Raw genomic sequence first — 142,008 nt, forward strand, 5'->3', positions numbered from 1 at the left:
ATCCCTCCTGTCCCTCCAGGCTACAGACGAATGAAGGATGGAGAGACGGAGGGATGCGTAGTTTGGTTTGAAGAAGATTATGTCAGGGCAGTAGAGGCTGTGGAAGAGCCTTGACTAATTATAGTCATCTATTACAGACACAATTAAAACCTGGCTAATTTACTGCAGCTCGACGCTCACACACCCAGCTGATTTATACCAGAGCTCAATGACACCCAGAGGACATACTCTCACACACACACACACACACACACGCACACACACACACCCAAGATGGAGGGTGCTATCATACCTTATAATTTAGCTTATGTTGTGCCACCCACTTTTATTTTACCATCTTAGAATCAAAGTAAAGGGCTGAACTGTTCCATGACAGACAGAGAGCGGGAGTTGATGGCATGGTGTAAATCAACTTCTGAATAAACCGTGTGAACTTATGTTCCTGCTGGTAGGGTCGGTAAACAAAGCAGCTGGGAATGTTAGCTGGGAATTCTACAATCAAACTTTTATTGTACAAAATGACAGTCCAGAGTCCAGAGTAAATTCAGTCCAGAGTAAAAAAAAATCCCAGGGAGGTAAAGGTGTCAGTGCAGAGCAAATAAAAATAATCTTTATTTTGACTGATTTAATGCGAGCGTGGTCAAGCTGGCTAGCATAGACTCACAGTATCTCACCAGCATCATATCACCAAGCTTCTACAACCAAATACTTTGGGATTATGATGATGATGATTTTTTTTTTAACCTCCAGGAGTCTAGATGTGACTAATGATGAAATCAACAGTGTTAGCACCCCAAAACTGGACCTGCAACGGGCTGTTAATGTGCTTTTCCTGTTATGACATGACTAAATATTCCCCCTGAAGAGGTTTAGAGACACACGTGAAGACAAGAGCACTTAAAGGTCCAGTGAACAGTAATTTATTCAACCGGTCCCTCTTCATGTTTCAGATTTCTCTGTGCTACCTGTTATCTCTCAAACTCTTCCTCCCACTGTCACATCACCCCGGCCACTGTGTTTGTACAGTGAATCAAGTGTGTAGGACTTTATCTGTTGGTCCAACAGTGTGACCTGAGTGTGTAATGGCTGTCACTTTGTGTCAACCGCACACACACACAGACAGAAAGAGAGAGAGAACTGGGGATGCGGGGAGAGAAAAGAAAGGGTGGAAGAGAGAGAGAGCAATATGTCAGCAATTTTCTTGCTCCTCCAATAGGCTGTCAAGGTGTTGGGTTGCTGCGGCAACCAGGCTCCGCCTCCTGCCGGGATAGGTTACGTCTGATCTACATTTGCTCCTCCCTCAGATTTATCAATCAAGGCAAAATCATGACATGAGCCCCGCCCATCAGGGAGGCTCTGCCAATAGAAACCTCTCTCCCCTCTCTCTCTTTCTCTCCCCTCTTTCTCTCCTCCTCTCTCCTCCTCCTCCTCATCTCTCTCTCTTCCTCTCCTCCTCTCTCCTCCTCCTCCTCATCTCTCTCTCTCTCTCTTCCTCCCTTCTCAGACAGCAGCCCTCAGGTGATGCGGCGCTTTAAGGGTTAAGTCGGCAGCATGCTGGATCTCTGCAGAGGTGACAGATGCTTCCTATCCCACCCAGCACCACAGGGGAACCGGAGACACTCGGCATACCAATGAGCCACCGTCTGACACACACACACACACACACACACACGCGCGGGCATAAATATGCATATGCGAGCACACAGATCACAAATGTACCCAAACGCACACACCCCACTACATGCATATGCTCAGATGCATACACTGTGTCCCTGCTGGGGTATATAAAAGATGTCATATTTATGATAATCATCTGCATGCACCTCATTTGAACATCTCCCTGCTTTGTCCGACCGGCGCTAAAACAAATAGATGTGCATGGCTTCCCTTCCAGCGGGAGTCAGGCAGATGTGATCCTTTGTCTCGACACATGACCTCCTGCAGAGGGCCACTGCACACAGCCATACAGTAGCAACACACACACACACACACACACAGTCGCATAAATGCACACATGCATGCAGATAAATTCAAACATATGGCACAAACACAGTATGTGCACACAAGCGGACGCACACGCGCGCTATAAAAGTGACAGCTGTCGTTATGATGGAGCACTCGGAGAAGGGGAAGTGAAGGCTTAGCCACCGCTCAACATGGTGTCGAGAAGACCTGCTATTCATTTTCAGCTTAATATGTTCCAGCCCATTGGAAAAACATTGCAGCATATAATGTAAGCAATTTCATATGCGCACACCACCTCTCACAGCTCTCTCTCTGAGGCGCCCGGCGAAATGAAGAGACCAGATTTAGCCGATGGTTGACTGACTTCAAAAATAACACACAGCCCTGGGAGTGTGTGTGTGTGTGCGTGTTTGTGCGCGTAAAAGCATTTTGAGTTCATACGGTTATTTTTGTACGTGTGTATATTTGGATGCGTGTGAGATTGTGTTAATTAAACTGGTGCCATCCATGTCTCGGTTACGCATCTGTGCACATTTACTCCCCATCGCAGCATCGCCTGATTGTGGTGTTTATCCAGCAAAGCAGCGACGATGATCAGCAGCGTGACACTGGATGGATGTCTCAACCATCACAGATGCAAACATGATATAAACACACACACACACACACACACACACACACACACATTTCTAGCGATGCCATATGACGCACCAAAGCAGTCATTCCCTCTCGGACAACAAAACATTGGCTCACACATGCACACACTGTCATATGATGACAAAAATGCGCGCGCGCACACACACACACACACACACACACACACGCAGTGAGCCCCAGACGGTCCCCTAGCATCTTTATATGGGTAAATAAATGGTGTGCTTGGCAGTGGGTAAATGCATGTGCGCTCAGCCTGCGGGCCCAGATGGCAGCCCAGTCGTTTGCTTTACCTTGTTTTGTTTAATTACTACAATCAACTCTCTATTTCTTCAATTAATCACCACCAACCTGTTCCATTAGTCTCTCTCTCTCTCTCTCTCTCTCTCTCTCTCTCTCTCTCTCTGGTGCACACAACAAATATGGAATACACCGCAAACGCGCAACGCCACGTTAATATTAACAGAAACCACGAGGAGGGCGTTAATGTAGATGCCACATGCAGCTGTGGCCCCTGTCACGTTATTAGCATTTTAAACGATTCAACTTTACATGAACTTCATGAGAGAAAACATGCAGCCGGCTGTGGTGCTCAGTGATGGGATGGAGAGATGGAGTGGAGGGGAGGAGGAGGTGGAGGAGGAGTGGAGCATCCAGGCAGCGTGGAGGTGGCTGACAGCAGCCGGGCACACGAGAATAACGGGGCGGAAAGCACTTCATTACGTCCTTTTATTCCGTTATAATCACCGCACGGCCATCACTCCTCGGCGACACCGGGGCCCAGGCACTGACACGAGGATTGATGCACCGGAAACGCGGCGCTCCTGCAACACAATAAACAACACCATTAACCAACGTGGCCCCGTCGACGCCGTAAACAGTTCATATTAATTACAGTCCGGCCGACGCGCGCTTTTAACCCGCCCTAATATGACGACAGAAGATTGTCAATTACACTTTTTATATGTAGATGGCGGCGGATGCAGGGTGAGCAGCCTGTAATAGAATTAGATGGGATCCATTTGAAAAACACCAAGCGAGGCAGAGATGAAGTGATACACGTGCAGGCCCAACTCACTCCGTCCTCAGCCAACACTTTATACTCACTGTGGAAATTGGTTCTGCTCGAGCACTTTGGTCTTATACAGGTTCTGTGAGTGTGTGTGTGTGTGTGTGTGTGTGTGTGTGTGTGTTCATGATGATGAACTCACTGATGCATCGCTAATAAAACTCACCTAATCACACGTTTATCCAGGCTATCAAAGCATCACAGTGTTACTTTAGTGTGCAAACTTTCTTAATGTGATCTGTGTGTTCAGGCTCAGGAGGCCAAAGTGTGACATCAAGGCACAGTTAATGTGAAGTGTTGGACTTGGACCTGAACGCACCAGCAGCACCCGGACCGTCTGTTTGTCCTCTGCTGCCATCTACAGGCCAAAGTGTTGCACGGCTTCATCTGTGGAGGTGCTCAGAATATCCATCTAATCTTTTCTTTGACCTCGTTGTGTTATTGACATGAACACTGAGCAGTCATCCTGCCTCCCTCCTCTATGTGACTTATTTCTAATCATCGTCTCAGAATCATTCATCAGTTTATTTGACAGCGAAAACACATGTAGGCATTGTTACATCCAGTTAAAATGCAACCGATGCAATACATATAGGACTGCTATCTGATACAACACTGTGAAATAGACATTTACTGTAAAAATAAATGCAACATAAACAAGCGTCCACTGCAGACAGTTAATGTATGTCTCTATGTCTTCTTAAGGCACGCCGTTAGCATTTTATGAAGCCAATTTAATATTAAATTATATGATTTTCATGATTTATTTTTAGACACAATCAGGATACAAGTGAAAGCACAAGTTTATTTATTAAAACTCAGTGAAGGACCTGGTGTTGTGCATGCTGGCTCACTGTCAGGCTGCAAGACTTACTTGCTGGAATAGAACGGAGTGATTGTTAATTTTATTAGTAACACTTGTGATCTTCCTACTCTTAAAAAAAAGAAAGAAAAGATTTCTTGCAAAGCACTTTCTCTCAGTGCCAGTAATTAAATAATAATAGTAAGAAGAAGAAGAAGAAGAGCAATAAAAAGATAGCAGTGCCATCATCACAGTAATGTCTACCATAATCTCTGTAGCTTGTTGCATTCGCCAGAAAAAATGTCAGCAGTACGTTTATGTTCCAACTTTACATCTCATTAGGTTCAGTTTTCAATTTCAGAATCAGAATCAGCTTTATTGGATATAAGTATGTGTACACAAATCTGAAAGAAAAATAAATAATTGAAAAATGACTAATATGTTCAAGACATTGCAATTGTAAAGAGGAACAGAAACAAGAAAAGCACTTTGAGAGCGAAGTACTGAGGTAGCCGTCCACAGCGCCATCTTGCATGAGTTTTTGTTGTGACTACACTGAGCTTATGTTCTGGTTGGAGTTTAGGCACAAAACCCACTTGGTTCGGGTCAGAAAAGACCATGTTTAGACCTGAAATACCGATACAAACAATGTGAAATTGTCCCCAGGTCTCCTAAAAATGTCCAGGTTTCACTCTTACAAATGTTAAGAATGTGGTCTCAAACTGCAGTCACTGTTTGGAAAGCTTTCTGGTCCAATACCAACATGAGTCAGTTCATAAATTACACATGAATGTGATAAGACACATGTTGTAGAAATGTGGAAATATCAGTGGTCTGCAGAGCTGCCAACATTATACCCTGAGGTGAAACCTCGTCTGATTTAAATGTTGCACTTTTGTTTGATTTCTTTGGTTTGGATGAAAATAAATACATAGATGTATGTATGTGACTGGTAAGTCAGACAGAGAGGTTGTGAGGTGTTAATTTAAAATGATAGAGACTTCAGTTTCTCTAAATTTGCCACCCAAAATTGAAAATTCCTCCAATGTGCTGATGTTAATGAAACTGCACTTATGAAGGATCAGACACAGCAAAGTTTATTCTGCATGTAAACACTTTCTCAATCCTCGCACCGACAGGAAGCAGCCTCTCTAAACAGAGTTCATCAGCATGCATCGGTCAAACCCAACATCATTCTGTGTTGAAAATACTCTGAACTGAAGAGTTTCTGCTGTTCACAAAAACATCATACAAGCTAAAAAGTTAAATCAAAGTCAGACGTTTAGCCTGCTGATTTACAAGCCTCCCTCCCCACTGAGCTCTGCGCAAAGGCATTTTCTCTGCGCACTTTGACTTTGGAAGCAGCAACAGTCAAAGAAAAAACAGTCAAAGGATTGACCTATCAAACCTTTATATTATTGAAACCATAAAGCGTTTCAAATCCATTCAAAATGGAATGCAGAAGATAACACAGGGCCATTAAAGAGCATTAAATCTACAGCCTATATTTACTCGGCAGCCCTCCCTTCTTCCATGGCCTTCATTATCACACAGTGATATCAGGATGAAACAATGCAGTGATTTTATATCCTGTAATCTTCAAAGTGATTGTGTCTGTTCTCAGATGGGTCGAATAACGGGGAGGACGCTTTTGTTTGCTTGTGTTATAAACAAACTGTAAAATGATCCGGTGCAAAGATGCATCTCGGGCCATCTGGGAATCACTGTCCCATCACGCGATTAACACGATCTGTAAATATTGTGATTGTGGAACTGGTGAGAAAAAGCTCATGTCAAACATTTTTGTGAGCAGAATGCGATGCAGAAGACAGCTGACATAACGAGGTGATGGTTATTCCCACTGAAAAAAAAAAAACTTCTGAGTGTCATTTTTGATTGAAAGTCAGTCCGATCACATCAAGCAGACCGCAACACATCACAGTGTTCACCTCGGCCCAGCGCAATGTGGCCTTGGCCTACATGTGCAACCTCCAGTGGGAGGCAGTAACCCCCCCCTCACACACACACACACACACACACACACACGCACACACACACACACACACACACACACACACACTCACACACACACTTAAAACCTTTTGCCTTTAGCCCTGTTAAACTCAGGATATGAGTCCTGAGTGAGAGCAATAAAACCAGGCCAATAAAACGTCCCTCTGGTTCTGTTTCTCCTGCAGCTCCTTCTGTTCTCTATAGGTTGCATGTACTGCCTGTCTATCTATCTATCTATCTATCTATCTATCTATCTATCTATCTATCTATCTATCTATCTATCTATCTATCTATCTATCTGGAGAGACTGTGACTAACACCTGTTCTGTATCTAATATGACCATTACAAGCCTCCTATAGGCTTCAATATAGCAGTTTTAAAGTACCGGTACTCTGAATTTACTGAGGTAATCTCATTCTTCGCATATTAGACTAAATAATACAACAGACGTTCTTTCAGTGGTCGGATGTAAAATCTGATCCACGGCTCAATTATTATATTCTCATTGGAAGCGACGTACAGTGAGTCAGCAGGTGCAGGCTTAATGTTCTGCCCAGTCCACCAGGAGACCACGTGGTGTCTGGGATCATCCATACATTGTTTAATTTTATTTCTTTATATATCTATTTTAATATCAGTTGTGGTCCTTTGGCGAGATGCTTCAAAACCTATAAAGTGATAAAATCTACAGAGCGAAGACAAGAAGATGCCATAGAGGCAGCAACAGCAACAAAACAAGAATTCCCACGATGCAGCACAAGACGCACTCATCAGCAGGAAGCAGGTGAACATCAACACAACAGCACAGCAGCAGGAAACAACATCTCCACACACACGAGGCCACGCAGGCAACACCAAGCACAACAATCAGCAGCGACCACGAGCATCTTTGGATACACGCAGACGTGCAGAGCAGCAACATGAAATACAACAATCATTATGTTGATACTGATTGAATGTTCAAAGATGCATTTACAGGTTAGGAAATAAGGAATTTACAAGTAACACACAAGCCATGCAACAAAAAGGTATAAGACACAGATATAAAAGAACAAACTTAATAAGATCACAACACAACATCACTGCACAGGTTCAACACATGGTATGGATATCATAGGTGTATCACTGCTCTATGATATTATGGTGATAATGTCATTTAGAAGACAGAATTTAGGACAGATTCTTGTCTGCTGCAGACTGTCAGCACTCACTCCTGCCGGTGTCGTTGCGTGTTTCGGCCGGTAGATGGCAGACTTGAATGAATAATTCTTGCAGGAGCCGAGGAGCGCGCCTGGAGCTCCAGGGAGCGCGCAGCCTGCCAGCCTGCCTGCCCGCCTTCCTTCCCCTCAGCTCGGATATTCCGCCTCCGCGCGTCGTCTCGCCGCCGTGCCGTGGCCGGGTGAAGAGTTCATGCTGCGGGCTCGTCGGCGGATGATGCGGGGCTCATGTCAGAGTCTAATCTGATTTTGCAGCGCGGTGAGAGCGACATGTTATATTACTGGAATCAGTGAGGGGACCCAAAGAAAGCATGCCAATAAACAAAAGTAACGGGCAGCCTCTCATTTATAACTATTAGGGACACTTAACCTTATGGTCAGGTTATGGTTGGAGATAAATCCAGCAGCCATTTACTGCAGCGGTTTATTGAGAGGCTACATACTGAATCACTGGCATTAGATTTAAAAAAATAACAGATATTTTATTGAGCCTATTTGCATCTTTTACTGTCCACTGCATCTTATGATGAAATAGACGCACTCAGCTCTCATGGCCACACACACACACACACACACACACACACACACACACACACACACACACACACACACACACAGTCAGATGCACTGAGTTATTCTGCTGTTATAATAACCTGTGTTGATCAGAGTGTCCTTAAAATCTCACCCCCAGTGCACCTGTTCCTTATTCCTGTCTGCTCACACACACACACACACACACACACACACACACACACACACACACACACAAACACACCCACGCACACACACACACACACACACACACACACACACACACACATCAAGCCACAAATTGTCCCACAGTGTCAAAGCCAAACAGGGTTTGCTGTGTCCTTCAGTGTAAAGATGCACTTGAATGATAATGGCCAGCAGGGAGCACTCTGTGTAATCATAACGACCCATCTCCTGTGACTTATATCAGGATTTGTCCACATGAATCATGTTTCGGCATCATATACATACATTTAGGATGATAAAGTCCACTTTTTTGTGTCGCATCAGAGGTGTTTTGAGTCATGCGTTGTTGTGCAGCGAGCAGGAAGCAGCGGCCATTGTGTTTGTTACTATTCATGAGACCATGTTTTGATTGTACAGTCCTGTGTTCAGACAGATATCTCTGATTTTAGTAGAATACGTTTTGCAGAGAGCGGCAAAGCATTCCTCAGTAAAACCGAAGGATTAGAGTGAAAGGGGACGTTTTTGAAAAATGAGCGTCATATGTCATCAGAAAAGCTCCCGTTGAACTCTCCCACAGAGGCGAAGGAAAATATTTGCATTCTTTTTAAAAATAAAAAAGTGGGGTAGGATCCAAAAGACAGGGGGTCTCAAAGAGCAGGACGAAGAAATAACTTGAGATTTTAATCAATTAAAATATTCATCTTTTCTCTACCATTGACATTTTTACTATAGATTTTTCATAACTTTATACGCACACAGCAGACAGACATTCTGACACGACAAGGACATAGTTAGTACACACACAGCACACACTCCTCCGGCATGAACTGAACACATTTCTTTAGTGAAACATGGAAACAAAACATTACATCACCGATAATATTACAGTCCAACAGTGACCTTGATATAATACAAAGAGGGAAAGATGCCTCATATCCAGACATGATAGATGATGAAGCAGCTTCTTCCATGCTGATAACATTTAGAAAGTCCCCCAACAGAATATTTTGTCTTTAACAATGCAGAAAAAAAACTAGAGTAGTTAAGTAGAGTGCATACCTCTGCCAAGACTCCACCAGCGCCCTTTAATTCAATGAAGAAAAAACATTATTTAAATAATCATCCAATTGTACTTAACCACCCTGATACGTCTGATTTTTTTCATCAAGCTCCATGAATTATTCCCTGAAGATTAACGAAAATGTCTCTATCTGGCACTTTTATAGAAAGTGAGACGAGATTCCTCGATCCGGCCCTTCATCCCGGGACACTGGGAGTCCGTCACAGCTGGGGTTACTGAGAGGTCAGTCTTAAAAATGACTTTGTAGTAAATGGTGTGTGAGACATTCATGTTTTTGGTATTAATTTGAACAGCCAGTATTACTACGACTAAATATATCTAATAGTTAACAAAAATGTACAACAATTTGAAAATGTTTTACATCCCAGCAGACAGCGAACATGAACACCAACGTACTGCAGGTCAAAGCTGCCACTGCAGTCGACAACAGCGAGGAGATGAAGAGGGAGAGAAATATCATTGTTTGGGCCTGCTTATAAGTACTGTAAATGTTATACATGAAGTTATTTATTTCCTTGTGTAAACAACATTGTTTCCTATACTATACATATACATCGATACATTTAACAGAGAAGAACATATATAACACAGATCTGCCTGTTTGTCAGACTCCTGTCTGCAGTGTAGCTCATACACTTGACTAATTAACCAGATTGTCAGGTAACGTAAAGGCTTCACGACCAACAAAAGTTTCTATATCATTTGTACAGTCATTTAACAGTTAATTAATGCCCTGTTTATTTAACACTGTCAGCACTCCAGCGTCCTGTTTCCATGCCTTTATCCGGATCTGCACTGAAAGTTAATGGGGTCTTTCCTCGGCTCAGACTCATCCTCTGTTGAGGTTTTGTGGAATTCAGTATTTTTTGTGTAATCCAGCCCACAAACCACCCAATCAAAGGACACGGACGAACATATAACCTCCCTGTTCCTGGTGCAAACACTTTATGACTCCCTTTAAATCCTTGATTTACCTTTTCATTGTTAATACCGATGCATCACCTCCATGTGTAAATCCTACACTAAAAAGGACTAAAACTGTTTAACTTTTATTTTGAAATCATCAGAAGTTTCTCTCATGATATTATTTCGCAGCAGCTTACTTTGTATTGACGGTGAGGTGTTTCCAAGAGAGAAAAGCAGAGGACCGTCCTGCTCAGTGTGAGTATCTGCTGTTCCAAATATCCACCAGTAGTTGGCAGCAGAGGACTAAATCTGTGGCTCATGGCCTCCTCCCAAAACTCACTCACACCTCCTCTGCTGCTCACATCGCCTGCATCTTCATCTCCTCTGGCAGCTTTTATATGCTACTGAGTTGCATATATATTTTTTTATGCAAATAATTTATTTGAGACGAAGTGTAACATATTACTCTGATTAATTATAATGTTGCTGAGCGATGTTAATGCTATGATGTGGAGTGTAGTGATAGCAGGAAAAAGATGGCTAAAAGATAATGCATTTTCTCAAACCAACAGCAAATTGCTTGAGTAGAAGCCTCTATTCTTCTTCCTCTGGAGTGATTAGTCTAATGCTCACACACAGACACACACACACACAGACACACAGACACACACACACACACACACACACACACACACACACACACACACACACACACTCACAAAGCAAGAGAAGAAGAGAACAAGACAGACACTAAAGGCTGTGCTGCATGTGTCACCAGTCTGACCCAGACTGCACTTCCTGCTCACCAGACAACTATCGTCCTGTAATCACACACACACACACACACACACACACACACACACACACACACACACACACACACACACATTGAGGCATATACACTTGCACATACACATACACACGGGCAAGAGAGCCGGCACCAGATGGAGGTGCTGACATAGACGGAGCTGATAACGGGGTTACCCTCATCAGTCCCACTTACACCCTGACGAGCTTGGGCCTCACACGCACACATAGACAGACACATATTGGCACCCACACACACACACAAACACACACACAGACACACAAGTGAACGTGTTATCTGTGGCCATGGGCCCCTGCTCGCGTCACACTCCTGTCCCCTTATCAGCACCTCTTTGCCCTGAGCTGTATTGCTCATCCTCCTGAGGAGGACGCAGAGACAGTGAGACTGAGCGTGTGTGTGTAAGTGTGTGTGTGTGTGTGTGTGTGTGTGTGTGTGTGTGTGCATACAGTATGTGTGTTGGTACATAAACTGGTGAAGTGATGGAGTGAGGAAGTGTGGAAAGATAGCGTGGGTGCAGAGGGCAGCAGACAGACACCCAGCCTGGCAAGAGAGACGCTGTGAGAGAGGACGGCGAGTGAAAGTGCAGAGGATGTGTGGTCTGACTGCTGAGGCGAAAGTGTTGCCAGCCAGATGTGCTGCACCTCTGTTTCTCTCCTGCAGTTTTGTTCTAATTCTGTCTCTCCGCAGCAGTCTGTGCCGGGTCTTTTCTCACTAACTTTGACTCCTGGCCCTTCGCTCGGCTCTGCATCCTTCCTGCTGTGGGGCCCCTTCTGGCCTCACTGTTTCCCACAGGTGCCTGGCTCATCTGTTGTGTCCTCGTCCCTTTTTCTGCATCCATCTCAGACTTCGTAGGTACATGAATCTCAAAGACATACTTACGTACATACGTACTTGTGCCTGTAGGTTGCATGATATAAAAAAAGTTGCATGTTCTATATGAATCGTTTTTTTCTTTTTTCCACTCCTTCCACCTCTCACGACCCCCCTCTTCCCCTCCCGCCTCTCTCTGACCATTTAGCTCTAACAAGTGCTCTCATAGTTAATGAAATTTCCCTGTCTCTGCTCAAATTTCTGCGATTAATCTTACTGTGCCTACTCCCACTTCTCATCCTCTCACCTCTTAATAACATCCCCTCCCCGCCTCTCCTCAGAGAAACAAGAATTCCTGCCTTCCTCTCTCACATCTCCTCTCTATCTTTCCCTCGTTCTCCCCTCTCTCTCTCTCTCTGTTCCCCTCCTCTATTTTTAATTTGCTTGTGTGTAATCATATGCACAGGAGAAGAGGAGGAGGAGGAGGAGGAGGAGTAGGAGGAAGAGGAAGAGGAGGAGGAGGGCTCGGCCAACATTTGCCTAAGGCTCCGCAGCCTCGATCGATAAGTGGTCTTAAGTTTATCTGATTTTTATCAGCGGAGCCGACAGGGGGGCAGGTCGATGGGCTGTGCCCGCGTCAAGTTGACCTTTTCAGGGACGACGGCAAGAGAGCTCCCCCTGGGACCCCACGGTCCCCTGTCACCGTCTGACTGGCACAAGTCTGTTGCGCTCAACGACAAAGTCTGCAGAGACGTCTATATCAGCGCCCGGCGTGGCTGACAGGGCCTGGCTGTTGTATTTATAAACTGTCCTTTGGCCGTGACACTTTGCCAATGATCGGGCCCTAATTTATGCAGGCAAATCTCCTCGGTGCAAAAATGAAAGCTAATAGAGTCATTAGCCGCTAATTCGAGCCGGGATACCTTGTATAAATTGGCTTACTTTGTAAAGCCCTCCCCCGATAATACCCCCCTCCTCACCCCGCCACCCTCCCCTTGTCTCTCTCTTTCATCTCTCACCCAGACCACAGCATAACATCACACACACACTCCCAGCATAACATCACACACACACTCCCAGCATAACATCACACACACACTCCCAGCACACACATTACTTTAGCGCCTAAATGGTTGATGGTGTGTGTTTGTTTAATGGTGTGTGAGGCAAGATATCTAATGTGTGTATGCTTGTGTGTTTCCACCTCTACAGCTGTGTTACATAAAATATACATACTCAATGTACCAGAGATGCCGCACTGAAGAAGCGTACGTGCATGTGTGTGTCTGTGTGCACGTGTGTTGCTCTGAAGCTGTTAGTGCTGATGTGTTATTGTGCCGCCTGATGGCTGATTATGACATTAAATGTTTATGAGCATTGATCAGCGATAGCCCCAAAGTGAGACCCATTTCATATCCTCACCGGCCACTGCTTAACGGCATACTGATGGATGCACAATAATCTCCGATAGGACGTGAGGAGACCTGCACACGCTGCACATGAACACATGCACACACAAGCACATATTCTAACACACCCACATGCCCATAAACCCAGACTCATGTGTGCATGCACCAGCATTAGAGGATTCATTTTAACCATTAGTTCTTTAGTTTAAATACTTGTAATAATGTTTTATTTGGTGGTCGTTATGGGGATGAAACGAAGGCAGGAAAATTACAGGGCGAAGCTGGCAGGACACCTGATGAAGAGTGAAAGTGCTGGTTATGCAAGTTAGTCTCCAACATTACAAGATCGGTCGAGCTGCCATTTCCTTGTAACAGTTCTGTTTACATCCCCACTCTCTTACAGATCTAATGTGTAAGCTGAACAGGATTGTTTGCTGATACAGCATGCGCATCGTAAACCACACAGGAAGTACGAAGGCAGGAAGACACCACTCTGTCCAGTTTCCTTACGGGTTACAGATTCTTCGTTACTTTGCGACCACACAGGAAACCATGCTGAGTGTACCGCACAGCGCAGCATCCCTATAAACCAACAATTGGCTCCAACACAGGAAGAAGTGTGCCCCTTAGGTAGCGAGGGTGGAAAGTAAAAGTAGAGAGGCAGAGATGAGACAAACCACTTAAAGTATGACTAGAAGAGGGCAGAGCGAGGGCAGGTTGTCACTAGTTAATCCATCATCGGTAGTCGTTCTTTCTCACAGATAAATAATAAAAGTAAAAAATCCCAAAATGGGTCGCCAAATGTACTTTGGCTGCGTTTATACACCTGGGCCACCATCCCAAGTACAATCTGTGTGGGAGTCACTGATATCAGCCAATCTCACTGCTGCACTGACGCCAGTGCACCGTTGAGAGATTCACAACGGTTTTGGCTGATTTGATGTGTTCAAATAAGGAAAGGAGAATTTCACGTTAATTCACATGATTACCAAGGAAAGTTAGGCAATTCAAACATTAGACATTTAACTTTAACTTTTATCGAGTGCTGTGATGGGATTACCTGATGGTGTTATGTCATGCCACTCAGCACTGAGCCCTACAAGAAGCTGATGTTTGGAAACTGAAACTTAACCAATGTGCATGTACAAGCTGAACTGATCTACGTATTGACATTAAGTATTTTGGGCCCTTTCACTTCTGTACCACATCTTCTTTTAGACTAAAGAAAATGTCCCAAACACACATTTGAGGCTGATTTTAGTTCAGATTTCTGTTCTGCAAATGTGTGCAAATTAACACATATTAAATTATGCCTCATTTGCATATTATACATGAAGACTTAGAAGACAGAAATAATTGTTTTATGTTAAATCATCTACTTGGGAATTTACACTCTTACCTGTCGTGTCTCCCTGAACACCTCCACAGAGTTACCAGAAGAGGCATTTTAGTTCTAGCATACTGTACGCAGAAACAGAAGAAACAGCATTCAGATATTTTTAGCTTCTTTCTTTCGGTGACGTTGGCCAGTGGTGGATGATTGTGGCAGCAGCAGCGGGCAGCTCCCAGGTGTGGTTATGTCTGGGTTTGACTGTAGGTCTGTGAAACTGAAGAGAGGAGCATGCACACTCAGCAAAGCCCTTCCCAGGATAAAAGAACAAGCCGTAAAATTATGAATAAATCTGTGATTCTTAGTTCTTTGATTGTACTTTCAAATGTTTCAGTAGAGACAGAGAGGATGATGAAAAGATTTAGGATTCGCAGACATTCTGTCATCTGCGCTGTACATTATTAGCAGAATGAGCTGCTGCAGCTATAAATTTAAAGTTGCTACCAAGCTGGACTGAACAGTCACTCTGTCAGCCTATTTATGATGTGAATTATGTGAAAATCTCAACAGGCCTTCCGTTTCAGTTAGCCTGAAGTTATAGCTCTAATGCCAGGTATGACATATGCAGAAACTCATGGAGGAAGACATGGCCAGCGTCCTTAAAAGACGATCCAGACATACTGCATGTTTTCCCTGGAAAAGCTCGCAGCCCCGACAGCAGGTCCAGGAAACTTCCCACACACTCAGAAACAGCCGGCAGCAGATGGAAAAGACTACGTGGAATGAAAAAAATCTATTTCCAGACGTCCTGGGAGTTTCATATGGCAATAAGATCACAGACTTAACTCTTCATTAGGACAGTTAATCATCTATATTATTAACAATTTGAAAAACTGAAACAATTGTGTTTGGCTCAAATTGGAATCTCATGAGGCGACCAGACTGCCCAGATGTTCATTAATCTAATCGTCTAAATAACAAATCACCCCAAAAACTTTAGAAGCCGGAAGATATTTATGGAAGAGGAAAACTTCCCTGAAATGTGCTGAAAACCTGCAAAATCTTTAATTATTTGGCTAAACCTTGATTGCACGATACTCTGATGCCTTTGATCCGAACATGCGAGCAAAACTGACGGAGAATCAAAAGCAGAACACAGCTCACCTCATTGCACCCGCTAATTTGAATATGTAATCAAACTTTTCTCTGACTTCAAGGATTGAGAAATAAATAATTAAGTCAATCCAATTACTTAATTAATTATTTCATTAATCATGTGCTCACACATTTCCTTCGCCTCCATTCGTCATGCGGCTCAATGGCTTCATTACGGATCAATGTGGCGCCGTCCCCATCAAGAGTCGCACTGTCATCGTCAAGATTAATCAAGATGTTGCCTGCATGCAGAACGGGCCTCGGAGCGATCGCTGTGGTTCCCAGCTTGCAACACTGGGAGCAAAAATGAAAGTGTGGAGCGATGACACCGTGATCGACGGTTTGTATGGAACCGCTGGTGGTGTTTAAACTGAACAAAGTGCAAGTTTCTCATCTTTCTTCATCTGTTAAATGGTGAACAGGCTGGAAAATTATTTAAACATTTTTTTTATTGATTTAGTATTAAAACTGAGGCACCTTTCTCATAAGTTGTTAGTCAAAATAAACACTGCAGCACAGGTAATTCATAAGCAGCAGATTACAAAAGATCTTACTGTAACATATTTGTTCATCTCTGAAGCAGCTTTAGACCCATACTAAAATGTGTTTGTGAGGTCACAGTCACCTTGACCTCTGACCTTTGGGCAGCAAATAGAGTGACTCGCCTCGCCGTCAGTGTGAAAGCGACAGAGACGGAATGGAAGGTCAGTTTCATTCTGCCAGAGTGGCAACAGAGTCGCAACAGAGGGGAATCCAACTCTGAGTGAAAGTGTAAACTGGCAGCACGGCACAGAGGTTTGTCGTTTACAGCCAGCTAAACAGAGCCTTCACTGGAAATAAAACATAAAATGTCCAACAGTTGAATAGTTGCTGTTGTCTTCTCTGTCCTCCTGAATTTTAGTTCCACTTCCACCCAGAAAACAGTATCTGTCCCCGGCAGTGAGAGTCAGACAGCGCCTGCTGTTTACTGGTGGTGATTATGTGTCAGGATATTGAGAAAAAAAAGTTCTCTCACAATGTCTTCATCGCCTTACATTATTGCGATTTTGTAATTACTGACAACTTATGAAGAAAAGAAATCACAAAATTGAACGTATAAAACTCACTGTGACGCTTGAACGTTTTCAGATCTACAGGTACAAACACGCAGAAAAACCCCAACAGATCTCAACGTCATGATGTGTACGATCACGCCTTTTTCGAATCCGCAAAAAAGCATCATACTGAATGAAATGAATATTTGGTTCAGTGTTGAAAGAAAACAAGGCGAGCCTCTGTTGTGCTGCTCTTGCGAAATCTCTGCCTGAAAAACAAAAGACAAAAAAAAACATAGTGAACATTTGTACCAAATTTGAAGAAATTCCTTCAAGCTGTTTCTGAGATATTGTGTTCACATTACAGGCATAAAAAACAACTTTTTGTTTTTGAAAGCTGACAGCACTACCCCTGAGCAGAGAGGAGATCTGAGGGAATGTCAGCCGGCTGCATGAGTGTGAAACTTGGATGTCACTCTGCATTCCTGACTGTGCTGAGAAAACTGTTCCAAGAAGAATGAAATACTGCAGCGAATACTGGGGTCATAATCTGCATCTTTAATCAGCGCGAGCTCCACAAATCTTTCATCCTCAAGTGAACAATTTTCTTAATACATTTACTGCAAACACTGCAACATATAATCTGCAGCTGCTCTGAAGAGAATCCCTCCAAAATGGCATCACTCACTGTAACAACATCATGATACATCTCACATCTCGAGTTCATTTTATCGTCGGGTGTTTCGTCTTTCACCCTTTAGTTTGCACATATTTTACCTACATAAGACATTTAGAGTAAATGTGCATTTGATGGCGTTGTCACAGGAGTATTTATCTATTGTCTGCTTGTCATTTGCAGGAGCCTGTACTTGTCTAACAGCCCGTTCTCACTCCCGGCCTGGTCAGTGGCCTCATGCACCGACATTTGACACTGTAGCTCCTCTGTAATGTCACTTCGTGACGCGCCCCTCTAGTATACAGCAAGAGAGGTCCATATGGTTGTTGGTGGTGATGTTTGGACAGGTCGTACGCAGTGCTCAAGTCCTGCATGTGACCTAAAATTAAGACTGAATTCTGTAAGTAGTCTTTGTGCCTAAAACTAACCGAACTGTGACTGTTGTCATAATATGTCATAATATGTGAAATGTTTGTCAGCAAGCTAGATGCATTATTGCTAACTTGAAATGCATGCTATCTGTAACTTGTCATATAGGATCCTTTCAGCGAACCTTAGAACCTCATATTTTTGGGACTGTATGCGATCACGTTCCGTAGAATTTTCGGTTTTTACCATTTCTTTCTGCACTAAATGTGGACCAAACGTGACGACAGTATTCAGGAAAAAATATGGAAAGTCTGTTTAAACAAGATCACTATCAGCACAATTTAAAAACCTGGTATGTAGTTTGATGTGAGCACTTTCCACACAAGTTGAAATGGAGACTGAGCGAGGCTGCCGTCGGTCTCCATCCCACGAGACCACTGATAGACGGGCTGGTGTCCAGATAATAACTGCTCCGACATCAAGCCACAGTTGTAGGTGTGTTTCTGGGCCTCACTTCCCAATGTGGCCCTGAACTCACAATACTGGGAGAGATAGACTGGGAAATGAAGAGCGAGGGTATCGAGTTATGTCCACTCACATACTCTAGAACACCAACCACTGCTGGTTGACACAAAACATGTCACTAACTCACCACAGACACACAGATTGTGGTGCTGTTAATGCGAGGGCTTCTCATCTTCTGACCTTGATGAAGAAATTGATCCATTAGATTTATGAAGCCATCTACATACAGCCACTACATACTTAAAACTAGAAGTCTATAATGCTGTGGTTTGTGGTTGTGTGGCCTCTAAAGCAGCGACAAGCTTTCCACTGATATAAAAAAAACATGAACAGCGGGCTCATTAGTGATGCTACAGTTGTCATGCCTGTTAGCATTTCTAAGTTATTGCATGCTATTTTACAATCTGCTGACAGAGTGGGCGTTGAGTTGTGAGAAGTTTGGCCGGTTTGATAGGGAATAGGTTGCTTGGCTTTTTTCTTTGAATTAAAGAATGTATCGCCCCATTTTTTGGTGCACAGATGCCAGCAGCAACAGACACAGACGGCCTGACTGTGACAGTTCCAGCCAACACAAAATAACAGAATTAGTGAGCGGATGAACGTCAAACAGGTGAGACCGAAGCAGCTTTGGATGCTACCTCACCTGTGACTGTGCAGGTAGCAATGCGTCTTTGAGCACAGACACAGGAGCTGCAAGATGAGACAACAGACACGAGCGGAGGGAAGGGAGGGAGAGATCCTCCCTGTTTAAGTCTAAATTCCTCGTTTATTTGTTTGATTAATTTGCGAGACGGCGTGCTGTAACCTCGTTCTGTCACACGCCTCCTTCACTGGGGTTTATTTTAGCAGGGCGGTAAGTGGCCCCATAATGTCACAGTAATACTGGGTCAGGCTTTTCCGACTGGAGGGATGGGAGTGGGAGGGAAAGAGAGAACAAGGGATAAGAACGTGTGAGACGGGAGGAGGTGGAGGAAAACGTCCCTCGTTCATCTTCCGAAAGTGAGTGTTAAAATAACACCTGGCCTGACTGGATTCACGGTGGGTGTGCTGGAAGGATTTGCGCAGCAGGCTAACAGGAACTGTCAGCTGAGATGCACACACAGAAGCTAATGCAAGATCTTAAAAGTGAGAATGTGCATTGCTAACACACGTATGAGGGACCTGAACCTGCAAGCCTTCAGCTGTCAGTAACCTGGGAGGTTGAAACCTCTTGGTGAAAATGCAAATTGTTGAAAATGTACCATTTCACTGGGCCGTGTGTGTGTGTGTGCGCATACATTTTTGTGAGCATGTCTCTGAGGCAGCCATGACAGAGCTCACAGGCGAGGTAGATGGCAGAGTTTAGAGGGATAGAGGGAGAGACATCTTGCATATTCAACGCTCTGTCGCCCAGCTGTCATCGGCCAACTGAGCGGTGAGGAGATAGGGAACTAGTCAAATTACCGGCCGTGCTCGATTCTGTCTCCAGCACTGACAAGACTGTCAGAGATGGGATTTAATCTCTTAATAACGAACAGGGCTGGGGACGTTTTTTTTTTTTTCTTCTTCTTTCATCTCTCCCTCCTCTTACTCTTCTTCCTTTGACCGTCTTCTGATCACATCTGGTCATGTCGACAAATCACACGCAGCTCGGAAAGAGAAATATCCACGTCTGAATATCTTATATTCCCCGCTCTCTTCCTCTGTATCTCTCCATCCCTCCATCTCGCCGTCTCTAATACAAGCTGTCGTGCTAGATCATGATTGATCAGGGCCTTAGTGGCCAACGCCAGCTCTCCCTCTCCCGCTGCGGAAATGAATGGGGATCAGATGCGCTCCAGCTATGAAGTTGGATGCTGAGTTATTGGTGACACGAGCGAGAGAGAGGAAGAGAGAGAGAGATGAAAATGAGGAGGAGGTAGATGAAACGAGATGAACATCGACTCTGGGATGTATGTGCTCTTAGAAGTTTAGTGATTTCCGGGAGGACTTACGAAACACTCAGATTCATATGAGAGCAGCACTTACTCTCATCTCTCTACTTTATGTTTGTGTTTAGTCTGAAACACGCACGTTTGCTCATAGTGCAGATGACAGACAGACACTACTTTGCTGAATGATTTTCAACTTATGATATGATACAATTCTGCATTAAAAGTTGAGTTTCTCATCCCAGATGTTTCCTACTATGTTCAAACCCAAACAAATGTTTCAAATTATGTTTTTTAAGTCAATTTTCTTACTTCATTTTGTTATTTCAACGTATATGATGGCTGTCATGATATCAGATTTACGCTACAAGATTGTCGTGACCAAATGAATGGATGGTATTATTACTGCGATATCTATAGAAAGTTAACGGAATCCAAAAAGAAGAATCGTCATCTTCATCACATAAAATGTACAACGTCTGCGTTTAACTCATTCTGGACGAGCGGTGTGCAGCCCAGCGTTGAACTCCAGACCTAAGCCAGTGTCTGACGATGGCACTGACCACGTTATTTATTATCGAACATGTTTTGGGGGGAACTGGAGCACTGTGTGAATAAAAAAGCAAGACCCTCCTCCAGCTGGGAGTTGAACCCAGTGCTTACTGGTCTGTCATCCCCAATCCACAATCAGCATGAAGTCACATTTCTGCTGCGTACTTTGACAAAGAGAGAAAGGAAAATATATGGAAATGATTTGTGGATTATTTCACTGTATTATCCTGAGTTTTGTTAAGACAATATCAACATTTCATGTTCTAATGACAATAAGATTATGTCACAACTCTTCAAGTGAATACATCTCATTCATGCACATTTGATTTTCATACTATTTAATAAGAATTTCAATAATGTTATGTTGGAGACCTAATTAACCTGCTGGGCAACAGACTGAAGGATGCCAGTGAATTGTCGATGGGTACATTTGGTTCTTTAAAGATGCCAGTGAAACAGCTTAGTATATAAAAGTTTGCAGATTTCTTCACAATGCAAAGCTACAACCAGGACTCGTTGTTTGCCCAATCTGGTCCATAGAACTACTGAACAAAGCTGTGAAAATCAGACTTAAGTTGAAATTAATAATATAGTTTAAGTAACATAGTTTTTCAAGGAACCAGCGTGTCCGTCTGATCTCAGTGATCAACTGATTGACTGGTTTCTGTCTGGTTTCACATCCAGCACAGGTCTGTTCTATAACTCTTTCATCACCACGTGTTTGATAATAAAAACGTTTTTGTCACATAAACCGATTCTCATATTGTTTTGTGATTCTGCAGCCCCTCCTGCTCCTACCTGCTGGCGTCTGATTGGTCTCATCATCCCACAGCTTAAACATGAATGGGCCACACTTCCCACCCTCAGGGTTGCAGCTGCCCCCTCCTCCCTCCATTCCCGCATGGCAGTCACTATAACGACAGTTGTAACTCTGGTGATTAATGCCCCAGGAAATGAAAGTGTTGCCAGGGACGATGTGGGAACATTGTAACTTCCTGTGCTCCGAGGGGCTGGAATGCTTTGGTGTCCGACATCGAGCCTTTAGCTAATTAGCTAAATCAGCTCGCTGGGGCTTAATTAGAAGCAGCTCGCAGACACACCCGTGTCCAGGGGCTCTTTAATTACCCTCAGGTTCGTTAGGAGAGAAGGGCCTCGAGCTCTAATTAACTGGCTCTGTGCACTTATAAGTGAGTGTGTGCATTTGTTATGAAAGTGTGTTTGTCACCCTTATAAAAACTGAAATTTAAAAACCCACAGGGTATGTTAATACCTTGTTAAACTGTGCCGCAAATATGGTAAACAGATCGCAACTTTTCATTCAGACTCAGGAGGGCAGAGGAGGGGAAACATGGATAAGACAGAGAGAGAGAGAGAGAGAGGAGAGAGAGGCTAGTGAAAGACGAGGTGGATAACTGGATGAGAGATAGAAATAGAGATTTCTGCAGCTCGTGAGTGACAGCTTTGTAGAGGAGTAGAAAAGGGATGCAGAGGCAGAGTGAAGGAGTGTAACAGAGTGTGTGAGAGGAAGTGATGAAGATGGAAGTGGAGAGATGGTGCCAGTCTGGTGTAAAGGAGGAGTGTGTTATCTGTCCTTTCATGGATGTTGTCAGCCGGAGAGGCCAAACCCTTTCATGTTGTCTCACCGCGGACAAACAGCAGTAATTAGAGAGACGGCGTGATGGAGCGAAGACACACTCACGTTACAGTGCATAAGATTATACACAGAGAGCTTCTGTGGCAGCTGAACGTGTCGTACCTCTCTGTGTGGAGTTTAGAGATATTCAATAGCCGTGGGAATGTCATTTCTGGTATGCAAGCGATACAGTAAAATCGATTTACTGCTCTGAAACTCCTAGAAGAAGTATATTTATTAATTTCCTTCATAAAAAGACAACTGAGAGAGTGTGAACCTACAGATTTACAGCAGAGAAGGAGATGTTCTGTTCTCTCTTGGGACCGACTGGCGGATGTTTCCAGGTTTATGTTGCAGACAGCAGATATCCCTCCAGTATCCAATCTTTGAATCCAGCAGCTGTCATCTGACAATCATCTGGTTAATCTATATGAAAAGTATCCAACCTGTGATTTAATCTATTTCTGGTGAGCACCATATGGGCTGATGACCATCCAACGTCACTACAAGCAATGACGGAAAAAAGATTGACACCTGGCCACTTACTGGTGGAACAGCCCGTCTGATTGGTTCTGACTGGTTCCCACAAACTGTCAGTAGGTGGAAGGTACAGAGAACGTCATCACCTCCTCCCACCGCATTGCCTGTCATCATGCTGATATCATGCATTACGCTAATAACTGCAAACATTTATCTGGCTGCAGTTGTGATTATTCAATTACAGGAAATGTGCCTTAACTTAACAGAGACGTATCTTTGCTGTGACCATCGACATAAAGGTGTATTTGACTCTTTGATCCAGATAAAAGCAGCTGGACGTGATGCCCATGACATGGATTTTAAGACGACTTAGTCAAACTTGCTGTTCTATCGTCACCACAGTGTTAAGTGTGAAGTGTCCATGTCTTCTCGTGCGCTTCAGAAAGTGCTGTGCCGTACGGTGTCAGGCCCGGGCGAGACGAGCTTCGTATGGATTCATTGATTGACAAGATGACTGGAAGCTGCCAGGCTTGAAGCATTGAGTTGGTTCAGTCGATTTGTCCTTGGCTGACAGAGAGGACGGTGATGACACACAGAAAGAGCTCGCTATCAAAACACAGGGACAGAGTAATAGAGTAACACGTAGAGAGTGACAGCAGTACACACACTGTGTGGAGAGGGCTGAGGTTTGATCGCGATGACGACAATTAAGGTAAAAGCGTTGATTCTGACGTTGTTAGTAGTGATGAATATGATAATACTCAAACTCAGTGTTTGTGCTTCCGGCTACACTGAGGTGAGGTATCCAGATTTTAGAGAGCACTGATATCAGATCGGTTGAGGAACAGTTGAATCAGTTTGATCAACCTTTGACAAAGTTAATGACGGTGATGGTGATGCTGTGGTGATGTACGATTGTTCAGTCAGGATTTGCACTTAAGGTACATCGCTAAAGACCCAAGAATGTTTATAGTCGAGTATCAAGCAGCGTGGATGAGTTGTTAAGAAAGAGAAATAAAATAAGAGAAAGATTTAATGATGGTTGACGACTAAGTCAGAGGTGGCACAACTCATCAATATAACTGACATCATCAGTTACGACTACAGCGCGCTATAAAGATGGCTGTGCCCAGATCAGCACCCCCGGAGAACAAGCTGCAGCTAAAAAAACCTCGCTCATGATCAACTAAAGGGCGAGAGAGACCAAACAACGTGGTGCTGAGCTCTGCATGTTTGAGTCGGCGTATCACACCAGCAGTCCTACAACTGCTCTGCACGAACACTCAAACTACAAGTACAACAGAGCGCTTTGTCAAGACGGCAGCGACAGCGACAGCACCGTTATTCGTGCCCCCACCCAAGTATGATTATTAGGATTATCAACGTAAGCACGGGAGTCACTTCCTCATCGCCTCTGTGTTAAAAGTGTATTTGTTACATTAAAATGTTACACGATGCATTTTCTGATTAGATTATATATTTTCTGGTAGATATGACTGTTCTTACATGACATTCATGGATATTAGATGATGCTTAGATGTCTGAACAGAATATTGAAATATTAAAGAGACAAGTTGGGATATTTAACGGCCGTGATTCTGGTCTGACTTTGGCTGCGTGGATCAAATAATTATATATTTGATGGTGATACTATTATATGCCTATTGTGGGATTTAACACACACACATGCGCACGCACACACACACACACACCGCTGCTGCCTGACAGTCCTCCCTCTCCTTCCAGCTGTAGAGAACGCACCTTCAGCCATTCATCAGTGTCACCCTGTCACCGTCGGTTATGGCCCGGGGCCCGTGGCGTCTTCATTACGGTCCGAATAAATCTGAAATAAAACCACAGATGATTTATTAGCTTCCGACGGCGTCGCGCTGGTTAGCATGGTCTGCCGCCACTTGGGCCTAGAGAGACGGTCCTCAGACATGAGCAGCAGAAATCCGATGTGACAGGGAGACGTTTGTGTGATGATGTCAGTCTGTGATCACAAGTTCTGCCTCGCGAGAGGAGGAGGGCATCCAGCAGAGAGTCACACACCAGCAGTGTTTATTTGCTGTGCTATTTTGTCTGTAATACCCAGAACACAAGTTGCCTTTCAGAGAAATGAATATTGTTTTGTCGCTATGATTTTAAACAAAATGGTGAACACCTTTAAAAATGTTGTTTGAGCAGATGTAGTTTATTTACTGTTGATGCTCGACTCAATGCAATCTTGTAAACTGGGTATGAAATCTTGACCAATCCCAGTGTTTCCCATGCATGGGCTTGACTTGGGCATCCCGTCCATGTAGATTAAAAAATAAAAATTCAGTCAAGAATTGGAATTTCATGATGCACACAGAGCCTTCATGGTCGAACTTGTCAAATGTTAAGTGGGTTGATTGATTTACGATATCATCTCATGCATTGAGTTTACAGGCTGTCTGTGGTTGCATACTCTTAATTTGGCAAGTCATGAAAAATGAAATGCTCCACCAAGAGGTGCTAAGCTAAACTAAGCTACTGAGTGCAAGTGAATAGGCTTCGAGCTAATACAAGTAGCATAAAGTGATGAACAGAGCAACTAGCCAAATGTTGTAGAGTTCAAGTACAGTGAAGCTGTGGAAACACTACGGGGATGATACTTTATAATACACTCAATCTTAACAAAGACTCAATCTGCTTTTAAATGAAAAAACAAAAAATATTGCTAATCAGTCTTGATGTAAAGAAGCGTGTTTCACAACTGCTTATTAATCGCTGCTTAACAACTCTAAATTTACATCATAATCCTCAATTTGTCAGTGCAAAACGTAGATGCAAACTTCAGACTCGATGGGTCACCATCACATCACTGATTTTCTTAGCAAAGAGAACAACAAAGCCTGGCAAAGTTATTGTCCTGAGTCTGAAAAGTAGCTGCTCTTAATTGCCACCTCAGATGGATGTCATATTATCTCTTTCTCTGTCCTTAATTGTTGCTTCAGTCCAGCTAAAAGACAAGAGGTTAGCATTCAGACTGATATTTTTGTTGTGCCCAGTGGAGCCTCTAACCCTGGATCAGTCCCAGACTGGCCATTTCAGCTGAGGCCAGTCCAGATGACAGAGCTCCAGCTGACTCCAGGCCAGTTCAGCAGGGAGAGGCACAGCTGAGACCTGCAGGTGTCACATTGTCCTGGTTGTCACTAACCCAATTACACCTGGATCGCCGGGGACACGTTCGCTCCAGCGTGCAACATGAGCGCACACACACGTAACAACACACATGCATAATGAAACAGGTAACACACACACACACACACACACACACACATGCAGATCGGTAGAAAGCACCCGTGTGCAGCGTGGCTGAACGATGAGGTAAGCTTACACACACACACACACAAAAAAAACTGCCATCCAGGAAATTAATTTCTTACTTTTCGTTAATTAATTATGCATTAGAAGAGGCAAATAGAGAAGATGATGGCAAGAGAAATGAGACATTGAGGAAAAGTGGATTTTCAACGCCCGTCCACCCTCCTCGGTACATCTGCCATCCCTCCTCTTCTTCATCCTTCTCTCTCTACTATTGCTCTTTTAACCTCAGCTTCAACCAATCCTTCTGATTGGGTGTGTGTGTGTATGTGTGTGTGTGTGTGTGTGTGTGTGTGTGTGTGTGTGTGTGTGTGCCTGCAGGAACTCATGAGAGTGTGTGAACATGTGTGTGTACAAGCATCCAGCCACACACTCATACACATGGATGTATATTTGTGAACGCATGGTTGTGGTAGAGCACTTATGCTGTGTGTGTGTGTGTGTGTGTGTGTGTGTGTGTGTGTGTGTGTGTGTGTGTGTGTGTGTGCTCTAATGGTGTTTAATGCCCAGACTAATGGTTTCAGCAGGGAATCCTTGTGCGGAGCTTCAGTCCAGGCCTGGGCTGATCGCTGGCAGGACCATCCCTCATCCTGATACCGCATGGAGGTGAGAGCCAGGGGAACACGCACACACAAATTCATGCACACACACACACACACACACACACACACACACACACACACACACACACACACACACACACACACACACACACAAACTGTCTCTGCTTCTCACTAGCGAGCATGCTCACAGGTTCTCTTCCTTTGTTTCTCTTTGACTATAATCCTGCGTCTATCGCTTCTTTACATGCCCTCCAATCTGTCTTTTGTGTTAATTATATGATTCCATCTTACAAATGTTTTTCTTTGTCTAATTGATCCAACTTACAAATACTGTTTGTGTAGTGAAAGCCTGATACAGCTTATCCTACTAACCACTGTGTAAAAGAAAAACAAATGAAAATCAGCTGCGCTCGTTGACTTGTGCCTTCATTATGATACACGTGGGTGTTTAGCTTATTTTGAGTCTATCCTGTAACACTAACTAATGAGCAAAAATACACCAAGTGTATATTAATCTGCAGCTCAAAATAGTGCCCAGGCAAAACTGTACTACCTCGTGTTTGAGTCATGCTTGTTAAAAACTACATTTAATCATCCATGAAGCACACAGATAGTTTGTGAAGTCAGGAAATGTTTAGAGACGGACTAATGAACTGTTGGTGTCGGTGTATTCATGGCATTTGTTGACAAAATGAAAAATATCTAATGACGCCAGACTTCAAACGGGAATATGTAAGAATTTTAGTTAATAACGATTAAAAATGAGCAAAAACTATGAATTACAGAATGTGAATAAAACTAGCTGTGACGTGATGATGTCTGTGTGTTGTGTTGCAGAGATATCTTGTGAAGTCAGCATGCTAAACAGCTAGTCTGCCCTCGTCCTGGTCCAAAGCTCATGGTAAAAACACAACTCCTCCCCTGGTACCTGAGCTCCCAGTCCAAGCTGCTGGTTCCACCGCTAACTGAGCTAACTAGCTAACTGAGCTAACTAGCTAACTGAGCTAACTAGCTAACAGCAGCAGGTAGAGGTAACTCTGGTGATTTGCATTGACACATGGCAAATTCTTACATATTGCACCTGTAATGTTTAAATTACTGTTTGTTTCATCAATATTCTGATGCTTATTATTCTCCACATTGCATACTTCTTTCCTATTTTCTCTTACAATTATCGCACTAATAAATATTTATATAAAACATGATGTGCACACAGTATACATGCAGAGGCTCAAGCTGCTGAGGCAGCATATATATTGCATATATACATAAAAAAAATTCATAAATACAATTGCAGTTTTCTTAGTTGATGGTTTCACATTCGAGGCACAAAAGGGCAGTCGCTTGGCCTCGAGGCTGCTTGCTTGTAGGATTAAGGGCTGCTTTGTGCCTCTGGGACCTGATTCACATGACCTGAACAGGCAGGTGGAGAGGGCTAAAGATCCTTTTAGATGCTGAAAATGGAGTACAGTGGAGGCTTTTGGTTTACAGAGAAGAATGTGTGTGTGTGTGCAGGTTTTGTACGTACAACAGGGAGTTGAGATACATTTCGAACGGCGCAGAATCAGATTAGGGGAAAGGGTTAGTGTGGCTGGTTTATATAAAAGAAGGAATGGAGGGGTCATAGCTTGTGGGGAAGTGGAAAAAAATGGCAAGGCTAAAGGTGATAAGATCAAAACAGTAAGGCTTTGGTTAATACGAAGCTGTGGGCTGCACAGAATTGCTCGAACAAGGAAAGGTTAGGGGAGAGGAGCAAGATGACGGAGTGCAGAGGTGGGGAGTGCGAAGCGGTAAAGACAAGATGTACGGCTGTGCTGGAGGTGGGGGAGAAGGGGGAATACAGTGGGAGGGTTGGGCTAAGATAAAACAGGAAATAAAGGAGTACAAGGGAGGCAAGGCTGGTGAGGAAAAGGTAAGGCATGTGCTGTTGGAGGCGAGAGAAGGGCAGAAGGTAATGGAGTGCCGGAGAGGACGTGAGGGGAAGGCAGGGGGTACATGGGTGCATGTGTGGGTGGGTGTATAGGGGTGCAGGCTGTATGGGGGTACGCTGGAGCAGGGCAGTGGGGCGAGGGGGGTGTGTCAGTACAGATGCTCTGTGACCGGGTGTCACAACTCGGGCCAGGAAGCTGAATCCAACGATTAATCACCGGGCCCCTCCGCTTGTAATCAAACGGGCTCTGGCCATGATGTATGAGCCATGTCACAATTACTGACTCACACTCGCAGGCTCGCGCACGCACACACTGCACTCAGGGTTCATCGTGTGCACACATGCGTTCACACATGTATGAGGATGAATACGCACGCATGCACACGGCACGACGAACAACCTCTGGCGACTCGCTAGGATTATGGCGGTCTTCCAGGAGGCCACTGGGGCAGACTTCAAAGACACAAACATAAACATCCTACAAAGCCAACACATTATAATCTTAGTCAGCAACACGGGGGGAACAGAGGAGAGGACGCCAGCGCCGAGCAAGACAAGACCAGAAAAAAAAGAGAGAGTGGAAGAAATAGAAAGTGAGTCAGTGGGAGTTCAGGACTAATGAGGAAGACAGATATACTGAATAATGGGAGTAGAAGAGAGACAGATGAAAAGACTGGCGATGTAAGGAAGACTGGAAGTAGGAGAGAGGGCGAGAGAGGCTGCAAATGAACGAATCAGGGCGGAGATAATGAGAGAGAGAGAGAGAGGAGGAAGTGAGGCCCGAGGAGGGGATGAAGAGGTGAATCCGTAGGGACGGGGGGGTAAAGCTCTTGGTCAGCGGTTTCCACGGCGATGGTGGACAGGCCAGCTGACAGGATGAATAATTTAGGACGAGGTGTGGACATCGATCCCACAATGCACTTCTGCCTGACCACATTGTCCCACACATATTCTCACACACACACACACACACACACACAAAATCCTCAGTGGTCCCTCAGATCACAGCTGACCTCTATCAAGCCGACATCCAGACAGATGATTACTCTCTTACATGTCCCAAAATTTTGATTTATTTAAAAAAAAAAAGATTTTGATGAAAAATGTTTAAATCATTGAAATCAAAAAGAAAGATAAATATATTTTTGGCTTGCACACACGCTTTCACACTCAGACAGCATCTATTTTTTGTGTCCATGCTGACAGACGCTGATGGCTGCTGGCTTTCAGTAGCCTTCTCTGCTTAAAGTCCTTCCTGTTTGGTCCGCTGACTTCCTGTCTACTGCAACCTGATACTTCCTGGTTGAGTCAGATGTCTTTGACCCCGCCGGCCTGCCGTCCAAAACCAAACACGGCCACTTCCCCCGCTCCTCTCTCCTGTAGGAACGACCAAATGAACACGGAGAGGGAGCAAATTTCGGGTGCTTGGTTTACTCTCTCTGAGAAAATCTGCACAATCAAATGGCTATTATCAATATTTTATTAGTTTATTACGTTGCCGAGCTTGATATTAAACACTGGATATGATGAACATCCACTTAACTTTGCAGTCTTACATTTTTTTAGTAACATTCCCTCAGCCTCTGGCACAACACAGGGCCATTTTTAACCCCGTAGAACAATGTTTCTCCCAAATCTCTCCGGCTTTGCAGGCACCTCTCCTCTTCATTCATCACACAGCCTGAACGAGTGACCGGGGAATGACCTCGCCTGCACGCAGACACACACACGCTGTAAACACACACAAGCTCACGCACACAAATCCACAAACACGCTATCAACTCACACAAAAGCACGATTCATTTATCACAAACGATGGATACCTTGGAACACATGCTCGAACACGCGTGTGCCTACACCCACACACACACACACACACACACACACACACCTAAATGCACGCACACTCACACATAGCTGTTCCTATCACATCTGTTACAGATGGGTTCTCCTCCTCCTCAGTCCTAAATGAATATAAATATGTCTGTTTGACATCATTCATCTGCCAGAGAGGAGCACATTTACCACGTCCAGCCAAAAGAGGCAGTGTTACTCTCTGCTCTGCTGGGGAGGGATGCATGTGGAAAAGGGAAGCTGAGGAGAAAACAGAATGGGAGCAGGGATACTTGCAGAGATAAGGAGGATCCAAGGGCATCTAAAAAGGGTGGTGCAAAGCAGTAAATTTGGCTAAATATACTTGGTAAAGTTTCTTTTCTCTTTTTTTTCACAGACTGCACACAGGCATGCAGAAAGACAAACAATACTCCCCCTCTTTTTAAATACGTTTTATTCTGCCGCTGTCGCCCCCTAATCAAATCCGATCCTATCTCTCCCCTCCTGACAGGTTGCATTCACAATAAAGCATTTGAAAGCCCATTAGCTCCACTTTCCAGCGCCGCAAAGCCAACAGCAATCTGATATCATCAGTAACAGTCCGCGAGAAGATGACGGCCAGACGACAAGTGAGATGTGGACGGACTGAAGGAGCTGAGAGGAGGAAGAGATATCGGTGATGGGAACAAATTGAAACAAAATGGCGGGTGATGTGCCGCCGGGAGATGCTTAGGGAGATGTCATACGGGCCAGTGGCGAGAATTTACAAAAGAAGGCATATCATCATGTGGTGTCTGAGATAATGATCGACTGGAATTGCAGAAGAAAGTATTGCACCTGTTGGGAGCTGTTTGCACATGTGAAGATGTTTCAGGTCATGGAGAGAGTTATCGCCTGATAACCATTGAAGTTCACCGCGTATGACCTGTGTCCTCTTTGTAATGTAGTGTTTGCGACGCCCTGAGGGAGGCGACAGTGGTTTCAAAGTGAGCCGGCTCCTGCTGCAATCTGTGCTCCATATGTCATTAAGCCCATTAGGGAAACACTAGGTTAACATTACAGAGAGTCGCAGCCGACATAAAAGCGGTGTCTCACTTTGTCTCCCTTCCTCGCTTTTTCTGGCTGCCTGTATTAACAAGCCATTGTCCTTTTCCCACCACTACGCTTTCTGAACTGCATCCTCCATTTCCTCGCCTTGAGTCATTTCTCTTTCACTCAGAGCTTTTTTAATGCTTCTCCCTGTTTCACCTTCACTGGGCCGACAACCCGCCACTGGGGCAGTAGAAGAAAAAGATGGCGGCTTTTAGGAGAGCGTATGCTGTTAGCATGGAGTAATGACAGCCCATGTAAATGTATTCCTCGTGCATTAGCGAGGTCTCTGCTCTATAAATGTGTATGGTATTTTGAAAAGACACATGATAAGTGTGTTATGACAGAGGCAAACTTTACAGGAGAGAAGTTTAGATCTTGGTTTCGTCGAAAAAAAAAAAAAGGCCAATCACAGTGTTCCTCTCCAGGAAAGCAGGAAACCAATGTTCACCTAGAGGTCAGGTGGAGGTCAGCGAGGACTGTCATGCCTCTGCTCAACTCCCCCTCCTCCTCCTCCTCCCCCTCCTCCTCCTCCTTCCCCATTCCTGTGACAAAGAGAGCCAGTTTGGTTGCCAGGGAAACAGGCTTTTTCCACGGCGATGTTGAAACACGTGGGAAGGGCAGGGCGGCTTTGTTTCGCCCCCGTGATGAAGGATTCTCCCCATGCATGTTTAATCGCCAGACTTATGGTCCCAAACCCAACAGCCGAGCCCATCCACCACAGCCTGATTATGTTCAATGGAGCTTCTGACACCGTCATTTTGCCAGTTTTATCACGCTGCGCAGCTCCCACCGCGGGCACCTTAGCTATTGTTGCACGGGGTTGCTGATGAGTACAGCTGAGACCACAGATAGTCAGACCAAACAGTGGAAGGCACACATGTGTCTCTGTGGCGGTAACTGAAACACGCCTGGACAAATAAACACACTGTACTGAAACATACGTTAGACCCAGCACACAATCCTTTTTGTCTTTTCTCGTATCTCGGCACCCACCCACCACTGTTTGGCTTAGCACGGTGGGGGGAAAAAATGGCTGATCACCATGGCAACGGTGTGTGCCGTTCTGCTACAGCTGTGATGTATGTGGTGACACTTTTGACCCTCTGGTGAACTCTGTAATGCAGGAGCTGTGCAGAGTCCGGATAGACCCCGGCTGCCCTGCCTATCCTGCCACTATAGGACCGTATAGGCGCACTGTTAGCTTTATATGATCAGGGCGCCATGGCAACAGATTCTCTGACACAGACAGGATCAGAGCTGCATACCTTAGTCATGGAAACAAAATAAAATCTCAACAACGTCTTCGTCAGCACCGGTTTGCTGTGACAACAGGAATACCTGGGATTACAGGGATTATGTGCTTTGTAATGAGTGTACGTGCTTTAATACTTCGTTTGCTTTGTAGACTCGATTTTAATCACCTTTAGTAACATCATGCATCAAATCGCAAATCACTGGACAATCTTAATCACCTTTACCAGACAGTGTAAACATTTCAAAGTGTTCTCTTATATAAAATGTCCATTACAGCAGCAGAGAGGCATCAAATACTGATGTCAGATACAGACGGATATCTGAGGAAGAGTATTCAAGGTTTGTTTGGCCCTGACATGTTTGTTTCCGACTCCTCTCTCAGTTATGTTTGTTCTTTATTGTCACACAACACGTCTTGAGGACCTCTGTTGGCGTGCCATTTCCACTGACATTTATAAATCATACACACAGTCTCATACAGAGAAAGGGTCAAACACACGGCACCACAGATGTTCTTTTGCAGTGATGCACTTACACACACTAGGAAACACAGCTTTTGTTGTGTGATGAGACAGAGAAGTCACGCATGCTGTCTCACTGTCACCATCCACCGCACACACAAACACATGTGCCAGAGCAAAAAACAGTTCTAATGCACTTGTCTCCTCATGTCTACTTGGTATTGCAGAAATGTAGCACCACTTCCGTGTTCAACCACTAGGAGTGCTGCAGCTTTGCACAAAACCAGCCACTTCCAAATCACACACAGCTGCTGCTGCCTCACACTGAGCCGCTGTCGAGCAGAAGAAGGGGAGCTGACACCCTGTAAATGCAGACAAGCGGACACCTTCTAAATCACTAACATTGGGTTTTTTTATTAAGAATAAATTGGTTCCACATGGTACCAGACGCAGAGCGAGCATATATAATCTGGGACTGTACAGATAAAGTGGCTGTGCTAACACCAAAAATATGTTCACAAAGAAAAAGTGCTGCTCCTAAAATAAATTACATTCTCAGTGGCTTTAGAAGACGACAGTCACAAAGAGAAAAGAAAGAATAATGCGTCTTCAGTTGCAACACAGAGCACTGCGTAAGCTTTTATAATTTTGTTACACTCACACAACGTTCTCTTATGTAAACCGCCTCATGTGATGCCAAGAAAATGATTTCTTTTGCTCCGGCAAGTGCAGAGGGAGGCATATTCCAGCCTTTCAACAAAAAAGTGAAACAGAACAAAACAAAACACAACAAGAGGGACATTCCGTGTCCTGTTGCAGCTCCTTGGTCCTGTTTGTCCAGGTCACAGTCTCGGTAGGTCATGACCGCTCTGAGATACAGTCAGACCTGACATACCACTGAGAAGTCAACCTGCAGGTCTGTAGAGAGAGAGAGGGACAGACAGACAGAGAGAGATATTATAATCATGTTCATGCACTTACAGTGAATGAGTGTTTAAATGTCTTTGCACAGTCTGAGAACATTCAAACTTGTATCTACCCACCTGTACTTAATCTATTTATGCATGTGTTAAAGGTTATTGCTGTAGAACTTCAAACACATTTTTCCTAACTTGGTCATTGGTACAATAACTTAAAACATTTTGCTCAGGAATGTGGCGATATTGCTTAAAAGAAGTCAGACTTTGGAAAAACCTCAATTCCAATCAAGCTAAACTTTACTCGACTCATCCATTCAGAATCCAAACAGAAAGAGAGTGTCACCAAATATTCAGAGCGTACACCATAAAGGCATTTAAACATAATATGCTATGCTACGACAGGCAACCATGCCCTGCCAGCCAACATATAAATGTAACCATATTTCACTAAAGCAAGGACTCTTCGTCTGGATCTTATTTGCATTCCTCAAGAATTGTTACTCTGATCCGCTTCATACTTGCAGGTTTGTTGCTGAGAACCAAAGGACATGTGGTTTTGGATGTGGTGCAATTTGGACACAGGACACGTTTAATATTCACTGAAAAACGGGAGGTGAGATTTTAAGTTTCTGTCAACAGTAGTATGCTAGCAAACACTAGCCTCAAGGGCTGGAACCATTGTATCAGCGCTCTCATCGGCTTGTTGTCTGGCTAATAATCATTTGATATAATCTGTGTCAAACTGAATGTTCTGAATGGGCACTGCAATAGTCATAAACACATTTCCGGCTTTGCTGCAGTTCTGTATGCGGTTCACGTGAGCCGAGTTGCCAAAACGAAAAACAAGATTTTCCTCACACATGCCGTTCACCACCTAAGATATGCGTACTGGAAATGAGGCTGTAATGCAACTAGACCACTAACATTTTGCTCTGAAATGTGGGTATGTTATGCTAGCAGTGGCTAACGCAGCATTAAGCAGAGGTGAGGAGCTGGTAAATGCACTCTTAGTTGACAAGTGTGTTATCTTCAGCCTCATCCAACACACGAGCAACTCATTTCACATATGCAGTTGCTCTCCCCAAAACCTGGATACAGACTGATGTGTAAAATCATTGGAGTTTGCCTTCAAACACGTCCTGTCAGAGGAAAACAAAGGCAAACTGTGAAATCGTGACCCAAACCGACATCTTGGTTTAACTTAAAGGACATCACCTACTGTAGTTCTGTACATGCAGTTTTTCTTGTGCGAAGGGAGAATTTTGTTGACATGATGGGTGAGCTCACTTTGGGTTTTACCTCCAAGTAAACTGGTTTTGACAGTTTTTCCAAAGCGCTGGCTTGTTAACAACTTTGTCTGAACAATGAAGTTTCATGCCCTATCAGATTTTCACCCTGCTCCTATATCTCAACTCTTGCTTTGACAAGCAGTTTTATAACAACTAAAAAATAAATAGATAAATAAATTACCTCAAAAACTACAAGATTTACCTTTCAAATTGTCGCTATATTTCTGCTTGTGCGCACCTGTCTGTGTGCACACGGCCCTGCCAATCATGGTCATCACGTTTGGGGACAGTCCCCTCCACCCGTCCAGCCCTCCCTGTCGCTGTCCCTGCCTGTGGTCCTGCCACTGATGTTGAGCGGGTGACCTTTTCTCTCAGCTAATCCACACCAAAAAGCCCTAATTACTGCTGCCGCTCCACCAACCTCCCCTGGCCCAATAATCAATACAGCCGATTGGCCGGCGGATCACCCCGTCAGACACCAGCGTTTTACATATGAGTCAGTGTGTGAGTGTGTGTGTGTGTGTGTGTGAGGGATGTAGTGATGATAAAAAAGATAAAACAAGAAAAAGAAACACTGCAAAAGCAACAGATTGATGAACAGGATGGCTGCAAAGTAGCACACACACACACACACACACACACACACACACACACACCCGCACACACACACACACACACACACACACACACACACACACACACACACTTGTACACACACATTCCTCCCTCCAGCCTGAATGTTGTGACACCAGTTGACCTTATTGAGCTGCTGTTCTGTAAAGAGTCCCTGATTAGAATATCTTCCCTTTAACCTTTAGCAAAGTGACGCGCCGCCCGAAAGCAAAGAAATAAGCCATCGGTTTATGCAGAGAGGTAAATGTATTCTGGCATTATTTCATTAAGCTGTGGCATTTCACTAAACGTCCTGATTGCATTGGTGAAAATGTCGCTTTTCAACAACGATACATGTTACTCTTTTCCTTTTCTTTGCAGGTGTGCTCTTCTGGAGACACATGACGAGCTGACAGTGTAGAATGTACGCTGCCCAGAGCACTCATACCTTCATCGCTACATTTTCTCACCTGTACCTGTGTGTACGGGACATATCTGTGTGTGCAACAAACGCCTGAGGACATTTGAGGAGTGACAAAAGGGGCCAGACACAATGTTATCAGACAGAAAAGGGAAGTTTTAAGTTGAGATGCATGGACAGAGTCATATCTGTTAAAAAAAAAAAAGAAGGAGGTGATCTCTCTCTCCACTCCTTGTCTTCTCCTTCTTTCTCCTCCTGTCACTCCTGCTGACAGTCTTTGATTGTATTAGACAAGTTAATGAAAAGCAACGCTGAAGAAGCGACTGGCAGCCTGCACCTGCCAAAGTGTATGTCTGTGTGCACATACCTGCCAGTGCCTATGTCTGGCCGTCTCGTGTCCTCAGGCAGCCAGTCAACACGATGATGAGACAGTAAGAGAGTGATGAGAAGCTTGTCCATACCTTCAGGGCAACGTCCTTTCTGCAGACGTGAAGTGGTTATGAATATAAACTATTCCCACATATAGGCGGTTAGAAAGCTGAAGGGTGAAAATACTTAAATAAAAACATTTACTGTATTTTGAGACCCCATTATCATAAGTCCTAGTGACAATATTTAATGCATTGTGTGTGAGACTTTGCTGATTTACATGCCATGTGTCAAAACTTTGCAAACCAGTCCATCAAAAATGTTAAACTATTTGAGCTTCTGATAGAGCTGCGGGTACATTACATATCATTAGCTAATGGTCTTATTCAGCAAATTGAATTCACACAGGCTGCCTCAAAGGGATCTTACACATGAGCAGCCACAGTAATGCAAAGTAGATGGCTTCAATGTATATGTGTGCATGAATACCCTTAAGAAATAAGTCCTAAGTTCTGTGGAAGAAGAATTAGGCCTGTAACTGATGAATTTGCAGCTCACGATTCATGTCCAATGCCAATATTCAGTGCCAGTGCAGGAAGTACTGTGAATGTGGAGAGCAGCTGGGTGATGAGCATGTAAGAAATCTGGAGTTTATGGTCCATCACAGACCTGCACTCTATTTTTTGTGATATTTCCATTAATTGAACCATGATCACGTATTATATTTGCCAAAACACTAACCATGCCTTAACTATGGTTTATTTGCCATGGTGAAAATATTTCAGAAAGCAAAACATGTTGAACGTTGGAGACAAAGAAACAACAACTATGTAATCGGGTTGCATGACTCGGTCTACTGCACTGTAGTCTGAAGACCAGAATGAGTCACCTGGAAACTCATGATGTCAACTGGATACGGTGTTAGAGGCATGGAACCTATCATTCACCGCAGAAAGCTGCTCAGTGGCACGCAAAGCCAAAACCATTTGACTTCTTGGATATAAAATTACCCATGTCTTTCCACTCTGTGCGGCCCACAGAGCGTTCACACTACAGGCTTCCACCGGCTGAGCGGCGAACTTGAATTAAAGGGATGAATGTGGATTTGCACTTTCCAAATGTTATCGGACACAATGGATCAAATCTGATGGTGAAATGAGTCATTCCACGTGGGATCTGACACACAGTTTCACTCATCACACAAATCTTTACTTCAGAGAGAAAACATGTTGAACAGTAGCAGCTATTTGCTTCTTGGTTTTGCCGTTAATGAAAAGGTAATCATTCTGTGTACCACTTTGCTACATGTAATCTGTGTAGATGTGTTTTTCTTCAGTGCAGACGAACAAAACGCATCTATCTCAATAACTACAGCCACATTTTGTTCATCCATCACCAGAGGTTGATGAGGTGAAACAATCACTGCAACCTGCGGTCAGCTGTGGTTAATCTATCAGCTCCGGCTGGCGACCAGGTCAGAAGGAGTCGATAACTTATATGTATCTTCTGTTATGACATTGTATATCATAATCTAAGCGTATATTGACATGTAAACATAGTTTCTCTGATGTGTAGCCGTAATTCTCTGTAATACAATGTGCTGTAATTAGGAAATGGTCCTGGATGATGAAATGATGATCTCAATCCCTCCAATTTAATGGTAGGTATCAAGTCTACAGTGCAATCCACAAGCAATAATAGGTTTATTATATTAATGTAATGTATGCACCAGAAGATGGAAATGAGTACCATGTATGTGTTAAAGCTGCAATAAATAAATGTTTTACTGTCCCGAGGAACAAAATGACCATAATAAGTCTGTGCACGTTAATAGAACCAGTAACAGCGACTCAACAATCGTTCTCTAGGTACAAAGTTCTGTCCCTCAAAGCTCGTTGTCCAAACTAACGCAGCATAGCTTCATTTAGATGATGTTACCGGTCAATTTCAACTTATTGGCATCAAGACGGAAACTCAATTTTTAGGAATACTGAGGCTCCCTCGCTTTGCAAGATATAAGCATAGTAGGACAGCAGTCCTGGAGATCAGATTGGAAACTTTCTTTCACAGTCATGGTCGTACCCTTTGTGGTCGTACCCTCTGGTGGTGGCCACATTTTCAGGACAGGCGTGATTGCAACAGCTTTAAAAATAAGACCCAGAATGTAGAAACTCTTTAAAAACTCTGAATGTTCCTGTCAGAATGGCAGCAAACTTCAGGCTGCATGCCAACAACCTGTGTGCATATCTGTGCATGTGGATGTTTCAGAGTTTGAATGTGAGCACATGATGGCGGACTGAAGACATGCAGCCCCACAGAGAGCTGCCCCAGTCAGCCCGGCCTGCTGAGTGAAACCCTGTGGTAATGTTTAGCTTAAGGGGTGAAAAAGAAGGTGAGTGGGGGGAAAGGAAGGAGGGAAGGATGAGAGGATGACAGGGTTGGGGTTCTGTGGGAAGACAGACCGCAAGGAGAGCGAAGAGAGTTTGAAGGTAGGGAGGGATGGGTCACGGAGGAGTGACGGGGAAAGGGAGGGAAGGAAGGATGAAAGGTCCGAGCGGGACGGAGCGCAGGAGAGGTCCCGCTTGGTCTTGTCAGTCAGTCGTCTCTCTCTGACACCTGAACCTCCGCTGACCGGGTCGTGACTGCCTCTCTGGCTCAGGAGATATCACTGGGGGGGCTGACCTCTGACCTCTCACCTCCTCATCGCCAACACAGCCCCGCCTTCTCAACCACCCCCTTACCCGCTTCCCCGCCTCGATTTCTTTTCAGCTCTTTCTTATCCAGCTCTTTGTCAGCAGTTTGGTAATCCAGAGCTCTACAAACGATGAGTGGCTGGTTCGTCAGTAACTGTGCAACAACATCACACTTTTGTTTCTGTTGTTCAGTTTGATTCTGTCCATCCAGTAAAATATTCAACAAAAATATGTTTTGTTTTGTTTTTTGATGATGACGTCATAGCACAATAGCACTTTGTACTATTTTCTGCTTGCCTTTGTATTTCTTTTCACTCGTTCACAAAACAGGCATCATCATGCTCTACCTGAGTGCCACCCCTCCTCAACCAAACGGATCATCCCCTGTTGGTGGGAATGCATCTGACATGGACGATCTCTCCTGCCAGAATGCGATCTGTATGATGACGTATGAGCTGAACAAAGGATGGAGCGTGAGGGAGACTCAGGTCTGAGGTCTGACTCAGTGAGTTTGTCTCACTGTGGTCTGTTTCAAAATTTGGCATGCAGCAAAACACTTCAGCCATGAAAAATAATGACCTCGTGGAGTTATTTGGCACTTGTAGTGCACAGTAGCACAATGCTATTCCATGACGGCTGCCTAGCTAACATTAGTCCCTCATAGCCAGACTCTCCAATCACAATCATCTCAGGTGCAGCAGAGGGCATGATGCAGCGGTGTTTCTGTGTTGGGTGCAACTTGTTTTGCGGTGGCAACCCCTGACATTAAAACGTCCAAACCCCCCACAAAAGAAAGAAGATTGTTCTTTTAACAATCAGGTTTGGTTTCAGCCAGCACAGACGGAGTTATTGCTGCTTCCCTTAAATAGATTTTTGAAACAGGGTACGCAGATATCGCATGCAGCTTCAGCTTTGTCCTTTGAGGAAGAAAACGCTCTCAGTCCATTGCTAGACCTTGGAGATACGCAGCTCTGGCATGACGAGCTTAATATGCTCAATTGAAATGACTTCAACGATAAAACGTGAAGACACATTTTGACACATTAAACACATGCACGCTTATTACGCTGCCTGCACTGACCTCCTGTTCCGATGTGCAGTGAGCGACAGAGACCTTACACAGTTTGAAAGGCAGCCGTTTGAGACGATGAGCTTACACAGTTAGGACAACACACACACAAAGATGCACACACACATATATCCCCGGAGAGTCGGGTCTAATCCCGGGTTTACATTGTTAGGACAACAGGGATAATCCTGCTAACAGGGTGTTTATCTAGAAACGGCAACCGCTGAATACCCAACACACACAGTATTGACCCAGAGAGAAAAATAGCAAGCGGGTGAGAAAGCAAAGACAGAGAGGGAGAGAGCGTAAGACAACCAAGGAAGGTGAATAAAGAAAAGAGAAAAGTCAGCAGGAAATAAGAAGAAGTGAGTCAGGCTGGACTGGAGGAAGCAGACAGAGAAGGAGAGAGAGAGACGGAGGAAATGGGGGTTGGAAGAAGGAAGAAGAAGAAGGTCTGTGCTGTCAGGTATGCAGATGAGAGTGTGATGGCATCAATGCAGGAGTGGACACGGCCAGTCCCTCAGGACCACACACACCAGCCCGGACACACACACTCCAAATGGCACACCAGAGAGCACATAAGCCTCCGTTAGAGACAGAAAACACGGACGCAGAAGCAGAACAAGCGTCAGTACAATAAGATAATAAGGGTCGAGATAGACTCCCTGTGGTCGAACACACATATGAAGCGATAATCTATGAAACATCAGCCCAGGAACATCTTCTGTTTCTGCAGATGAAATTTGACTTTATTGTGATGATACTTTTGTTTGGCTGCGATCCCCAGAATTGCTCATGCTTACGACTGAATCTGTCCTCCCCCCCGTGATGTCGGCGGTACACAGTATTAAACATGAGAGATTAGCACTCTTGCATGAGTCACTCCCGATCCAAGAGCCTACTCTCACTCCAGGAACTTTTATTGCACAAATGAATACAGTTTTATTGGAAGAATAGCTCAGCTCCTGACGTGGCTCCCTAATTACTAGAATCAACACGAGGGTTTCTGTGGAAAGTGCCACATGTGGCTAATGAAAGTGTGAGTAGCAGCGTTGTGAGACACTGTCAGATCAGAAATCCTCACGTCTTTATGAGTGTGACTGGTTTTGACTTTTGACTGACGCTGATTGTGTGTAGGACTTCTGAGCTGCATTCAGAAGGAGAACTAAATTGGACAACTACCAAATCTTTTCACCTTGTTGTTGGCTGACATAGCTTCAAAACAACAACAGACTATTGACTCATCCTGTCTCAGGGGTCTATATTAATTATTTGTTGAATAAATGCTTTATTTATTTCATGACGCAGAAGGTGGCTAGAGGAGCGTGCTGCTTGTGACCAGATCTCACAGATTACTGTACAAAAATACAACTTTATAATTTCAATCAGTGATTTAGGTGATACTGGGGTCATGTGTTTAACAAAGAAAGTGTTTGCTGGTTGTTTCCTGTGAAGCCCGGCGGCGACAGATTTACTCGTTGCTAAGGCAACTGTTAACAAACATACTGATAACCAGCAGCTTCTGAATACGACGTCCTGACCGGAGCTGTGTGCTGCTGCTGAGAATGACGACAGAGGCCAGTTATAATACCAAACTTATTTATGGATTTTCCTAGCAGACAGATACCGATACTTTTGACGCTAAAGTCAGAGCTAACTGCTGCTAGATGCATGCCTTGGTGAGCTGCCCTTGCTGATTGAGCCCCCAGTTGCATGGAGCCAATCCTGGAACAAACCACCTCGGTACTGTTTTCGCCTCATCAAACTGGCCTCCATCTTCTCTGAAGCTTTGCCCTTCTGTCCCGGTCCGGCCGTGTTAACTGGGAGCTGACTGTCCAGACGGAGTCATCATCCGCAACACGGCAGTTAAAGTGTGGGCTGTAAGGTAAGTTCATCGGCTACTGCTGTTTTTTACAGGAAACAAGTAACTATGCCAAAGCAAAAGACGCTCGAGTTAGTGGTAGCATGTTGGGGCTACAGCAGGGGACACAAACGACTGGTCAGCATGAGCTGCCTACAAGCTTCTGATGCTGGAGGACTGTTGGTGAGAATGAAGACAATCACCCCTCTGCTCGCTGTGTGCCATAAACTTAAAGAGAATGGTATTATAAAAAGAGTTGAAAAGAGTTTGAGTTTGACTAGAGGCAGAGAAAATGGCTTTTCCTGGTCATGTAATGAGCATCAGCCATGTTTGCCCGAATACAAGTAACGTTCAGCCTCTAATGACATCGAAATGGCTCTTTAATAACAAGCTCGAACGAAACCAAATGAGTTCTTGAAATTTTACTGAACACTGACGAAAGACACACACTGCACCACACATTCATGCATACACACTAACCATCCATACTTTTTTCCCTACAGGGGCTCGAACTTCAGCGGCTAACTGCCACTCCAGTATCTAATGCTGCCTGTCGCAGTATTGCGCTGTGTGGCGTTAAACTTCCCGGTGGGGGAGGTAAGGAAGGCCGGGGGGATATCGGCAGAACAGCGGCAAGCTTTAGCATGCATGTCAGGGCCAGGGGACGCTCCCTGAGCCAAATGCCAGTCTATAGATCGCAGAGGAGACTAAAGATCACATCATCGTCCACCCGGACACGGGTGACACCGGACAGCAGACGCGGGAGAGAGGGAGGACCGAATGATCCCTGCCAGGACGAGCCGTTATAGACAGCCGCTGTCATTACAGGGCCAACATGCACCCCTACGAGTGCGCACACACACACACACACACACAGGGAGCAACACACACACGTACACGAGCCGTGACGACGAGGTTATAGACAAGCGCTGTCATTAGAAGAGTCTCTGCGGAGCTCAAATGATAACGAGCGAGGGGGAGTTAGAGGAGGGAGGTGTTGATGAGGGCGACTGTCCAGCTGTCTGCAGGTGAGCCTGTGGTGTTGGAGAGGTCAGCTCACTTCAACACACAGCGCTGATACAATGGACGCACAGTTCAAACTCAGAGTCTGGACGAGACAAGCTGAGGTTTACGTCTGTAGCTGGTGTTGGAAGGTGCGTTGAGCCTCGGTTCGTTCAAGTTATTGATATCTATCAGGTCGAGCAGCTCGTCCCGAAAACAACTGAGACTACACATCATAAATTTAGAATTATTTCTGTTAAGAGGAAATGAACGTTCATGTTTCAAAATGGGACCTTGCAGACAATCAGCTGACTTTGGAAAAAAAACACTGAGTACAATGCATTTGAATACAACACCCCTATGATAGTATGTCAGCAAAACCCAGGACACAGTCGCTTGGTGAAAGTGGAAATGGGTGAGAAACGCTGTGCTTTGATCAGTTTCACTGCTACTTGACACAGATCCCTTAAGCCTTTAAGCCTTTCCCTGCAGCACAAAGTAAGAACCAGATTCAGATTCAGTGGTGACAGATCACAGAAGCTGCCTTCAACAGAGTCTTATCAACATTTTGTGCAGGTCTTGCCTCGTGCAGGGGAGGGATGGCTCAGTGGAGAGCTCTTACAACATCATACAATATTCATACGATTTACATTCTAAGTTTTCATAAGCCGTCCAGGGTCCTGTAGCTCAGGAGGTAGAGCGGGCCATCTAGTAATCGGAACATCATTGGTTCAAATCTCAGCTCCCCCTAGCTGCTCGTCGAACTGTCCTTGAGAAAGATAATGAACCCCAAATTGCTCCTGATGAGCATCAGTGTATGAATTTGTAAGTTGCTTTGGACGAAAACGTCTGTTAAATGCTCCAAAATGTAAATGAAACCAAGCGTCAACACTGACGTCTTTGAAATTGTTTGCATAACTTAACTTACATAACATACCTGACATCCCACATAGTCTCAGTCAACTAACATAACATAAAAATAATTTTCCTTTGAGCACAAATCACAATCTTTTCCTGTACCTAATCAATTCAGTTTGTTGCCTAAACAAAAGTGCTTCTTCCAAACTTTATTTCTAAACTTTTAACCAGAAGTTGTAATTTATTATCGCTACTTTGACTGCAGAATAAAAATGAGTACTTTTTAACGATTGTGTGAGGCAACACATTACCCTGACAAGGTGGACCACGGTGGACCGGCAGGCCTCGTCTCTTTGACAACATGTGTGTTGCATTGAAAAAAAAAAGCAGAACTAAAGCAGACAACTGAAACACTACATCACCAGTTTGACACAGAACATGACATAACACCACCAAATATAGAAACACTGCAAGTCGAACAACACAGAGTTACACAATAGCACAGAAAGTTTAGTGGGAGAAACATTCTTACAGTGAGTATTTGTCGCTGTGAAAACATTGTTAAGATAACTTGATTTATCCAAAGCAGAAGCTCCCAGTGTGTCATGTATGTGCAGTGCAGAGACATGGCTCGAATCCAAAAGGCAAACAAAACCTATAGGACGACTTTCACAACATCCTTGTTCATGTAGGTCGATGTTTTCTGACGGCCGCTGCTGCTCTGTCAGCGTCTCAGCTCCTACAGTGATAAGAAGCTTTTATCTCGCATGTTTACACAGCCATAAATATACAGTATCTGGCTGATTTTACTCAGAATCAATTTGTCTCGCTAAAGCTTACTGCTCCGAGTGCTGCAGATTCAAATCCAGACTGCTCCTTGCCTGAAGGCGACAGGCAGCCTATCAGTGCATAGTTTCACTCTGAGACTCCCACAGTGTGATGCGCCTCGGGGCGTGTACAAACGACAGGCTTAGAGTTACACCAAGCCTTACATCTGTCACTGAAACATCTCCGTCATTCTTTACAATAACAAGCTGCTGCATTAGCACTGACTGTTTTCACATCCATGCTGGCTTTACAGCTGTGTGTGTGTAATGTCTGGCATCAAGACACTAATAAAGTGCACTGAAGCAAGTCAAGTAATTGGGATCAGTAAACCTGACTTTGTCTCTAAATGGTGCCGCTCATCTAACGGCTTCTGAGATATGACCGTTTTCAAATTAGTGCTGTCAACATCAGGAATGCCCTAACATCTCAGATCTCAATCAGAAGTCTTGAAAAAGAAGAAATCTGCCGTATCACATGTCACTGAAAACTGTCTAAATTTCTTAAGTTTCGTGAGCTGCTCTAATAACTGCTGTCAGTAACCATCAAAGAGGTTGAGCGCTCCATTTTGTGTCAGTTAACGCACAAATTGCTCCCTAATCCCTCCCATATTGTGCTTCCAGTGGTCTTCTGTCACAACGCACGTGAGCAACATTTCTCTTCTTGTGTGGAGGACTGACAGGTAAGGTTCTCAGGTGAAACAGTCTCAGTTGAGCCTAAACGTCCCGACAATCGCTGCAAGTCGCCGCGAGCGGAGTCCGACACTCACACATCTCCAAACTCTCCCTGACATGGAGACATTTAATCTGAGGTGCTGAAACCTCCCTTCTGCCCTGCAGTCGTGTGTGAAAGTACCGACTGCCGTTGTGTGTTTCTCTCTGTGATATGTTAGCAATTATATCCTTGAAGCCGTTTCAACTCGTGCTACTTCACCTGTCTGGTTATTCATGAGACCAAAGGCTCAGGTCTTTGATATCAAAGACTTGGCTCAGGCTCTACTTATTGACAAGTGCTCAGGAAAGGCTGCTGGCTCTGCTGCTGGCTGTGCAGTTCAGGGTTTGGGATTATGTTTGAGCTTCGTGTGTTAATCTCACATCTTTGGCTGAATAAGAGGATTACAACACACATAAGAAAAGCTACAACAGAGTATTTTGTGTTTGACAAGGAAAATAAAAAATGTATGTCCCCTCTTAGATGATATTTTAGATGTGTTATTTTTTAGATCCATCCTTCTACAAAAAGAGAAATGCAAATAAAAAAACTGTCTGCTTAGCATAGATTCATTTGGCCAGCCTTATTGTTGGTTAGCCTTGGAGCAGACATCTCCCTGGGCTAAACTAATGTTAGCTGTCGATGGTCAGTGAATACCTCCTCGACTTAAACAGGAATCATACAGTCAGTGTGCACTAGTCCAAGAATATCCAATTTGTGCATCAATTGCAATGACAATAAAACCAAAATGCTGAATTAAAAGAGATTCATCCTCAGTTCAGCTTCTCTTTCTTGTGATTGCACCGACAGACAAAGCAGCTCTTGTTCTCCTTGTGAGGATATCGCCATTTTGATTTTGATTCATAGTGCGCATGTAAGGAATACATCTTCCTGCGCATGTGTGAAGAGTCGGATGAACAAAACTGGAACTTGTATGGAGGATCAGCCCTGAGCTGAAGCATTAACTTTAGGTGTTGATCCGGATACAGGGACACATAAAGGAAGACGTACTGGTTAATCTCTCAGGCACAATTTGAATCAGATCCTAGATTTGGTGAGTTTAAATAACAGTTTAAAATGAAGCTGGATACAGGATTGATATGTGATTAAAGCAGAATGTTGTGCTTGGCAGAGGTGCGCGCTCTGCTGAATATCAATCAGGTTGGTGTGTGTTTTAAACCATATGTCAGCCATTATCATACACAAGACTTTTATTGTTATGATGACTGAATTCTATTCAGCTGTCAAAGAGAAGATGGTATGAATTGATTCAAAGTGCTTTAAGTGTAAAATTAATTTGTATTTGATGTCTGCTGAGACGTCCTTTGTATTTGCAGATGAATCGCCCTCACTCTGTTGTGCTGGTGCCATCTGTTTCCCCGCCAATTGAGCGACCAGAACTGTGTATTCTTCTAAATTAATTGTAGTATTTAGGCATTTATTAGCACACAGTGTTTTAAGGCAGTGATTCATGGAAAGCATTGTTATTTTAAAGTTGTTGCACAGATATATAGATGGGAAACTACCCTGGAATATGTTTTTTCAAAGAATATTAACATTTCAGTGGTGGAAAAAGGCTTAAAAAAATTAAAAAACACCTCATGCTTTTAAAAAAGTCCACACATAGATTAAAGAAAAAAAGATAAAGGAGTTTTACTGTGTGTTGCAGAATTTCCAAAAACTGTGTTTTCAGTGTCTCCGGTCCAGCTCCGTCTTATTCATGTAGAGCTGCTCTAATCTACTCATCTTCTAGCCAGGATGTTCCTGAGTGGTTATTCCTGTCTGAGGAGTGTGTGTGTGTGTGTGTGTGTGTGTGGATGAACAGCCTGTCTGTCAGGTGTTGGTACTCACATTAGTCATGTAAAAAACAAAGGATTCTGGGAAGCAACAATGGCCAAAACAAAGAGCATCCAGACTCCTCTCAGTGTCACCCGATCTGTGTGTGTGTGTGTGTGTGTGTGTGTGTGTGTGTGTGTGTGTGTGTGTGTGTGTGTGTGTGTGTGTGTGTGTGGGTGGGTAGATAAGTGTGTGTGGGTGTCTATGTGTGTGTGTGTGTGTGGTTGGGGGGGGCTTTCTATAGGGGGTGAGGGCGCCTCATTGGCTGCCATGCTGGGGTCAAGCTGAGGTCAGGACATGTGTGATGGATGGACCTGTGTCTCCTCTCCCACTCCTCTCTCCTCCTCTGGGCCTCAGACTTGCTTTGCCGTCCCGGCTGTGCTCTCGTCTGTTCGCCTGTCTTTGTGTCTTTCCAGCGAAGGACTGCTTCCACAGAGAGAGACGGAGCTTAAAGAAAACTGCAGGCAACTCTGAGGTGAGTTCTGCTGTGGACGTGCAGCCGGCCTCTAACCTTCCGCCCTGATCTCTGCCTCTCCTCACTCAGAACACCGCCACGCTTTACTGCTTCACCACATATATGCAGCCACTAACCACATGATGTCATCTCTCTCTCCTCTCTGTCCCCTCCTTTTCTTCCTCCATCATACTGTCAATCCCTCTATCGGCTGTGTCCCTTTATCGGCACACGGAGACGCACATCTGTCGATGGAGGAATTCATTTTGGCTGCCAATCACAACAGGGGAGTGGTCAATGAGCGCAGACGTGCCAATACCTCGACGACCCTGATGACTGACTTCTGTCTGTCTGCCGTCTCTCGGTCTCTCTGGGCTGCTGGCACCTTCTGTGTCTGTCTCACCCGCTCTGTTTTGATTTTTACTGCATGTCCACACTGTGTGTGTGTGTGTGTGTGTGTGAGAACACCTCAGCTGACCACAAACAAACCACAACGAGGATCTGAAAGTACAGACGGATCAGTGCAGCTGTCACTGACAGCACATCCCTGCACCTCTCAGTTCAATAATGACCCAGGACACCCAGAATTTCTCTATTACAACAGAGAAATGAGCCTGAACCTCAGAAGCTTTGGTCAATAAGGTTTAATGGCAACGCCAAATGGGAATGTTCTATAGGTGCAACAATGACCCGGGCCTTCTTTCATCAAGCTTTCCAGTTTGCTCCCTTCTCTCCCTCTCTTTTTTTTTCTTTTGGTAATTCTCTCATTACTTCATGATCCTATCTACTATATTTTTCACACACACACACACACACACACACACACACACACACACACACACACACACACACACACACACACACACAAACACACACACAAAGGGCAAGCAGAGAGGAAATACATTTAAAGAATGTCTCTCTGGGGCGTCAAACTGGTGCCTCTGCCTCTGAATTCTCACCTTGTTGATTTCACTTTCTCATGTTTCTTGGATGCTTAGGTGTGAAAAAAATGTGTGTGTGTGTGTGTGTGTGTGTGTGTGTGTGTGTGTGTGTGTGTGTGTGTGTGTGTGTGTGTGTGTGTGTGTGTGTGTGTGTGTGCATGTAAAAACCATATGTCATATCCTCTCGCCTCTGTGTTTGCATGTGTTTCCAAACAGACTCAGTAAAATATCTCGTACCTGCTGCATCTGTGTGCCTGTTCAAAGTGAGTGAATGTGGTTTTGCAGTAAATACCTGGACGCTCTCAGCTGACGGCCTTTGACTCTTCTAGTCAACTCTGCCTCTCTTGTATGTCCACTGATGGCTGCTGGAAAAAACACATAGGCTACATTGTGTCAAGTTTTAGTGTAAAGTCTTTGTCATTTAGCTTTTAAAGCTGTATTATTTAATTTTGGAGAAGAAGTTCTGATCAGGAGAGAAAGTCTGATTCATCGACTGATTTTTTAATTTCATGCCGAAACAAACTAAACAAAGAAACTCTCTTTGTTTCATGTCCAAATAAACTGAATAAACAAACACAAGTTCACTTTGTTTTGCTGTGTAGACGGAGAGGTGGCAGGGTCCGCCAAATATAAACAAACAGTGTTTTCGTGGACCTGATTTTACTCTGAGAACAGAAATATTTCTCAGCTTGTGTTTTTACCTGGTTGATATTGTAGATAGAACATTTGTACATTTTTAAACTACATAATGCTCCTTTAACTAATTACAACAGTGTGTTCAGACTAATTCCCTCTCAGTGTCAAGAGTATAAAGAGTTGAGGAGGAGCAACATTTTTTATTTAATACTAGAGTAAGAGGTCCATCATAAATATCCACACACAAGAGAAAACGTCAAGATATGATTTAAAGAAATCGTGTGTTAGGTAGAAAATCTTATTTCTTTGGAATTGATGTAATAATTTGAAATGCTTCTAAATATCAACCTTCAATAAAACATTTCTACATCGAAGACTAAATTAGAATTTAAACTAAACGTAATTAAGAATAAACATAATTCTTATTTTGTAACCAAAACACATTCTTTCTTTTTCACGTGTTTTATAAATCTTTTTAAATCCAAAATTATTTTTTAAATGTAAAACATATCTATATCTTCATGTTTCAGCTCGAACCTTCTGTTGATTTCGATATTTAAACAGCTCAACACTTTGTTCATGTGATTGATTTGCATTTTTGAAAATTCAAGATTTTTGGCTGTATGAAGTTTCTGAATAAGATTTTTCGGCGTGTAGAAATGTTAATTAAAATCAGAATGTAGGTGATTATATCGGAGTTACAGATTGTCTGACCAGCCTGAATATTCTCCCCGTTGTCGACGCTGTTGTAGGAGCTGATAGAAAAAGTTCATTTGACCGATCAAAGTTAAAAAGTCATTTTTCTTCAGCTGTGTTCTGATCACTTCCATGGCACAAATGTGTGTTTGGCACCGGGCGCGCGTTTATAATAGGCCGCGTCAAGGACGCGCAAATGAACTCCGTGTTAATTTCTGCGTCACCTCCTTAAAGTCAGTCAGGAGCTTTAAACATCTTTTCCTCCTTCACAAAGCCGTAATGGTTTTCGTCAAACATCTGTCATCGTCCATGTGTTTATCTGAAGGCCCTAATGGGAACCACCAGCCGCGCGGGGCCACATTGTGGAGGTCGGGTCGGAGAAAAACGTCCTGACTTCACGATGCTGAGCTTCATTTCTAACATTCAGCAGCGAGTCTGAAGCGGTTTGGGTCGAACAGGCCGGCGGAGCTGCACTGTGACCGTGTTGTGGAGGTGCTTGTTTGCGCAGTGTGGTCGGTAAACTGTTGTTTAGCTGTTGGTGCTGCTGTGACAACAAACTGTGACCGCGGATTGACCTCGTGTCTCTTTGGAGGATCAGCTGCGTTTCTAATCCACTCTGTGTGGCTGCTGCAGCGCGCAGAGGCCTGAAGAGAGACGAACCGGAGAGCCTGGACTTTTTAAACGTGCGGAAACATGTCCAGAAAAACAGTGATAGCATTTATTAGCACTCTTATTTTTCTTTTTTTTTTTTTACCCACTAACACTCAAATAAGATTTTAACTTTTTCAGATGTGTCGGACAAAAACAACCTTCTCTCCCTCTTCTCTCCCTCCACTATGATTAGAATAACTTTGCATTAATTTACCATCAAGTTTGGACACACACGCAGGAAAAATTAATAAATTCAATTAAAACCTGCGGCCAAATGAGTAATGTGTGCCAACGTGTTGTGGGTCCCAGTTGGACGGAGGCGGATTTGTAATTGCGGGCCAAATAGAAGGACGGCAGATGTGTGAGAGCGACTGAGATTCATATTTCATCGACGGTCACAAACGAAATCAGACTGACTTCTGTAACACTCACTGTGATCCATAAATATGCAGATTCAGGCAGGGAAATAAATATTTTTCTAACTCCAATAATAATCTAAAATCTTCGAGTTCCTTTTGTTTTAATTTGGCTTTTTTTTTTTTTAAATCAGACCCTTTTTTAGATAAATCTAATGGCAGCATTTTAAAATATATGTTGTTCGAAATAATGATGGAGTAATAATAAAAACCACGACAGAATTAAACTGTTTTGCCTTTTAAATTCAGTCCTCTGGTTTGAACATCCTTCATACATATTATGTTGAACATATTCGAAAAATGTTCAACACAATAGCAGAAATTAGATATTAAGTGTACAACAGATACTTTTTCTTCATGCCTTAAAACACTAACTCTTATTAAAATGATTGAATTCATCAAATGAACACAAATTTAAATTGCAGCCAATCTCTAGCTGATAAAATAGAGATATAATATTAAATTTTCTGGTAAAATAAAAGTATTTTGTCGGACAGGTGAAGCAGATATTCGTCCTCTGACGTGTTTTCTCTTCTTCCACCAGCTCGTTCTCACTGAAGTTGGCCTGACGAACACAAACACCGTCTTGATCAACAGGTCTGTGCGCACGATTCACTATTTACACCGAAACAACTCCTCCAACAACAAACGAGGGCGTCTGCAGAAACCAAAGTAACCTTTCACAGTTTCCAGACAGAACACCCACTGTCCCCCCTGAAGGTAGAAAACACCTGACACAACAACATCTAACATACCAGAGGTGATGTGAAGAACCACACGACTTACTCTCCTCGTCCGTGTTTGCTGTTGCTGAGTGAGACCGAGCAGCAGCCTCAGCAGGTCTCCACAGCTCCACTACAGCAGCTCGTGCAGGTGGATCCCAGGTAAAGGTGAACGTCGCTCATTAATCACGGAGCTTCTGGCGGGTTTTTTTTGCCCTTTTATGGTGAGATGGACTCGCAGGCTGCACACCAGGAATTAAAACAGCCAGAGGATCAGGAAGGCCCTTCTTCTTTGAGTTTGAGGAAACAGGCCACCTTGAAAAAAAATGGAAGGTGAAATAAAACAAAACAAATAAAACTTTAAATTCAGTCCAGCTGAGACACTTTAGTTTGATCTGATTGATACGTGTTAATAAATATCAATCCATTTATGATTTCAGTTAATTGTAAAGAGAAGGTGGTTCGTTTGGTTTTACCGAATTAATCAGGCGTAACTAGAACAGAACCTGAATCAGAACTTTGACGTGCAGTGCTGCAACTTTTCACGGTCCGCCGTGTCGTCAGGTGCGGATGATGACACCTCCGCGCGACTTGGGGGGAACCGAGGAGTTAACGCTGACAGCGCCAGTGGGGCCCCATCCTTGTCGATAGCCTAACCTCGATGTTTTAATCAATAGAGTTGCTTTTTTGTCCCCTCAATAAGCCGAGAGCTCGATAAGGTTGTCATCACAAATGACGCTGACGTCCGCGCTCTCATCTCCTCCGTGGATAAACATGCCTTTATTATGCCAATAACGCTTCACCCCAGGGATGGGAGCGCGCACGGCCGCATACATTGAGAGAATCTGCCACATGCGGCTTCTCAAACGACGAGGAAACGGACAGAGCTTCCCATCATGTCTGTAGAGCTCAGAATAGGCTTATTTAAGATTTAAGATTTGCTTTGAAATCTGTCTGTCCCAAGACTTCCCCTCAGCAATGACACAGAGCAATAGGTTTTTGAAGCAGTAAACGCACTTTAATACACATGATTGACCCGTAAACGTCTCTCTGGACAAAAACATCTTGTATGTGGATTAAATAGAGAACAGATAAAAGCCTGGAACATACAACGACCGGCTCCCCAACTGATAAAACTCAGCGCCCCGCTAATAATACATGAAAGCATTACGCATCATGCAAACCTCACACAAAAGACATTCAGACAGTCGGGACACACAAACACACACAGGCCTCAAACACAGAGGTGACAGTGATTAAGGAGCTACGATAACAATGCACTCTATAACGATTAATAAACGAGGTCGTCTCGTTGATTGTGTGATGCCTAATTGACGACATCCAGTGCAATCAGACTGACCGTGGCCATGACGCACATCTTTGGCACATTTGAGGTATTTGTTTGTGTGTGTGCTGCTCTGTGGCTTTACATGGGCACATTCAGCAGCACAGGTCAGGAGCAGGTGTAAAGAAGGTGGATTGGATATCTTGTGCGCCATCATGGCGCAGCGCGTACTTAAAGCCAAAGGAAAGTGGACACATTTTTGAACCATGGCCTACATTTGTCATCGTTCTTGTGAACACAACACACAATATAAAACAAATCTATAACTCAGAAATTGTCCACGTTATGTCCAAAGTCTCAAATAGTGCATTAACTCATTTTGAATGTCCACATCCATCAACCAGGACTTTGGTTTCGATACACTGGGTAGGAACGTCGATATATACAGGCCGTCTGTGGCCCAGGAGGTAAAGAGGCAGTAGCTTCTCAGTTGGAGGAGTAAGGATCAGCCCCCGTGGAAGACACCGTGGAGGATGTGGGTGACGGAGTAGATGGAGCTGAGACAGACTTCTCTGAGTCCGCATCGTCCATTTTCTCTTGAATTCTCTCCCCCGGGTCTGAGGAGGATGAAGCCTTGGCCGGCAGCAGCCCTTCTTTCTCCCTCTTCTTTTGCTTCATCCTCCGGTTCTGGAACCAGATTTTCACCTGAGTCTCATTCAGCTGCAGCGCGGCCGCGATCTCAACGCGCCGCGCACGGGTCAGGTACTTGTTGAAGTGGAACTCCTTTTCCAGCTCCGTCAGCTGCTTGGTGGTGAAGTTGGTCCGGACCGTGTTGGGCTGACCCCCGTAACCGTATTCCCCGGACCTGCCTGAAGACAGAGAAACAAATAACAGTGAAGTTACAAAACAGTTATCACACATGTTCTCTGCTCACACGAGTGATGAGAAAATTACTTGTGCCTGGAAGCAACTTTTACGCATGAAGAAGCAACTTTTACGCAGCAGTCAATCTATGTCAGCTACACTGAAACATGCAGTAATACATGTGTCTGAGGTTTAAGATACAGTTACAGATTACATCTGCCTCTGTGATCATTGTAATGCGCCCCAGCTCCAGATTAACAAATTATAAAAGTGACATCATCAGACAGGAGGTGTCACATTTCATGCGTAATATTGATCTGAACATCTCGGCATTAAACGTGTTTACATTCCTGTTTCCTACCCAGGAGACATCTACCAACATTGACTCTTCAGAGTTTAAATCACTTATGAGCCAGGTGCTGTTCTGTGCCGTTGCCATAGCCACCACTTGGCACCCACCTGTTTTTGGGGGGTTCCTCTTGACTTTCATCCAGTCGAAGGTCTGTGCAGAAGACGCGCCCTCAGACAGAGGTGAACAGCAAGCCTCCAGGTGCGCCGCGTGCAGTGGCGACAGTGGGTTCGAGCACCCAGGAAACGCCTGCTCGTGCCCGCCGCCGTAAGCAGGGTGGGCATACTGAAGTTGACCCAGGGGGGCGGCGCTGTAACTCTGGCGATGCTGAGACACCATGGAGGAGGAAATGTTACCCGAGTACATCAGTGGGCCGCACTGAGGGAATCCCGCTGAGGAGTCTACTTCCTGGTTAAGCGCGTAATGGTTATAGGTCGTACAGAAACTTTGGGGTCCATAGCTGGAGCTGCAGGCCGGATGGGCCCCATAGGTGAGACCCAGCGAGCTCGCAGTAGGCGGGTATGACCCCGGCTGGTGAGGGATGCCGTCAGGGGAAGCCCTGCTCGCCATGAAGCGGTCATCCGCACCGCAGTTGTTGACGGTAACCGCGCAGGACTGGAAAGTTGTAATCCCGTGGTCCGAGTGGAAAGCCCTGACAGAGCACGAGCCACTTTCACCGCTCATCACCGAGTAGTCTAAGAAGCTGCTCATTGTAGCATTGTTCTGCCGGGGCCGAGGGACCGTCCACTGTGCAGACACCCTCTGATCTCTCCCTCTCTCCCCTCTTTACCCTGAGTGACCGTGCCAACCTTTACCTATGCTCAGTCCCCATCAGAGGAGGGAGGGGGGCGCACGGGCCGATATCAATGAACGGGTGCTGTCACGTGGGCCCGGGTCAGCCAGTGAGGCACTTGTCCTTATCCCCTTAGCCGGTGACAGATTGGTGTTTGAGTGGCTATTTAAATTCCAGGCGCTCGTCGATCAAGGTGACGCGCGTCGCCACTAATGTATTGGCCGAGCAAACAATGAGCTGGGAGGCAGACGGCGGCGGACAGCACCGGGGTCGCATGACGAGCGGGGGAATGTCAGACACGGCGTCTTCTAACCCCACGCTGCGCGCTCTCCAGCCCGGGGAAAAGATTAACGCTTCACCCTCTGCAACCTCCCCACGAGGACGACCCAGCGCCCTGACCTCAGGTACGGTATTTTTGGAATAGGTGTGCGTGCGTGTAAGTGCTCGTGCGCACGCGGTTGTGTGCTCTCACTGCGTGTCTGTCTTCGCCGTGATGAACAGCCGTGATGTCATGTATATAATGGTGTCATTCTCTCCTGGATGGATGGATGGTTCAGTGTGTGAATGTGTGCGTGTGCGTGTGTGCGCCACCGCCACAGGCTATAGAGGGCTATCAGTGTCCCATTCCAATGCGAAGTGTTTCACGCTTTAACACTGCGAGGGATCTGCTCAGCAAATATTGTCACAGTGTGGCAGAGAGGGAGAGGCAGGAAGGGTTCAGTCCTGACACAAGCAGAAAGAGCTGCAGCTCAGTCGGAGCGAGCTGTTTCTTCATAACTTTGTTTCCCATCAAGGTCGCATTAGAAGTGTTGGGCTGCTCCTCGGTGCTCGCTGGGAGGTCACAGGTGATGCAACGACAACACAACACATTAAACATGAATCTGATGCGTTATTAATTTTTTCTCTCCCGGGGTCATAAGGTCTGCTATCTACTCTGATTTCACTCCCACATGTATTCATTATGCATGTATAGTGATCAAATGATCTGATAATGCGCGGCCCGTCGCGGAGCTAATGCGCCCGTGTAGCCCGAGGTGCGAGTGTGGGCTGATTATCCTGTTAAGTTCATCAAATAAAGCTGTTGGAGAAATTAATGGCCACTGAAAGCTGCGCTGGAAAAAAAAAGGAAGGGGAGGGGGTGAGGAGGGGGGGGGGGCTGCGGTATGGCGACAGAGGAGAGAGTGCGGGGCCAACCTCTCACTGAGGAAGGAAAAGGAAGGGGAGGGGAGGAGGCAAGGAAGGGAAGGAGGGAGGGAGGGAGGAAGGAAGAGAGGGTCACAGGGAGGGATGAGCGCCCCCACTGGCTGTATGTGTCCAAACACCCATAGTGCATTTCACTGTGTTTCTAAATGTTTAGATAGATAGATAGATAGATAGATAGATAGATAGATAGATAGATAGATAGATAGATAGATAGATAGATAGATAGATAGATAGATAGATATGTCAGTACAATGTTTAGGTCTTTGTACTTAGATATATCCATGTCGTGCTACTTCATACTTCTACTGCACCATCTCAGAATGAAGTGTTGTAGTTTTATTCACTGATCTGAGAGCTGCTGTGTCTGATTAAGAGTTTACAAAGACAACCTTTGATCAGTTTAACCAGCAGCGTGGAAATGATTCAACCAGCTGCATCATTAATGTGCTGCCTCGTGTCACTAGTGACGTTAAATCTGATCACTTCAGATGTGAAAATCTAATCCATCACTGAAGAAGGAATTCTTCTGTCTCGTGAAGATTTGTTCTGGACTCTTCTGGACTGTTTCTACAGTGTGATACTTCCACTTTTACACAGTGATGGAATGTAACTAAACACTTCACTAATTAACCACTTAAATACAAAAGTTCTTGTTCTTTATTTTATCATTTATTTTCTGCTTCTTTTTACTTCCACTCGACACTGTAAAATGTCAAAAAGTCAGAAAACTGTTTACCTCGGAGTTACTTTAGTAAAGTAGACTATTAAATTCAACTTGTACTGAGATTCGGAGGTAAAATATGTTGTACTTTTTACTTTGACTTTAGTTCCTAATTACTGTGCAGACTGCAGGCTGCATCAGAGCCAAAGTGGTGCGTTTCTAAATTAATTAACTTTATGTGCAATTGGATCATAATGATTTAAAAAACACTCTGAATCTGATACTCAGACAAAAACACTTAATATCAGAGCCTTTAATATTTGGACCCAGATTAAATATTCATGTAAATATCTGTATTATTTATTTCCACCTTATATATCAGATGTGAGGCTTTTATTTAAGATGGCTTCTATTCCCTTGGTTGACTTTCACTTTCACCAAACTAACACTTCAACACAACATCTTTACTTTTACCCTCAGCGCTGCTTTCACTCCATTAAGGACCACTTCTTTGATTCATGTCTGGTTTAGGTGTAAATAAGACATGTAGCCTGCTACTATAGAGAATAAAATCCAATACGTCATCTAATTCCAGCTGATGGAATCTCGTAGAAAGTGAAGAGGTGTTGAAAACTTCCCACCAGTGAAAAAGGCGCAGTGGGGTCAATACTCCTTCCCCCCCTCAGCCCCTCCTCTGTGCTCGCTTTCTTCCCAGCTGCCTCTGCAACAGCACGCTGAACTGAGTGGGCGAAGGGGATCTTTGCCTCGCCTGCCTGTGGAAACTCCGCCGGGCCTCGGAGCTTTCATGGCTCTTTGTGTGAACACATGTGCGCAGAAAGGGCGCGCTGTCTCGGAATGATTTGGTTATCGTGGCCGTGTGGTTCGTCAGCGGCCGCTGGAGTGTGGGAGTGAAGGAGCTCTGCCCCCCCTCCATGACACACACACTCCAGTTAACCAGTAGGCTAATGTTCAGCCAGTCGATGGGGCCGCTTATGGCTTCCAGATTATTCGATAAACCGCCGCTGAACTCTCGAGTTTATGAATTTGGCGCGCGCAGACGAGTTTGCGGATCGATCCGTCGCAACCGGTGGTTGTTGTCGCTGCTCCTGCACACAAAGCTGCTGCAGTGGAGCGACCATATTGAGTCCCGCTGTGAACGAGCTAATAACTGATTCCCATAAGTCAACTCAAGTGCAATACAATAGAGCAAGACCATTCATAATCCCCGTATTGACCTCCAGCGCGTTGCTCCAATAAAATCCGTCTCAAAACGCGCAAATAATCCAAATATATGCGCAGTGATCGGCTCCGCAGCTATTTTCTAGTAAATATGTGTTTGATTTCTGAGTCTGTTTTGAGTTTCGGGCTGTTTCTGTAACACACGAGGGAAGAATGCAGCCTCTCAACCCGAGCAGGGAGACAACTACTGCGAGCAGCCGCAGTCGCCGAGCCAGAGCCGGAGTCGTGTTTAAACAAGCTATAAAAATGAATTATTACCAAACGCATGCAGAGACTCAGCCCCTTTTTAGCCCAGGAATTGGGGAGTCCCGTATGAAAATGTAAGTGGGGTTTTATTTGTGCACATTACGCCACAATTGGTCTCCTTAATGTCCGTCTCATTCATGCCACGGAGTGATTTATGAGCTCCTGGAGGCAAACATGGCTCGGGTGTTTGCCTGCAACATGCGCACAATGTTAAGAGCCGCTGTCATGGACGGATCCGCGCGGACGTTATTTGCTTTTGCTCGGTGAAAGTATGAAGTCTGAAGGTGAGAATAAAAATAATCCGCGTCAGGGTTCGTGCAGGCAGCGCGAGGTGCTGCTCACGTGTGTGTGCAACTCTGAGAAAACAAAATAATCTCAGCAAGAAAACAAATCCAGATATTTATCACTTGTAATTTGTTAATTATCTGTTAATTTGCAGAAATCTAAAAGTCATTTTGAATTAATTAAAAAAGTTTTAGATGAGGTAGTAAAATAACTTTATAACAGGACGGACTGCTTCTGTTTCAGTGAACTACTTCAGTAAATAAATATAAATTATGTTGAAATTAAATTCTGCAATATAAAGTTAAAATTGAAACATGTGTGGCTTCACAGCTCCAGACGGACCGAACTATTTATATTCATTACCAACCTGTTGTTGAATTTGCATAACGTCTCTATCTTTCTGCGCCCTGCTTCTTTTTATTTTGCATATTTTCAACATGAATAATTCAAGAAGGGAAATAAAAAAAATATTTAAATAAACAGATTTGAAAAAAACAAAAACCAAAAAAAAAACGACTCCACACACCAGGGAAACAGGATTGTAGCAAGTTAATTGTATTCTAACAAAAATATCCAAGACATTGGAAGCTATACAAAAATAAAAATGACCAGGTTCCATAGGTCTAATATTGTATAATTATTCACACACACACTCATAATTTCCATTCCAGGAGATGAATTTTGTTATGGTAATTACAAGCTGGAGCAGAGCTACGTCAGTGATTCCATTCCATCCTTACCTTGCGTTAATCGTCAAGTCAAATATCAACAGAATAAATGTGCCGAATATACAAATAACATCAGAGTTAATACCATCGCAGCCTGATATTTAATGTCCCAAAGAGAGAGAGAGAGTGTGTGAGAGAGAGAGAACAGTTACTGTGATTGATTTCAGTTAATAGTTCAGATGCTGCAGGTCGATTGTAGTTAGAGACTCCGAGAAAAAATAGAAACTGTCCGTAGAAATGTCCACGGGGCTGTCCAGAGACTCTGACAAGCTCGGCGAGGCTGCGTCGGAGAGCTGCAGGCAGGAATCCGAGGAGAAAGGTTGGAAATCGTGTATAGAAACATCCAGGGCCGGGGGACTGTCGCCATTGTCCGGGCCAGATGCCGAGCCGGGGCCCATTGTTGACATGCAGCCCGGAACAGTGGGTGACGGGTTGGGAAAATGTTTCAGATTTTTGTCATTGCTGTTCAGCGGCGCAGCAGCAAAGCTCATGGCCTCGCTATTGTGGAGCTGCTGAGCGGAGCCGAGCGAGTTGTTCTGAAAGGAGCAGGTATCTCTCTCCAGCAGGGCCCCGCTCCGCTCGTACAGGGGGGCCTCGTCCTCCTCGTCGCTCTGGATGCCGTCCTCGGCTCCCGGCCCTTTGCCCTCCCCGTTGTGGTTCTCCTTGCTCTGGGTCTGCCGCTTGTGCTTCATGCGCCGGTTCTGGAACCAGACTTTGACCTGCCTCTCGGTCAGATCCAGCAGGGCCGCTATCTCCACCCGCCTCGGCCGGCACAGATACTTGTTGAAGTGGAACTCCTTCTCCAGCTCCAGCAGCTGTGTGTTGGTGTACGCTGTCCTCAGCCGACGGGAGCCCCCTCCTCCCCCGGCGCTCTCCACAATCTCAGGCGAGCCTGGAAAATAAGCAGCACGGTAGCGTGGGATTAAAACGCAGCACACAACAGTTACATAACCCCGCTGCCCGTGAATGTATGGCCACTGGAGAGAGGCTGCAGCAAAATGGCCGCTGGAGCTACTGACCCAGCGCTTATAGGCTGCACTGAAGCTTTTATCACGAGAATCACGACAGCAGAAAGATACTCATCAGATTGTTTTACACTTTAAATAACGTCCAGCGTGAAGCAAACACAGTGCAGTGTAAAAGCAGCGAGGTCCAGCCTGGTGTGGGATACTAATGAATGCTCCAGCTGCCCTCCTCGGCAGCGGCACTCCATCACTCTTCATTACTGTCACACATCAAAACTCTGCTCCGGCTCGGGGAATAAATCATCTTACATCACCAAACTTTACCCAAACTTTTTTTTTTTTCTTTAGATTTTGGCTTCATACACAAGCACAGCAGAGCAATAACCATAAATCTATCAGAATAAATCTTCTCCAGCTTTCTCTTTTCCCTTAAAGGAAAGGCCCCAGAGCTCTGAGCTCCAATTTTAGCAACAGATAGTAAACACTTCAGCAGTAAGTGTTTTAAATCACCCACCTTTCGGAGAGAAGCACACGGGTCCATTGGAGATGGCGGTGGTGGCGGTGGTGGTCGGCAGGTGGTTCCTCTTGGAGGCTTTCTTCTCCCGCATCCAGGGGTACTCCGGGGGTAAAGAGGCTGTGGGCAGCGGGCTGCATCCGTCGGGGCTGTGTCTGGGCCGGCCGTGGCGCGGATGGCTGCCCGGGTTCAGGCTGGGAATGGTCTGCTCAAAGGGAGGAGGAATCAGTGTCGGGCGTGAAAGCGTCGAGCTCTTGATTGATGAACTTTGAAATGAATCAGCGACAGGGGGGAAAGATGTCAGGCACTCAGCAAGCGACGGCTGACTATTGATAAAACCGCTCTCTCGCTCGAATTCGTAATTCATCTCCGCTCCCTGAGAGCCGAGGAAAAGTTTGCACGCGTGATTTTATAAATGTTGCGGCTCAGCGAGGACGAGGAAGAAAAAATCATTTAAAAAAATCTCCTGGTGGTGTTTTTTCTATTTCACTGATTACGGCCGTGTGGGGACCGAGCTACTATTAAACTATTGAATTCATGGAGACAAGGTTGAAATTGGACCGAATTGCCTGTCACATGATTACCTCTGCCCAATGACAATTTGGGGTTTAATCAAAAGAAGCCACTGTCTGCCTGATTGATCCAAAAACTCAGACGAAGATCGCCTCGCTCAGCCGGGGCACGACTGTTTTTATTTACATCTTTGTCCGCTCAGTTTATCCTCCTGTTGGCCCCTCCAGTCCACTAAGCTACAAAATGTGTGTTTTTAAGAATGGCTGACGCTCACTATTACAGGGAAGGAGCCCAGCCATAGGGCGCGCGGATTCGTGCACTCCTCTTTCTCGTATTGTTTGAGGATGTCAGTCGAGAACGCCCCCCACCACACACACACACACACACACACACACACACACACACACACACACACACACACACACACACACACACACACACAGTTGCTATTCATATAGGAAAAAAAATAAAAAAAACCTACCTCAGAATCTGATATTGGGATTTCTTCTCGACAGAATCAACCTCAACAATCCAGCCCTGCTCAGCGAGTGTTGACTCCAGAATAGCTGCGATTCTTCACAGATACATAATAATGACATATGCAGTGCATCCATTGACATGTGTTGCAATAAAACGACCATCCATTAACTTAATACTGACGGATATGACACGTTTGGACCATTTCATCCCACAACAGCTGTGTGACATGTGCAGATTTATGGCGTGCAGAAACTTGTAAACAGTGGCGTGCGCGCTCACAAACACTGTCTAATTTATCGACTATTTATGTGACATTTATAGAGATATTAAAGCTGATATTAAAAGTGTTTCGTTTATTCCACTAAAGGTGGATTTTATGAGGGAGTCATGCGCGCCCATGTGCGTAAACATACCCACAAACCCTTCAGACGCTCTTTTGTGATTTTTAGTCGTCACGTTTTTCTGCTATTATTCTAAATATCACCCTAATATTTAGAAAGGTCTCATCCACATGTTAGGGAGGATTGGGAACCAGAGTTTAGCGCCTCACTGTACATGATGCATCAGTTCTACCTGAGACTGCAATGAAGCAAACACCAGCACGTCCACAATCGACCATTTACAATGAATCCATTTGCAGCGTTATTATGTAGATGGAGGTGTTGTTGAACGGCTCTCCTCTCCGCAGTGTTGCAGCGGGGTTCTTTTTTTTTTTCTTTCTTTCTTTCTTTCTTTCTTTCTTTCTTTTTTTTTTTTTTTGTTTTTACAGCCCTTCCAGAATCATCTGTGAAAGCCACATTCGGGATGTTTTTCGTCAGGCAGAACATGTTGTATTTTCATTTGAAAAAAAAAAACAAAAAACTGAAAAAACAAAACAGAAAAAAGGAAAATTATGGCTTTGTAAGTGAAGAGAGAGAGAACGAGAGAGAGAGGAGGAAAAGAGGAGAAGTGGTAAGGCCTCTCTCAGTTTGTTGCTTATATACCAAACAAAGAGTCCTGGAAGCCTGCGCGCGATCAATCTTACTCGCCAAAAGGTCTGACAGCTCGGTGCCCTCACAACACATTTAAGGCTTCTAACTCTCCCCCGGATCAAATGCAGCCAGGAAGCGGCGAGAAACACTGGCCACTCAGATTAGAACCAGTTTCTGCTCGCAGTTAGAGCCGGGCTGTCGCTGGAGGGATGTTTTAGAAGATAAATAAGAAACCAGCTTCACAAGATGCGACCATTTCCTTTTGTGAGGAGGAGGCGGGCATGGCCATCGGTGAGTATAGGGCGCAGCAGCCTCTCCACCTGGCTTTTATGTTGGAATTGTGAATGCAATGTACACACAGCGGCCACGTATCGGGTCGTTTTTAGGTGGACATGCAGGTTTTGTGAGGGGAGCAGACCTGCTGCTGACGGACAGAGTTGCTAGGGGAAGAGATGGATGGCTTTTTTTTTTTTTTTTTTTTGGGAATTACGCACAGGCTTTGTGTGCGAGGAAAGGAGTGGGTGGCGGCATTTAGTGGAGCCCAGCCTGTCCTACACACTTGTCTTTACTGCAGAATTGATTTAGGAGCACTTTCCCACGGATGGAACGTGCAACGAGAGAAAGACAAATCTTCAGTTTCAGTTAAAACGTTATTTGTGCGCTACCTGTGTGTTGGGCGCATATGGGTCAAATCAGTGTCTTGCTGTGCGTGCGTGTGCGTGTGTGCGCGTGTATCTCTCAGTGTTGGATGCAGAAATACTCATTGCATCAGCTTTTTTTTTTTTTTTTTTTTGCTACTGTGACACACCATGGTTCAATTGTTCTAGGCTTCCCTGCTAACCATATGTCAGGGCTGCTAATGTTCATGCCCTCTCATATCAATCAGATCAGCCTGAAAATCATTTCTTGGTGTAAAATCAGTGAGAAGAAATAATAGCACAGATGCACAAAGGCGTAACAAAGCATGGAGAGTAAACACGAAACAAAAAACAGGGTTCAGGTAGTTTGAGGAGAAATGTAGAAGAGTGTTTGAGAATGCTGGGGAAAAAAATCTCGTGCATTTACTTCCTGAAATAAATTAGATTCACAAATTAATGTCAGCTCCTTCGCTCCATGTGTGTTTTTTATATATATAAAATCAAGAAATGATAACAATTGACTGCAAACAATTAAAATAATTTAGAGTTTTACCAACATGGATAATCACTTCCATGCAGGCCCTTCATCACACACGCACACAGAAACACACATTTCTATTCGAGTTTCTACAACCATCCACAGGACCGAGCTGGTGACACAAATTAAACCCCGTTACGATCCCAGATCAGCCTGCGTCCCTTCCTGACCGCTTTGTGACTGACTGAACAATAATCGAGGAGTTATTTTTCAAACGATTTCTCATTTTAGCTTGTTGTCTTCTTGCAGAATCTCCATGAAGGACCCGGGTGACATTTTTCTTATTATTATGGATGCAGAGGAGGAGGAGAGGAGAGGAGAGGAGGAAGGCCACCGAGAGCTTTACTTCACCTCGAATCAAGAGGAAGGAAAAGAAAAAAATAATCAATTAGTGTTTATTCAACATTTGAATTTACGGCCATTTTATTTTTCTAATGTTCATATTAAATATATTAAATATGCATCTGGTTTCACTGTAATTTGTGTTGGATTTACCAATTTCACGAACGCTTTATTTTGTTTGACTGCTTTACATTTTATTTATCAGCCTTCTCTCGTATTTCTAATTTACAATGGTATAAAAAAAATGTGTTTGTATATTTTGTATGATCACCTCTTCAGTTCTGCACCGTCATGAATAATATGACAACAATAATAAAACGTAAAAAATGCAAAAACTGGAAATATATTTTGACATTTTTTTTATTCAAGAAATTGTCCCGGGTTTAATTTCCGATGTGTCCAAATTAAAACTACGAGGTTTTTGCTGCGTTTATATTTTCAATTCTTTTTATTTATCTCTTCGAACTGGAGCAGCATGGAATGTGTGACATCAAGAAAGGAAAAAATAAAAATAAAAAAAAGATGATGTCTGTTTTTTTTTTTTTTTTAATTTCTTCAATAAAGAAACTGCTAACGTGTGTCCTTCTTTCCACCCTTATTGCATGACTGATTGACTTTACATTCGCTGAGGGGGGAGGGAAAAAAAAGAAAAAAAAACACCTCCTCGAAGAAGTAAAAATGGAAACATAGCCTGTGAGAGCAACGAGCTGCTGCTGCTGCTGCTGCTGCTGCTGCTGAGGAGGAGCTGCATGTATGGGCAAGAAAATGGCCGAGACGCTTATTTTCCAGCAAACCTTCTCCCCACACAAAGATCGCAGAGGTGTCAAATAATACTAAAGGACTCTTTTATCTTTACACCGAACAAAATAAATAACATCAGGAAGTCCAATAGAACAACACAAAGCAAGGGAGGCTGCCGTGTGTTTCTGAAAATGTATTCCCCTCATAAATCCCAGCTCGTGGCTCTTCTTGAAGGATCCTTTCACAAGTGCAACAAAATGCAATAAAAACAAAACGACAACAATTCTTCAACTGCGGATAAATAAAAGACGGACAAATTCACATTCAAATGAATAACATATGTTCATAATACCCTGTTTGAGTTTCAATTAACACAAGATTAAAAAGAAAAAAAAAAAGAAAAAAAAAGATTAAATAGGCCTATGCATATACTGTGCCCCCCTCCCTCCCGCTCTACAGCCCAGATAAAGGTCTTCGTGAGACAATGACACGAGCAAATAGAGAAAAAATTCAAGCAAGTCGTGATTATTTATCCTACGCTACTTCACACATCAAACTATAGAGAACATAAACAAAGGCAGAGAGAAGGTGGAAGCCGTGAGGAGGCGCGGAAACAAAGCAGTAATGTGTCTGGAGGTGGATAAGACAATGGGCGGAGTGATCCGGGCTGCGCCACCGCTACAGATGCGTCAGTTTGGGCGCTTCCTGGATTCTTCCCTGAGAGTAGTGCGGCGTTAGGTCTGTGTACGTCGGTGTCGGATCACACACTCCGTGGTGCTGACTGTTGCCCATTGTGATTGCTCCATTGTAGTCCATGTTTGTGGACGGTGGGTGCGGGAGGTGGGTCAGACCGAAAACGGAGGTCCCAGAATTGGGCATTGAGTCGATGTAACCTCCGCCGACATAAACAGGGCTGCCCTGCATGTGCGTCCCGTAGTTGCCATTGCCTTGGAGAGGATGCGCGTCATACTCGGGCGTGGCCGAGTCGGTCCCGGGGTACCTCTTCTGGGAGGGCGGGCAGTTGTTGAGGGAGCTGTTCAACGGAGGGGGATATGACGTGGCCATACCGTATGCGTTTTGATGAGGTTTATTGTAAGACGTCGGCGACTGGGAGTCATAAGGTACACTGTTTACAAGAGAATGCATAGAGTTGAGGTATCCTCCGCCTCCACCACCGGAGGTCGGGCCCACGGGACTCCGAGGAGACTGTCCGCCAGGGGAAGGCATCATCCCGACGCCCTTTTGATCCTTCTTGTATTTCATCCTGCGGTTCTGGAACCAGATCTTGATCTGTCTCTCTGTGAGGTTGAGCAGGTTGGCCATCTCCACCCTCCGGGGTCTGCAGAGGTACCGGTTAAAGTGGAACTCCTTCTCCAGCTCCACTAGCTGTGCGCTGGTGTAAGCTGTCCGGGCCCTCTTCGATGCTGCTGACCCCGGAGGACTCTTGTCTCCGGGGCAACTCTCCACTGTCAGGGAGGAGCAGAGGAGGGTGTCAATCAGTAATCCATTACAGACAGACAGACAGAGAGAGAGAGAGAGAGAGAGAGAGGTACAGACGCAGGAGAGTGAGAGTGAAACCCTGTGACAACCGCTGATAACAGAACTTTAAACCATCAGGAGGGGGAGGAGAGGCGAGCAAACAGTTTACTAGATAAATATGTCCTGCTTCACTACTTAAATAGGGATTTTATCATCGACTCCTTCTCTCTTCCCCCTTATTGATATACGCGCGTGCACGTTGCAAACATCACAACATTTTGATAAATCTGCTCCCATCTGCAAAGCACAGGGGTTATCACGGGGGCTCCATGAGACAATTAACAATCAATGTATGGACAGTGCGCCTGCACGCACGCTACACTGACTGCAAAGTGGGAAAAATACAAGTGGAGAATAGTAGGTCAATATCTGATATGGAACCTGGTAACCTCGTATTTCCTACTAAAACATTTTGACCCTCATCTCCCCCCGTAGTCAGAGAGTAGCACACGCGTAATGCAAACACAAGCATTATGTATTCCTCAGGGTGCATAAAGCAGCTCGCTTTGCCCTCAGTGATAAGCCTCCCCCCTTTCTAAGAGGCTGGAGCTTGGCTGCAGAGTAGCAAGGTGTTGGTCTACTTACCGCTGTGGCAGGCGGCCAACACTTAATAAATTTCACTACCTGTCGACCTAACGCTGGAGCAAAAGGAATGCAGCATGACATAACCTGACCCATTAGGTTATTAGAGAGATGAAAGAGGAGTTAACACAAGGAGCAGGAGGAAGGCCCGTGTATGTAGGGCAGAGCCTTGTGATAACGATTATTATTGTGTGATTATTAATCCATGTTTGGAAGACTAGTTAGTTTGGTGTATAAAGGAGAAACACGTGCTTTAAGTGCAGGATTATTGCGCATAAAACGTGCGTAAAAGGCTTTTCATAAAACCTCAACGTGTTGTTAGAACTAATGAAAACACCTTCCCAAACATAAATCACAATAACGCCAGACACACTGCTTTGCATTTAAATCTCTTACTGCAGTGGACTACACATAACTTAATTAGTAAATGACCCAAAGATTAAAAAATGAGAGTGCCTTGGGAAGGCAAGCATCTCTGAATTTTTAGATTAGAATGTTTATTTACACAGAGCCAAACACAGAACCCCACCCTGACCCTCAAAGTTCTCCTTTAATCAGAAAAGTAAGATCTGGCTTGCGTCTGTGCGTAAAGCGTGCGTAAAAGGGCGGCAGGCGCCATACTGCTTTGGATTTCAGCTCAGACTGTAGACGACTACTTATAACCTAATTAGAAAAAAATACTCTGTAATTTACAAATGCATCATTTCTAAGTTGACTGTATGCAAAGAAACACCCAAAGCACAAATTCCCCACCCTGACCTCCTGGGTTTCTTCACATCAAACAGCAAGATCTGGCTTGCGCACGTGCGTAAAACGTGCGTAAAAGGGTTTCCATACATTTTAGCACATCAGCGTGTAATTACAAAGAATAAAGACAATACACCCCCCCCCCCCCCCCCCCCGCCCACCAATTCCCCAACCAAAACTAAAATTAGGAAATCACCCACTTAATTTTTTAATTTTAAAGGTAATTTTAATAGGAGTATATTTTAATATATAAAGTTGAGTCAGTGTAAATAAAAACCCACCAAAATCCTGTCCTAACAAGTTTTCCTCCCGTCTAAACTGCAGGATCTGGCTGTGCGTAAAACGAGCCAAAAATGTTTTCTCTTTTGTCAAAACACCTTAACAAACATAAATCAAACTGAAGTCACACACCTTCTGCATTTTCATTGCTCACTGTCGAACACAACAATACTTTCATTGAAATATCACCCTGAAAATTTTCAAAATAATACAGTCATGGGAAGATCTCAGAATTTTTAGTTTGACCCTCTGTAAATAAACACCCACCCCCTCCGAACACAAACCCCCCACACTGACCCACCGAGTTTCCCTCTAATCAGAACAGCAGGACAAACTGAAACAACTGTTGTGTGCGTGTTTGTTTGTTGTCTCTCCGGGAACATTGTGTGATCAGTGGAGATGCATGTTTACAGTAGGGACAGGTCAGCTGCGGGGCACAGAGACAGCAAATGGTGGGATCTGCTTTTTGTTGAGCCACACAATTCTCCTACAGTCGACGACCTCAGAGTAGATTTTCATTTTTCATTGTTTGAGGCGTCATTTCTGAGAATTTTCATGAAGCTGTGACTTGATTTGGAAGGAATAAAAGTTACACTTGAACAAACACTCTGCCCGGGTCATGGATGTGTTTTTTTGATATATATATATATTTGGCTGCACTCCCCGAACAACTTCAGAGTTCCCCAGAGGAAACAATAAACACAAATAATGTGATATTATACCAGGAACCACTGACTTAAAATTAAAGGGTACTTGACCCTGACAAGGAAAAAGAACTGAACTTTAAAACCTTCGCAGGGGTTTTTGTCCGGTTCAGGTTCGCCTCCTCCCTCTCTCCTCACCTCCTACCTCACCACCCCTGAGTATTGTGTCATCCCTCAACAAAATTATGTAAGTTTCTGGTCAGAGACTATCAGTGTGTGTGTGTGTGTGTGTGTGTGTGTGTGTGTGTGTGTGTGTGTGTGTGTGTGTGTGTGTGTGTGTGTGTGTGTGTGTCGTCAGCAGCAGCAGCAGCAGTGTTTGGTACCTGAACTGGAGCTACTGGCGGGTTTCTGCTTGGTGTTCTGACGGGATTCCTTCATCCAGGGGAAGATGTGTTTGCCGCGAGCAGCAGAGGTCGGGGAGCCGTTCTTGGCGCTGGGCTGGCTGGACCCGTTGCTTGTGTTTTGGCTGATAGCACCGGGGGATTGCGAGGGAGGGGGTGGGCCTGACACCGGCAACTGCGGTTGATTGCTTTCGGGATGAACCTTGGACTGCGCCGCCTGAATGGCTGTGGTCCTGTCGCAGCTCTCCGCCATCTCCCCCGGCTTCTGCAGAGCCACGGAGCCGTCAGGAGACTGCAGGGAGCAGGCAGGTCGATGGTACTCACTTTCCACATGAGAGGCCCGGGGATATTGGACCTGATTGGCATCATAACTGAAGCCATTTGCGCTTTGATATGGGTAGCCACTGTAAATTGCGGAGCTGTCGTAGTAGGTTGCCTTTTGCATCTCGCCGTTTCCCAATATTTATTTCAGAAACTGACAGGGTCTTGACACCCTTGTAGAATAACATTGGCACCCCGTGGTCACGTGACGCCTCTCCGCCAATGGCCTCCTCGGGTGAACCTAGGGTTACAAGAAGCACTGTGAGGAGAAGAAATGGTGGCGATCCATCTTACTTTTCAATACAGGCCTGACACGGGAGACTATGGAGGCAAGATAGGGCCAACAGTTCTGTAGACTATTACCGTTTACCTTATGGCTTACACAGGGCACAAAGGCACGCACTAACCTTGTATTACCATCTGTGCCAAACCGCATTAATAAAAAAAACAACCTTTTCAAAAGCTTTTCACATTTCCAAATAGATTTTAGGAGCTAACAAGCAGACGCGTGACATTTTAGACCTCTGGGTCTTTAAACAATGAAACTAAATATAAGAGAAGAAAATGCTGCTGGGTTTCCTGGAGAAGCGTGCTGTAGGAGAGGCTTGTTAGCGGGTTACCACACAGGAAAATAATGTTTCTGTTACATTGTTATTTTACCAACAGGCCTGTCAACACTGTATCTAATTTCCTCTGTAGCTGGTGGGAATATGTCGTGTATCCCACAAAACTCTTAACCCATTTTTGTTTTTTCAGAAATAATCTCCCCTCACCAACAGGATAGAGCTCAGCTCGCTGCGCCTCCCCGGCCACCTGCGGAAAGCATAAACAACCGCATTCTCTTCTTTTTCTTTTGCATTCTGCAAAATGAATGGGGAGGGCCACGAAGAAACCTGAAAAACCGGGCGGGCGTCCGTGCATCTCTGTGACCACGGGGTGAACTTTTCCTCGCAGACCCATAATAATGACTGCTGTCGGTGCTGTCTGCGCGGCGGCCCGGCGCGTTGATATATGGGAGGTCAGCGGGCCGGGACGGCCTGCTCGGAGTGAGCGGCCCGGTGAGCAGCCAAAGCCCGGTTCTACTCAGGCGGACAGAAACCTGCGATGGCACAGCGAGAGCCAGCGCCATAATTCACGCAGGTAACCATGGGGGTCAGCCTCAGAGAGATTATTGGGGAAGATATAAGGCATAACAGACACACGGGCCATCTTTTATAATGTGGTAATGAAATAATGAGGCTCCTTGTGGTTAAAGCGAAGCCAGGAGAGCCAGCAAAGCATAATAATAATAATAATAATAATAATAATAATAATAATAATAATAATGATAATGATAATAATAATGATACTAATAATAATAATAATAATCAAACCTAGTAATAATGGAAATAATTACAATTATAATTAGCAAAAGATTTAAATAAAAATTAAATAAAAGGTGATGTATGAAACGTCCTTGCGTCATTTGCTTCTATAATCACGAGCTTCTTTTGTCTGCACCACATTTAATCACCGCAGTCGGACAGACGGAGGGAGCGGATGATGAAGAGACTAAATAAAAACAGAGAGAAAATACACATAACTTGATTTAATTCCTAACTTCTCAGCTCTGACTGTTGAATCTGAGAGGCCCTGGTGTCAGAGTCTGAAGTGACCCCGGTAATAACCATTCTATCACTGCAGGCTGCACTGAAATGATCACCTATCTATTACACAATCTATAGGTAAATCATAGTCCCGGAGCAGACACATAACTACAACACATTTCCATTAAATGAGCGCAAAGAAATGGAAATGAAAATGTCGAACAGCTCTGGCTTTGTGCAGCCGTGCATAACAAGAAGCAAATCAGTCGAAAATGAGCCCTGAGCTTGCCCTCAGCGCAGCTCAACCGCAGAATGAAAGAAGGTGTCTTCACTATATCTGCACTCACGATGACCTGGAGAAGATATCAGAAAGCTTTGTGGTCTGTATCTCCAGGCGAGACCCTGCGATAGTCATAAATGGCAGAGAAAGGGAGACAAATGACAGACTGGAGCTCCTCTAACGCGGCGCAGCCTGCTCCACGTTAGAGAAATCTGGCTGCCTGACTCTGTTGTGTGAACTCTTCCTGAACCGAGATCTAAGTCATACGGTGATAAATCACCGCGCGACACACAAACTCCGCCATTTACAACCGAGGGGAGCCTATTTCTGGCCTGCTTACCTTATCCTCTGACGACGAATGCAGAGCACCGAGCGATATTTTCTCATTCAGCGACGAAATCGATCAAAGCAGTAATCCAGAGGAAAAAAGTTTAAAGGCTGGGCTGACTGTGTGAAGCAGCAGCAGGAGCAGCGGCAGACTGCGCCCTGCCATACAGCAGGCATTAGCAGCCACAACAAAAAAAGGGAAGAGCCGTAGAGAAACCCCTTTCCTTTCTTCCTTTTCTTTTTTTCCCCTACTCGACGTGGATGGGCACACCGAGATTACGAAAGCAGGCGTGAGCAGCCGGGTCAGCGAGATAAGAGTTATCTGGCCTCAGGATTGAATTTATAGTCATGCTATAGAGCAAATGCCAGCGCTTCATAGCAATATTAAAGCCAGCAAAGGCAATGCTGGACTATGTGATCCTTCACCAGTACCATGCAGACACCAGTGAACTGCCCCGAACCAGAGCGTCACCATAGACAAAAAAAATTATGCAAATTAAGTAGCGCCTTGGAAAGCCAGTTCAAATCAAGTGGCTGCTTCTCCTCCTCCTCCCCCAACCAAACGAGGCAGCGCGTCTAGAAAAAATAACGCAGCGTTGGAAATCGCATGCGAGGCCATCCTTTAAGAGTTTTAAAACCTGTTTTTGTTATTATTTACTCCACGTCCTGCAGCGGGAATTATGAGCCCGGTGGATGAGACGTTGGAGTGAGAGGGAGAATACAAAGGGACAATCAGCCGCTGAGCATGCTGCATTTCCATTTCCACGGGACATAAAGGGCTTCTATGCACCGGCTTAATCATTAACCCGCATCTTTTTGCATTTGAGCCTCAATCTTTTGGCACCAGGACGCGTTATTCGTTTGCATCCCAGCACCAAGGTATTCCACGTGCCTGCACGGGTTCCTCGATGAGAAAATACAACACCAGATTTGTTTTTTGTTTGTTTTTTTAAGACTAGAAAGCACAACGACTTCACATCAAAGCCGTCGTTCGGTGTATATCAAGGGAAAAACCCCACCGGGAGCAGGGCGTGAAAAATGGGGAGAAGTTTCATCACCAAAAGGCGAAGCGGAGGACGTGCAGCGAGGAGCAGAGCAGAGCCGGCAGCTGGGGGAATCCCTCTGGCTTCTGCAGCCAAAAGGGAGAATGGGAAAAATAGATTTATGTCCTCTCGGGCTGTAAACGCGTCCACAGCTGCAGCTTCTGGGACAAAATTCAATGACACAATTTTTTTTTAAAAGGCAGAGCACACGGCCGGCGTGGGAGGGTGAGTGGGACAAAAATTCACGCGTGAGGGTTTTTTTTTTTAGCCAACTCTGCTTTTTTCTTTTCCAAACCAGAGAAGTCTCCTCGTATAATTATTTACTTCTTTGTGTTAAAACGCTGATTCGTCTCTCTCTTGAATTCGGCCCTGAGCGGAGGGTTAAATGTCAGCGAAGGTGGTGCGTAAAAAGAAAAAGAAAAAAAAAACTATAAAACATTGCGAGGAGAAAACAAATCTGAAATGTTGCTGAAAGAAAAAAACATTTTCACAACTTCAATGCAGCAAACTGTAGCAGCTCCAAGCAGATGGCTTTCACAGAAAGTAGTTTTTGAAAGGAGCGAGGCACCGCTCCAAGAGCTGCGATTCCCCTCGTCACTTTTATAGTGACAAATTACACCACAAAGACAAGTGGAGGAGAAGGAATTATTGCTCTCGGGCTGGTCGTATTGCTGCTACGAGGAAATGTACAAGCCATAAGCTGCTGCTTCTTCCCTGCGAGTGCTTTGGTGGGCGTGTGTGGTACTTATTAGAAATTGAATAAGGATATCACCATCAAGCGTTCATAACACAAATCAATAAAGATATATGGACTTACCGGAGGCAGTTCAAGGTGTCTCGGAGACCGCGCGATGGCCTGAATTCACTCGGCTGGATTTCTGCAACGAGGAATACATGTTTTTAATTTCTCTCAGGGACAAACAACCTTTTAATGTTTCCAGTAAAATATATGAGTTTGTTGGTTAGTAGATTTTATTTTGCAGGAGCTCCAGCGTGGCGAGAAAATCAGTCTATTGTTCTTGTGCGTAATTGAACAGGCCTTTTTATAAGATGGCGCTAAATAGAAAAACCTGTCAAATAGGTTCAGTCAGATCTAAAACAGTTCGATTAAAACATTTTCAGGGGTTTTTCATTTTTGTTCGTCTAGGTGGAATTTTTAGATTTAACAGCAGGCTTCGAGTCTTTGTGGTCAATTATTAATATCTTCACAGCTTCAAGGAGACACAAAATGTAGATTCCTTTCAACGTTTTGCAGCAAAATGTCAAGCAAAAATAGGAATAATAATATTTTAATCAGAAGACCATCAGAAAATAATAAACAGCAGCAGGAATAAAAGTCAAAGTGTGAAGATTCTTCTCATAAACAACAAAAACAACACGATATCCAAATATTTCTCTCCATCTGCCTAAAATCACTAACAACATAAAATCAGGCCCATGTAAATATCCTGTTTGTTCTCTCCCTGCTGCATTTTCTCCACACACGGATCGAACAGTCATTAGCTCTCGCGCACCATCTTCCCCAAGTCCCCGCGCCCATAAATCAAGCTGGAGCGCCGTGACCTCACCGCGGCCGCGCGGGTCCTGGATGGCACTCCGTCTTCCATTATATCCTCGTTTCCCTGGCGGAGCGACACAACCCCGCCGCTTTCCCCTCCTGCTTTACATGGAGCCCATCTTTGATGTATCATTTACGCACAAAAATAAGAGAAACGTAAAGACACGAGGTGTTTTTCTGTGTGTTTGTTGCGCCTCGGAGCGGCCGCGCGCGCTGTTCGGCTTGTTTTCTTTTCTTGGTAGGTGAAATTTAAATGGCCGCTTTATTTACACACGGTCGCTCGGGCCTGTTTATCCAAATGTCTGCTAGTGTTATTAGAATGTGATTGTAGGAGAAATATTTGGCTCTCAGCTGCTCTGTTCTGAGCTCACACTGAGAATAATATCAGCTTTGATATGATGTTTAGCCTGGGAAGCATAAAATGGCACAATGCGCGAGTCCTAATGACCCAGATTGATCCTTAAACACAAACCTACACGTGTTGTGTGTGAATTCTGTTGGCCTGTTTATGTATCGCTTGATTCGCCGTAATAAATATGAGATATTGTCCTTTAAGTGAGTATCGATAGCTTCTCTGCTACCTGTCTGTTTCCTCGCCCTGCAAAAAAAAAAAAAAAAAAACAGCCAGGACCCCCTTTTTACTGACCTCTGGCTCGCGCGGCAATAACTCACGACAGTAATGAACAATCGGCGGAAATACCTCAAAATAAAATCCATCCTCCCAAAGCTCGCGCTCTGACTCTGTCCGCGTGGAAAAACATATCCGTCCGTGACAGCAGTATAATACATCCACAAACGCGGGATCGTCTCTCTGTCAGCCTGCCTCTGCTTTGCTTTTGCTCCTCGATAAACACAAACTACAAAGCCCGGACTCCCCTCACAGAAAGTGGGGGTAACCCGCATATAATCAGCATCATATGGCCAGACCGGGGCTCCGGTTTTCTTCCCCGTGCCATAACATCGCGCTAGTATTATGCGCCCTGCTCACGTGACGCAACGTCAACTTAAATCCCTTTTATTTGAGCCCGTGAATCATTAATGGAGGCAGTCATTGCCCCTGAGGAGAAACGGATCAGTTTGGAGGGAGAAAAAAGAGGGCTATGTGACACTGCAATGTATCTGGCAGAGGAGCAAGTCTCTCGCAGAGAAGCAGCTTTTCCACGTGTCGCCCATTCAGAGCGAAAGGCTGCTCTGTCAGTTTTAAAGTGCCATATATTTGGAGCCTGTTAGCGGCTGAAAGAGCTAATCCTGCCCGTATTATGCTGACTTTCAAGTGCAGCTCCGAGCCCGAGCGAAAAGCTGAGTGTTTTGCACTGCGGCGTGATAATTCGCACTATGTGAGATGGAGAGGGCTTTCCCTACAAAACGCCATTTAAGGCTGACATAATGATTCCACATCACTCTCTGTTCTCTTTTACAACACAGCCAGGGCTGCAGAGAGCCCCCCTCCCCCGTCCTCAGGTCCCACAGTCGGGTTGTAGCACCACTTAGTCAGACTCTGGTTCTCCATCAGCAAAAGCCTGCATGCTGTTCGCCAAACTGAGAGGAAAAAAGTCACACATTTACCTGTCCTACATAAGGAGGCTGTGCGTCCTGGTGGTCGTGAGGGGTGCTTGTCAGTCAGTGAGCGGAAAGTGGAGGTGAGAGAACCAAAGAGTGGCTGCTCGACCCCGCTGATCACTACATGGACCCCCATTCGACCTACAAGCGCTTACGCGTTTCCTATGACCAGCTGAGTAAAATTACAGGTTTGTGCACAGGGAGTTGGAGAGGGGGGTGAGGAGGGGCGCCAACTAACCCATTACCCCGCTATAGTTTGCCTAAATATATATCAAAATTAATGAATTCACATCCAAATGGAAGACATCAGCCACTCCAGGTAGCTTTATTGCCAAAGTCCCACAGCCCGGAAGAGCTTCTCTCATCTCGGCACCGTTTGGCGCTTGTTTTCCGTCAACACCGAGCAGCGGGCGTGGAAAAATCCCCACCACAACTATTAATCATTCGGGGCGGACATAGACAGCATCCCACTCCCACACCACCAGCCTTTGTCCTCTCAAGCTACAAGTTGAGCGGTAAACTTTTTGAAGACGGGGGCAGAAGCAGAGCAGCTCTTATTAATTCACCTTCAGCACTTGTTAAACTACTGAAGACAAGAGGAGGAATATTAATGAGCAGCGCTGAACGTGACGTTTTACGCGCAGGTTTCCGTGAAGAGAAGACGATTTCTCTCTGGTTAAAAACAAACAAAACAGATGTGTTTGAATATTTTACTCTCTTTTTAAATCCTCTTCAGTTGCAGATGTGGAGCTGTCACTGGGATTTAATGGCTCGACGTGACCGTGCACGAGAAGCTTCTCCCTCGTCGCCTTTCGCCACCGCACCTGAACTCTTCGGTGACCCGGGCAGAGGCGCAGAGGGAGACGAGTGAGGAGTTATTCTGGAGTCAGAGGCCCTCAGCTGGGAGCCCACTTCCACACTTCTTGTTGCACTTTTTTTTTTAATTTTTACAAACTCGCTAAAAAGTTGTTGCTGATTGATTATATTTTGAATTTCAACAGATTTTTGCATAAAACAAATGTTTCACAGTTATGTACACAAATCAGAGCTCCTTATCGCTGTCAGCGAGGAGTTCGAGGCGCGGAGCTCTGGATGTTGGCCAGACGGCGGTCCATATCTTCCCACAATGTTGACACTCGGAGCTCTTAACAGCCAGGCTTGGGTTACCGATACACTCAGCCGAAGATAACTCTTTCTGCGAGGTTTACACCGGCCAACATCAAGGCTAATGCGAGAATCACCGCTTCAGCTGACTTGGATCCATCTCTCCTGGAGGCAGACGGACGCGGACGGCGTGGTTTCTGTGCGTTAAAGGTGGTTGTAATAAAGCTGTTTGAATGCTCCTGGTGAACCTGCTGGCTCTTTATTACGACTGTCACCAGATCATATATGCTGCATTATATAGATCATATATGTTGTATTATATCACATTACATCGCTTGTGTGCAACAGCTCAGTTACATACTGGGGAGAAAAGAGCAAAATAGCTTCATAACACTCCTACTACTGCTGCTGCTGTAATAATAATAATAATAATAATAATAATAATAATAATAATAATAATAATAATAATAATAATAATAATAATAAACACAGTGTTGCGTAATGACTTTGTTAATGTTTAACTTGGGTCTAAATACACCACTGTGCCCCCCTCTCTCATTGAAAGGCTCTTTGGAGCAACAGATAAGCTGTTTGCAGAGTTCCTGCTGTTTAAATTCACTTTCTCTCATTTGTATATTGACAGAATAAATGTTGGCAGCCTCATTTTCTGCAAAACCACAGATAAGTTACAACTTTACGCTTCTTTAGGTCAGAGTTTCAGCCTCTCTGCTGACGCAACGCTGGGTATATTCAGCAGTGAAATTAATCCACTGATCAAGTTGGAAAAATAGTCAAATGGAAACAAACAGCAGTTGAGCTTCGTTCTGTCTTTGAGATCATAAAGTATTTTGAAGGTTTCCAAACATGGAGGCAGATTCTTGTTTCTTTCTCTTCTTCTTCACATCAGCTTTCAGAGACTGAGTTTCCTCTTTCCCCTCCAAAAAAGTTCCCTGCACTACATTTCCACTTCTGCATTCACATGTTTAATATCTAGTCATTGTGCACACATTTGCAGAATTATTCAGCTTGATAGAACATATTCTAACACAGTGAGAGGAAATTTAATCATCCTAACTTGCTGTGGAAGATTTGAGAAGTTATGAAAAACTAAACCTGCTGTCTTTCATCACTTTAACTTAAAGTCCAAATAAGATATAAGCTTCGAATATCTTTTATGCATAATGTTTAAGCCCCTGTTACATATTAAATTATGTGATAACTGTTTTATTATACAGTAATTTTAGAAAATTGATTTCTGTGCTTTTTTTACAATAATCAGAGTGCGATATTAATAAAGCTCAGACGCTCTGCAGCCGTGTCGAGCCGGACAAGATAAGATTATATCACAATTTACACGAATTTGCGGCACAAGATCTCAACGCGAACTCCACATCCGGGGTATTTTACACAGATTTTTTTTTAAAGATCTCCACAAAATTTAAGACAAGAAACATCCAGATCTACTCACAGGTCATGACGGTCTGTGTCCAGCGGACAGAGTTCTGTCAAGGGAGAAGAGATCTGACTCGCACCCTGCAGAGGATCACTTCAAAATGAAAATAAGGCAGATTTTCAGATCTATTTCTGACCCCGGGGCATTCATTATTCAACAAGTCACGTGAACGGGCGAATTAAAATTTCAGTACATTGGAAGTGACCTCTATTCGCGAATCAAATGACTTGACATCTGTAATTTAACTAGTTGGACTTCTTGGAGTCTGCGCAAAACCGGTGCCAATCAGCCTCAACGCCATCTTCTGCACGGCTTCCGTGTCTGCAGCGACTGCAGCACAGAGGGCTGAACAGCGCCTGCAGAGACGGGTTCAGCATTTCTGCAGGATTATTTTCACTCATGCAAACGAATTTGCCAAAAAAATGAAATTGAAATATGCAACAAAACGCACGAACGAGGATTTTATGCGTAAAATGTGCGCAAATTCTGTCCTCTGTGGAAATCTTGCTGGTTGTCAGTTTTGTTTATTTGACGATTAAATGCATTGCAAACCCATTCATTGTGATTATTATTGGCATATCCATTGAGCGGAAACCATCAGTGCCAAAACATATTGAAAATCATGTTAAATTATATGCAAAATGCCAGCATGTTTCAGCTCATGTCTGCCCTCTCTACTCGGCCTGACAGCGGTGTTTCTGTGATGAATGGCGGAGGATCTGTCTGTAGGAATAATTTTGGGAAAATTCATGGCTCAGATTCACACCTAAACAGCGTTTTTGTTTCCGCGCTGTCGCTGGATAAATCTTAAAAATGGGAAGAAAAAAGCTCGCGGAGGTCTCAGCGCTGATGTATGATCCCAACACTGTGTGTGTCGAGAGGTCAGGGGTCAGAAGAAGTGCTCTGAGGCGGTGATTGGCCAGAGCCGACCGTGTCCCCTGGTTGAACTCTCTATTGTTTGGATGTAGCAGGTAGTGACCAACACTCACACTCTGGTGCACTGAGGTTGGCTGCAGATCTCCTCATAATGGCGAGTGAGAACAATATGTGTGGCCGGATACATTTAACAATTCGGGTTTGGTTTGATTCCCGTGTCAGGAGCAAAGCCTGCAACACTCGTGCAGCTGATATCTGCCTCCCTAATATGAACCACAGCTCGTCTTTATCCGCGAAAATACGCATGACGTTCATGCAGATTTTACGGATTAGAATTTCAGCCAGTTGAGCATTAAACGACGTGAGGGAATCAGACATATCACCGCGTTTCAGGCTGTTTGTTGGATACGGAACATACTTCACTTTGAATTGGTTACACGTATGAAACACCTGGAAATGTTGGAACCGTTTCAATCTCCGTAAATCCGACTTTAAGGGAAACTTTGCGCACTGGTCAACCCTCTCCGCAAATAACATTAAATATAGTACATTTAGTTTTATTCTCATCTGATAAAATTAAAAAGACATATTAGATATTATAAAAGTGTGGTGGAGAAAATTATCCAATGCTCGGACGCACGGACACAATTTTACGCACGCATCTCCAAACACTGGATAACAGATTTAAATTCTTTGAATTAAAGAAACGAAAAAAAAATGGAATGAAACCAAATAGCATAAAAATACATTTTTTGATCATTGCCAAATAAAATCCCCAAATTAAGAAACTATTTTAAAAAATAGAGGCACATAAATACATTTGGCACGTCAGTACGCACGGCTTCACAAAATACATTTTGCGCACAAACCAAATCAGTACTTGCGATGACAAAACATCCAAAGCCGAGTCAGCCTTATAAAGTGAAGTACGTATTTATTTCACAAGGACAGATTGAACCTAGACTAGCCTACATCACAACGGTCACTACTGAGACAACACATACAAATATTCACAGTTTAGAACACAGCACAACATGGGACGGACTAGCACAAATAAAACTAGACCTCATACGACACCGACGAACAGAATTCTACTTGACGAAAAAATTCTTTTGCTTATTTGTGCCTTCATTATGATTTTGCCTATATACATTTAAATGTGAAAGTCACCTGGACTACATTCAACAGTAAACCAACCCACTCAAACACACAAACTACACTGTTACTCTGACTGATGCCTCGCCTCTATAACAGCCGTCTAACAGGCATCTAGAGTCTCGCTAAATATCTTTCAAGTATATTAGAGCTTTCCATGAGCAATAATAGAAAAAAAAAAAAAACAATACTCAAAGAGAACATAGAAAAATGAGTCCAAATTTACTTTTAACCTCTCTCAATTTTTAAACTGTAATGATACATTTTTGATCCAAGTCCTACTTTGAATGTGCGTTATCCTTCTTTCATAATAATAAACAAATATATAAACACTTCAGTTGCCACCGTGGCAATTAAAGGTGAATTTCAAGCTTATATGAGGAGGGCGAGCGGAGAGGGAGAGGGTACAAAGGACGTGACAGGGGCCCAATGGCAGAGGGAACACCATGTGTGTAAAATACTGAGAATCGGTCCATCAAATTCCACTTGTGTTATTTGCCATCTCAGTCTGGATTGGGGGGTTTGTGGGGTTCAAGCACTATAGACCTGCGGTGCACGGCGTGGGGACAAGCTGCTGGCCTGTTTTGATCTGCTGCTGCTGCTGCTGGGCCCCCGAGGCTGAGGACGAGGCCGAGCTGGACGAGCGGATCTTGGTGTTGGGAAGCTTGTGCTCCTTCTTCCACTTCATCCTCCGGTTCTGAAACCAGATCTTGACCTGGCGCTCGGACAGACACATGGTGTGCGCAATCTCCACCCGCCTGCGCCGGGTCAGGTACCGGTTGAAGTGGAACTCCTTCTCCAGCTCCAGAGCCTGCTGGCGGGTGTAGGCAGTGCGGGACCTCTTGGGCACTCCTCCATTGTAACCGGGGCTGACTGGAGGGGGGGAGAGAAGAGCCATACACAGGCAAAGCAAGCAGGTGTTACAGGCAGGCTGATAGCGGGTTTATTCCAAAGCTATTAAGTCCGTCCATGGACACGTTACATGCGGGGGGAAAAAAAATCTATAAAACATGTCTGGGTTTGGTGGGAAATCACAGCCGCCCTGTTTGTTTTAACTATCTGCCCCGTCTCAGTTTACGGACATGACCTTAATGTGGAGATGCCGAGTGTACAAGCATTCGCATCCAGGGACAGATCAAGCTTAGAAATGATTAACAAAAACAGCGGGGTTGGATATTACAGTTTGGCTCGGCTCCAGTGGTGGAGGTAGTTTGGGTTAAAAAGCAACAAAGGCACATGGCCCCGACAGACGAACACAGGCAATAAAATTTACGAGGGTCCTTAATTACCGACCCTGCTGCTCGATAGTCGTAAATTGCTGTTGTAAGGGCTGCTACTAGTGCTGCCTCAATGGGCTCGCGTGTGTTCCAGTGGCTGTTTTCTCACTGGTTCTGCTGTTTAACCGTGACGATAACTCACCGTTGCTAACGTGGACCTTTTTCATCCACGGATAGACCACCGGCTCCTTGCCCTTCGCTACGCCGGGATAAACCTCACCGGCGAGGCTGCAGTCTTTGCTGGCATTTGCCCCTGCGCCACCGTCTGGGGCCGCGGAGAGGCGAGGACCGTGGCTCTGTGGAACCGGCTGCGGCTGTGCGTGGTGCCCGTCGCCGAAATCATCGAGTCCGGTGGCGGGGACGTTACCGTAATCGTAGCCCGATTCTGTGTAGTTTGACCTCGGATAGGATGGCTCGTTGTGATGGGGGAAGCCCGTATCTTTTGGCCGCTCGTAGTAATCACCGGGGTTGGGGATGTATCCGCTCTGCTGATATTCGTCGCATGGAGGAAAGGACGGCTCGATATAGTTGGAGTTTATCAAGTAGGAACTCATGGTCATTAATTTGTGAAGTGCAACAATACTAATTTTTATCGCGCTGTCGTTTTTCTGATCTCCACAAAACCCTCCTACTCCCTGTCAAATGTACAAAGTTGCCTGGTCACGTGTGAAGCGCCACCAATCACCGCGTGTCCTGTGGGCATCATGTAAACAGGAACCAATGGAAAGCATGGCACTGGTACCACCAACACTGCTCGCGCTGGCTTACGTTGGTGTTTTCCTTATTAAATCACAGTATATAAAGCAAAACCAATCAACTAACTTGTTTACTGCGCGGGGCCAAAGTTATGTGGGTGAGGCTTTTCCTGCATGTGGGAAGAGGGAAAAAAATCCATCTCCTCTGGAACAGAAAGTGGAAATTCAAGCCCTGAGAAAATAAAGGTTATCACAGACAAAAGGCTGTTTCTGATGGGGAGGACAGTGTGTGTGTGTGTGTGTGTGTGTGTGTGTGTAGGTGTGTGTTTGTGTGTGTTGTTGTTGTTGTTGGAGTTGAAAATGTGTTGAATCTTAATAAAGAGGTGAACACAGACAGAAAACACACGAGCCAGCACGAGGATGCAAATCCTCATGTTTGGTGCGAGGCGATTCAAATGAGCGAGGGAGAAAACAGCGCTGGTGCTCAGGCGTCCTGACGAGCCGCTGCTCCGTCCGCGGACACACAAGCCTCCCACACATGTGCATCACAAATAAAACATCAGCTTCATGCACGTTTGTGACACACAAGCAGCAGAAAGAAACGCTCACCTCTCACGCTGCACAACACAACAGCCTGCGTAATTTTTCCTCCAATATTCCCAGATCATATCAACAAATTCAGCCATTTTTTCCCTCTCTGTTTGTCCCTCAACACAACACGAAACTCATCTGGCTCAGACCGCACGGCCATCACACAGCATCACATGCAAACCCTCCTGAACACACACTGAACACACACTCGCAGGACACAAATCTTTTTTCATAGCCAAAACTAAACGTGACTATTTGCAGGATGTCAGAATTTCTCTGCACAGCTCAGACGAGCTCACATCCACAGCAACTCTCCAAACCTGAAATGTCTATATTCTTTAAAAATATAATTCAGAAAAATAAAAACTTCTCCACAAAACAATTTGCCAACATTTTTGTACAAATCTGCAAAATGTTAAAGGAATCTGTGTCGCGCCTCCTGCAGAAACACTTCACCGTCAACAAGCAGGACTCAGAATATAAAACTGTCATGTGTTGGAACAGCAGGAGAAGTTTACAGGAGGAAATATTCAAAGATAGAACAACAGCAATAATTACAACAATAATGATCCTGAATGTAATAAAAATCACAGCTTTTAATTCTGTTATTACAGGGAAATAAATTCAGGTTCATCTGTTCAGTCTCATATATATTTAAATATCTTTTCTTTTTTTTTTTTTTAAACTGATAAAAATGTTGAGACTTGGTGTTTGTAATGTAGAAGAAACGTGAGAGTCTGACCGTGCTCCTCGCCTCCAGCCGTCACGTCCAGCTCGTGTTCCCGCTCCATGTCCGAGGCGCCTCACTGTACCCGCGTCCCTGGAAGATGCGGCAGCTCCTCACAAAGCTCATCCACACTGTCCACGTCAACAAGGCCTCTGCGTGCAGAAACAAGAGGCCAAAACTTCGGAAATATTGAAAGCTTTCTTTTCTCTCCCTTTTTTTCTTTCTCTTTCCTTTCTCCCTGGTCGCCCCCCTTTTCTTTTCTTTTCTTTTCTTTTCTTTTCTATTCGCTCCTCTAAACAGAGATAACTTCTGGCCTGACCCCCGAGTGACACCGTTTCCATTTTGTTTCTGATTAATCTTGCCCATTGACAGTCTTTGTTAAACAACAAGGCGTGCCCCTTCTTTCCAAAGAGGCGACATTTTCATATCTGTTAGACGCAGTGACCTGGGGTTCACCCCGGACTTGGACTTCAGTTTTGCACGGGTCCGTTTCAGCTGTGGGGAGCTGGGGAGGGGGTGGGGGGAGCACTTAGCGTGGGTCAGCACCCAGGAAGGTCCCAGAGGATTTATAAAAATGTGCAAAAGAGCCTCCAAGTATCTTTAGAGTTCGATTTGTGGAAGAAAGGATCTAGAACTTCACAGAGAGCAAGAATTTCTCTTTTTTTTTCTCCTCCATTATTAAACCTCCAGTTTTTGGATGCAGGTGAATTCTTCCTCTGTTTTTTATTTTTATTTTTTTGGTTTTGTTTTTGTTTGTTTCTTGTTTCCAGTCCACCTGAAGAGGTTCTCCTCCATGACAGCAGTGTTGCTGTTGCAGTGAGGCAGAGCTGCTCCTCTCTCGTGTGTCCAACAGGCTCCATCGCACCTAACTCATTGTAAATGGCAGCTGATGTTACTTTCCTCCATATATTCACTGTATCCGTGCGGCCAGGAGACCACCTGAGAGGCTATATGTCAACATAATGTCAGCGGTAAGACGACTTCACCTGATATCTAAATTTACAGTCTGCTGCCAGTCTATTATATATATGTCCTGTATAAATATGGGCCAGATCAGCTCGGCTATTATCCACTTACTCCAAGTTACCCTTGCGTGAATAACGGCTATGTGTTTTTACAGGTCACTCTACTTGTTGATATGAACCACCTTTCCTTTTCCTTTCTTTCTCTCCTTTTATTCTGCCAGTGAACAACTTGTATTGATGCGTCTGATTATCACGAAGGCTTCAAGAATCCGATTCAGTGCAGCAAAAGAGGCGTTTTAGATAACAGTCCGGGTAATACCTCCGTTATCTGCCCGGGCCCTGCGCAGTGTGTGTGTGTGTGTGTGTCTGAATGCAATAAAGCATCTGGAAATCACACAGAATTTAACATAATGATGATCATCCAATTGACCACTGTATTTTTTAGGAACATTCTTGCCTCAATTCACACTATCTCAGTAATTTCCCGTCATATTTGAAGCTCGACCCGTCACAGCCGCGCGTAAAATAAGAAAGAACAACTAAGGACAGCCGGATCACGGTGTTCCCTTTCAGAGCAGATACTGTGAAGTGAAGGTCTATTTAACCATTATACATCATGCTGACAGTTTACTGTAAATTTAGATTATCAGAGAAGTGCTGTGACGATGGTGACAGATTGCAGATGGCTCTCACAAGGTCTCCTGTCTATACCGGAGCCCTGACGGCCGGAATAAAAAATCCCCGCTGCATTCAAGATGTGCCAAGGATCCGGGCTAGAAAACACCTTTCATACATTTATGGAAATATTATGATAAAGGTAAACACTCGTAATATTTTTTGTGCCTTTTCATTCACAGCGTGTCATCAGTTGGTCTCCACAGAGGAGATAAAGGCGACAGAACCGACAGATTTTTATCTGCAGCTGCAAACTTTGATTATAGACCAATAACAGGATGACAGTCAGGCTTTCAGCGAGGGCGAAAAGAGGCGAAGAGAAGCAGAGACTTCCTCTGGAGAGTCAACAGCCTCCTTCTGCTGAGGCTGTGATCAGAGTCCTGAAGCAGAAGATTTTAGACAGAGACACAAAAATGAGGCTGAAGTCGCACACAGACGTCCGGAGGTTAAAGAAGTTGGGATGTGAACTTCATGTTTGAATTAAACAAATCAACTGATGCTTGATGTTGAAAATGGAAACTGTGCGTGAAATAATAACATTCAGCTGCAGCCGCCAGTGAGGAACTTTTATTTTGAAATTCAATAAATTCAAAAGTGTGAAAGAACAAATTTGGTTTGTTTTGTTTTCTGCATTTGACTGAACATCAGTGAGACGTGTGGTGGCGTGTGTGGACCACAAACAGCACCGCGTGTTGTGTTTCCACAGATGTGTTCAGTTTCTACAAAATAAAAGTGTGCTGCTTTGAAAATGTGTCAAATTAAATGTTTTTTGTATGAATTAGATGAAAATAAAAAGCTGATTAAATCGAAACGTGCCTGATTCCACCGCTCATTTATTACCACAGAGATCCAGGATGAGTTTTTCTTATTCTGATTTAAATGTGATTTAAATAGTTCTTCTTTTTTAAAAAAACAAAAAAAAAAAAACAGAAATGTGTTATTATTTTGTGTTTTGTTGTTCTGATTACATTAAAGAAGTTCCGTGATTCAGGCGAGAAACAAATTAAAACTCTTTAAGTGATATTAATATAGATTATTTTCTGTTTCTCCTCATTTATTTTTTTTTATTTCACATCCGGCCTTCACGACTAAAACCAAAAGCTCAACATTTTAACCCGCTTTAAAAACATTTTTTTGTTGTTATTTATTTGAAATGCTGCGTTCACTGTCCAAAAAGGCCCAAAATAAAATACACGTATCGCCTCTAAAAAGAAAAAGATTTTTAAAACTTTCCCTCCGAGGGTCACAAAAACATCTGTCCCGTTTCTGCTTTTCTTAAAAGGCTTCTATTCAGCTGATCAGGAAGAGCGGGGCTAAATGTTTTTTAAGGGGTCCGGGGGCTCAATCCGGGGGGCTGTGGGCCTTCCCATTACCCTGTGACCGGGTCGAGAGTATCAATCCTCAAAATGCAAATTTCTGCCCTCGTCTCTAAACATATCAAATGCAATTTATTCAAAGGAAATTCACCAATCAACCGCCCTAATAAAACGCCAGCCACTCAATCTTGTTGCTGGGGGCGGGTGGGGGGTCCCCTCCCCCGGTCCCAACCGCGGGGTCACCGCGCTTTCAGGGTTCACCTGGAGTGCACCGTGCAACATATGTAATTCAAAGCTATTCTGTCTTTTGTGTGGAGAGTCAAGATCGCTATTATAAGGCTGGCATCGCGCTCCGAGTGAACAGATGACGGAGACTTGCTCAGCGCGTAAACTTTTGACCCCAATTTTTCCTCCTCTTCTGCAGCCATCTCCCTCTCATCTGTCCCGGCCCGGTGAGATATCTGGCCCTCTCGAAACGAACAACAACAAAAAAAAAAGAATTGATTTGAACAATGTGTATCTCTCTTGCCATCGCGATGATCATTTTCCCAAATTTCATAATTAGAGAAGATGCCAGCGCAAGACCTAAAATGCGATTGTGGCTTTATGATGTTTCCAACGAGGGAGTGAAAAGATAAATCCGATCGGCTTCCACTCAAGACTAATAGGGCTGTAAAATATGCAAATCATTCATTAGCGTTATAGAGCAAGCAAAGCAGCCAAAAGTCTTTGTTGGAGGCAACACTTGAAGTCAGACTCCCCCCTCTCTCCCTCTCCGCCCTCTCTCTCCCTCTCTCACCCTCTCTCTCTCCCTCTCTCTTCCTCTCTCTCCCTCTCTCCCCCTCTCTCTCCCTCTCTCACCCTCTCTCCCCCTCTCTCTTCCTCTCTCTCCCTCTCTCTCCCTCTCTCACCCTCTCTCTCCCTCTCTCTCCCTCTCTCTCTCTCCCTCTCTCACCCTCTCTCTCCCTCTCTCACCCTCTCTCCCCCCCTCTCACCCTCTCTCTCCCTCTCTCACCCCCTCTCTCACCCTCTCTCTCCCTCTCTCTCCCCCTCTCTCTCCCTCCCAGCACCGGGCTTTTCCTCCGGTGCAGGATGTTTCCACCGGCTCCGCGTCCCCTCGGTAAATTCATTTATACGCATTATGTTTATAGGCAACGCCAAGCAAACGTGTCATTAACGTGAAGGCGCGCGTGTGTGTGTGCATGTGTTTGTGTGTGTTTGTGTGTGTGTAGATGTGCGAGCGCTCTCCCTCTCTCCATGCAGCAGGGTGACAGTGAACTTGGCCTAAAGCGAGCTCTGCTGGTGGCTCTGAGAGGATGCAGATTTATCTTGGTGCTGTGGCTGACCTCCAGATGAACCTACAGCGCTCCTCTCCCTCTCTGCCTCTCTGCCTCTCTGCCTGGCAGTACGCCGCACATGGGGCCCTGTCGACATTTCTCCTTTTGAATTATTGGCAGGGGTTTTAATTTCCAGATAGCCGCACTCTCAGTGCGTCCTGTTGGATTTTTCTGTGCGCCCAAAATCAAAGTGGAAAAAGCGCAGATCTGTATTTTGTTGCTTCTTTGCGTAACAATGAGCTGCGCAATAAAAGGAGGGACGTAGGCGGGATGGTTTGGAATATTTCAGTGAATAATTCGGAAAATTTAGAATTTCTGTGAGATAAAAAAAAGGAGAATAATTCCAGGTTTCAAAGTTGACCAATCCAGCGCTGCTGGAAATGATTCAATAAGTTATTTAAAGTTTAACACCGATTAAATCGCTTATTTGTTTGAGAAAACGCTCCAGAAATAGTCTGTAATAGTTCTTGGCACCGTGGCGGAGGCCTCTGCTCCTAAAAATACTTGGCTCTAAATGCGTCGTGGTTGGCGGACAATTAACACAACTTCTGCAAACCCGCCCAGGCACGAGCTTTAATGAAGCTTCCTGTTTGTTTTTCCTGCCAAAAACTCACAAGACTCGAGTAATAATATCAGATTTTCGCCGCCCTGCGATGTTCTCGCGCATATTCGGCCTAAAAAAAATAAATTAGAACCAAGCGCATCGAGTCAAACACACCTTAATTGGAAAAACAGGACGAGAAAAGCTGGAGGCCACGAGTCCCAAAAATAAACGAAACGATTTAAATTTTTTTCCAGTTTTCCCTCCTCGTTTCGTGGCTTCGGGTCCGCTGCCTGGTGGCCGGATCGGACGAGAGGTCACCACGAAGCGAGAGTGACTTTTCGAGAGGTCATCTGAACTTTTCAACCCCAAACACAAAACGACGTGGCAGACACAAAACGGAATTCCTCCTCAAAAGCCTCCCTGCTGCTGTTTGTTCCCATGTTGTGTTTACTTGACACCGTTTACAGCCTGAATGCGCTGAATACGTGGTGGCGGCCAACATGTTGATCTCTCAGCAAAAAAGAATAAAAGAATAAAAGAAAACTTTTTCTTCCATGAACAACTTCTACAAAAAGTCTCCATCACGTAAAGAATCCATCAAACGTGCCTCGCTGTGAATCTGCAGGCCTGCGTCAAAGCGCTTAACTTTATCAAGGAAATCTACACACGCCACACTTCACAGACACACACACACACACACACACACACACACACACACACACACACACACACACACACACCCCTGTGGAAACTTTCTGGCTCACGGTCTGTGAATTCTCCAATGCAATAAAGCGACAACAACTCGAAGTTTGAGGGGGTGGAAATGGACACAGAGATAATTATCCAACATGTAAAAATGGATTATGAGTTACACCACAGATGGAGGGAAACAAGTTACACGGGGAAGGAAGCAATTAAATCGCCATGAGCCGGACCCAACCCTGCGCAACATCTGCCGAGACCAGTATTCAGCGCTGCACCACTGACAAATTAGTGTAATGGTCTAATAGGGACGGATAGAGGGAGCGAACACAATAATAAGACTGTTCAACACAGGCTGGCTGTTCTCGAGCTACCGGATAGTCTGCAGAAACTTACCCAGAGACGCGGTCCTCATCCCGGGGAGCGTCCGGTCCATACCGAGGCACAGTGAGCAAAAGAGACGCTCTGTACCGGTCAAGTAACACTTCCAGCCTGCACAGAGAGAGTCAGACGAAGCCTCGCCGTCAGTGCGATTATATGTTATGTGCAATATACTGTCAACTCCCCAAAACCATAAAACTTACTTTAATGGCTACCACGTGACCGTTTATGGCCAGTGAGCCTATCTGGCCGCGCTCCGGATGATTTTTACGATCTAATTCATAGACAAAACCCCCCATTCATTTAGCACCCAAATGTCAGAAAGCCAGAATCGACCCTAATAAAGTTTACAGCTTGAAAAGTCGAGCTGATTCTCCGGGAACGGCCCAGGAGCCTGTGCGCAGAGGGGACGCTCGGCCCCTGGAGCCGGTTAGGACCCCCCAAAACAGCCCCCAGCTCCACAGCAAGGTGAGTAAAACACAGCTTTCATTCAGGGGAACCTGTTGAACTGAAGATTTAACACGATGAAACTCTGACAGGAGGGTTTTTGGGTTTTTTTAAACAGGCTCACTGCGACTCGTGTCATGGAATATTATTTCACAAAGAAAGTACACTCAGCTGAAAAGTTGCCGTTCCAGTAGAAAGTTTATTATAATGGCCATCATCATCATCAGCATCATCATCATTATTAATATTATCATTATTATAGTATATTCTTGACTTCCAGTCTTTGAAAAACATTTACAAAAAGCTAATCACGATGGAGTTTTACACAGAGGCGACGGGCTTCACTGTGGGAGCCTCCACATGAAAACAGCGAGAAGAAACAAAGACAAAAAGCACGTTTTGTATTTTTTTACTAGGATGTTTGCGCCCCAACAGAAGCTCCTGCAACATAAAAAACATAAAAACAAATGGAGGCTACTGTACATACAAGACCGAGTCCGCACCTCTGTCCATACATGTGTTCACAACGCACACAAAAACCACACAAGGCTTCTTCTTCTTTTTTTTTTTGTTTTACTGCTGGTTCTACTTTTTGGAAGCAAGTTATCTGACAAGTTGGTACAATGACACCAAACAAATAAATACATACATATACAGTACATACAGAGAAAAACGAGGGCTTGAACACAAAGAGCAGCTCGACCTCCACCCTTTATTTAACAGGCTGTTGGTGTTCGGAGTGCATCACACAACTTTTACTGGATTTATCTGCGGTAGGGAGCGTTTCAAGCTTCGACGCTTTTATTTTGTTTCGGGGTTTTTTTTTCTTTTTTTTTTCGTCTTAACAAGAAATAATTTAAACAAACATTTATTTTGTTTCCCTTTATCCTCTAAATCTAGACAGAACTGTACATTATGCTGCTTCTTCTTTTTTCTTTTCTTTTCTTTTTTTTTTTTTAAACTCACATTAGCATTACCACGGTGGAAAATAACAAAGGAAATAATATTAGGGAGTATAATGGGGACGGGAGTTGGACATACAGTGGGCTCAGGTGGGGGGGGGGGGTCCCCTCGTCCCCGCACACAGCACCGGTCACAAAGTCTCTGCGCTCTTTTTGGGAACAGGAGGAGGAGAAGTTGATATGACAATCTTTGTTTTATTTCTCATGGTGGATATCAAGGCCTGTAGCCTCCCCCGCCTGCTGCCGCCATGTTCATGCTCTTCAGCTTGTTGTCCTTCTTCCACTTCATCCTGCGGTTCTGAAACCAGATTTTGATCTGTCTCTCTGAGAGGCAGAGGGCATGGGCGATCTCGATCCGCCGCCTGCGGGTCAGGTACCGGTTGAAGTGGAACTCCTTCTCCAGCTCCAGGGTCTGGTACCGGGTGTACGCAGTCCTGGCCCTCTTCCCCTCTGGTCCGGCCAAATCTTGTACAGAAACAGACGATGTAGATGTTAAAAATGCGTAAAAACTCTTTTTTTAAACTACATTTCGTGCAATTTTTGTGTGTTTTCTGCACAGTTCCTGCAGGTAAACGACTGGCGCAGAAGTATACAGAGTTTAGCTTTTTATAAGTTAGTTTTAAAGAACAAATGACCCTTAAATGCAAAACAAAATCTTAAAAAAACAACATGTAACAGAGTCATGCACACACATTTTCAACTGCACCTTGCGGAGAGGAATTAATGCAGCAAAATGACGTAAAATTGTGGATTTTTGACCACAAAATACAGAATAATAAACAAAAGACGCACATATTATGTTTATACGTTCAGTACATTTCATCTGACTTAAACTTCGTGTGTCATGTTATGAAATTAGCCCGTACCTGCTCTGTGTTGACACGGGAGAAAAGCAACAATACACCAAACAGGTGAGAGGCGCATATGGCGCCACATGCGTCTCTGGGAAGTAAATATATTTTGAGCTTTTTAAATCGTCATATAATCCAATTTGGAGCCGTTTTTTCTGAACGTCATAAAGTCTCTAGATAACATATAAACATGATCACACCTTCACCAAACAACAACACAGCTCAGGTCTCTAAGATCGATACAGGACCAGTAAAATAAACCAACTTTACCATGATTTATGTGTAGTTTCCTCATCCACGGGTATATCTGAGGCTGTGTCGAGTCGCTGACATTTTGTGGAGTTGTCGGTGCGCTTCCCGCAGGCTTCTCCTCCTCGAGGGGGGAAGCTTTGGACACACAGTCCCGGCTGAGTAGCAGCGTGCCTCCGTTCGAGCTCGAGCACGGGGTTGAGCACGGGGTCGTTAGAGAGTTTTTCACGGCTCGGTGTTGGGACTGAGTCTCGGTGACCGGGGACGAGCTGGCGACCGAGGAGCACGGTAGTGGGTCAGGTGGTGCTGGAGATAGAGACGCTGTCCCGGTGCTGGTGGCGGACTGGGTGTACCTGACCGGCTCCACGGAGGGTGTTGTCGCCGCTGAGTGACTCGGGGAGTAGCCCCGCGTCCGCTCGTTGCCCACAAAGTGTCCGGTACCGTCCCGTCCGACTGTTAGGTCCATCCCGTTGTAGCCATAGCCATACCTGCTGGAGTGCATGGTTGTTGAGTCTCTGTATTGCTCGTTTCCCGAACTATGGTCTCCATAATTATGTAACTGGAAGTCCGCGCCATTGGGATAGCGACCGCAGAATGAGTTCACAAAATAGGAGCTCATTTGTTGACAATTCCACCGTTTGCTCGTTGCAGGTGTTGTTGTTGTTTTTATTGTTCAGGGAGGTAAAACAGCACAAACCTGTGTGCGTGATTTGTGGCTCTTAAGCTTTAGCGCGTCCTATAGCACCCTTGCACAATTTATGATGAATTATGGAAATGAGTGGGACATGGACTTGATTCTCTCTTACGTAGGCACCCAAATATGGGGTACGGCGGAGAATCACGTGCTTTTGTTGACCAGTCGTAAATCCTGCTTGGTGACCTCCAGAGGTAAACTCGTGCACTGAGGAAATACTGGGTGGGATGTAACGGGGGCGCGCCTCCATGCGCTCTTGGCTCGGGCGAGCTGAGAGCCGGGGATCGGCTGTCTTGGACTGTCGTGGTGCGCCATCCTCTGGCCCAGGAGGCGCACTGCCCGTCTGCGGCGCTTTCCGAGGCGTGGGCTCCACACGGGGTCACTCGGAGGTTAACGAGCATTGCGGCAAAAACCAACGGGCTCCTAAACAATACAACAAGTGACACGCTGAGAGTGCAATCTCTGCGAGCACAGTGTACAGAAATAATTCGATCAGAATCTGTTGTGCATGTTATGATAGGCGATGAGCGCAAATAGTCCGCGCAGTTAATAGAATAAAAGCCCATTCAAAGCGAAGCAACGCGGGGGGTTTTTTTTTTCTTCTCCACACTTTTCTTTCTCTTTATAATCATAAAACAAGTGGAGGAGCGCTCATGTGGCTGAAAGACTGAAGAATAAATGTTTTGGAGATCAAGATAAAACACCAAACACAACATTTGTCGAATAACATGACACAGAGTGACATTCAGGGCCCGTTGTGCAACATCGAGAATGAATAACTTTAAATATAGGCTGTATATGAAGGCACGTAAATACACGTTACTGTCTGTTGCGGGCTGCTTAAAATTGAAAGATTCCAAACAATAAGCCCCCGGATGATGTTGTTAGCTTTCTTTATGTGACGCGACTTTATTACGCGCTCCGAATCATCGTTCATTTGGACTTTTAAGCAGTCAGTGTCTTATCGAAATGCTGCTTTTGTTATTTTCATGCTCGTGACATATCAACAAAAGATCGAGAACAACATGAAAATGTCATTTCCAGAAGAAGATGCGCAGAACAGCCAATCTGCAATTTAAAGAAGGAGAAGAGGCAGCGAGAGGAATAAAGAAATTATTGGAAAAGGACATTTTGGACGCGATTAATCGATAAAATGACGCCATAATGTTTTATATAAAATAACCACAATATTCAGATCATAATTCGTATTTTTAGTTTCTGCGTTGTGCCAGAAGCTCTTCCTGTTAATCACGAGGCTGCAGTGAGGAAGCGTGGAATGATTAATATTATTTCCAGTTAAAAAAAATATATATTTCTCAACCAATTATTTTCTATGATATTGAAGAAGAAATGTTTACAACTATCGTCTGATCGATTAGTTACAACGCAGCAGAGACAGAATGACGATTGATTATTATTAACATTATTTAAGAAATAGAATAAAAGTTATATGTTGGGAAATTATTCTTTTCATTTAAAAATAAAAACAAATCCAGTCGAACTCTTTCCAGATTTTATTGTCACCTGATCGATGTACTTATTAAACAGTGTAAATCTGCTGCTCTCCGTGTTTATTCTAAGCAGGACTACAAAAACCGGATGACCCGCACAGAGCCCGACACACACACACACACACACACACACACACACACACACACACACACACACACACACACACACACACACACGAAGCCTAAATAGAGACTTGACGCTTCGCCCTCTCCGTTTGGTTTTTTCTCTGTGTGGAATTTTTATGGCACCTTCGTCTCTCGAAGGAGCGACTTGTCCTCTGCTTCCCCCCTCAACATGCCATTTCCCCTCGCAGCCCCTTCACCCTGCAGCACAAGTCCAATCATGCGTTTCTGACAAAAACACAGAGATATAGATTATTTATTCTGTCCCAGGTATGTGTGTCCTTTGCGGCACCAGACCCCCAGAAGGCACGATGTGAGGCAGGGTGAACACCGGGCTTCGACAACCAGTGGGCCCACAGTTTAGAAGAACTGCGTAGTGTGTGTGTGTGTGTGTGGTGCCAGAATGTGTGTTGGCTAAACAGACATGCCCCAACAGCTGATTTATGGCTGGCCAATTGCAGCAAAGTTCCCACGAAAATTATTTCCCCGAGTCGAGCGAGAGACACACCCAGGAAACTAAAGAAAGGCGAGGGAAGAAGTGAGTGAGTGCGCGCTGGTGTCGAACATGTCGGGCAGGAGGGCGAAGGGGCCACTGCTGCAGGAAAAACAGGAGGGCAGTGCACTCTGCAGGCGGCCTCACACACCAGCACTCCACACTCTGACAGTTTGAAAACGAAATGCCACAATAACTTCATTTGGTTTCTGACTAAATGTCATTACGCACGGCTGGAAAACGCCCACGTTCAGGACGGTGAGGACGTTTTGTGGATCACGACGAGCGAAGCATTTCTTAACAGCAGCACACACTCTTTAAAACACGAGCCACTCTGCTACAGCGGTTAAAACAGTTGAAGACAGCCACATTTTTATCCACAAAATAAGTATTTTTGCAGAGGAAAAAGCGCAGAAGAACAGATGTTTTCGACAGAGAACAGAAAATGATCATTACATCAGGTGATTTAAAATATTTATCTAATTTTGCACGATTCAAAATGCCATGTTTTTAATTTTAGATCTTCAGAACTTAGATGCTGGGCTGACTCTGAATTTATGGCACGGAACAAATCACCGCAGTGTCACGTTACAGTATCAGGCTCGCTGAGTGCGTGTTAACAACAGGAAAACGTCGATATGCAAACTAATTTGCGATGCTAATGTTCCAGAAGACAAATATTCGACATTTTCAAATTCCATCGAAGGGGACATCCATGTATGTCCCTTAAAGGTCATTCAAACGGGAAAATAATCATGGAAATATTCATATTAACCAAGTCAATATACAGTGACATCGAGCCTGCGTGCACACATGAAACACACAACTGTGAAGCATTACGCGTGGACACACGTGTAGAAATAGAGGTCAACATGTCTGGTGTCCGTTTGCAGCACAAACAAGCAGAGAAGCAGCCGCGCGCCCTCAGCTTCTCCACGGGAGGGCGCCAAAGAGCGCGTGTTTGGGCCACCGTCCACCCAATGAACGTTGCAGCCAACAGAACATTCCAATTCAAATCCCACAACAAACAAATAAGGTCTTGGCAGCTCGTCAAAGCCAACAAGCAGATCAGAAGAAAAGCAACAGCAGCATGACAGTTTACCAACTTCAGGTTGATCAGATTTGCCTCCAGGCATCCAAATCATAATAAAATGTCACTGTGACGTGATAGCATCTTTCTTTCTTCCACAGGATTGTTTAAAACAAACGAGGCGTGATATTCCAGACAAAACTTGTTGTAATTAGCTGAAGTTGTAAAAATAAAAAAATAAAAAAGAAGAAGAGGAAGAAGAGGAAGGAGGGAAAATGCTTGTTTCAGTTTTCTTACCTTGTGGCGGGTTCTTCTTGTAAACAGGGGAGGTGAGGAGGAGGAGGAAGGAGCTGGCAGGTGCAGACGGTGGGGAAGTATCCGGATGCGTCCCCGGACGGAAATCAGGGCTCCCAAAGGGGTCAGTGACGCACCGGGGCTCCTTCCACTCATCCTGCCACATCGCGTCAGGACACCGACAGCGTTGTACCCAAAATGATCCAGTCATGTCGTAATGTAAGCTCCTGCGCGTCCAGCGTCGGTGCTCTCTGTCTGACGGAGAGAAAACTCCAAAGTCCATTTAAAATATAAGAAGAAGAAGAAGAAGAAGGCGGTGTGTGTGTGCGGGATGAAAACATGGAAGGTCGCAGGTGAAAAGAGACGCGTGGAAGCAGCCGGAGAGCGTTAAATGAAAGGCTGCTCCATTCCGCTATTGGAAATTATATATAAAAAGTTCATGTTCACGGCTCTGCCTGCGCCACGTGACGAGCCGCGGCCAATGGGAAGGCGAGCCGGGTCGTAAAGTTGTATTGCCATGTTGTAAATTTTCATAAACAACAACGGATTTATGACCCAGCGCTGGAGGGGGGCTGGATGAGGAGAAATGGGGGGAGGAGGGTGGAGGGAAGGAGGGAAGGAGGGAGGGCAGGTCACCGTCAGGCGCCATCTTACAGAGGGAAGAGGGAACGCAGAGTTCAACAGTAATTTCCCTTCATCTGCAGCCTGCCCCATCTCGCATCCTCATAGCTCACATTCCCCAGCTGCAGTGTTTACCTAACCTTCATAACGGGCATGTTTCATTACAGGCAGCCTGATGTTGACCACAGTGAGCCGCGCTGCGCGACAACATGTTATTACTGCGTCGGTGCGTAATTGCTGAGCGTTGCTGTGGTTAGGTGCGCAAATACTGAATGCAAACAAATAGACAGATAGAATCTATTTTATTCAATTATCATACTGTCATTTACAGGTGGAAGACATCCCCGGGGGGCGGGGTTAAGACTTGTTTATATATAATTGTTCACATATTTGTTAGGATTCACAGTGACTGAAATAAACCACAATATTTACTCATTTTACACTAATATAAACTGAATCATAATATCGTCTAAATAAAAATAGTGCATGCATTTATTTGTTTTTCACAAACACGTATGAAATTTCGAGCCTTGAAAAAAATAAAATAAAATCTTAAATGAAATAGGAACATTTCACAGTAGATGGCTGAGACCTCAAAACATTTATCTGGGTTCTTTCTGCGGAAATCTGAGGTAGGTTACAGAAGTTCATCCGAAGCGAAACAGATCCGGGGACGTGTCGTGAGCAGGTGAGAGGCGGAAACAAGCAATCAGCAGTCTGCGTGATTAAGCAGAGATCATTTAGAAAATAAAAGGATACAGTGGAAAATTAACTAGAAGCACCTAAATCACAGTTGGAGGCATTTAACTAACAGAACATTCACTTTTTATTCGCCTCTGTTTTTCCACAGTAAGGCACATTTGCGCAGAGGAAATGTTTTTTTTTTTTCTTTTTTTTTTTTTTCTTTGCTCCCTTTGGATATAAACGATTCCGATAAGTAGAATATATGAATTAAATTCCTCGGGTCAGTGTCACAATATTAGCAGGTAACATATTAGGTAGTTTTTCGTAAATTAGGAATGTTGGTTCAGTAGTTCACACTCAGGTTATATGACTTAAATGTCTTATTGCTTGTATAAAAATAAAGTTGGGATAGGTAGTTAATGTCGCTGATTCATGCGGAGCCTTCTTGTGCATTTTTGTGTATAAATACAGTTTAAACTCTTTCCGTTAAATGCTTATTATATAATTGCCTTCAGCTGTCATTCCGTTAGCCTGCAAAGCTCTCAGTGCATGAATGTATGTAACACACACACACACACACACACACACACACACACACACACACACACACACTGAACATGTGTGTTTCTCTCATGTAATGCTCTGTCCGTCTCTCCCGTTACTTTGCAGCCGTTTCTGACTCCAGCTCGGCGTTCTGGGCGCCTCCAGGTTCGGGCTCTCCTCCCTCTGACGCTGCCTGGATATCACCGTCCTCTTCCCCTGTTTGGGTCGACACCGGTTCGTCCTTGTGGTCCTTCTTCCACTTCATCCTGCGGTTCTGAAACCAGATTTTGATCTGTCTCTCTGAGAGGCAGAGGGCATGGGCTATCTCGATCCTCCTCCTGCGGGTCAGATACCGGTTGAAGTGGAACTCCTTCTCCAGCTCCAGGGTCTGGTACCGGGAGTAGGTCTGACGGCCCCGCTTTCTGGTTGGATCTGTGGGGGAGAAGATGCGCCAGTTCTGTATCATTTGCAGAAAGTGTTCTGTTTTTTTTTTTTGTTTTTTTTTTTTTTTTTCTTCCCTGCATGCGAAATATGATCCTGCATGAAGCGTTAATTAAAGTGTCGTTGGCAATAAAAGAAATCTACTTGGAATAATTCTCGGAGTCATCAATTTATTTGTGCTTGCACAATTAATTGTGGCTCATATTGTCTTCCCACTCAGATCAGTTGATTAGTTTTATCCTAAATTCTCTGCCTCAGTTTAAAGTGTCCTGCTGGGATGTTTGGTCCATGCCTCCTCTGACACTCTGCGAGCCTTTCCAATTAAAAGCCAGCGATGCTCTGCGCGCCAAAGGGGTCATAAGTAATTAGATTACAATCCCAACACCTTCTCCTCCGAAATTATAACAAATGTTTCAAAATGCTTGCATTCTAAATCCACTTGACTCCTTTATGCAACCGACAATACTGGTGCGTATTGATCCAGCAATGTGCACGAACGAGTTGGAGAAAATAGCAGAGGCTCTGCAGTGGAGACCCAATTAGAAAAGGAGCTGCAGAGTGCAAGAGGACTGATTTACACAACATGCCGGTCTCTTTTTTACAACCACAAAGGGGAGAAGAGGCTATAAGAGTAATAGGAGTGCAGAGAAAACCCCCAGCGGCAAGGTCTCTGCGCACTGAACACACAGGAGCGCCGGCCAAATGAATTTATGGCTGCAGAACTCATTAGTTGCGCAATAAAAGTTTTACGATTCTTTCCATGCAACACCAATGGCTTCACGAAATTAATTGAACCACTAACGGCCAGTGTAAGTATCCCAATGTTTTGTAAAAGCATTGACCTGAGGGCTTTGAAACAGCACAGAAGGAACAGTATCAGCACATACCTGATGCTTTCATCCAGGGGTACATCCGGTACTGTTTGTCCGGCGGTGAGGTGAGGGGTCCCGGCTCCGGGTGGCAGCAGCTGTCGGTGAACAGGCGGCTCTGGTCAAACAGGCTGCAGTGCAGTGTGTGCGCCTCCTGGCCCTGGCCGTAGCCCGAGGTAAACATGGGGCGGCTCTGGTACACTGCATCACTGACGCTGTAAACTCCAGACAAGGACGGGGCGAAAGCGATGGCGGCGGCAGCCCGAGCCGAGCCATAGTCCTCTCCACTGGGTCCAATACTGCAAGACGCCCGCTCCACGTTTGGGAAGAGAGAACCAGCCGCCGTATATTTGCTAAGAAGACCGTCCACATAATAAGAACTCATATTTTTTCCCTCTGATTTGTTGGCCCAGAATCCTCAGTGTCGTTTTTACGAGGTAGTGTGATATATGACAGCAATACACCCTAGATTTACACCAAACCCCATTTTTACTCTGGACCAAAGAACTCACCCACGTGACTCGGGCCTGGCCCATCTCGTCCAATCAGCAGGCGGACATGGATTTCATTATGGCGCAGGACTGCAGAGTGGGATTAACGCTTCACACGCAGAAACACGCAGAAACACACACGAGAGGAAAATCACACAGTCCCGGTGATCAGGAGGACAATTATGTGATTAAAGCTCGCAGTTCACGTCACTTATTCTAATAATGTTTGACAAAATAATCCGCTAAAAGCTTTGTGTTTCTAAAACATTGTGTGTATCTCGGTGAAAACAACATGCTTAAAGGTTATAATGATGATCTACACTCAGTCAGTCAGAGGCTGCAGCAGGAAACAGGCTGTAAACATCCAGTAACCTCACAAATAAATAACTTATTCAACGGGATTCTGCTGGTTTCCTCTGCGATTACAACTAAACCCAGAAACACTCCAGTGATCATGTTTAAAAAATGCAATAATACATAATTAATGTGTGTAAGTGTAACAGCGCAGATTATTATCAGAAATATATATATTATATTATAATATAATATAGTTTATGTTACTGAAGGTCTGAACAGTAACGTTTGGAAAAATATGTTCAATCACACGAGCTGAGAATTCACCAGAAATATAACTGACATGTGTTCTAATACTACTACTACTACTACTACTACTACTACTACTACTAATAATAATAATAATAATAATAATAATAATAATAATGATAATAATAATAATAATAAACCATCTAAAAATGTTTTTATTGCCATTACAATGTGACCAAAACGGTCCAAACATGCCCAATGAATTAGTAGAAATATAATAATAATAATAATAATAATAATAATAATAATAATAATAATAATAATATATAAATATACTAAACACAAAGATGAGATAAAAATAGTTTAATTACTCTGAAAAACAATTATGTTATATTACTACTTTTACTGCCTCTAATAATAATAATAATAATAATAATAATAATAATAATAATAATAATAATAATAATAATAACTCCCTAAATTTGTAAAGAAAAATTGAGACCATTTAAATCAAATGTTACATAACTGAAATAATATTGTGGTGTGTGTGTTGCTGCTCAGTAGAAAAACCTCTCAGTGGAAATAAAAGTTTAGTCAGTACGTGAAAATCAAAGACAGAAATTGTTCATATTTCATGTAATTAAATAATTAATTCCACTATTAAACTTCTTTATCTCATCTTTAAACGGTTTGCCTCTGTGAAGCCGCATCAGAACTCCGGGAAAGTGACGGGACACACAGCGACCGTGTGAGCGAACAGAACCGCTCGGTGCTGGTTCTTTGGTTCCTCCCCGCAGAGCTGCAGCCCAGAGAAGCAGCTTCTCGCACCAAGACTGTAAAAAAGGTGTGAAATTATTTGGCTGGACTCTTAAAAATGTTACTACAGCTTTTTTTTTCCCCCCTGTGCAGGTTCATTAAGGGCGGAGTGTTAAACGTGGTGCGGGCTTGTTGTGGAACAGTGTCGCCACCCCCTGGTGAGCGGCAGGGACTGCAGGGAGGGGCGGCGGCAGTGCGCAGGCGTTCTTTTCTCCTCAGGCTGCATTTCGGGATAAAAATGCAAGATAAATAAAGAGAAGTGACGCTCAAAGGTAACGTGACGTTTCTCCTCCTGTTGTGTTTGTTAGCGAGGCGCATGTGTCTTCTGCTGACCGACCGGTCCAGATGGATTCTGAAGGAACGCATCCTCTGCAGGCCCTCCACTGTGTTTGACACTAGCCGCTGGCTTTATTGCTCCTTCTCCTTTAGGACGGGCCCAGCAGAGGAGCAGAGGGCGGAAGGTTCCCAGGTAGAAAACAAAGGATCGCTCCAAACGACCGTGAGTCCTGCGCGTCCCCGTCGGAGAGAGAATCCAATAAAGCTGATCATTTCCGCTCGGCCTTTTGTCCAGAGCGCAGTCTCACAGAAAGAAGAAAAAAACAAATGGGTGCCATTTTGGAAACGGCCTAATTGTGTCTGGACGGTCATAAAGCCATTAAAAGTGGAATGCCAGACAGTATAGCAGACCAGGCGTTTTATTGCACTGTCTCTGGACGAGCCTTTGAAGTTTGGGTCCATCTGCGTCCTAACGCGTCACAACAGCACTCAGACTAAAGTCCGACTTACCTTCTAACCACTATTATCTATATCCGTTTCTGTGCTGGTGTGTGTGTGTGTGTGTGTGTGTGTGTGTGCCTGGCCCTGATCCACCATCTGACTTAGCAGCTCTGCAGCTCGCTCACTTTGGATTTTCTGCTTCTCCTGTTTTCTATTCCGTCTTTGGTGCCAAATATTTTCTCCAACATGCAGAGACTTGAACCCGCCTTAAAAACGCAGAGGCCATATTTTAAAACCAGACTTCCCCTCTAAAAAGAAAAAGAAAGAAAAGAAAAGAAAGAAACCTCCCTGATAAACTCCCGGAGGTCACGTTGCGCTTTAGAAAACACCCCAACAGTCCGTCACATTTCACAGTTTGGGAGAATTCTCTCCTCTCGCTGTAAGGTGGTTTTGCGCAGATTGGTGTTAATCAGGGAGCTTTCAGGCTGAGCGGCCTCGTCATATCTGATCCGAGCAGAAACACACCGGCTGCATTATTTTGGGCTTCAGCTGTCGGAGCTCTCGATGTCTTTTTTTGTTTTGTGTCCTCTCGCCTCGCAGCGCTTTGCACCCCATAAAAGGTTATAGCGGTAATTGTCTTTTATGGCTGTATACAGCTAACAACATCCTCTGCCAAGACGTTGCTCTGTCCCCAATCCAGGAACACACACACACACACACACACACACACACACACACACACACACACACACACACACACACACACACACACACGCCTATAGGTGTGTTTGTGTGTGCGTGAGATATTATTCACAAAAAGCTAAAAAAAAAAAAAAAGGTGTTCATTTGAATTTTCCCTCATGTATTCAAATATATTTGCATATTTTCTTAATGTATTTCCGTGTGTGTGTGTGTGTGTGTGTGTGTGTGTGTGTGTGCGTGCGTTCATATCTAGTTGTCATCCTTCATATATATATTTTTTATTCCATCTAAGCCTTTTTATGAGTCCAGAATTCGTTATTAAGACATTTTAAAAATCACAGATAGAAGAAATAAGCAGGTCGCGTGCGTGTATTCGCAGATATAATTTGTTTTATTTAATAAATAAAGTACAAATTACATTTGTGAACCAAAGAGTCAGACGGCCAGCAGGCCGTGAGGTAATCAATAAGTAGCCTACAGTGTTTTTATTTTATTTTCTCTCGCTAACAAACATCGTGTACTTTCCAAATGTTACTCCCTGAAATTCATAGTTCAGCATCTAATGCAAGCAAATCTACTTTAATCCGCCATCAGAGGAAAAGAAAAACAAAAAAAGGTTATTGTAGGTAGTTGAAAGACATAGGTAGTCCATCGTGTCGTGTAATATAGCTTCTTTAACATCTTACATTTTTAGTTTTACAGCATTTTCAAGAGGTTTCTGAGGTTTTCACGCCTCCTACAAAATGCGATCAGTCTGTTTGTTTCTACGGATCCAATGTTAGATTCAAACTCACGGTCATCAGTCACAGTTCTAGCAGTATGAGGGAGAAACAACAATAAAAATTAATACTTTTTTTTTAAAACAAACTATATAATATACGCTCAAGTGACAACAAATATAGCTACAAACCAGGACACAGACAGCTAAACACATCCACACACACACGAGCACAGGGACGAGGCCAACTAATACACAGAACCAGATATTATTCAACTCAATTTAAGAAAAACAACAAAATTAAAAAAAAAAAAAAAAAAAAAGAATGAGTGGGCACTGTTCAAATTGTGCAATATAAAGGTAGTCGCATCAAAGCCCAACATGCTTTTTTCTTTTTCTTTTTTTCTTTATACAAGACGAATAAGCCGAATAACATGAGATAACTCCTGCTATAGAACAATAAGACAATGTAGTTTTTAAAAACCAGGTCCAGCAGAGTTAAGAGCTTCCGCACACAGAGCTCGCTAACAGCCTCACACACTGTTTGTCTACGCGGCTTCCGTCACTCGTCTTTCTGTGCGCCGTCTTTATTGAACTTCTTCATCTTCATCCTGCGGTTCTGGAACCAGATTTTAACCTGTCTCTCGGTGAGGTTTAGCAGCCTCGCCACCTCGTACCTACGGTCCCTGGTCAGGTAGGTGTTAAAAAGGAACTCTTTCTCCAGCTCCAGGATCTGGTGCTTCGTGTACGGACAGCGCTTTTTTCTCGTGGCACTCGCGTGGAGCCAGTTGGACACTGGGTTATCTGGAAAGAGTAAAGGGGGGGTAGCGACACTGGTGTGAGGGCCCGGTACCGAGAGACCAAATGTGAAAACAATCAGAATCATTTGGCTGAATCTACAAAATCCCGTCATTCTGATGGGAGCACGTGTGTAAACACAACCTCCCGAGTTTGTGTCCGAGCTCACGTTCACTTTAAAACAGGTTATCTAATATAGCAATGGGAGCTGAGCCATTAACAGTCCCCATAAGGAAATGGCACGTTCAGAATGGCATCTGTTCAGACGCGCACCCCCATCACGCACCCCAGTCCTCGCAGCGTTATGCGGTATAAATAGTAGGCTATAAACATAAAGGGCTTTGCAGCCACTTACTTGGATCGAGGCCCGATTTCTCCTCAGCTTCCCCGCTCACGTCTGCTGGCTGGCCGGACAGCGCGTCCTTCTCCAGCGGGGATGCCGTCGCCACCGTCCCGTTGGCGTAATCGGAGAGCAGCAGCGCCGTGTGGGAGCCGGGCAGCGCGCCGTCAGCTCGCGTCCCCAGAACCTCCGGTTTGATTCCGTAGTGATGGCTCGTCGGTAATCCAGCCATGGGCAGGGAACCGGACATGGGCTCCAGCAGCCACGACTGATAGCGGCCGTCGGTCTCTGCACCGACCGGGCCTGAGGGATGCCCATAGTGGTGATGATACACAGAGGAGACGGTGCCTGGGAACTGAGCAGGAACGTGGCTCCATGACGGCCCGAACACCGGAGGTTTGGACGGGAAGGTGCAGGTCCCGAGCTCGCTGTGGTCGCTGCTGATGGAGGCGGACTGCCTGGCGTGCTGCAGCCCAGCACCGGAGGGGTATCTCGGCACAGAGAGCTCCTCGCTCTCGGGCAAAATGAGGGAATCGACGAAGTAACTAGCCAGTGTTCCGGATGTCGACATGGCAGAGAAATTAAACGTTCACATGTACGCAGTCATACAGCAGATACATGCAAAAGTAAAAACGCGCGCGCACACACACCACACACACATACACATGCAGTAAACCCAGCCTCACAAAATAACAATGTGGAGAAATCAAGTAGCAACTTGGCCCCACAGAGAACTACAGTGGGCTAGTAATGGGGAGCCAGGCTGGCGCGCCATTGGGCAGCAGACACACGTGATCATAAAGGCTGAACAATAAAGGATAAATCAATCCCTTTGGTCATTAAATACTCACCCGCTCTCCTATAACAACCTCCAGTTTTAAAGCTGAGAATTATCAAGATATGACTTAGATCTGTTATCTGTGAGACGGAAAATATGAGTGAGTGACAAAAAGTCATGTTTTATTGAATGTAACCTCACTGCTGCTGCTGCTGCTGCTGCTGCTGCTGCTGCTGCTGCTGCTGCTGCTGTTAAAGACCCGTCTTGGTTTTCCAAAACGATACAGTATGTTTTTTGGAAAGCTTATTTTACGAGGTACTTTATAGGACACGTAAGCACCCCACCATTGCTGCTAACCAAAACACATTTTAACCACCGCTGTATTTAAGAAACTTTCGGCTCAGAGCTGAAACAACGTGTGGATTTTAAATCACGACTCTACAGATCTCACTCTCTTATATTTTGCTCTTTTTCGGCTGAAACAGATTTCTTCCACATCTTCTGATATTTTCGGTTTTAAGCACTGAACACATTTAACAGACAAAACTGACAGTCACACCGAAATGTCCTCTATCAGGCTGAAATAGTTATTTTCAGACTCACATCTCGCTGGAGGAGACAGTGTCTGAGTCTCTGTGCTCATTTAAAAACACCGAACAATAAAGCAGAATTCTTTAAATGCACATTTGTTGATTTGGACAAACACACTTCATATACAGGCTTTTATTCACTGACGTATAATCTGGAGCAAACATCTCGTCACAGTAAAGGAATAGTTTTAACGGAGATGATGTGATGAGATATGAACATTTATTATATATAAAAATAAATAAATAAACATGAGGAAAATGTCTTGCAAGGGGGAAATGTTTTATTTTGAAATATCAGTCAAATTAACAAAACGGAAGATTATTTTTCTTCCCGTATTTGTTTTGTAAATTTCAGTTACAGACTCGTAATTGTTCGGTTATAATTACGATATGAAACACTTGATATATTTAACAAATTAAACAACAGTTACATCCACTGGTCAGTCTGTGACTGCATGTTGTTAAATATGAAGCAATATGTGTGTTAGAAACTATTTGAAAAGGGAAATTAATTGAAATAAATAATAATAATAAAGATAAAGAGATAAAAACTGATCAAATGTGATATAATTTATTTTCTGGCGGATTAAATTGAGGCACAATGGCCGGATATTTATTAAATACTTTCAAAATAACACAGTGATGGCGCAGCCGCGGTTTCTCCTCGCTTCACCTCCCGCTCCAAGCGTTTATTATCTCACCGCCGTTATCACTTGTGCGGGCCTCTATATGTTGCCATCATCACCACGATTAACAAATTAGCTCTAATGCGCACGGCCGCTGCCTCGGTCTAAAGTTACGCTGCGTAATGTGGTGCTTGTGGTTTCCTCGTTTTAAAAAATCAAATAGTGCGAGCAGAAGCTCAAACTAGGACGCAGCAGCACGTTTAGAATATATATGTGGTGAAGATCCAGAGTTAGAAACATGTGACAGATCAAGATAAACACGTCATAAACAGTCAGGAAACAGCAAGTTGGAGAGATTAGGATTAAACAGAAATTAATAAGTAGCTAAATGTTAAATGTGGTTTTGCTGGAAGATTTAAAAAAAAAAAAAACAACTGAAAATACTTTAATGTAACAGAAGAGTTTATGTGTTACGGATATAAATAAATAACTTAATGCGCGTATCAGCGTCCATAATAAACCTGAATCCAGCCCCGCGCCGCAGATCACGTCCACAAAGCAGCAACCTTGAGTTCTCGCACATTATAACGCGGCGTGTTTTATTTATTACCAGCAAATAAACGCAGAGCTGGGCCAACACCCCACAAGGCCACAGGCGATTCAACGCGCAGGAATTCTCTGCACTCTGCTGCTACTATTGCGTTAAGAAGAGGAGCACAGGAGGAAGGAGAAAGACAGACAAAAAAGAAAAAGAAAACAGCCACAATCTGTCCATGACGTGCATTGTAGTCCCGAGCTATCACCTCTCTGGTACTTGCACGTTATTTGGCCAACAGACATCAAACAAGCCGAGGGGGGAACGCAGCGGCTGTGCGCCTATTTGTGCACTAAAAGTTCGAATAGACAAACACCTTCAGAGCAGGAAAAGACGCCACTTTGCCAAAGGCTCTCAGGCTGTAAACCTAAATCAGGGTGTTTTTTTCACCCAGTTTACCGCGGGGGCTATTCACTTCTTTTGCCTCTGCAGATAACAGCCTGTCTGGCGGATCTAAATATCGCCATAAAGCCCTTCCCCTCCTTTTGTCTGAGCCACTATTGCGCAGCGGAAGCATCCGGTCTCATTGCCCACGGAGGTCGCTGTTGCCCCATTCACCTTCCCCTTCCCCTCCACTGCAGTGGTCGTAACCGAGGCCTTGTCTGGCGCGTCTGCGTCACTACTACACACGGAAAACACTCGCGGCTTTACCCCCTTAATCCCAAGTCCAGGACGCATACTGCAGCTCAGCTTTGATCACGTTTGAATACAGCACTATGGCCACTGCTCGGGTTGATTTTAACGGCGAAAAACAAGCAGGGAGGACTGAAGAAAACATGACCAGAGACAGGTTCAGAATACACACAGCAGCCAGTCAGTCAACCCTCCCCGAGTTACACGTCAAGTAGCCTTTGGTACATGTTTCCAAAACACCTCTCCACAATTTCCATTACATGCCAACAGCTTTGCGTCCCTGCTTTGCTTTTCCTTTTCTGGGTTCGATGTGTGTAACTGGGGCAATTAAGACAGTTTCATGTTGCAGAGTTAAGAAATCGACCCCAACAACATGAAACTACCTAAACCACTCGACAGTCGATCCGGCCCTGAAACACAATCAGCCAATTCGTAATGCAGCGTGGTCGCCGCTGCCGTCATCAAGCGTCCCAAAAAAAAAGAAAGAAGGAAAGAAGGAAAGTCGTCTGTATGAGAAAGTAGAAGCTGGTTGTACACACCACAGTGGAGCCGCTGCAACAAGGCGCAAAACAGACAAAATACTGCACAATGATAAACGGACTTACCTGATCCGGGCTGCGTTAATCCCATTCAGTATTCCCAAACTAAAACAGAAGGTTGTGTTTTATCCACAGTGTTTCTGTACAGTGGAGATTTGTAGCTGAGTGCCGGGCCTCCTCTCCGTCTGAAAGGCTCTCCCACGACTGAAGCAGCTCTTAGAGGAGAGGGAGAAACCTCATATAGCAGCCAGTCATAAAACTCTACAATAGCCGGCTGGGCATGCAGCTAGACGGCTTATAGCCTAATATCTTAATTATTTCCGATGGCCATTACATTAGCCTGTAGAAAAGCTTAGATCCTTCACAAAAAAAACTCAAGCGAGGGGGCCCGTGTTATTTTTTAGAATTTCGAGCAAAACCCTTTTTTCCTCCTCTTAAAGAAATATATGAATCCAGAGTAGAAAAATACAAGCAGCTACTCCTCAATGCGAGCTGATAATTTATTAGGCATTACACAAAAAAAGAAAACACAATGTCATATATACACAGAAATATACAATATAAACGTTCCTCCTTCACTTGGCACACCGCTGTCGCGTCCTCAGTGTGGATAAAGATTCAACGTATACATTTAGCTCGTACATAGAAGAGGCCTATATCATGGGAGACTACATCTAATGGTCATAAGTGAATTATTCTCCCCCTCGGTGATACATGGGCGTTATATTCCAGGGTGCTTTATTTTTTTTTTTAATGTAAGAAAACTTTATATCATGCAATTCCAATTAAAGTAAAAATAAATTCATATTTGTTTGATTAAAATTTATAAAATAATAAAATGTGCCAGCTGTGGGGAGAACTGGGCGATTTTTCCAGGACACAATGTGTTTTTGTTTTTTTTAATCTTTCCTTTTTCTTTTTTTTTAAATCGTGAAAATTGAACTCCACTGACACTATCCAACCATACGACAGATGTGACAGAAACAGGTCGACGTTACAAAAACACGACATCAGAAAACAACCAAACAGAACCATAACATTCAGTATCCCTCCCTCCCTCCCTCCCTCCCCGTCTCTCTTCTCAGTAGCTCACAGAGGACGATGACTTTAAAACTTGTCTGGAAATAAGAGAGAAGTTGAACCCCCACAGTGAAAAATGAGTCATTATGTGGACAAAGTGGTGAGGAAGGTTTGGGCGTCATTGATTCAGACCTTTTTTTTTTTTTTTTTTATCTCTGTTTTAAAATGTGATCACCTTCCGTTCATCACGAAAATCCGTAGTTGGAGGTGAGCTCGCGGATGCGGTTTTCCCGCGTCATTTTCTTCAGTTTCATCCTGCGGTTCTGGAACCAGATCTTAACCTGTCTGTCCGTCAGGTGGACGCTTTTACTGATCTCTAGGCGGCGCTCTCGGGTCAGGTACATGTTGAAGAGGAACTCCTTCTCCAGCTCCAGTGTCTGGTGCTTGGTGTAAGGACAGCGTTTCTTCCGGCCGCTTTTTGCTGTCAGCCAGTTGGCCGCGTTTTCACTTTGTGCGCCTCCTAAAGAAAATGGCAGATAGTAGAGAGTTTTTACGCACTGCAACATGAGGGGCACTGGAGTGTGTGTGTGTGTGTGTGTGTGTGTGTGTGTGTGTGTGTGTGTGTGTGTGTGTGTGTGTGTGTGTGTGTGTGTATTCTTGGAGTAAGAGAGTGTGTGTGTGTTTGTCTATGCTTGTATTATAAATTATTTTACGCACTACAATAAGGCCTGTGGTGTGGCCCATACGTGTGTGTATGCGTGTGTGTGTGTGTTTCTGGTTGCATTAAACACACATTAAAGTGATGAGTGTGTGTGTGTGTGTGTGTGTGTGTGTGTGTGTGTGTGTGTGTGTGTGTGTGTGTGTGTGTGTGTTGGTGTGTTTGTGTGTGTGTGTGTTTTATGCGTAAAGCATGGCATCTTTGTTGGAGTCACCAGACTTGGAGTTGAACACATTAGACAATTTATAAAACACTGCACAAAAATGAAGTCTAGTGGAACAGTAGCACTTTTTGTGACATGAGGAGTTCATGAATACAAAGATATTATGGGATGGACAATATAAACAGGCCTATACACGCACACACACACACACACACACACACACACACACACACACACACACACACAATATGTGACCCAAGTATATTTTACGCAGCGCTCGAAATAAATACTGGCTAAGTCTATGGGTATTCAAATTGTATAATACTGTATGTAAGTATCTGAAATTAGCTCGTTTATTTTCCATTTTACTGTAGATTTGTTTAAATTAAATCAAATGTAGCTTTGTCTTAAAATTCTTCACTCATTTTACAGTTTTACGCATAACCTTCCCGGATCTATCCACGCACGTTTGCATCATTTTAATGGACATACACAATACAAACTGGTAATACTCGACTTGAGAGTAAATATGTAAATGCATGTTTTCACACTCGTGCCTCGAAACGTCACCGCAGTCTAGTAAGTCAAATAAAACCTGGCAGGTGTCAATAAAAAGCGACACTCTACCTGCGCTGCATGCAAATTTAACAACAATGCAGGACCACACCTATTTCTAACCAAGTTTACCTTTAGTGGCTTTTGCTGGTCTCTCTTTGTCATGTTCTTCTGTCTCGTCAGCTGAGGAGGCTTCTGCATCCGAGGACTCGCGCGCCTCCTCGCTCCCCGGTGCAGCGTGAGGCTGCAGGTCTGCGTTTCCCGAGGACACGGGCTCCTCGGTGTTCCTGCCTTCCTCCGCCGTGGCTGGAGCAGAAGTCGAGATTGGTGGCGTGTGGAAGCGAGCGGGAGCAGTGGGGTGTAGGCCAAAATGAGAATGGGAAGGGTTCGGCTGGGGGCCGTTGGTGTTGTAAAGTTTATGAGAATGTGCGTGCGTCTGAGACAAGCGGAAGTAGCCCGGCACAGGCACTGAGCCCCCGCCGCCGCCTCCGCCGCCGCCATCGGTGACTGTACACGAACTCGAACCGAGACCGGTTGTCGTTAACCTCGAATATGTGAGATCTTCAGCGGTGGAGGCTTTGGGGCACTTGGGCTGCTCATACAGGCAGTAGGTGCTCTCTTCCTTAATGTTCTGCGGGAACGAGCAGGGCGCGACCTGGGAGCCCACTGGGTGCTCTTGGTCCATTCGACATGACCTCTGCGCGTCCATCCACATCTCCATGCTGGACATGTACGCGCCTGAGCTGGAAACCATGTTCTGAGGACCCACATCGCTCCGCTTACCCATACCTGGGAAGTATCCATAGTTGTGTAGTCCGTAAGGCACTTCTGTGGCGGTGCTATGGGGCACGCACACCGCGCTCCCCGTGTAGTGACCTCCGCCGCTCTCGCTGCGGCCACTGATCAGAGAATCCACTAAAAACGCATTTCCTGACGGGGTGTCCGAACATGACATTATTGTGGTGTATTTTGGCGAGGGGAGAAGATAGCCCTTTCTGGCTGACATTTCTTGTGCAAAACATGCTGGATATGATTAGAGGCACCCCCCCTCTCCGCCGCGAGGACTGTAAGACCAATGGAAAAGCTGGAACACGGGTAGTCCCTCCCACTCCGCGACTACGTAGCAGCCGGAGCGATATCCATCATGGAGCTGAGGCAGAGAAAGGAGACAGCACAGTAATCAGTGTGTTCCCTCACCTCGCCTTAATGCACCACTACTGCCCCGTAGAAGGGGCGAGGTCCAACACGATGCAAAGTTTAAAACACACATTTATAAGACAGTAGTGAATTCTTCCAGACGCTTTGAATTCACCTCTCAGCTGTGCCAACCAGCAAACAGTGTCTGAAGCACTGATTCCTGCGTCGCTACAAATCAAATGCTACAGCAAACCTCAGCATAACAGTTATAAGCATCAGATTGAGAAAAAGAATCAGATATCTACTCTTAAAAAACGTTCAGTCGAAGTCGCCCAGCATGAAAAATAAAACTCTTTCGCTACAAACGCACTACTAAGATACTACAGGTAGTTCACGTTAGAGGAAGATTTATAAAAATCAAGTTTAAAAGTGTGGTGCAGCAGAAACCCACCAACAAAGACATACAATAACAAAGTCCAGGGACGTGGTGGCAGTAAAATGTTTGGGGAGAATTCGCCTTTAGCTAAATGACTTGGCAAGAAGCCGTTTTATATGGTGCATCCTTTAGCCTCAAGACAGTCTGAACTCTCCCGCACTAAAAGCAAAGGTGTTAAGACTAATGCTGCCTGGGGAAAGAAGGAGGAATATCAAACATTCGGCTTCTTTCTCTCCTTCTTTTTCTTCCTCTTCGTTTTCGTTTATTTATTTTCCCACAGGGAAGGTCTCTGTAGTTCTTATATATATAGAGACGTTGAATCTTGGTGTGCTTTTAAAATTTACTTTATAACATCAAACACTTTTTTTTAACCTGAGGTTCTGGGCTAATAGTGAATTATGTAAAATGCTTTAAGAAGAACTGAGACTCCGCTGTGCGTAAACGACGGCGAACCAGTTCTCTGTCTCCAGCAATTAAAAACAATAAAAGTATTAGTCACGAAAAAAAGACCCTTTTCGAACAAATACATGGATCGTATTGGAACAATTACTGCACCTTTCAAACAATAAAATATTAATATAACATATATAACAGGATGTGCAATAACTTCCTTTATTGGAGCTCACCAGGAGCTGGTTTTGATAAATGTGATATATAAAACTTGCGCGCATATAACTTCACATTTTACCTTCAAACATGAAAATATAATTAATAGGGTTCTATGAAATTAGGATCAGTGTTATTAATAGCTGTATTCATGTTTTGTTTTTTTTTTTCATTGATGCAGGTCGTGGAATTATGCTTATTTGTGCCCGATTTGACTTTACGCACAACACAGCAGAGATTAAATCTGTATCTACTTTCGTTCCAAACCTCTGAGAATAAAAACAAGGATTTTGTTTCACCTCTCAGTGTGTCCGTCTCTCTGCGTAACATCAGAAAATCCAAACTGTGCTCAGGATAAAACAATTCAAATTCGTCCAACTGCTGCAAACAGGTATTGATCACGACTTTGTTGTGAGAGAACTCGCACAGCAGAGCGCTACACAACAAAGCAGACATAAAGGTTGCACATACAAGTCATCCTGTCGGTCCAATTTAGGGCAATAAGGGCCACAATAAAACTCTCCTTCCATCTCGTAGTGTCCTTGGCCATGTGCACTCTATTGCTCTCTCCAGGTTGAAGTTAATCTCGGCCAGCTTTGCCATTACCAGGCCCAGGTGGTGGCCGCCACAGCCCCCCGGGTTTGTTGTGCAGCCCTATTGCACTGAAAATGAGGGGAAATTTCGGGAGAAATTCATAAATTGAGCCCATTTAGGTTCCTGAACGCTGCAGTCATTGACAGCTCATTTGTGTAAACTGGCTTAAGATTTTTAGCGCGTCGACGGTGGACATTTGTCACTCCCTCCTGCTCAAAACCTGCATATTTCAAACGGCTAAAATGACTGTAAGTTGGTCGGAGGTTATTTATGCGTCTATGAATAAAGTGAAATAGTCTCTTTTAAAAGAAAATTTGATATGTTAGAGAAATACATAAAATAAGGGCCTTGTTCTGCGGTGCGGGAGTTTTAAGGAGGAAGGCCGCGCGCCGAGCTTTTGCGCTCGCTTATTAAATCCACACACACACACACAAAAAAAAAGACATAAAATAATCCAGAAAACACGAAACTACTTAATACAGCCGAACTAATAGCATTAGTCCAAAGCATGTATGCTTTCCCCCGCAGCGGCCTGCTCTCTTATGGGACACATGAGCCCGTGAGGAAACTAAATACATCAATTAATTATGTGTGCCCGGTATTATATTGTTTTGGCCCGCACACTTCATGGTGTTGTCCTGGCACGGGGGCCTATCGATATCTCTGTGTTACAGTTATTAATTGTAGCTATTAAATCTTCATTTTCACAGCTGCCCGGCTATTATATCCTCAAAACAGTTTACTCTGACCACTGGCTTTGATCCGGCCCATATAATCGTGGCCGAAGAGGCCGTTTGAGTCGTATCATGTTCGTCCCGAGTGCAGTTATGAACAATAATGCCGCGTTTTATTACATCCAGCGGAAGCATTTATTTTTCACGAGAGACAAAGGAGAACAAGACTCGGTCCACACGCATTAAGGGTCCAGAATAGCCACTCGCCACTTGGACTGACACTGATAGCCGTGATAGTGCAGCAATGTGTCCATGACAGGAAGGAAAAGGGAGACGCTATTGCTGCCGTATCACAATCACATCTATCCGAATAAGAGCTTTTGTGCACTTGGCACGTACGGGGGAGTCTTTGGAAGGACGTCAAATGTCGTTAGTGGGTTTCTTTGAAGAAGAGGAAGAGGACCAAGAAGAATGAGCGCACGAGGCCAGCTGCTGTGATTTAAGATGAGCCGCTTCCGCACGAGATCTTTAAAAAATGAAATCATTTGTTTTGTGTCCAGCACCCACTGCTTCGTGCTGCATTTCTACACACTAACTGCTGTATCCCCCTTTTTTCGTAGTGAATAATTAAAACAGACTCTTTTTTTCCCAAATCCAAAACATTTGTGGCGAGACTGGACTGGTTGCTGATCTCTCCAGGTACAAGCCGGCCATGCTATACTTCAACCATTAAAAAGCTCTAGCTCAGCAAAATGAATAGCACATGCAGCATGAAGGCTTGGCACAGATGTGTTGCCTTATTAGGGCCCCCAGGAAGACTTTCTCCACCGCACGGCCCAGTGAGCACCGCAGAGAAATGTGGAGACTAAACTCGAAGCGGCTCCCATCTCAAAGTTACCGCAGAAGCGTCTAAAGGTCGAACACACGGAAGGTCTGAGCGAGCTGTTCCAGCTCCGGGTTGTGTTGACAACTTTTACCTGCGTGCATTCGACGTGAGCTTGGAGACCAAGGATCCGCGGCCATGACATTGGTCCCAATAGCGCCGCCCGGTGGTAGAGGAAGATCCAATCCTGAGGGCAGCCGCTCTCCACGCCACTGACTCGAGGTGGATGAACCAGGCGAGGGGGAAAAGCCTTTCAAATGAAGTCGATGCAGCCAGCGAGCAGAAGCTTTTTGCTATCCGTCCTCTCCCTGTCGTTGCTCTCGCCTCCTTGGTAACACAGTTAATAACCTTGGGTCTCAGACGGTTTATTGCACTGCACTCCAATTGTACAAATGCCCCAGACTCTCAGACAGCTTTTATGGCCACGTTGCTGCGGCAACGGGGAGGATGTCCCGTAATTAGGGACGGAATTCCAGCGCGCAGTAAAGGATGCGCAAGGCAAGGCCGGACTATGGCAGAGAGAGGCAACCATAAACTTCAGCCTCTCTCGCCGCGTTTATGGCCCTTTTGACTGTCATATATGAACGCCAATGCGCTGCGGCTAGCTCCCATAAACACAGTGATAACAACAGCAAATATGGCGACCCTCGCCAAAGGAGACTGCTGTTGGAGCAGTGTTTCCAAAGCCAATCAGCGAAATGACAGCGTGCACGTACAGACTACAGAGAGGGCGAGAGAGAGATAGAAAACAAAGTGTGTGCATGCTGAAATGCTGAATGTTTGGAAACAATAAATGTTATAGGCTCAGATAAAGGAGGACCTACACACAGAGTGGTTCAATAACAAAGATTTCCTTCAGATGGAATGCAGGAGTTGTAAAATAAAACATCTTATGTGGTTCAAAATATTGAGAGACGTGATTCAAAAATAATTGCGAAACTCAATTTGAGAGCACAGTGAAAACATTTCTGTTCAGTTTATATCTATATTTATTCTACTGAAGCACACAACCACAGATTTAAGATCACCTGCTCAGATTTAACGAGAATCGACAGCTTTGTGATTCAATTTGTTGCTTTATTAACTTTTATTTTTAAAACTCAGCATAAAATCACGTTTAATTTGCATTAGGTGGCGTTTTTCTGTTGTGCGTGAGCCTCGATTAGGTAGGACGGCTCATAATTTGCACGCGAGCGCTCAGATCTGCTGCACTTCAGTGTTTTTTAATTGTCTGCCATTCGCCATGGCACCAAACTGTGATCATTCCAAACCAGCGTGAGGTAAATGTGTGTATCTTGCGTGCGTAAAATGTTCCCAGTGTGCGTAATTCTACCCTCGAAATGAGTCAGATATATTTTTCTTTAAAAACAAGAAGCTTGTGAATTAAACCATGACAATGACCACACGGAAATAGATTTTTTTTCAATAATCTTTTCATTTGTTTTTATTTGGAAATATAGTATAATACACAATAGTTTGGGCATACCAAGCAATTGATTCAATGCGGTGACCCTGACCAGCCTTGCCCTGACAGCACACTTGAAAATGTTTTGTTTTTGTTTTTTGTTTTTTTGTTTTTTTAATCTTCTTGAGACAGCAAGTACCAAAGGATCACGAGTCATGAGAAAAATATTCTGTAATGCGTATCAACATGAGACCGAAGAGGCCCGCTGCGTTTACCTGTGTGAATATGTTGGGCGTGTACCTCAGTGCAACTCCACACGGATCCAGTAGACAAGCTTATCTCTCTGGTTTGGCCTGCATCATCAATACTCGACTGATAGTCTCCAAATAATCAAAAGGGACGACACTGATTTGGGAACTGATAGATACGCAACATATAAATAGTCATAGCCCGAGCAGGCGACAGGAAAGACGACTAGATCTGGTATTCGAGGTCAGCTCAGCCTGAACAATGAATCCCAACAGCCTGCCTGTAATAATTGACTTAGTTAGCCGTGGCATTAAACAGAGATAGTAAACGAGTGGCTACAAAATAAATAAGCACACAAAACAGGAACACATTACATTCTCATCCGTTCGGACTCATTATTTGGTCACACCAATATAGATTCAGTTATTAAAGTCACATATTCGCCATCGTCCTCAAACGGAACCACTTTTTTCTGATTTTAAAACAAAACAAAAACTTAAAATAAATCTTTTGATTACAAAATACACTGAGTCAGTCAATTAGAGACTGCTAATTTTTCTCGCCCGCACAAAAGGAGAATAAACGAGGCGTGTGCGTGAGCCACGGCAACATTAACACGGGCCTTCGCGAGCGCACAGACAGAAATGTCTTTAAAAAAGAAAAAAAAAAAAAGAAAGAAAAAGAGAAATCCGTTTCTACATTTTCCCTCGTCAACAGAGTCTGAAGAGCGAATTCAATGTCCACAGTCTGCTTTAATTCATGCTCTGTCTTTAGGTTCTTCAGATCACAGGATACTGTTGTCCTCGAACTTGAAATTAACCATCGAGCAGTGTTGTTGTTGCTGCTGCTGTCGCGGCCATTGTGGTGCACAGTGTACACACAGGGAGAGTCAGTCTGTCTGTAAACGCAGTCAGTCCACACAGCAGCAGGAGGACTTTTTAAGAAGCTGTGTCGGTGCTGTTTTCGCCCCTAAAGCAGAGGGTTAGACGTGTAGTATTGTAATCTATCTCTGTTGAGCTTCTTCTCCTTCATGCGACGGTTCTGAAACCAGATTTTCACTTGTCGGTCGGTGAGGTTGAGCATCCGAGACAGTTGCATGCGCTTCTCCTTGTTAATGTACACACTGAAAAAGAATTCTCGTTCAAGTTCTCGGATCTGATATTTGGAGTACGGGCACCTTTTCTTGCGGGTCCTCTGTCCATCTGGAAAGGAAGAGAAAAAGAAAAGAAGAGCGGTCACAGAAAATATAAACACTTCAAATTAGCCATGACTATGTTAGAACAAAACAATAAAAAGATTTAACCGGTTTGGATGTAGCCAAGTTTACGCACGGGCGGATTTCTTCTACGTAAAGCATATTTGCCATTACAGTATTTCAAGTGTCATATTCAGACTGGAAAAATGACAAAACCACTGGCTCGCTGGACAACACACTTGGGCTCTGACCTTTTCTAACAAATGAAAACAACACGCTCACTTTCAGATATCAGCTGCTCACAGCAACACGAGCGGGTTTCTATGAAATTGTTGGTTTTATAGGACACATAAAAAGGGCAAAATGTACAAATGGGAACACAGGATCTCCATGATGGCTTTAACACAAGAGCTCGTGTGTGCTAAACCTTAAACCAGAGGCACCACCCTCATTACATGCAAAGCGCTCCTTTAACGCTAAGAAACCGTGAAACAAGCTCGCTTATAATACGAGGAAAGGACGCAGGTCTGTGTCGGAATCCGCATTCATAAGCTGGGTGCCTTCTGGAAACGTCAGGGAGTGTTGTAGAAAAATCGCCGGCCTGATGTCTTTCACGGCCAATTTCAATTCCAAACACGTGATCCTGCAGTTTATAACAAAGTTTTGTTGGGGGGTGGGGGGTCTACAGGCCCTCTATAAACCTTATATGCTTATAAAACAGCATATAAAAATTTTAACAGCAGCGCGCAAGATTGCAAACTTTCTCTCATAACCAAGGCGCTGACTTTAATACGTACTGCTGCTGCTGGATTTCTCCTCATTGTTGCCGGAAGATAACTCCGGGCTGCTCGTCTCCTCCCGCGGCTCCTTCGCCTCGGTGTCCCTGCAAGACGTCGCGTCCTCCGGCGCAGAGCTGGGCTGCTTGGTCGGGGTTTTGTCGCCGGGGTAGCCATTTGTGGAAGAGCTCTCCGACGCGTTCCCGTACGCCGTCTCGTAAAACTGGTCGAAGGCTTGTGGCAGCACGCCATTTCTGCCCACATTCCCGTAGAAATTGGTGGCAGCGGAGCCGGCGCTTGTATGGTGGTGGTGGTGGTGGTGGTGGTACGCGGCGGCTGCAGCAGCAGGGCTGTTTTTACCGAACATGTCCCCTACCACGGCGGTTTGCGCCGACAGACAGTCCCGGTGCACCATGTCCTCCGCGCTGGGGTAGCACTGAGACAAGTTCCCCCGGTGCGGCCATTTACCGGACGCGTCAATGGCAGCATAGTCCCTGAACGTCACCTCTCTGACGGGTTGGACCTGCGGCAGGTTAGAAGAGTAGGAGTATGTCATGGGGCGGGTGGACGGGGTCTGGGATAAAAACGAGGGAAGACCGGAGAAATCAGCCCCCGCCGAGACGTAATAAGTGCAACTGGGCAAGTACATGTTTGATCCGACGGGGACCCTTTCGTCAAAATCCATCATCGTAGTTCACCCTCTACTATAACTCTATGTTGGGGTTTGATTCCTCTATAACCGCCCTGAACATGGCTCTGAAGCGCCGTGCCTCCTGCCTCTTTGAAGCAGGTTCGCTGAGCAGAAATTTGGAGACGTAAGCTGACGTGGAGAGCCATCTCCATCCACTACTCCACGGAGGAGGAGGTCACGTGACCACGCGGCAGAAATTGACAGATTTTCAGGCTGTGTGTGTGTGTGTGTGTGTGTGTGTGTGTGTGTGTGTGTGTGTGTGTGTGTGTGTGTGTGTGTGTGTAGGAAAGAGAAAGAGAGTGTGTGTAGGAGTGTAAGAGTCATGACTGCTGTGTGTCCTAAAGCTTGACATTGGTGGTTTATCGCCTTGGTGGCTTAAAAAAAATGAATTCCTGAACATGCAACAAAGTCAGAGGAAGAAAAAAAAAATATCATGCTGGATTTTAAAAGAGAAAACAGGGATTTCAGTGGAAGCTTTTACCAAAATATCAATATTAATTTCACAGATGTTCTTTTCCTATTACGCACTAATCTATCCTGGGAAAATATCTGCGCGTAATTTGAGCGTTTCTACTTTTCCTTGCTTATAAAAATTATTTATGCGAATGTGTGGAAAATAAAAAGGATTCTGGAAGCTAACTGGTCCGAGTCCTATCTGATAATAACATTTACCAAACCAGCATTACTGTGCGCAGATAACATGGAGCTGAATTGGAGGAAGGAGAAACCCACCTTATCGCTGAAGACTGCTTTTAGAAATGTCTTAGTCATCATCATTTGGTGGTTTTACAACGTAGCATTTGGCCCAGTGGGCATTTGGTTATCAGGGTCATGTTCAAAGTAGCGGCTAATGTTTCAACTGGCTTCAGCCTTGCGTGAGTGCCACTATGAGCAAGATTCAACTGAAATTTGGACGAAATAAACAAATGATACGGTCTTACAATGTACAGAGAGGAGAACACAAAAACCCAGACAATGAAGTGTAATGGTCTGTGATGACTCACTCCACTGAACACGCTTTTTTAAATTTGAAAGTTTAGATTATTTAAAGCATGTTCTTGTTTGGGTTTTTTTTTTTTTTAAACAATCTTTCAGCAGTTTGTGGGTAACAACAGAATAAGCCTGCATACACTTTTCAGGACAGACCGAAGGCTTGTTCAGGAAAAACGCGCAAGAATTGATCCTCTGTCGCCTGTAATCATGAAAAACACTCTGCTTCAACAGTCAAACCTTACAACCTCTTAAAATTCACAAACTTATTCTACTCCTGAATGATCCTCGTCTTGCGGCTCTGTTTCGCCTCATATTAAACATTTATTGGATCCACTAACAGCTCCAAAAGTCGCAACATTCGAGACCGCTCCACTTTTACGCATGGCTATTTCTTCACGTTTTCCTGCAAATATTTATTCTAATGTGCGTCGTGGAGGAAAAGAACAGCTCCCAGGAATTTACAAGACACTTTTATGTTTTGATGGGGAATAATTTCCAACCCATTGTAGATTTTTTTTCCTTCTATTTATTCCCACTACGCAAATATGCATACATTTGCAGGAATCTTTTCAACAGTCACAAAGGAGAAGAAATGCGTCCAAACGCACATTTTTTTAAATCCTTCCAGTTGTTTTTCACAGCTCGAAAAATACAAAACTACAATTTCCCAGGAATCCATTTTAAAAACCTGATTGTGAATAAGATAAATGTCTTGAGGCCAAATGCGCCAGTTATTTTGGATTAAAGCTTTCCTCTTTACCGAAGTTAAAGTAAAATAAGACAACATGTAGCAATTATCTTCTGAACTGCAGAAATGTCTTCTATTTAATTTAGCAAGCATGTCACAGAGCACATTCCCGGCTTCTCTGCTCTGAGGCCACCGAGCAGCTTGTTTTGGAGAGGCTGCAACCTGACTCTAATGTGCTGTGAATGAGCGACCTGAGCTCGGATTAAGACCGCCGCGGCTGGCCTGGCCCCACAGCCCGATGTGCACATGGTGATCCAAGGGGCTCCTGATGGCATATGTGAAACACAACCTTAAAATATCACACACACTAAATCGGTACAAGCACCAACTAACGCCCTGTGAGTGTACCAAAACAGGAAAAAAACATGTAGTCTGAGATATCCACAGTCCTGCTCGCAGGCCGTTTTATTTGTATAAATTGCAGGGACACAAACGAGACGAGTGTCTTCGCGGCCACACGCTCCGCCTCTCAGTCAATCCAGACAAATTCTACGAGTTGTGCTGAAGCTTTTAAGCTGTAATTGAGCACAGGATGCCCAGGAAAACCAAAGCCAGCTCTGCACAGACCTGCGTTTTTATAGCTGCTATAGTATTCTGCTGCGCGTTTTTTTCTCCCCGGCCAGACAGACACCACAAAACTGGCCAAGCGTGATGTGAAGTCGCCACCCGGACTCAAAGTCAGCAGCTGAGGATTTTCAGTGAAACAGAAACACATCATATCTGTGCATAACTACGGTAAGATTTTTTCTCACGATAACCAAGCCTATCACTAACAAGTTGCCAAAAAAATAAAATGATTGTCTTTAAAAAAAAATAGCATTTCAGCAAACAAGCACTGAAAAACTGAAGCCAATTTCATGTCAAATGTGTTTTATATTAAAAGGAAGTCGTTGTGTTGAGCCTCTGACCATCCCTCTGTGGTTTTTGGCCGTCAAACTGCAGTCTGACGCTGCGTAAAAGCTCTCAAAGCCAAAGCTTTGTCTGTACGGTCGACTTCAAGTTCGGGGGAGGGAGAGGGTCCTTCACAGAGAGCAAAGGGCCCACTGTGCCCCGGATGGAGTTCCTTTAATTGCTTTTGCATTCACGCAGGCTTTAGGTTACAAGATTGGTCGATAATGTGAGCCTGTAAGTCTGAGCTGAGGAGAAGACAAACGAACTTCACCTTCGCACTAATAGTGTATCATTAAAGTAGTAAGGCGTTAATATATTGTCTCGTGTGGGTTTGAAATTAACTTGAACAGAGCTGTAAATAAACAGCTGATGCTGACTCGTGATTTTATTGAGGAGAATTGTTCCATCAGGCCCCGAGGTTGATAATAACGTCATGTTATGCGCTTTACGCAAAGGAAAACATTCAGTTTATATCAGACTGGTGACATAAAGGGAAACATAAAGCCTCAGGAGATAAACATTAACTCACTGACTATTGAAAATAAACCACAATGAGTGACTATGGAGGAGGAGTGAACGTCTGGGAAGATAGAATCAGTGTTTTTACTCCGGCACAACGTTTTCATGGCCTTTACTTAATTCTTTCCCACGCACGCACACATATAAACACACACACACAAATGTCTTACATTAACTGGATTAAATCAGACACTAAAAACATCTAATTATATAAATACATAGATAATAAAACGGTGTATTTAGCTTTAATTTAACTGAAACTCCTGAGGCGACAGAGGCGCTGGGGATTTTGTCAGGAAGAGAAAGCGACGCACAGATAGCCTCAATCCGCGTGCCATAAACCCTCTCCAGACAACAAGTAAACAATCGAGTGTGGGGAGGATCTGGAAGTACAGTTTAACGCCACGTCAGGTAGGCCTGTGGGCTGTAAAGGGGGATAAATAGGCGCATTCAGTGTCTTGCAAAGAAGCCTCCTGTAGTTTGAGTCTTCAGGCGAAATGAAAGGCGCACAGAGCTTTAAGTGCAGGCCTGTTGTGTTGTTTTCATCTGGTGGAAAAATGGGCCACCACACCTGCGCCTCAAAGCATCCATTGATACTTCAGCTCGGAGTGAAAACATCGTATTTAGTGGAGAGCGTGCAGAGCAGAAGGCCGAAAAGATACAGACTGACGACAGTGAGAAGACGGGTGCCCAAAGTAAGCTGAACGCATTTACAATCACACATCCACAGGAAATGATCAGAAAATACAATTCAACTAAACGTAGAAGTTTGTGATGCGCACAAGCAGCGGTGGCAAAAACAAAACAAAACCAGGCTGAGCGCATTTAGAAATGTTTCATTTTCAGTCAAAACAGCCATTAAAATATATATTTACGGGTGTGGATCTACACATTACGATAATGTTTTAAAAAGTGTTTTTGAACTTGAATGGTCTCGTCTAAGCCGCTATCACTGATACGAGCCTACAGTTGCGGGGTGGAGAGAGAGATTATAAAACCATCAGACTGAAACATGAAACAATCAGCTCGCTCTTACAGTTGGCGCACAAACGAACGAGCAGAGAAAGTTTCTGTGAATTTGAACCTGATTGGGCCAACAAACTGTTGATTTATCCACAGGTGACAGAGATTTGGGCCGACGGATGTGGCGACGACAGAGGGGCCAGGCGGACCACACAGGGGCCAAACCAGGGAAACGGATCAACTCCACGGTCAACGGGAGACCCTGACTCACCAGCGGAGACTCACAATGCAGCAGCTGGATCAGCTCGGAGAGGGAAACAAGAAGCGGACCTGGACAAAAGGACACAGACTGGACTTAAATTGGGGGAATAAATGTTTCTTTCTTTTTTTTTTATAAACAACAGAGGGAAAAGATAGAAAGTAAAAATCAAGCTGGTGTAAAGATCAGTGAATGAACTCAATGTACAAAATAAAGAAGTCTGCGTCAGAAAACACTGCGCACTTGATTGCGCACTAATTTTTGTGGCATTGTGCAACAAAAACACATTTAGACGATTAGAAAATTGAATGTAAACGTTTAATTCCTGTCCTGGTGTCGAATGCGCATGCTCGAACACGGACAATTCTAATATTTTAGATAAATAAGATAGAGAATAGTAAAGCTTGTCTTGTTTAAAGAGTGTCTTCCTCTCATTAAATAAATCGTCGACATCTCTCCAGATGTGTTTCTGTCTGAGCATCTGTCCTTCATGTGACGTGAATATAATCCTCCACAAAATGCTGAAATAGATTATTTTAAAGTAACAGAAGCTAAAGTTGGAAAATCTTTAGTCAAACTTGCGCAGCACTTAAATGAAATTAAATACATAAATTCTTTTTAAGGAGATAACATCGCTTGTGTTTTTCCCGCATGTGAAAATGTCGGTTAACGCTCACAAACACTTCAGAGAGTCTCGGATTAAAGATATTCTAAATAGAAATGAGCAGGTTTATTTTATTTATCAGTATGAAACGAAACGTCGCCGCCGGATTATTGTTTCACTTCTGTGGCGCATTTTTCCTCCAAAGCTCAAATACAGAAGAATAATGAACGAACCACACGGCGGATATTTTGGTTTCATTCACAGATCTTCACTGACTCAGGCTGCGATATTAGATATGTAGAAATTATACAATATGTTACTTGTTTTCACAAACAGTTTGAAGAGTCCCGTCGATTGTAGTTCAGTCAATAATCTATTTTAGCTGAAAAACAGACAGAACTGGGTCAAATTTCTGCCTCTTTTTTTGGCCCTTGCATTCATTTAATTTGAGCAGAAACACATCAGATGATTGTCTGCGCAGGACGCGAATATGAAGCATCTCGCAGCGGTTTATAAAAACATTCAAAGACACCGTGAGGCGTTTCGATCCGCAGTCACGAGGATTGTCAAGAATAACAAGCTTCAGTGGCCTCACAGATGAAACTCTTGTGCGGATCGATGTTCGTTTTTTGACTTTAATCAACACCAAACATGTATTTTCTGTTCGGGGTAAAATCTGAGCGTGTGTCCAGACAGACAACAGACACTCTGCTGTCTCTGTACACATTTCGTCCTCGATGTTCATCTTCTTTTTAAAAAAAAATATGCCTGCACATCCTTCATGAACACGCACTGTAAATTATCTGGCATTTATATATCAAACTAAATGAGATCAGGACGTGAAAAGCCTGCAGAGGAATCAGGCGCCGGCAGGGACGCGGAGGAGGATTTCACATAATCTCGGTCAAGTGCTTCTATTTGACCGCTGTCACGGTCTCGGATAAGCTTATGTCTGCTCCGCTCTTTGAGCTGTATTACGAGATTATCGTCCAAACTCGAGCTCTCAAGCTTGACCAGAGCTATATTGTTGGCTGACTGAAGGTTGCAGGCCTCGCCTCCATTACGCGCAGAGACAGCGAAGGTCAATGTAAAGAGCAGTGCCTGGCGTTGGCCCTGTCTGTGCTCAGCCATGTCTGACAGGCAGGACAGAGGCGCAGACTGGATCTGAGCTCCAGGAGAGTTATGTTCCGGTCCGAAACCCTCTCAGGATGTTAAGTTATTACAGATGTAATAACAGAGAGATTCTGTCTGCCAGGGCACAAAAGAGTTGGTTTGATTATTTGATCACTACAAACCTTGAACTTATTTTAGTATCTTTTTTTTTTTATTTATTTATTTATTCATTTTTTTTTTTTTTTTTACAGAGGCCATTTTTATTGTTAGTGTGACGTGAAACTGTTTTAAATTTAAAACATGTCTCAGAGTTTAAAACAGATGTTTGAAGTAAGAACTAAATAACTTAACACATTTTTACTTCCTTCACTTGTTTGTGATGGAAGCAGTCTGGATTTAATGGAACTCCATGAATATCTTCATTTTCTTAATAAAGATTAGGTGGATTGATCCCATTTGGAGTGCTGAGTTAGAAACTGTAATTCGCTCTGCGGCCTGAGTGTGGCAGCAGAGCTCAACTCTTCCTCCTGTGCTTCCTGCCGCCGGTGGGCGGGCCAATCACAGAGGGCTCGTGTGAGGACAGACGGACAGGCGGCGCACTGAGCGTCGAGCTTTGGACCGTCACGGTACAGGAGGCGGGACTTGTCGGCTTTGTTTTGGTTCTCAGCAGGCCAATAGGACGCTGCCGTGCTCCCTCGCAGCCAATGAGCTGCCGCGCTCGCTCACGTCACTGCAGCAAACTTCCGCTCTAACGCGTCAACACTTCCGGCTCCTCTGTGTCTGTGGACTACAGCAGTCAGATCTCTCTCTCTTTTTTTTTTTTTCATTCCATCTCTGAGCGTCTTGTGTAACGCGTGCGCGCCCCGCCGTGCCTACGTCAGAGGACGTGAGACGTGGCCACGCCACATTCCGTGCTCGCGGACGCGCTGTCTCACATTTCTGTGGTGTTTGCGTGAGTCAGCCAGCTGGACATGTGCAAGTCATAAGCACCAGATATCAGCCTGCTGCACATTTAAACACACTGCAGGACTCAGAATTAATGTTTGTTTAGACTTCTGGATATCTGTGGTTTTCATAAAACTGGGAACAAATAAACTTTCATTTTAATACGATGACGTTTGATCTGATGTGTTAAATAATCTTAAATAATAATCTGTTAGACGAGATTTTGTGGGTAAAAAAAAATCAAATCCAACAAATAAAAGTAAAAGTTTAATTAGACTACAACGGGCCAGAACAGGCAAATTAACACTGTTATTAATTATCACTACAACTATGACTAAACATAACAATGATAATAATAATAATAATAATTATACTACTACTACTACTACTACTACTACTACTACTAATAATAATAATAATAATAATAATAATAATAATAAGCACTCAGGTTGAGGATGAGAATGAACAAAAACATTTTAAATGATTTATTTTTTCTGCGCGTGTGAGCGCGAGCGCCTTCAGTCACCGTGAGAAGTGAGCAGATTTATGTAGAACCTGATGTGCGATACTCTTCAGTTCACGCGTACGTGCTTGAAATTAATGGGAGAAGACAAAATGCATTACGCTTTTACATTCCGCAAAATGGCCTAAAACAATTATATCAGCGCGTAAATCAAGCGAACAGGTGGAGGAGGCCGCCGGAGGAGCCGGAGCTGAGAGGGAGGGGGAGGTTCTGGTTTCACTGCCAGTCAGACTGAATCATGTCCAGTAATGCAGCCGACATTATGGGATGTCTGGTTTCTGGCGGAAGCTGTGTTTAACACAAACAAACAAACAAACAAAAAACACTTTGTCTTTTAAAGAAGATGATTTAGAACAATAGTCACATTTCATACGTTTTTACAGAGAGTGAACGATGGTGAACGTGCGTGAGGAGGACCGGACCGGACCGGACCGGACCGGGCTTCGTCTCCAGCACGCGCACTGATGTCACCAAACCAGGCAGCGAAGGAGAAAATAAATCAAACTTTTCATAAATGAAACAGAGATTCTATTTTCTTAAGGTGACGCATTTTTACGCAGCGGTGTCGCCACGAGCGCTCGAGCTGCACACGTCATTAGATTTATATTTTAAAATCACATTCAAAATATTTGTATTTCCTTTAATCACAGCCACCGTGGACAGTATTAGTAAAACTGATTTTATCTTTGTTATTTCTGATCAATCCTGTATTAACAGAAATCATCAAACTATAATCAGAGGAGACAGAAGACGGATTCGACGTGTCGCTTTAGTTCGCCGGGAAATAAACTCATGGAAAAATATTCAGTAGAAGAGAAACAAAAACGGAGGCCGTCGCCTTTAGTTTCTACAGATTGAATCCTTTTGTTCCCTTTCAACTAAAAATATAAATGTAATCCACATTTAGTGATTCAGTTTAAACAGATCCATTCGTCTTTTCTAACATCGGAAATATTCACACTCGTATTCCAACACTGAGTGTGTCTGACAGCTGCATTTCACAGAGGAAATGTAAAGATCAGAGCGCTTCATCTGGAGGGTGGCGCGGATTCAAAAGCGTCTTCTTTAAAAAAAAAAAAAAAAAAAAATATATATATATATATATATATATATATATATATATATATATATATATATATATATATATATATATATATATATATATATATATATATATATATATATATATATATATGGAAAAACCCGCTGAGAAAAACACACTCGTTCACCTCAGAGCCCCTGAACACTGAGCGCTGTTGCATCACTCTTGATATTTTACAGTCAGTACAGAACAGAGAGAATATTACGCAGCGTTTTAAAAGCGAGAATGTTTAATAATAATTTAAAATAAAGGAATCTGTCCTGCGCGTTTCACCTGCGCGTCATTTTCTCCTCGGTCAAAGTCAAAGACCAAAATCTGAAGACTGAAAAAAATGTAATCATTATCATTATTATTATTATATTCTTGTCGTTTTTATTTTGTTATCAAACCTGCTTCGTTTTTATTATCATTATATTCATTAATAAGCAGGCCTCAGTTCTGCATGAGACGTTTGAACACCAACCACGAGGAGAACGTGTCAGCACGCCGCCGCTAGATGGCGACGTCAGCCTACATTTCAACCCACACTGGCCTCAACTGACTTATTCCCCTCAGAGACAAACACCACTGCACTGCACATTCCACATGTTGGAATTTCTTAATAGAATTTGTATGTAGCATGTCCGGATAAATAAATCCTGCTACACAACACAGCGGAGCCACAACGAGAGAGCGTCACTCTTTTGTGTTTTGGGGGCCTGTAGGAGTTTTTTTGGAGCGAATCTTTGAGGCCTGATGGAGGAAAAGATGTAAAAAAAAAAAACAAAAAAACAAACTAAAATATAAACCAGTCCATGTTTTATTGGGACGGACTTCAACACCGACATACTGGGACTCACACACAGATAACCTGGATATCATGCCGGACTTTACTTTATATACAACCACATGAGTAACGCACACATTATAAAAGCTATGATCGATATGAACACATATCCCGAACGATTATCTAAGCATTATAATAAGCAGGATTGCACCATGGATTGAATATGAATGAGAGCACGGGTTCATATGAGACTACGAGCTAAGCATGTGAGGTTTTTTTTTTTAATTCTTTCTCTTTCTTTCTTTTCTTTCATTTTTTTTAAAGGAAGCCAGGAGAGATTAATATTTAACATTCCCAAGGTCCAAATCCGTCACTTCCTGTGAATCTTCGCATTTTATCACTCTCGTAAAAGGAAAAACCTTGCAGATAAAGGCGTAGCTCGGTGGCGCACACCTTCTCTGAGCTGGGGTCAGTTTGTTCCTGTGCTGAGAGTGAGCATGCCAAAAATTTAAAAAATAATAATATTAATAAAAAATAAAGAAGAAGTCACACATACAGTCAGCTATATATTTTCTCTCGACTCCTTAAAAATAATATTTAACAACAAGTGGCAGGACGCGCAGCGGCTCCGGGACTCTCAGGCCTCCGAGAAGTTTTTGTTCCAGAAGCTCCTCTCACACAAATAAATCATGTTCAGTCAGGAAGGAGTTCTGCTGATCCAATCCATGAGTCCAAACGTGTGTGTGTGTGTGTGTGTGTGTGTGTGTGTGTGTGTGTGTGGGCCTGGTAGTTTATCTCCCACAGATAATTGTCCCGTGATGAAAAAAAAAAAAAAAAATGGGGGTAAAAAAAAAACTAGCTGATGGTTTTCAATTTGTTGACAACCTTCTTCTCCTTTACGCGTCTGTTCTGAAACCATATCGTGACCTGCCTCTCGGACAGGTTGGTCTGGGCTGATATTCTCCTCCTTTTGTCCTTCGTGATAAATTTATTGGCGGCGTACTCGCGCTCGAGTTCCTTCAGTTGCACCTTGGTGTATGGCACGCGCTTCTTTCTTCCGCGTCGATAAGAGCCCGAGTCTCCTCCGGCGTGGGACACCGCGTCTGAGAGGAGACAAAGGAAGCTGTCATGAGCTGCTTCTCAACAAGTGGACGCAGCCCACTCTCCATAGTAGCATTTTCTCCCCAATAAATTAAATGAATTAATAAATGAGTCCAAATAAAATCTAATTATTCCAGATTTGTTGTGTAGATTGTGTCTAAATAAAGATTACTGTGTGATAATAACAGTGTATTGATACAAATAAAAATTACTGGCATTATTTATGGGAAGGAAACACAAATAATAATCTCTGCGCATCACTTGTTTTCATTTCTTCTAATAAATAACTCAAACATTTCCGCTTCCTCACATTATTTCAGTCATTTTCTTGTGTTCAAATAATCTCACTGCTGTGCTGTTAGTTCTGCAGGTTGACACACCAACTGACATTTCATGCACTACCTATTCTTCACAATGTGCCTCCTGTTTGGTAACACACTAACATGTCGAACAGCTCCGTCCTGTAAGAACCGGACTCTGAGGGACGCTTCCTACCTGGTATGGAGGACTTCCACATGTGTCCGGGCTGAGGCTGCTCCTTGGCGCAGTAAACCTGCCCGTTCCAGCCGTTCGCGGCGAGAGTCCACGGCTGGTAGCTCTCCATGGGCAGCAAGGACTCGTGTCTGGCCTCTGACGGCGCACTGATCGTTGGCACCACGGGGACGTCCAGGTAGCTGGGCACAGGTTGGTACGGGCCTGAAGGGTAGGTCGGATAAAAAGCAAATTCCTTTGCCCGAGAGGTGAAGTCGTCGCCCGAGGCGGACGTGTCCATGTATTTCTCTCCATACGCGGAGGGGGGCTGCGCTCCGCACGACTTTATGCTGCTGTGATGCGACATTCTGCACGGATAATAGCCGCTACCGAAGTACCCATACGGCAGAGAGGCGCTGGATGAATTCTGAGCTGCAGAACAAGGGCTGCACTGCTTCACTGGCTCGCCCATGCCGGAGGTGGGCACGTCGCTTGACGAGTAAGCCGTGCTGGGTGCCAGGGACGCGGGGTGCGCCATCAGATTCCTGCACTGATTCGCAGCAAAGTTACCACCAGCAAAACCCTCCATGTTCTTGCTCACTTCATCGGAACCGCCGCCGTTGTCGTAGAGGAACATCACCGACGGGTCGACCCAGCGAGGACGGAGGAGCAGTGACGTTGTCATAGCACGGCATCCAACATTGAAGCTTCTGGCTCTTTTTTAAAAAGCCCAGAGACTGAAAAAAGGAGATACTGGTTCCCAGAGAGTATGCCACTCTGACGCGCACAAGAGCGCCGAGGTTGCGCAGCTATTGGCCCAGATGTTGTCACGTGACCAGGCTATGCAAAGAGGACGGTAAACATCAGCGAGTACAGATAATTAAATGGAGAAAAATGCGGCGAAGTAAGGTGACCGTACCTATGAAGGGATTTCGCGTTTGTCGCTTCTGTTTGAATTCAGATGGATTTTGTGCCTTTGTTTTTTTAAAGTAAGATCCCTTCAGTCAGAGTAACCTACTTTTTATTCATATCAGGACATATTTAATAATCCTAAATGTTTTAATTACACATTATTGTCTTGAAAACGCGTATTATTGAATGTGTGGTTGAAATAAAAGTCGACTATTCAAACGTTTTGTTGAAAAATGACTCAACCATCTACATATGACAAATATGCACAGCCTTGTGGCCTTTACGCACGCACACTGTCCAGCCTTTGTCTGCATTGCTTGAGGACGTGGGTGTCTTTACACAACCACTTAACAAAGAGGAGTCCAATTTATAACAACATGACGTTAAAGTATATCATATTCCGATGTTGCATACAAGGAAATAAACAGACTTCTGTCGCCCGCTGATGCACAGAGACGGTGTGTGGTGTGTTGTACCTGTCCGAGCGGACTCTGTACCGAGCTGCGCGTTCAGTATGGGATGTGGAAATGCTTTGGAGATGTATAAGACTCGACATGTGTCAAGTTGTTTCATTTATGGGTGCACATATTTCTAGAAACGCAGCCAGAATCCCCCCCACTTTAAATATCCACACACACATTTTAGGCAGAAATAAAGAAATTGGGATGTAACGTCACGATTTCCTGTGAATATTCCAGCACTCCATTTCCGACGTGTTGATAATACGCAAAGGCAGAAAACAGCGCAGTGCCTGGCTGTCCGTGCATGTTTTCACATAGGAGGCAGACGCGGCTGGAGGCCAAGGTCAAGTTGAAAGTTGCTGTCTAGCCATCCAGCCTGTCGGGCTATTCACGCTTTGAAGGGACCGTCTGAGCTCTTGAAAAGAGCGGAAGAGGGGTGAGAATTCCTGTCCCAATGAAAGCTATTGGAGGACATTAACTTTTACTATCATTTTGTTTTCTCCACAGTTTATTCTCACGAGCTAGTCTGCGCCGCTTCACTTGGGTGGTGCGTGTGCTGCTGTGTGTCCCAGGAGTTGGAGATATAAAAGGAATCTCGTTGTTTTTATTATTTGCAGATCTTTTGGAGGTGTTTTTGACGGATACGTGTGAACATGATGTTGATCCCTGAGAAGCGGGGACTGGATAGAGGTGTCGTGAGTGTGTGCGTGTGTTTGTGTGAGTGTGTGTGTGCGTGTGTGTGTGTGTGTGTCTGGTCTGCTGGTTTGTGTTTACGACCAGTGGCTCTCCGTCTATTCTGTGTTGGGGGGGAAATGGAGCTTTCACTGGATTTGTTAGCAGAGTTTCAAATCCAGCGTGAGTTGTTTCTTTTGTTTGTTTGTTTGTTTTTTTTTGGCCTGGTTGAGTTGAGACATCGCTGCTGGCGCGTTTTCTGCTGCTAGACAGATAAATGGAATCAAACGGAAGCTGCCACTCAAGTGCGTAAAACACACTGACGCAGCCTACAGAGGTGTTGTGTTTATTTGGATTATAAAATAAATGCCTATTTGGTCTCATCTGCTTCCTTTGATAAACAAAAAAGCTGAACTACCCCCAAATAAAATTAACATAAATCATTTTGAATATTCAAAACCAAAAAAGTCTAAAAACATTTATATGACATGTGAAAAACTACAAGTTTTGAAATAAAAGATTCTATCTCTACTTTGAGCGGAAGCTGTGGGGTTGTGTGGTCTACCTGCACTGAAGAAAAAAACTAAAACAAAACTGCGGAACCTAAAACAGAATTTGCCGAACAGAGCAAGAAATGATGCACAGAGATTGTTGAACGTCACAACACACATGATTGAAAGGTGGAAGGCGGTGTGTGTTGCGGCAACAGAATATCTTGTATTGTACTACAAGTTTGGTTCATGCGGGAGCTGCGCTGGAGACAGTGGAACCACGTCGGACTGCGTTATTTTTGATTTTAAAGTCATTGGATGGAAGAAATGCGTCAAATTTAAATCAACTAAGAGAAAAAACGCGAGAATTACAGTCAGGTTGTGTGTTTAAATGCAATTATTTAAAGGAATATCTTTTTATTACAAGGACTTTTCAATTTCTCATGCATTAAGAAGAGGATTACAGCCCTCGTTATAGTTAGTTATTAAAGTAGGTGAGTGTTTATCAGAGTAAGAAGGCTTCTGGGTTCTAATGCGACAAATCTTCCCTCTTGCGTTGCAAAAAGTCGCTCAGAAAATATATTTTTATTAAACGAATTAAAGAATTTTACACGCAATTTCCTACATTTCATTTTTTTTTTAAATGTGGCGTAATTACACTCAACTTTTCTTCACAAACTAACATGGAATGTCAGCAGAGGCGTGACAATTTTGGCGAGAAACTCCATCTAAGCTATAATAAATCATGTGATTCAAGCGATGGTCACAGACGCCAGGAAGCGTCACGCAGAAAAATGATAAGCGATGAAATCATTCAGCAGCAACATGCAGCAACAACGGATCCATGGAGTCACTGTGCAAGGCCCGGCCTGTTGCGCACTGCCCTGTGGCGCTTTTCTTCCTCAACTCAGGCAAACCAGGCTTCAAAAATAAACACAAACGCGTTAATCATTAACCGTCCCTCCTGACGCCGTGGCTGTCTTGTTACACCATCTATCGGTGTCACGGCCACCATATCAGGCGCTCTGCTGTTGTATGATCTGCTGCGGAGAGGCGTTCAGGGGCTCATGTGTGCGTTTTATCCACGTTTGGATCGTTTTATTCTTTCGCGCTGCAGTCACAACAACTGTACGCATTCTCCAAGGTGGCCGCCGGCGCGCACATGTGGTCAGTCCAGACAGGAGACATCCCAAACTACAATGAACACGCACACACACACACACACACACACACACACACACACACACACACACACACACACACACACACACACACACACATACACACACACACACACACACACACAATGAGGCGGCGCACACATTGTCCCGCCAAATAGACGAACATCTCACTATGGAGTTAAACATTTTGTTCCAGGGACACTCGTCAGAAACATTCACAGCTGATTTGATACTTAATTATTTTACAGTAGAGAGCAAACAACTAATGGAACACAGAATTATTCAGACTGAGTTATGATGAGATTCTATTTTACGCAAGTTTCCTGCGAAATTTAAAGTATTCTTGAATTTGATATGGAAGCCTTACTGATCTAAACGAAGGATCCCCTGAGCTTTCTAAGACTCTGAGACTTGGCACCGCGGCCTGAAGGCTTTTCTCTGGGGTCATTATCAAGGTTCAACCCCCCCTTGTTTGTACTGGCATCCCAAATTACGCACTGAAAGAGGGCATTTATTCCGCGGCCTCTGCGCCTCAAGCCCGAACGAGTAAAGCTGCGAAAGGTCTATATAAAGTTATGCTCTGCAGTAAATTTTTATCTTTAATAGCACAAACTGTGTTATAAAACGGGGCTGCTAAGAAGAGCTACATGCAGCCCAGTGTCAGACGCGCTGGTGACACGTGTATAAAGCAGACGGCCTGTCAAAAAGTTGTCAAAACATAACAACCAATATGTTTCTGTGGTCGCGGCAGTGAACCACAGGGCGGTCACACACTTGCCTTTTCCATATTTTCTGGACGGTGGCCTGCGGTGTGATTATGAAGGATTGCGTAAAAATAACAAGACAAACTGACCCACTACAGTCTCGGACCCACACACAGGAAGCCACCCAAAGCTCTGCACTTTAGTTAACTGGGAAGGCTTCAATCCCAAGGTGATGTGGTGCCTTTGACTGACGTGTTCAGTCTGTTTCTGTTTCTGCAGCAGAACTCTTAAATGTTGCGTTAACAGCCTGCTAAAGCTCCGGCCCGTGAGCTGCATGTGAAATCATTTATTGGCATGGAGGAATCTCCGCAAATATGAACGTCTGCAGTTTGTTCCACTCGGTGTTCAGCCGGTACTTAGTTACACATCTGTTGCATTTTTGATGGGCATTGCAAACTGCAGGGACGGAGGCTGTGGCGGATCTGCAGGGAGGAAAATAACAGCGACTTTAAACATTTAGTGGCAGAAGTCTGTAAGTCAGAAAACCAAGAGTGGGGAAAAGAAAATATATAATTTATGTGCTTTTATTATTTGTTCTCTGGAGAAAGTACACACCAAATTATCATTAATATTATTGTTGTTATTATTATTGAATATTATGTTTTCTTTTGTTGTTGGTTATTTCTTATTTTCTTCTTATGTGCAGAATCCGCCATGTTGGCTTTTTATTTATGGCTCCATCACACAGGCCGACATAAAGGGACAGATTTCTGAGTCCAGCTTCAGCAGCATCACGAAGATTATAAAGTTAAATTAAATACAAACCCAACTATATTAAGTATCACGCCACTTTATGCGCGTATTAAACACGCACACCTGGTATAATTCAAAGGTTTGTTGTTTTCTTATTGCGAAAAAAAATAATAATGATAATGATAATAATAATAAAATGATGCAGAGAACGCACGGCGCCGATTTCATGTTTTCAAAAAAAAGTACAAGTGAATTTAATTTAGCTCCATTTTCTTTCGCTCTTTTTAAAGAATTACCCAGAGGGGAAAAACGAAACTAGTCGCAGAGGTTCATTAGCAGCTGCTCATCGTGTCATAACCAAACCGAAAATGAAAAACAGTTTGAGAAAATAATCGACCTGAGAACGACTTAATTTATTTTAGAATTGCAGTAGATTCAGAATAAGATATGTATTTAAAATGTGGCGATTTTTGCGTGATTTCTTTAATTTAATTACAAAAAAAAGATGATCCACATCTTGGAAATGTATCTTCTTGTTTTCATACGATCCAGAATAAATCTGCTGTCCGTTTTGTGACTGATGGTTTTAATAAAAATGGTGTTTATGAACTTACTACTGTGCTTTAATTCATTCATAATATGTCTGATCAGCGGAGACAAACTCTTCTGTGTTTGATATGCAAACAATCTGCGCCCCAGTTATCTCTTTTCACCGCGCGCTCCGTGAGTCAAACTCTGGATCTTATCGGAGGATGTGAAAGAATAAAACGCTTATGATTCACTTCAGCCGTCCGTCAGTGCTATCTGCAACACCCCGTCAGTCACATTTGGATGCCTGATCGTTGCGTTACACCCACACAACACGCAGTAAAGTGAACTGGAGGACTGTTTTGCGAAATACGAACAGAAAATCCGCCTCCAGCCGACAGTCCGTTATCTTAGTCCGCAGCTAAAACTCGCCCAGACGAGATGTAAAGAAAGCAGCGGGCCGCACACTGGCGATGGATCTGATGACAGACACACTCTCTAAAAATAAAAACCCATTAGCAACCAGACGGACTTGTAAATATCACCTCTCAGAGATGCCAGGGACGCGCAGACCAGCCTAAAGAATCACATGCACTCTTGTGAAACGTCAGGGCTTTGCACCTGGTGTGTTGCCTTGCTACTGCTGAATTGGTGGTAAGCCATACCCCCGTGATGTTTCTCCCCTTTAATGGGGTACTACAAGCCTGATCTCAGTGGCTTGCTAAGCCCTTTGTGTAATAGGGTTTGCAGGATGGAGCGGGGAAGAGCGATAAAAGCGGGTCTTGCAGCGCGGAGATTTCCAGCTGTATAGTCATCAGGACATGTTTGGCTCCCAAGGTCAGCGAGTTAACTCTCTGGTAGCTGCGTCATTCTGTTTCAAGGCCAAGTTGAAGCAGCGGAGGCGGGAGGGGCCATGATAATGAAGGAGAGGCTAGATGTTATTTTCTTCCAGGTTCTGACTCCTTGTGTGAGACGCGCTGCGCCTCAGCCAGCAGCGCGCTGAACCTCCACCAAACCCCATTCATGCGCCATTCTAACACACGCTCAAATACTTTTTGTGCCAAAAGTCAAAACTTCTGGCAGGCCTGCGTGGCCAGGGCCGAGGATTGGATTACATGGGCACTACTGCGCAGGCTCCATGGTCAAGTTCAAGTTGGGCTGGCTAGTAAAAGTGAGGGGCGCATTCTGCAGTGTCTGCCGCGGGGGGCGCTCCCCCTCTTTGATCTCCGCCTGCTAACACTGAAGCAGAGCCGTGACCGCGTCCACTCCTCTGCGCTCTGCCACCAGGAATGTGCCGGATTCGGCCCAACTTTAAAAAAAAAAAAAAAATACTGTGCTGCAAATTCCTTCATATATATCAGGTACAATGGTTCCATAATCTCTTATAATATAACGTCTCCAAACCCATCCGCTGTCCTTCACTATCTAAAACACACACAATATAAGTGGCACTACTGTAAACCCACAAGGTCACTGACGTGTTGCGCAAAAGCCTTTCTAAGTGTTATCTCCGGATGATCACAAGATCTCATCTGCCCTGGCCAAGGCCTGTTGCATCACTCCTGGTAATAACAAAACAATGGGACCTTTGCCATCTCAGGACACTGAACGGTAACCCATCTTTATGATTCTGAAAGCAAAGTAAGTCACTGTCAAAACAAGGGGACGTTTGAATCAGCAGCCTCGCATGTGGTCTGAAAAACATCAATCTGACAGAAAAATATGTTTTAAGATTAACCGTCATTTATCAGATCACGTGTCCCTCATCTGAACGGGCCCATTACTGGGAAGAGAAGCTCAAATCAGCCCTCAAATAACTGACGCCGACTAACTTTGGCGTCCGTGCCAAGAGTGGAATGACGCAAATTCAATTTGCCTTCTCTCTTCTGGCTCAGCAAGATATTTATGGTTCGACTGAGGAATTTCTTCAGTCCTTCAGCTCGTTTCGTATCATTTTCCATCAGTTTGTGGTTCTTCATTGACAGCTTGCAGACTGATTTGTGGGTGTTTTGCGCGCTCTTGGTTTGGTGTCCAAAAATCATAGCCAATCAATTATTTAAATAACAACAGTTTACAACACCATAACGCACTGATTCCACGTAGCACTGACAGATAGAGACGTTCTGACTGTGATAACAGCTCAACTCTAAAAAGCAGCGACATCAAATCGTCAGAGGGTGAAAGGGGAGAGAGACAGAGAAAGAGAGAGAGAGAGAGAGAGAGGAGGGGGGTACTTTTTTCCTTTGCTGGCCAGATGAAAGAGTCGAGGGAGAAAAGCCAAAGGAATTTCCCTCACTCCTCCTCAGCTGCCGGGGCTGGGGGAGGGGGCAGCCGCCGCCACCGCTGCTGCTGCTGCAGATCGAGGCCTTTTCCCTCGTTCGGACAGGCGAGGGCGCACAAGGACAGCGGAGGCTGCTGCTGCTGGAGCTCCACCGTCTGCCTCCCTCTCCTCTCTTTGGCGACCACATGACTCCACCTCTCTCCTCTCCACACAACATCATGGCCGTCCAAGTATTCCACTATAACCCTACTAATGCGGATCTGATTTTAAAAATTGGAGCGAAGGCTGCTGGTGTGGTCAGATCCCTGTTAATGTTAGAGAGGAGCTGCACACCTGGCATTATATTAGGCTGTTACAAAATCATATTCTAAGGTAAGTTACAAGGTGCATGTCGTTATTAGAATATTACCAGTAAAGTACACTGATAATAAGTTCATGTCCTTCTGTTAGTTGTATCCCCTCAGTCCACTTTTTATTGCTTAGTGAAGCATTATGAGAATAAATCCAGAGTCAGAAGCTGAAAGAACTGAAGACTTGTCACATATTCTCCAGTAGAGGCTGGAGGTTGGAGCAGAGACTGGGAGAATCTGGTCACAGGCTCAGAGAACATCAGTGGACAGTCTGCGCACTGCAACCTTCACAGTCAAACGTCAAACACATGATATGGCTGCGTTTGCTCCAGCTGTTAACCCCACATCAGGTCTGTGACTCCAGGATGAGCAGATCTCTTCTTTCCTCTGACGACAGGAAGTGAACATGTGGTCAGCCTGATCACAGCCATTAAAAGGAACACAAGCTCTATAATATGTAAATGCTTGTGAGTGAGTGAGATAAAGGCTCAGTACTGTAATAATATAATGATTTTAAATATATCCCACTCGTTTGATAACAACATGCTGTCCAAGAGAAACAAATAATGACTGGTTCCACTCCGCGCTGCTGACTTTAAAGACTCTGACCCCAGAAGACTTGACCTCTGAGGACTTTACTTGACTCCACTTTAGGTGGAGATGAGAGATGGAGAGGAGATGAGGCACTAAAGAGGAGCGAGAGGGGGGAGAGAGGAGGAGGAGGAGGAGGAGGAGGAGGGAGAACTAAAATGCAAGTCTATGATTTGTTTAAATGCATTTTTTTATATATGATATTCAAATACAATAAAATTGTTGTGGAGTAATTACTGTCACTGAGATTCGTTGATTTATTTGATTTTTTTCATAGATAGATAGATAGATTGGGCTCCCCCCCCCCGACGCCCCCCCCCCACCTCCATCTCGACGCTGCCATTTCTCCGTCTGTTTACCCATATCCAATCAATGCGTGTCGTCATCAGGGGGGGGACCGTCATGACGGCGGGCCTATTAAGAATGACAGCTCTGGAGAAAGAGAGAGAGAGAGGGTAAATGGTGATCCCTCCCAGAGCTCCCTCTGCGCACTCTGGAGCGCTCTCCTCTCAGGGTCACACCGGATTGCATCCCCTCATTTTTTCCAGAAGCCTCTCCTTCTCTCTGGGACTCACTCAGCACCCCCCACCCACCTCCACCTCCACCATCACTACACACGCACACACACACCCCTCCAACCTGGGAATCATCGCCTCGGTTTTTGACGGCTCGCACTCTCCCGCGAAGTCGAGGGGTTTTTTTTTTAAGTCGTGCTCGTGATGGAAAGCAGAGAGGAGATGGTGATGCTGCCGGAGGGAAGCCAGCTTGGCAAGAGCGCCTCTAATTTGACGGAAGCCATCGGGAGCCCCGCGCGAGAACCGCAGGGGAAGCCGGGCCACAGGAGCTGTCTGAGCCCCGGCGCTGCGCCCTTCTCCCGGGACAGGACGGAGGTGGTGATGGAGGAGAGCGCAAGGAGGAATATGTGCGCCGATATGAGGCCAGTCGGCACGTCTTCCTCCGGAGAGCGGCACCGGATTGATCATCACCACAAAGACGGCAGCAGCTCAGACACCGAGTCGGACTTCTACGAGGAAATTGATGTCAGCTGCACGCCTGAAAGCATGGACTACCCCTCAGCTAAAGGTAGGCGTACGAGCTGCATGCCAATGCGGCTTTTTGCGACTGCATGGTGCCGCTAATGAAGTTGATTGAATGCCAACGTGGATTGTGCGTCTCAGAGACGCTAATATCCATCTACTCTTTATATAAAAACAGCATGCTTCATGTATATAAATGTGCAATTAAAACGATTTGTATGATAACAGTTAATAACATGAATATGAGTGAAGTCGGTGCTGCACAGCTGTTCTGTCAAGTGAGCAGTGTGGCAGGAGACACGCTGAGGTGACACCCACAAACCAGACGTTTCTCCTCCGAGTCTGACAATGAGTCACTCGTGCTGCAAATCAGCCGATATAACGAGGAAGAAAACAGGATTTTATGTAAAGCACAAGCAAAAAAAAAAAAAAAAAAAAAACGTTAAGGGAAGGCCAGAAAACACCGGGAACTGTGGAGTGCACACACGTGAAACTGTTGGCTGCAAATGTTTTATATAAAAATAACATATAAATATTAATATTAATAGAAAAGTGTGGTTGCTGTTTGCATCACACGGTGAGAGATGCAGGACAACAACAGAATCTCATTATTCATCTTTATAATC

General features: G+C 44.4%; 11 protein-coding genes and 2 long non-coding RNA genes across 20 annotated transcripts in view; 3 read left to right on the forward strand and 10 right to left on the reverse strand.

Annotated features, from left to right (window-relative positions):
• Window positions 1-54,144: 54,144 nt before the first annotated feature.
• hoxa1a (homeobox A1a) lies at window positions 54,145-55,818 on the reverse strand. Its single transcript, XM_037092209.1, has 2 exons — window positions 55,212-55,818; window positions 54,145-54,757 (listed from the first exon to the last, which is right to left on the reverse strand). Exons 1-2 carry the CDS (start codon window positions 55,810-55,812, stop codon window positions 54,375-54,377), a joined length of 984 nt encoding a protein of 327 aa, XP_036948104.1. The 5' UTR covers window positions 55,813-55,818; the 3' UTR covers window positions 54,145-54,374.
• Window positions 55,819-56,057: 239 nt separating this feature from the next.
• LOC119016427 lies at window positions 56,058-65,854 on the forward strand. The gene is made up of 2 exons (XR_005074148.1): window positions 56,058-56,298; window positions 65,125-65,854. It is a non-coding gene; the product is annotated as an uncharacterized LOC119016427 (long non-coding RNA).
• LOC119016124 (homeobox protein Hox-A2a) lies at window positions 60,063-62,664 on the reverse strand. Its single transcript, XM_037092026.1, has 2 exons — window positions 61,736-62,664; window positions 60,063-61,148 (listed from the first exon to the last, which is right to left on the reverse strand). The coding sequence occupies exons 1-2, from the start codon at window positions 62,100-62,102 to the stop codon at window positions 60,424-60,426; spliced, it is 1,092 nt and encodes a 363-aa protein (XP_036947921.1). The 5' UTR covers window positions 62,103-62,664; the 3' UTR covers window positions 60,063-60,423.
• hoxa3a (homeobox A3a) lies at window positions 64,473-97,414 on the reverse strand. 5 transcript variants are annotated; one of them, XM_037091986.1, is made up of 6 exons: window positions 97,281-97,414; window positions 90,639-90,734; window positions 84,719-84,855; window positions 74,525-74,585; window positions 70,133-70,712; window positions 64,473-67,424 (listed from the first exon to the last, which is right to left on the reverse strand). In XM_037091986.1, exons 5-6 carry the CDS (start codon window positions 70,593-70,595, stop codon window positions 66,637-66,639), a joined length of 1,251 nt encoding a protein of 416 aa, XP_036947881.1. In that variant the 5' UTR covers window positions 70,596-70,712; window positions 74,525-74,585; window positions 84,719-84,855; window positions 90,639-90,734; window positions 97,281-97,414; the 3' UTR covers window positions 64,473-66,636. The 5 variants fall into 5 exon arrangements, with proteins under 5 accessions (XP_036947881.1, XP_036947883.1, XP_036947882.1 ...); XM_037091988.1 differs by lacking the exons at window positions 84,719-84,855; window positions 90,639-90,734 and having other exon boundaries at window positions 97,281-97,360; XM_037091987.1 differs by lacking the exons at window positions 90,639-90,734; window positions 97,281-97,414 and having other exon boundaries at window positions 84,719-85,074.
• LOC119016283 (homeobox protein Hox-A4) lies at window positions 80,792-84,696 on the reverse strand. Its single transcript, XM_037092063.1, has 2 exons — window positions 82,833-84,696; window positions 80,792-82,286 (listed from the first exon to the last, which is right to left on the reverse strand). Exons 1-2 carry the CDS (start codon window positions 83,248-83,250, stop codon window positions 81,952-81,954), a joined length of 753 nt encoding a protein of 250 aa, XP_036947958.1. The 5' UTR covers window positions 83,251-84,696; the 3' UTR covers window positions 80,792-81,951.
• Window positions 85,543-87,329, forward strand: LOC119016422. Its single transcript, XR_005074143.1, has 2 exons — window positions 85,543-85,674; window positions 86,526-87,329. It is a non-coding gene; the product is annotated as an uncharacterized LOC119016422 (long non-coding RNA).
• On the reverse strand, window positions 91,898-97,358 carry hoxa5a (homeobox A5a). 2 transcript variants are annotated; one of them, XM_037092062.1, is made up of 3 exons: window positions 97,281-97,358; window positions 93,154-94,249; window positions 91,898-92,497 (listed from the first exon to the last, which is right to left on the reverse strand). In XM_037092062.1, the coding sequence occupies exons 2-3, from the start codon at window positions 93,749-93,751 to the stop codon at window positions 92,247-92,249; spliced, it is 849 nt and encodes a 282-aa protein (XP_036947957.1). In that variant the 5' UTR covers window positions 93,752-94,249; window positions 97,281-97,358; the 3' UTR covers window positions 91,898-92,246. The 2 variants fall into 2 exon arrangements, with proteins under 2 accessions (XP_036947957.1, XP_036947956.1); XM_037092061.1 differs by lacking the exon at window positions 97,281-97,358 and having other exon boundaries at window positions 93,154-95,828.
• A 1,691-nt stretch (window positions 97,415-99,105) lies between the features above and the next one.
• On the reverse strand, window positions 99,106-101,577 carry LOC119016324 (homeobox protein Hox-A7). Of its 2 annotated transcripts, XM_037092103.1 has the most exons (3): window positions 100,948-101,577; window positions 100,454-100,788; window positions 99,106-99,557 (listed from the first exon to the last, which is right to left on the reverse strand). In XM_037092103.1, exons 2-3 carry the CDS (start codon window positions 100,617-100,619, stop codon window positions 99,241-99,243), a joined length of 483 nt encoding a protein of 160 aa, XP_036947998.1. In that variant the 5' UTR covers window positions 100,620-100,788; window positions 100,948-101,577; the 3' UTR covers window positions 99,106-99,240. The 2 variants fall into 2 exon arrangements, with proteins under 2 accessions (XP_036947998.1, XP_036947993.1); XM_037092098.1 differs by having other exon boundaries at window positions 100,454-101,577.
• A 2,509-nt stretch (window positions 101,578-104,086) lies between these two features.
• Window positions 104,087-109,162, reverse strand: hoxa9a (homeobox A9a). The gene is made up of 2 exons (XM_037092060.1): window positions 105,576-109,162; window positions 104,087-105,226 (listed from the first exon to the last, which is right to left on the reverse strand). Exons 1-2 carry the CDS (start codon window positions 106,129-106,131, stop codon window positions 104,985-104,987), a joined length of 798 nt encoding a protein of 265 aa, XP_036947955.1. The 5' UTR covers window positions 106,132-109,162; the 3' UTR covers window positions 104,087-104,984.
• A 1,046-nt stretch (window positions 109,163-110,208) lies between these two features.
• Window positions 110,209-116,465, reverse strand: LOC119016114 (homeobox protein Hox-A10). Of its 2 annotated transcripts, none has more exons than XM_037092015.1 (3): window positions 116,202-116,465; window positions 111,910-112,927; window positions 110,209-110,861 (listed from the first exon to the last, which is right to left on the reverse strand). In XM_037092015.1, exons 2-3 carry the CDS (start codon window positions 112,781-112,783, stop codon window positions 110,587-110,589), a joined length of 1,149 nt encoding a protein of 382 aa, XP_036947910.1. In that variant the 5' UTR covers window positions 112,784-112,927; window positions 116,202-116,465; the 3' UTR covers window positions 110,209-110,586. The 2 variants fall into 2 exon arrangements, with proteins under 2 accessions (XP_036947910.1, XP_036947911.1); XM_037092016.1 differs by lacking the exon at window positions 116,202-116,465 and adding an exon at window positions 114,256-116,149.
• A 1,057-nt stretch (window positions 116,466-117,522) lies between these two features.
• hoxa11a (homeobox A11a) lies at window positions 117,523-120,565 on the reverse strand. The gene is made up of 2 exons (XM_037092056.1): window positions 119,754-120,565; window positions 117,523-118,963 (listed from the first exon to the last, which is right to left on the reverse strand). The coding sequence occupies exons 1-2, from the start codon at window positions 120,418-120,420 to the stop codon at window positions 118,731-118,733; spliced, it is 900 nt and encodes a 299-aa protein (XP_036947951.1). The 5' UTR covers window positions 120,421-120,565; the 3' UTR covers window positions 117,523-118,730.
• Window positions 120,566-129,864: 9,299 nt separating this feature from the next.
• hoxa13a (homeobox A13a) lies at window positions 129,865-133,751 on the reverse strand. Its single transcript, XM_037092055.1, has 2 exons — window positions 131,446-133,751; window positions 129,865-130,952 (listed from the first exon to the last, which is right to left on the reverse strand). The coding sequence occupies exons 1-2, from the start codon at window positions 132,104-132,106 to the stop codon at window positions 130,705-130,707; spliced, it is 909 nt and encodes a 302-aa protein (XP_036947950.1). The 5' UTR covers window positions 132,107-133,751; the 3' UTR covers window positions 129,865-130,704.
• Window positions 133,752-141,064: 7,313 nt separating this feature from the next.
• evx1 (even-skipped homeobox 1) overlaps window positions 141,065-142,008 on the forward strand; it is a 2,975-nt gene continuing 2,031 nt past the window's right edge. The window contains exon 1 of the mRNA XM_037092021.1: window positions 141,065-141,428. Coding sequence (XP_036947916.1) covers window positions 141,065-141,428 — 364 coding nt within the window. The remainder of the gene's footprint in view (window positions 141,429-142,008) is intronic.

Source organism: Acanthopagrus latus, chromosome 3, assembly GCF_904848185.1.
Source record: "Acanthopagrus latus isolate v.2019 chromosome 3, fAcaLat1.1, whole genome shotgun sequence".
Lineage (NCBI taxonomy): Eukaryota > Metazoa > Chordata > Actinopteri > Spariformes > Sparidae > Acanthopagrus > Acanthopagrus latus.

Excerpts from the sequence above, each read along its gene's own strand:
- hoxa1a (XM_037092209.1), bottom strand. The coding sequence starts at position 55,812 with ATGAGCAGCTTCTTAGACTACTCGGTGATGAGCGGTGAAAGTGGCTCG. Across the intron at positions 54,758-55,211 it reads GAGGAACCCCCCAAAAACAG|GCAGGTCCGGGGAATACGGT; the intron begins GTGGGTGCCAAG and ends CTCTGTCTTCAG.
- LOC119016124 (XM_037092026.1), bottom strand. The coding sequence starts at position 62,102 with ATGAATTACGAATTCGAGCGAGAGAGCGGTTTTATCAATAGTCAGCCG. Across the intron at positions 61,149-61,735 it reads CGTGTGCTTCTCTCCGAAAG|GCTCGCCTGAGATTGTGGAG; the intron begins GTGGGTGATTTA and ends CTTATTTTCCAG.
- hoxa3a (XM_037091986.1), bottom strand. The coding sequence starts at position 70,595 with ATGCAAAAGGCAACCTACTACGACAGCTCCGCAATTTACAGTGGCTAC. Across the intron at positions 67,425-70,132 it reads CGCCAGTAGCTCCAGTTCAG|TGGAGAGTTGCCCCGGAGAC; the intron begins GTACCAAACACT and ends CCTCCCTGACAG.
- LOC119016283 (XM_037092063.1), bottom strand. The coding sequence starts at position 83,250 with ATGACCATGAGTTCCTACTTGATAAACTCCAACTATATCGAGCCGTCC. Across the intron at positions 82,287-82,832 it reads AAAGGTCCACGTTAGCAACG|TCAGCCCCGGTTACAATGGA; the intron begins GTGAGTTATCGT and ends CCCCCCCTCCAG.
- hoxa5a (XM_037092062.1), bottom strand. The coding sequence starts at position 93,751 with ATGAGCTCCTATTTTGTGAACTCATTCTGCGGTCGCTATCCCAATGGC. Across the intron at positions 92,498-93,153 it reads GAAACTACACATAAATCATG|ATTTGGCCGGACCAGAGGGG; the intron begins GTAAAGTTGGTT and ends TTTCTGTACAAG.
- LOC119016324 (XM_037092098.1), bottom strand. The coding sequence starts at position 100,820 with ATGAGTTCTTATTATGTGGACGGTCTTCTTAGCAAATATACGGCGGCT. Across the intron at positions 99,558-100,453 it reads CCCCTGGATGAAAGCATCAG|ATCCAACCAGAAAGCGGGGC; the intron begins GTATGTGCTGAT and ends TCTCCCCCACAG.
- hoxa9a (XM_037092060.1), bottom strand. The coding sequence starts at position 106,131 with ATGTCGACATCCGGAACACTGGCTAGTTACTTCGTCGATTCCCTCATT. Across the intron at positions 105,227-105,575 it reads GAAATCGGGCCTCGATCCAA|ATAACCCAGTGTCCAACTGG; the intron begins GTAAGTGGCTGC and ends TACTCTTTCCAG.
- LOC119016114 (XM_037092015.1), bottom strand. The coding sequence starts at position 112,783 with ATGTCAGCCAGAAAGGGCTATCTTCTCCCCTCGCCAAAATACACCACA. Across the intron at positions 110,862-111,909 it reads ACCAGCAAAAGCCACTAAAG|GAGGCGCACAAAGTGAAAAC; the intron begins GTAAACTTGGTT and ends CATTTTCTTTAG.
- hoxa11a (XM_037092056.1), bottom strand. The coding sequence starts at position 120,420 with ATGATGGATTTTGACGAAAGGGTCCCCGTCGGATCAAACATGTACTTG. Across the intron at positions 118,964-119,753 it reads GGAGAAATCCAGCAGCAGCA|ATGGACAGAGGACCCGCAAG; the intron begins GTACGTATTAAA and ends CTTCCTTTCCAG.
- hoxa13a (XM_037092055.1), bottom strand. The coding sequence starts at position 132,106 with ATGACAACGTCACTGCTCCTCCGTCCTCGCTGGGTCGACCCGTCGGTG. Across the intron at positions 130,953-131,445 it reads GTGGAAGTCCTCCATACCAG|ACGCGGTGTCCCACGCCGGA; the intron begins GTAGGAAGCGTC and ends GTCTCCTCTCAG.